At 47.7% G+C, this 117,848-nt stretch overlaps 2 protein-coding genes across 8 annotated transcripts; one reads left to right on the forward strand and one right to left on the reverse strand.

The window, feature by feature from the left end:
• Positions 1-2,766: 2,766 nt before the first annotated feature.
• On the forward strand, positions 2,767-99,869 carry Il16 (interleukin 16). Of its 5 annotated transcripts, none has more exons than XM_037197754.1 (19): positions 2,767-2,857; positions 25,679-26,091; positions 52,774-52,882; positions 60,767-60,900; positions 62,714-62,824; positions 65,350-65,464; positions 69,589-69,662; positions 70,357-70,573; positions 73,230-73,347; positions 75,845-75,977; positions 79,660-79,747; positions 81,600-82,081; positions 87,691-87,883; positions 90,127-91,207; positions 91,895-92,063; positions 94,009-94,110; positions 95,897-96,155; positions 96,467-96,589; positions 99,335-99,869. In XM_037197754.1, exons 1-19 carry the CDS (start codon positions 2,818-2,820, stop codon positions 99,520-99,522), a joined length of 4,149 nt encoding a protein of 1,382 aa, XP_037053649.1. In that variant the 5' UTR covers positions 2,767-2,817; the 3' UTR covers positions 99,523-99,869. The 5 variants fall into 5 exon arrangements, with proteins under 5 accessions (XP_037053649.1, XP_037053660.1, XP_037053638.1 ...); XM_037197765.1 differs by lacking the exon at positions 2,767-2,857 and adding an exon at positions 12,841-12,949; XM_037197743.1 differs by lacking the exon at positions 2,767-2,857 and adding an exon at positions 15,538-15,997.
• Positions 99,870-100,736: 867 nt separating this feature from the next.
• On the reverse strand, positions 100,737-112,529 carry Stard5 (StAR related lipid transfer domain containing 5). 3 transcript variants are annotated; one of them, XM_037197774.1, is made up of 7 exons: positions 112,366-112,529; positions 111,714-111,763; positions 111,239-111,371; positions 107,177-107,294; positions 106,377-106,470; positions 103,145-103,231; positions 100,737-102,910 (listed from the first exon to the last, which is right to left on the reverse strand). In XM_037197774.1, exons 1-7 carry the CDS (start codon positions 112,462-112,464, stop codon positions 102,763-102,765), a joined length of 729 nt encoding a protein of 242 aa, XP_037053669.1. In that variant the 5' UTR covers positions 112,465-112,529; the 3' UTR covers positions 100,737-102,762. The 3 variants fall into 3 exon arrangements, with proteins under 3 accessions (XP_037053669.1, XP_028729655.1, XP_037053673.1); XM_028873822.2 differs by lacking the exon at positions 103,145-103,231 and having other exon boundaries at positions 112,366-112,527; XM_037197778.1 differs by lacking the exons at positions 100,737-102,910; positions 103,145-103,231 and adding an exon at positions 105,013-105,098 and having other exon boundaries at positions 112,366-112,528.
• Between the last annotated feature and the right edge of the window lie 5,319 nt (positions 112,530-117,848).

Raw genomic sequence — 117,848 nt, forward strand, 5'->3', positions numbered from 1 at the left:
CAATTGTGGGTTTCTACCCCATATGGGACCACACAACTGAATGTGAGGGTTGTGGAAAATTTGCCAAGAGTAAAAGGTTTCTGGATGTACAATGATCAAAATCTAATTTAAATCAAACACTTACCAAATTTAAGATTTTTCTGGAACTTCTGGCTTGTGCTCATGGAGTCTCACAACTTTATAGCCATCTACTATTATTATGCATCACAAAATCAGCCACACAATGCCGATAAACCTGTTTGCAAAGCCTCACCTCAGATGCAAGATTGTGCCATGAATTGCAGTGGTCTGTACAGTACATCCAAAATTTTCTGTTCTTTTTTGAAATGTCATGGGTTAGTTACAGATAACAAAGACTTAATATTTTTCTACCACCATGCCCCATCATATAAGTATTGAATTTGTAAGCCTATGGATTGCATTGTGATAGAATGTTTGATTAAAAAAAAAGTTTGTTTGTGAGACACACGCTGGTCAAAGTGAAGAGAGTGAGACTGTGGATTATTCAGCCTTACAGAGGACATCTGTATCACTCTCCTCCAAAGGCTCAGGAGACAGTGTGAAAAGAGGGTGGGAAGACTGTCAGAGGCAGTGGATGACTCCGAGGAGAGAGTACTTTTCAGACACAGCAGGACAGTTGCACATAATGAACCCACAAAAACGGTGACAGCATGCACAAGACTTGCGCAAGCTCAACCAGACCAGATGACAACATGGATTGGGGAGGTGGCACCAAGTCCATTCCTAGCTAAGGAGCTATCGTCAACTGAGAGCTGCTGGGAGAGAGACGGTCGGTGTTCTTTAAAGACGTGGCTCCTGGTATATCAACTCTGGTCCAGTGGATGCTCAAACACCCAAGAGAATATGGGCAGAACAAACTGGACCCAATGGGTGTAAAAAGAGAAAGAAAAGAGGTCACAAAATTGGAGGAAGGGAGGGAAGGGAGGGGGAGGGAGAGGGAGGGGGAGGGGGGAGGAGAGAGTGAATTCGAGAGGAGGTAGGAATGAGAGGTGAATATGATCAAAATGCATTCTATGAAATTCTCAATGAATTAATTAAAAATTGCTGTAAGTTGCTGATTTGAGTTTGATTAAAAATTCATTACTTGTATTTCATCTTAGGATGAGGACAGAATTTCCAGACGTTTCTGAATAACCCTAAGCCTATTTTGCTACATGTTTATGCTAAGCAGTATTCTCAGCACTGATGATATAAAATCAAAATATTGGCTAACTCTGCATTTTGCAGCCTCAAATACTCACCTAAGATTTAGCCTTTTATATAAAAATAAACAGTTCTTCTCATTGGTAATGCAAAATTGCTTTTTACTTTAGTAAATGGTAAAATTGTAGATACACCAAAATTGTCTTAAAATAAATGTCTTTATGATTTGTCAATTAATGTTTGATTTGAATGTCTTTTCTTTTTCAAGATAGGGTTTCTCTGTGTAATTTTGGTGACTGTCCTGAATCTCACTCTGTAGACCAGGCTGGCCTTGAACTCACAAGAGATCAGCCTGGCTCTGCCTCCCAAGTGCTGGAATTAAAGGTGTGAGCCACCACTGCCTGGCTGAATGTCTGTTTTAAATTCCCATCTACCCAAAGACATGTAAAAATTTCTTGGGTGAAAAGAAGTCATATAAAAAAAAAAAAGTTTAAGAAGCCTTAATCTAAGGTATATTTGTGATTGTGCAGGTGCGTCCCTTGCGTAGAGCGATGGGGTTCAAAGGGCTCAGAGCAGCCACGATAGGGTCCTATTCTAGGAAGACTCGGGTCACTTGACAGGTACCTCAAGAACTGCACCAGGGTCTGTCTCACTTGGTCCTTTTTGATCCCAAGAGTCTGGTTTACGTTCCCCACTTTCAGTTCCGTTTGCCCACTTACTATGTATCCTTTTTGTCTTTGCTGTAAAGAAATCCAAGAATTTGTTTAAGCCAGCAGTCAAACTGGTCACTTAAAATAACAGTACATCTTGTCCAAGTCCAAAAATACTACCCAGTATAAGGAGGCAAAGCGGGGGAAATTGGGCAGAGAAGGCTGACGACATTTAACAGTGCCCTGGAACCCCTGCTCTTTGATCCCTCTGTTTCCAGACATGGGGCAGGAGCCCAGAGCCTTCTGTGTGTGTTGATCAAAGTCAGCATCCACCTTCCCCAGAGCCCCTCTGCCCTTCTGGGGACACAGGCTGCATTCACCACCAGCCACTCTGCCCAGACCCTGTGTACACTTTATGAAAGGCGTTTCCCACTTGGATTGAACAGGCGCTGTGTTTGTGTGTGAGGGAGAAAATGAATCACTGTAACGTGGGGGCTAGGATTCGGGGTGTTTTGTTTGTCCCATGCAAGTACATAAACACAGCAGAACTCTCTGGAAATATCAGGGGCGGGCACAGAGACCGGAGTGATTTGGTGGCCCCAACAGTGGGACACATTTTCCATATGTAGGACCTCTCTGGGTTCTGCCCTCTCACAGCGTTCTCCAAGTCCACGGGAAAGGCGGAGGTTTTTGCTTTTCTGTCTGTGGTCCGGGAAGAGGCATAGGATCCGAGGGCTCCCTCCAGTCCAGTGAAATACACACTCCCTTCATACGGAGGCCGGAGTTGGAAGCGACTGTTGTGAAACGTTAAAGATTTTCTGGCAGTGGCAAAGGGATTTTTTTCCCTTCCTCCCTCCCTGCCGAGGAAAAACAGTTCTAAGGAGAGAGTCACTTTGTAGTTTTAACTCCCATTCAAAGACTCGCAGCCCTGAGGAGCTGCGGATCCCCGTGCCTCCTGTGTGTGGTCTGTGGGAGCCTGTCACTGGTCTTCACCGCCCTGCTCATGAGTTTGCCGAGGACCATCTTCCCCAGGAGGGAGGCCGGTAAGTGCAGCCTCTTCGTCTGTCTCTGGGGACTTGAAGGGGCCTGATCTTTTTGGACATCTTCCCGGAGGGGTGGGAGAGCAGTTTTCCTTACTTGGCGCAGCATGTGTGTGTGACTGTGTGCACACGTGTGCTGTGATTCTGTCTGTCCTTGTAGGGGCTGGCTGGGCTCTCACCCCCTCCATGCACTTGGCAGAGGGGTGAAGTGCCGTCACCAGGTCTCTCTCTAAGTGGGCGAACACACCTGGTTTCCTCTGTGATTGTTGCTAGTAAGGAGCAGGGCCATCCATGTCCAATGATGGAGCTGTCAGGGTCCCCACAGCAGAGGCAGAATGTAAGAGAGATCTATGCGGCGAGGTAGGACAGTGGAACAGATGGGGGCCTCCCCAGTCTAGACTCTGAGGGTCTAGGGCACCCTAGCTTGAGGCCCTGCCTTCCTGCAGGTACAGCCCATGAGATGATGTCATTTCTTATGGCAGCCCCCTGAGTGTGCTCGGGAAACAGACACAAACAGGCACTGGACAGCCGAGTTTAATCCCTCTGCCCAACTGTGAAAGCCGGTGAAACTTGGGTTCCACTTTAACTTTGGCAAAGGGAATGCACACATGGTTTTCTTTAAAAAAGGAGAGTGAGGCAAGTCAAGAGCGCAGCCTGACTTTTCCAGCTCCAGGAAGATATGGACAAAACTCTTGAGAGCTTTTGATTAGCTCCCACGAAAACCTCTGAATTCAGAGGGAAGGCAGAAGGGGGCAGGCCAGCACCCAACATGGGGTGTGATGTCTGTGGCTCCAAGAGGAGCTGGTTGGCTTCCTAATCTTGGTAAAGGTGTTCACCGTTGCTGTAGCTCAGTTTCCTCTTTTGCAGACCAGGGATAACCCATTCTTGCCTCACAGGGTAAAAGGAAAAACAACAGAGCTCGAGTCTGTGAATGCCTTGAACAGCATGGCTATAACATGGTGACCATGTCAAGTCTCAGGAATAGCTCTCCTAGGTGGCCCAGCAACTATCACAGACACCCGCCTCTTGGGTAAAAAGCAGTAGTGGTCTCCTCTGGAGCAGGCAATAGCCTTCCATTCAAAACCTCTTTATAGAAAACAGCTATGTGGATGTGTCTTTTTCCCCTAGAGAATCTGTCCCAGCAAGTGCTGACCTGGTGCTTAAGTAGTGCTGGGTGCTGGGTAGAACCATCTTCTCGGCTTTTACCCACTTTCTGTCTCTGGCTGTATCTCCTTCGGTGAGGTTTCCCTGGCAACAGACTGAGGCAGCGCCGTGAGAGTGGGAAGTTCCCTGCAGAATGCTGTGAGTACAGCACCCATGAGGGTGAAGGACCCAGCAGGGCAGGCAGAAGGACAGGGATGGCGTTTCAGCATTGGCTATGGCTGGTCTAGCTGGTCCTAGAGAGCTTGGTACCCTTGCATTTATCAGCCACTGCATGTGGGCTGCTCCTGAGGCTTGACCATCATCACGAGCAAGGCAGCTTTAGGATTCTGGGAAATGCAAGAAGAGTTCAGCTGTGGTCTGCCCTGAGCAACCTTTGCACTGACTGCGGAAAAGGATATCTTAGTTGTGGGGTAGGCGACTTCTCTGAGTGACAGCTACTGAGTGCTTGCTCTTTTCTGAGTCTAGTTATCTACAAGATTGGGCGTTAGCAATATAGCCACTTGTCCCAGTTGAACTCTTACAAAGTGTTATGATCTTGAATAAATTCTTGTCCATCATAGGACTCAGAATCCCTGACAACAAAATGGTGAGATAGGAGATGGACCAGAGATGGCCCCAGGAGCCATTCCAACAGTACCGTTTTCCAAGTGTAGACTACTGCTACTGTGACCATTCTGGTTGCTGAGTGTCTGTCCAGTCACGTGACTACAGACGCCTCAATTTCTTCGGCTGGAAAATAGGAACCCAGATCCTTTAGGAATCCCCGTGCGAGGAGCAGTTGCCAGCAGGGCGTCGGCTTGCAAGGCAAACGCTGGCTCTGCCTAAGGCTGGCAGCAGGATGGGCTGGGACTGGAGACTCCCGCTATTCACTTTCCCTGCCCCGGGGGAGAAGGCCAGCTGTGTAAGACACTATGCATGTCTGCAATAGTTCAGAGCTTTCTAGTGCTCCCTGGACAAGTGTGGATGTAGTGGGGTTTGTGTCTCCTTCCCTGACCTCTTTATTTTCTGGGTATTTTTCTTTTCTTTTCTTTTTTTTTTTTTTTGTGGACACCACTTGTAAAGTTCATTTCGTTGCATTTTAGCTTACGTTATTTAAAAAAATTATGCATTGAAAAGTTGTATTAGCAAAACCAGAAAATAGTAGGTATGTTGAATTGAATTAATTGGTATATTAAATAATAAAGTATAAATTTAGATTCACGTTACTGAATATAAGCAGGAACAAGTTGAACATAAATGATTAGGAAAAAGTTTCTATTGCAGTTTTCATGAGAGAAATGCATTGGGCTTCAGGCTTTCTTACATATGCAAATTTTAATTTTTATTAACTTTGAAAGTTAGTATAAAACGCAGTGGGTTTTATTATGCATTTTCATATGTGTGTCATTATGCTTTGTTCTAATTCATGCCCCTCTTCCAATTTACTCTTTCAATACACCAAGAGTGAAATCACTTTCTTCAACACTGGGGATTCATTTACAGCACATTACTTGTCTAGAGCATTGATGCTCCAGGCACTGTGCTGGGTGCTAGAGAACTGATGGTACATATTAAATAAACAGCAGACTTTAAAAACACGAAGCTACGGGCCTTCAAGAGGCACCCGTTGGGGAAACTAACCTAATCTGGTGGGTCAGAATGGGGTTCTGGGAGGAAGTCTTATTGGAGCTTTTTTTTTTTTTTTCTTTTTTGCCAGGGTGCATGGGTATAAGTCGGGGTAGGTCTGTTGAGGTGTGGTGGTGCATGGTCAGTAGGCAATTTGCCTAAGATGATGAGGTGGGAGGGTCAAGAGTATGAGACCAACTTGTGCTATACTTCTCTTAATAGGTGTTGTGGTGTACACCTGTAATACTTGGGAGGCTGAGACAGGAGAATTGATGTGAGTTTGAGTTCAAGGCGAGCTAGGGCTAGATAGGGAGAGCCTGTCTGAGCAAACAGCACCACCATCACCACACAGGTCAGGACAGGGGTGGAAATTCGGGTCCTAGGCAAAGGGGACTGGATGGTGTTGGACCAAGGGAAGGCAGTGGCCTCAGACCTCCCCCTTCAAACTAGCCACTGTATAGGAGGATGGTTTTGCAAGTGGGGCAAGATTCTACTTGTCATCAGCCAATTGTCTTTGTCCCTGGTCCCAAGTATGCAAATTATTGTGAGGCCTCCCTGTGCCTTCTGGAACAGTTCTTTGTAAGATCAACTCCTTCTTCTTCCTCTGGAGTGTGTTCAGCAGAAACAGCTCATCAGGGCCTCCTTGAGCAGAGCTTACCTGACTTTCCCCACCACGCCAGGGCAGTGTATAGGTTTCTGTTTGACAAGTGAGCTAAATGCAGGCTCTGGGGGTTTCAGAAAATGGCATGGGGCAGGACTAAGGTTTGAATCCTGGCCAGTGTGTTCCATGTGTCAAAAATCATGTCTTAGTATGCTACACTATTGCTGGAAAATAACATTCATATATGTGTGCCAGCATGTGCACATACACATACTTGCACACACGGGATATACACAGGGGACACACATGTGTGCCCAAGCACACACATGCACACACAGATGTGCATACACATGCACACACACACATGCAGAGATTTTTCCACAGGTGCTTCCACTTGACATTAGGTTTCCATAACTCCTTATGCCTAAAGGTACTAGAACCCTAACCTTGATGGACTAAAACAGTCTGTGCCAGTGTCTATTTCACCATTTTTCTGTATTGATTCTTAAAACTTGCTTCAATTTTGTGTTTTCCAAAACAGCATTAAGAAGGGTTTCAAGCATAAAGAGAGGAAGAAACCACCATACTAACTGTTTAGACAGTGTCCTATTGCTGTGAAGAGACACCATGATCATGGCGACTCTTATAAGAGAAAGCATTTAATCGGGGGCTCGCTTACAGTTTTGGGGGTTTAGTCCATTATCATCATGGTGGGGAGCATGGCGGCATGCAGGAAGGTGCTGTAGCTGTAGCTGAGAGAGAGATGCTGGGCATGGCATGGGCTTTTGAACCCTCAAAGCCCATGTGTCACACCTCCAACAAGTCCACACCTCCTAATCCTTTCAAATAGTGATACTCCCTGGTGACCAAATCTATTAGCCTATGGGTCCACCACACTAGCCATGCCTGTATCCATCAGCTACACTCAATTTTCTCATCCTTCCCTCATTGTACCTGTCATCTCTTAGTCTTCCTCTTCTTCCATCCTCCATCTTTTTTTATGTATTTGCATATATATTAGGTATCACTAAACCCCAGGGTGTGTAGAACTACCTCAATATTTGCCAATTTGCAGACAGTGAAGTACACAAATCTTAAAAAAAAGATTTACTTATTTTTATGTGCATTGGTGTTTTGCCTACATGTATATCTGTGCGAGGGTGCCAGAGCCCCCAGAACTGGAGTTACAGACAGTTGTGAGATGCCATGTGGGTGCTGGGAATTGAATCCCAGTTCTCTGGAAGAGCAGCCAGTGCTCTTAGCTGTTGAGCCATCTCTCCAACCCTGAAACACACATGTCTTAAGCCAGTGTGTAGGGTACTTTGAGGAGTGCATGTACTGGTGTGAGACACACTGGTAGGGAATACTGGACTGGAGATACAGCTCAGCTGGTAGAGGGCCTCCCTAGTGAGCACAAGGCTCTAGGTTTGATCCCTAGCACTCCCTAAAGCAGGCATGGTGGTGCCGTCCTGCAATCCTAGCACTTAGGAGGTGGGATGCGGAAAGATAAGTCCTTTGTCATCCTTGGCTACATTGTGAATTTGAAGACAGCTTGGGGTGCATGAGACCCTTGCCTCCTCTTCTCTCTCTCTCTCTCTCTCTCTCTCTCTCTCTCTCTCTCTCTCTCAAAAAAACAAAACAAAACAAAACAACAACAACAAAAAACAAAACAAAACAAAAAAAATGCCACCACACCAGAAAGCTCTTGTATTCTTGTATGTACTTTCAAATTGCTTGGTGGCCATATAACATGCTATTCAATTTAAAGGCTTATTTTATAAAGTGTCGTATCCACTTCAGCATCTCTTAGCTCCAGAGACAGAATCCTTACCTGTGATTGGTAGACGTGCCTCACAGTGGGTACCAGTGAAAATCAGATTCTGCAGCACGGGGCAGCTCCAAGAGAGCGGTGACTCTCCACTCAGGGGTCTAAAGGGAAGTTACACAGAGACTGACCCAGGCTGTCACTAGGAGCAGGTGAGGGTTACAGCTCTTGGTCAGATAGTAGAGTGGAAGGAGCCAACTGGAGCAGGTGTGCTGTGGGAACAGATCAGGGATGGTGAAAGAACTACATAGAGGCTCTATGTATACTCATGTCTTTCCCAGGGCCTCCCGAGGGTCTTACCGGACCCTGGGCAGGTGGTGTGTGTTCATCTGCCTCCCTGAGGCTGCCCTGTGCTTCTTGATCCAGCCCAGCCTGGCCCTGGCCTCAGCCCTGGCAGCAAAGATCTGCTTTTACTGGAAAGTACGCTCAGAACAGCCGAGAGCAGGCTGCAGGCAGTGTTGCTGGACAAGCTTTCAACTGTCTGAGTGATGTTGCGACAGAGAGAGAAAGAGAGGGTCCAGTTACAGGGCATTGTGGATGCTGTGCCCTGCTGGTCCCTCCTCCCCTCTTTGGAGAGCAAATGGGGCACTGTAGTACCATGGGGTCTAGGGAGGCAAAGCTGGTATTTGAGCTGCCAGTATGTCAGGCAGCAAGACATTCTTCAGGCCTTATAATAACCCATTTGCAAAAGAGAATCTGGCCTCAGGCGGGAGAATGCTTGTGGCAGGTCACACAGCCAGTCAACAGCAGAGCTGAGGACACTGGCTGCTGGACTCCAGAGCCAGCGCCCCGGTTCCTGCCTGTTCTGCCTCCTGTTGCCAGGGGGCGAGCACATGAGCCCAGCCTGATGCAAACTTACCTCAGCATCCCTCTCTCCTGCTTCCTTGTCCTCCTCCCTTCTCTCTGTCCTTTTTTCCCCTTCCTCCTCTTGCTCCTTCAGCTAACAGCTACTGAGAGCATGCACTTTGTGTCAGTCCTGTGCTGGGTTCCAAGGCTGCAGAGGGAGATACGAGCCACAGTCCCCGGAGTGGGGAAGTCATAGTTATCGGGTGAGGCAGATTCACGAACGAGAGAAATGGGCATGGAGTGCTTTGAGAGGATGAGAGGACAACCCAACAATCAGTGATGCAGTTGGCAGGCCGTGTCAGGGAGGGCTTCCTGGTGGAGGGGACGGAGGCAAAACTCGAAAAACATACAAGTGTGCTGGGAAGCAGTAGCTGGCCAGTCTCTCTGTCAAAGGGGGTGTGCCGTACTGAGCCGAGGAGGTGGGGGAAGAAAGGCACATCTGTAGGAAAGAAGTCTATGACCTTGGCAGAGATTTAACATTTTTACGCACCAAGTCAGTCATGCCAAGACAATAACAAATGAGGAAAAGAAAGGATTTCTTCATCTTTAAAACGTTGCTTTCTGATAGGAGGCAGGAGGCAGCGTTCTTCAGATAGTTGTGTGGGCAGAGAGTATGAGGCCAGTTACTGCCTGGCACAACTAGGCACAGTCATCCTCGGATTCTATCTTTCCCAGTTTGAAATGACACCCCAGAACCCAAACCCCCCTGGAACACCTCTGACACCCTTGAAAAGCCAGAAAAGATGAGGGGTTCAGTTATTTCCCCCTCTTTGGAGCCAGCAGGACCCACTAGTGTCCCAACTATTGCCAGGGCTCCTCTGCTGGGTGGGGCTGTTTGTTTTCTCACCTCGTATGTCAGCCAGTGAGAACTGGCTTTCCATTTTTTTTTCCAGGTGGAGAGGCTGGCAGGGTGCTGGTGCTTAGTAAACTGCTCCAGTCTTGTCCTTAAAATAGTACCACCCAGGCTGGGACCACTCCCTCCAGCTTTGTGTTAACCCTTTCCAAACCTGTCCTAACAGATGGGGACAGTGGGACAGGCAGAAATCTCCAGCAGCTCAACTGGGCAAAGTGCACTTCTTCAGCTCACGTTAGAAGGACCGGGCCATCCAGATGATGTTGGGTTCACATCTGGCCTCTGCACCCTGCTGGGTCCTCCTAAGGGAAAGGGTGGGAACTGCGGCACGTTCCAAAGGCAACCGAGCTGCAGGCATGAGGTTGGCCCTGCTTAGCCTTCCAGCTGAGTGTCAGTAAGTTCTGTGAAGTGGGAACTGTCACCCTCAGTCGGTTCTGCACCTCCGGGTGACTTCCTTTGTCCTCTAGCTCTGAAGTAAAGTCTCATAACTAAATTCTGCTCCTTTGAGGAGAATATGCTCCCTTGTTTTCCTGGCCCAAGGCCTTGAGGGGCTAAGGAGTGAAGTGTATGTTTTTAAAGTGCTATTTAACCTGAGTCTAATCACATGAGTTAGATGAGGGAAACGTCTGTAAGGGCTCTTTGTAAACCGTAAAGTACAAACAAATGTGGAACGCCCATTACCAGGCATCGGTCGTTTATTTATTCGCTCAGTTATGTGTTGACTCATTCTGTCAATGTTTAGGGAGCCCTTATGTGGGCCTGGCGTGTTTGGGGGACCCCGTGGTGAGGGAAGCAGATGAGGTCCCCGTCTGGGGGATTGTATTCTATACGGGGTAGACTGACAACTCACAGGGGCTCAAATAGGCTAATAGGTCACCCTCCAGTGGTGGCAGGTTCCCCAGTGGAAACAAACAAGGGTAACATCATAGAGAGCTTGGGGGGAGGTCACTGAGATCGAGTGGACAGGACAGGCTGCATTTAGGATGGAGCTAGCCTCAGAAAGAGCTGGAAGGGGAACTTTCTCGGGAGAGGAAGCAGCTGTGGCAACATGAGCCTGACTTTGTTTGAGAATCAAAAGGCCAAGGTGGCTGTGGAATTCGGTGAGCAGGAGGTCCCCCGGGTAAGGAATAGTGGCAGGAAGCACAAGGAACGCTTCTTCCCATCATGATGCATTCCTGGGCCTGTTAGCATATGGCCCCTTCGCATTCTCTCAATCACACCCTGCACTTGGAGTTTCTGGTTTCACTTCTTAGACCAAGCACGGGAGGCTGTGCTCACAGGACTCAGCTCCTGAGTTCTAAGCGAGGCTGATGTACCAGCAGCCTCTATTTTGCTTCCTTTGGGCAGGTTAGGGTCAGTCAGGGGCCTGATCATACTTGGGAATGAGTTTACCTTATGAGAGCAAGAGAGAATGGATTACCTGAAAATGGAGGGAAAGGAAAAATCTGGTCTCAGGCCAGATGATGGGGAGGGTTTGGCTCTGATGCAAGGGGCACCCAGGATCCTCCTCAGGTCCAGGTTACAGATTCCTCAACCTTCTGTCAGAGGAAAGTAGCCACAACAAGGTCTATTGGAGTCCCAGTCACACTCTTCTGATACTTCAAGAGAGGCCGTGGTACCCAGAACAGGCAGTGCTGACCAACGCCCCCATCCCCAGCACTTCAGAAATTCCTGCACCTTCCTCCAGACTTGGTCCCACAATAGGGGACTGTCCCCATGCCTGCCGACAAAGGCAGCTTTCTCTTCAGAATGCCCTCCCAGGACGCCCCTTTTGACCACCCTGGTTGCCTAGCCGTGAATGTACCTCCACAGTCTTGCATGGAATGTCAAGGGCATCCTACAGCTTGCCCCCACACCCTTGTTAATGCCAGGGACCTGGAACATTTGGTAGAGTGTCAGAAAACATGCCAGCGAGGCCACATAAGAGGCTGTTGCTCACAGAGGGTGTGCTTAGGAGAGGTCTATAGGAAGTGCTCTCGGGGCCGATGTCACACTGAGATCAGGCTCTCTAAAGGGACATGAGGGGGAAAGGTAGGCTGGTCACATGATAATAAACACTCAGAAGGAAGGGCTGTGTCCCTTAAGACTGGTTTTCAACATGCTTCATGGAAGTTAAGTCACTGGACTCAAATGGAGCATGCGCAGTCTCACACGGCACATCCCTGGCTCATACAGAGCTGGCCACTCCTTCGGGAGGACGCGGCTGGGGCCTGCGAATTCCTGCAGTCAGCTCATCTGTTAGGAAAAGTATGGCACAAAGACGGAAGAGGGGGCTGGGCTGTGGAGTCAGGAACACCTTGTTTGGAGGCCCCCATGTGGTAATCTGCTAGCCATGACGTTGGAGAATCCAGTGTTTAGCTATGACTCAAGGTCACAAAGCACAGCACGGAGTGAGTAGGTATGCACTGAATTTTTGAGTGGTGACTATGGGACGTGGTTATGATAGCACTTGGGTTGCTGGCAGGATCGTGTGGTGATGTTTCCTTCAGTGCTGGGGAACCTAACTCAAAGGCATGCACATGCTAGGCAAGCACACGGCCACTGAGCTACCACTCCTTTTCTCAGTTTTGTGTTGAGATAGTCTTGCTTGGTTGCCTAGGCTGGCCTTGAACTTGTGACCCTCCTGTCTCAGCCTCCTGAGCAGTCGGGGTCTCAGGTGCATGGCCACCAGGTCATGCATTGCTGTGCAATGACATTTACGGAAGACTCTGGGCAGGTGCCAAACCCTTGTCTGTAACCCTCTGGTCCTTCTAATCACACCACTGCTGCCTCTGAATGTCAGGGACGCTCAGGGACAGGGCAGGAGTCTCACTGTGCTCTGGAGAGGGCCTGCCGCCTGGGTGCTCCTGCCAGCCCAGATGGTGGACTTTGTGCTGAGGTTCAGCTCTCGGCCCTGACTTCCCTCTGTTTGGACCAGGCCTTTCATGTGGAGACGTCAGATGGCTCTGGCTGGGAGTGTTCGCACAAATCTGCCAGGTTGGACTCACTTACCCTTCGTCACCTGTCCGGAGCAGGTGGTGAAGGCGGCGTCTGACAGGGTGTGTCATTCCTCTGAGCCCCACGTGACTCGGGGCTGGCCTCCGTGTGAGAGTGGAGTGTTCCCCCACTTACTCCAACCCGGGTCTGGTACCCCGGCAGTGCAGATTACTGGTGCTCTGGTCCCTGCAATTGGAGAGAGAAGCAAAGGGCGAGGACAAGAGGGTGAGTGAACGGCCGGCCCCTCAGTCAGTGTGTGGGGTCAGTGACTCTTTCCTCTCCGAGGAAACTGGCTCTTCTGAATGGGGAGAGACTTGTTTGCTAGGATGCAATGTTCTGTGTGGAGGCTGTCGGGGAAGGCTCAGCGGGAAGAGCTGTTTGTGCAGAAGGCCTGGTGTTACCATGTTGCATGTTGGGGCTTTTCCAGTCACGGTGGGTGGTTGGATGCCCTGGTTGTGGGTTTGGGGTTTCTGGCTCCCAGGTTGGTCTTGTCCTCATTGCTGGGGTATGGGAGCAGCTGGAAAGTGGAAGGGAGGCAACAAGGCACTGGGTACCTGAAGGATGCTTTCCTGTTGACCTGGCCAGGTGGGCACCATGAGTGTGTGTATCTGATGGCTTTGACGGTGAGAAGAGAATTCACTGTGCTTGTTGGCTCCAGCACTCTGCTTCTGACCAACCCCTGCTCTGGTTCCTTCCCAGAGGTGCTAATCCCGTCCTCTAGCTAGCAGTGTGATTGTTTCCTGTTGTTGGGGACTCGGGTGACAGACACGACAGTGAAGAGAAGCAGGTGCCCTGAAGTCACAGGGCAGCATCGCTCCTTCTGTTCTTATTTGGAAAAATTGTCCCTTTCTGGTTGAGCAATGTGAAGATGACAGCTACATCCCAGGAGCCAATGAAGCCATGTTGGGGCTCCCAGGAGCAGCCTGGAGTCACTGCCCTCTGTAGTGTCTCTCCTTATTTAATCAGCTCCCTGGAAGAAGGTCATCAGACCTCTGCTTTCTCCGTCCTCCTCTCTGCCCTGCAGTTATGCAGGGGCCAATCCTTCTGAGCCCTACAGAGGCCCTTCCCTTGCCCAGGAGCTGCCAGGGTGCCCTTGGACCTTGCTGGAAGCCCCAGCTAGTCATTTATTCCTTAGTGGTACTTACTGCCTCACCTCTTCTCAGGCATTCTCCCATACCCAGACACTGTGCTGACATCTTTTCACACATTGTCCATGAGGTCACACGGTGTGGCTCCACCTGAATGGTGGGATTCACTCAGGGGTGCATTCTGGGCCTTAACTGCAGCCTCTGACTCCAGGCTTCATGCTCGTTGCTGCCCCGAGACACACCTCAACAAACACAAACTGGTTATGTATCCACAAAGTAGAAACACAACAGAACAACATTCCCTGGCCAGACAGCTTTGGGGTAAAAGTACTTCTCACACAAGCCTAGTGACCTGAGTTCAATACCCAGAACCCCAGTGAATGTGGAAGGAGAGGACCAATTCCACAAAGTTGTCTTCTAGTCTCCCCAAGTGCATGCTTACACACACACACACACACACACACACACACACACACACACACACACGAAACTCTACTGGATCGCAATTCCTTGGAGGTCTTCAATACTACTTAGAAACCATTTTAGAGTTAGTTTCTGAACACTCATATACAAAGAGCTGAGGCAAACAGGCCAAAAGCTGAGGCCCTGCCTTCCTGTCAACTCTCTCCATCCCTGTCTTCTGGATCTCCTCATGAGCAACCCAAGAACTTGGGGAGGTGGAGGGTACTTTGAATTGAATTTGGTCACAGCACAGAGAGGCCATATTCCTGAGGAGCACCTTAAACCTTAATGGACAATTGCATCACTGTCCTCTCTTCTACATCCCCAAGCTCCACTACCACCAAGAGGTTTGTCTGACCCAAATGCCAGCGGGTCGTGCTATCTCTGACCCCTCATTCAGCTCCCGAACCTCTGCTCATGGGTAGGTCTTTGGTGAGATGCTTCAAAGAGTCACGTCAGCCACAGCACTTGCCTCAGGCCTCTGCTGTAGAGATCCCCACGCTAGGAATAATGTCCGTCTGTATCTGCGGTCCCCAGTAGGCTGCAAGGGACCATATCTTTATCCTGGGTGACCCAAGTGCCTGAATCACAGCGAACCTTAGAAACTGTTGTGTGGATGAACACCAGCAGTAATTTTAGAGATGGGAAAGATGCCGCAGCCAGTAAAGCGCTTGCTACCCAAGAACAAGGACCCGAGTTCAAACCCCCAGTACTCACATGAAAGTGGACTCAGCACCTTGTGTCTATAAGCTGAGCACTGGGCAGGCAGAGATAGGCAGACCCTGGAGCTTGCTGGCCAGCCAGCCTATCCAGAATAGTGGCAAGCTTCAGATTCGGTGAGAGCTCCTGTCTCAAAAAGTAAGGTTGCTAGCAGTAGAAGAAAGACATCCGGGGTCGACCTATTGCCTCCAAGGATGCATGCACAGGTGAGTACATCCATGTACACAGCTCTTGAGGGTGTGCATATTGCAGCACACACACACACACACACACACACACACACACACACACACACTTTATCAGGAGACTGGCAATACATTTCCGTATGTGAGGTGGTATTCACCTTAACACACAGCTCACTGTCAGCGGCTACCCACTCCCCTACCTGGGGAACAAAAATCCAAGACAGCGAAAATAAGCAAATGGCTCTAAGAGCCCCATGTTTCTGTTTGGGAGGCAGCTTTGAATCAGCAATGAACTCCAAGTTCTTCTCTCAGATCTCTGTGGAAATCAGGGCTCACCCCGCGTCTGTCTTGTAATTAGACAAGGTTGCCTGGTGTCTGCCAGAAACATGAAGAGGTCCCTGCCCGAAAGAGCACGGAGCAGATGGAGTTGCTGAGCGCAGCTTGTGCGTGAGCACGCCGCCTGGGGAGAGAGGAAGGCAGAGAATCCGGAGCTGTGGTGCCTGCTACAAGCGTCGCTGGAGGAGAGAATTAGATGCCACAGAAGCAGCTCCTAGGCTGCTAGTTCCCTGCACTGTGACCCAGATGTCAGGGCCCATGCAGAAGAGGGATCTTCATGGGTCTTGCACCGTGGGGCCAGAAGTGCATCTGTAATGGACAGGTGCGGCAGCTAGGGTGTGGCTGCCCTGCTCTGCCAGCCAGAGGTGGTCACCACCAATATGCGCTTTGGCATATTCACAGGCGCTCCCCGCTGCTGGGATGCCAGGGACCGGCACCCCTCCTCCTCTGCTCATGGCGTCTCTTACCTGGCCAGGCTAACTGTGAGTAACTCTGAGCCCTTTTCTCAATCTTGTTTCAGCATAGGAAAAAGCCCCACAGGGAACTCAGCCCCACAAAAGGTGGCAGAAAAGGGTCTGTCTATTCAAATCAGGATCCTTCCACATCAGCCAGTGCTGTGAGACCCAAGGGCACATAGAGAGACCCAGGAGATTGCCGTGAACTGAGAACTCCATGCACACATCCCACAGGAACTGCCTGGAAACATCGAAGGAAGCTTCAGGCTTGTGGTTTCCAACGTAACTCTCAAGTAGATTGGAAATCAATACAGACGTTGAGAAATCCCCTTTTACATAGAAAATGAATAGGGAAAACAAGTGTATAAGAGCCTTCACAAAATCAATCTTTCTGCATGTGTATGTGTGTAGTGTATGTGTATATGTGTTTATGTTCCTGTGTCTAGACACACATGTGGGTGGGTGCTTGTGTATGTGTGTGCTTGTGCACGTGAAGCTCAGAAGTTGGTGTGGGTATCTTCCTCATAGCTCACTGAGGCAGGGCGTTTCACCGATCACCAATTTGACTAGTGTAGTTAGCTGGCTTGTTCTGGGGAATCCCTTGGCTTAGCTTCCCAAGTGCTGAGCTTATAGGCAGGCTAGCACACCACTGTGCAGTCCTCTAGGTGCTCGGGTTTGAAACTCTGGTTCTCATCCTTGAAGGGCAAAGTACTTTACCACTGCGGCATCTCTCCTTCATGGTCATATATTTCATGAACTTTCTAGTGTTTTTATTTATAGCACAGTAAGGGTATTATGCAATAAAGTTTTGTTTTAGTGATGTAAGTTTATTTATGAATTCATAAATATTTACTTACCTGTGTATCTTACGTGTAGCTAATGGTATGTCCTATGATATTAAAAAATGCAAACTCCAACTTTGAATCAGATCGTAAAAACTTAAAAAACAAGCAGTAGCCTAGGGCCTCAATGGGACAGAGAAGGGTGGGGGTGTGACCCTGTACCACAGGGTAGGCCTGACTTCTCTTTGGACACAGTGGCCATCTCCCTGCTGTCCAAGGCAAGGACTTCTGGCCCAGTTAGCTGTGGGCTCTCCTTTCTTTGTCTGTCCTTGTGTTCTCCTGACTGAGTTATTAGATCCCTGAGCTACAGCAAGGATCAGAGGTAGGTGACTGGTCCAGTCTCACATGTCTGCCTTTCCTCTTTTCTCCTCATCCCCTAAGGGTGGCTGGCTGTTGCTACCTCCAGTCAAACCATAGGAGTCCAGGAATGGTCACAGCAGTTTCTCAAGAAGGTGGCAGACTGCCATATTTACTGCACAGGTGATATCTAGGGGACATGCACTGAAATAATTGTCAAAAGCAGAGAATGAAGCATGTTTGCGTGTGTGTGTGTGTGTGTGTGTGTGTGTGTGTGTGTGTGTGTGTGAGAGAGAGAGAGAGAGAGAGAGAGAGAGAGAGTCTCTTCTTGCAAATGATAGTTCAAAGACTACTTAAGGCACTTACACATCTCGTATGCCATCTTACAAAGTCAACCTTAACACATGCCAACAAATAAAAAACACAAGCCAAGATGCATCCCCATGGCTACAAAACAATTAGGCTGCAATTTTCTAATAAAAAAAATCAGAAACTAAAGGACGCAAAATGGAAAATTGGTTGACACTAACCATAACATTCTTGTGAAGAATGTAGTTTAAACTGGAGGTCAGAGCTCCAATTACTGACCTTCTAAGAAATAACGGGAAAAGGGCTGAGGCTGTGAGTCAGCGCCTGCCTGGGTTGTATGAGTCCCTCTACAAAATAAAAAAAACAAAGTAACTAACCAGTTAGGTAATAACAGTAAGACACTGGACTGTCAAAATTACTAGATTGTGGATGAAAGGTTCAGAGGAGACTTTTTAGCTTTAAGCAATAGTGACAAAAATGGCGGACAGAGTGACGATAATCAACTAACACACTGCTGTATTTCAGAAACTAGAACACGTACTATGTATTAAATTGGCTATATCCTATTCAGCTTTACTTTACTAAATGTTCTAAACATTTCAAAAATTCCTTAAATAATATTTATTAGTTCTTTGAGACTTTCATACTTACCATATTTTGACCACATCAACCCTTATCTTCCCACCCACTGACTTTGAGTCTCTCTCTCTTTTTTTTAAGAATCCCATGAAGTCCAATTTGTGTTGCCCAAATAATCTTGAGTATGGGTCCATGCCCTGGAGTGTAGTTGGTCTACCAGGGGTCATATCCTTAAAGCAAACTGACTCTCCCTCTCCCAGAAACTATCTGTTATCCATAGTTCCTCAGGCAGGCAGGGGTGGCATTTCCTGCTCACTTCCCCCATCCATTCTGGGATTTTGTATGGTTTGAGCCTATAAAAGTCCTGTGCATACTGTCACAACCATTTTGAGTTTATGTGTGCAATTGCCATGCTGTATCTGGAAAACACCATTTTGTTGTCGGCACCCACTGCTTCGGGCCCTTTCAAACTTCTACCCACTCTCCAGAATGATCTCTGAGCTTCATGGGGAGGGAATGATGTAGGTGTCCTATTGAGAGAGGCCTGCATCTTTAAGGAATATTAATTAGTTCTTTTATTCTGTACACAGTCTTTTATTCTGTACATATTGTCTAGTTGTGGGTCTCTGTGTTAATCACCATCTACTGCAAGAAGAAGCTTCTCTAAGGAGACTGACTGATTAGTGATCTATGGGTATAATGATAAGCCATTGGGAATTGGTTTAACACCATGTATATTTAGTAGAATAATAATGTAGATTCTCCTGTAGGACCTGTGACCTGTCTAGCCATAGGCTCTTGGCCCTGATAACAGTGCCAGGTATAGGCTCCATCTCTTGGAAAGGGACTTAGATCCAATCAGAAAATACTTGGTTACTCGTATAACCACTATTGTATCAGTTGGGGTGTCTTTCTGGGCTTATTATACCTTGTGGGGTTCACAGATGGGCGATATCGTTTCATTCCTCCTCCAGTAGAATGTATAGCAGCTTCTAGTACTAGGAGAGCTAGCCAGTGGGGGTAAGACCTCCAGGTCTGTACCAGATGGTCAAAAATCAGATGTAGCATTATGTTTGTGTCTCTTAAAGCAAAACTTTTATTTTTCTGACCACAATCTTGAGTTGTGACTGATAAAAAAAGGAACCAAATCCAGAAAACGATTATATAGAAAGGAAGGGATTCTTCTAACAGGTCTCCCAGAATTACTCACTTTCCTATTCTGAATAGGCATCTGTCTATAAATAAAATTTACCGAGCAAATTTAAGTCCTTGTCTGAATTATTTTCCTCAGACCTTCCAGTGGTTAGCACAGCCATCTCCAGTTCATGGGCAACTAAGCCACACAAGACATGCCTTGGTTAATTCTGCAGAGGTAAGTGGCTGACCCACCATTCAACTAAGGTTAGCTCAGAGTCAAGCCTTTGGTGTTCTATTCATAACCTCTCTTGTCATTTCTCTGACAAGAAATAAACAAACAAACAAATAAATAAAGTGACTTTATGCAGATGGTCACTCAAATCGTTCTGCAGTGACATTTTTACTTGGAGTCCAAAAGTGGGAATGTCATAAGCACCGAGTCTTAGCTAGCCTCTCCAGAGTAACAGTGGAGAAACATGCTTGCTGGAGTTTTTCTAGATTCTTCCTAAGATGAATTACATGTTTTACTTGTGCCTCGTTCATACTGCTCGCTCAAGGGGAGATCCCTGGCCGTGTGCTCTCGGTCTTGGGTAGTGCTGAGACACCTGAAGTTGCCACAGCCCTTCCTGGCCTTGGCGATTTAGGACCACCTCTCAGGATGCTGAAAGTTTAAGCTACTGTGAGAGATAGTCAAACTGGCCTCTCAGGTACTTTCCAGAGTCCAAAATGTCTTTTTGGATGGCTCTTAAGTTCAAAGGTCAGTTCATGTAACTTCTAGCCAGCCTGATGTCTTATGTCACTGGAGTCCTCCAGTCTGTGGTTCTAAGTGGAATGGTTTTCCTGTGTTAGTTCAGGTGTCAGTGGGAGGGGCCTGAGATGCTCTTTAGCTATTGGTCCACCATATGCAAAGTCCTTGCATTGTGCCAAACCTCAGAGTATAGTCTCCTCAGGGATGCGGTAGGGTAGAGGAAGAAAAATGACAGCAGAATGCTCCAGCACAGCCTGCTTGACTAGTGGGGACACTAAGGCCCAGAGATGCTATCTGTCTTCCTAATCCTGTGTACAATACATATATAGACACAGAGGGTCAGACTCGGTGGGGGGTCCCATGAATTCTATTAAAGATCTTTGCGTAGGAGAAGGGACATTCACCTCTTCCCTTCATTTCTTATCTCTGAATCACTTCTCAGTCCAAGACCAAAAAATACACCCCCTGGGCTGGAACGGCCAGACTTCAAAACTGCCTTTGAAATAGGACACTGTGGGAGAACGCAGAAACTCCAAACACATTTATCAAACAGTTCCCCTTTCGCCACATGGTGATTTAAAACTCTCTCCAATTTTCCAGTCAGCAAATGATGTTCCCAAATGTAAGACTGTTCCTCTAGCGATGGCTTTGCCCAGCACACTGCCTGCAGGCAAACGAGGAGTGGAAAGAGGGAGAGGCAGGCGATGGAGGAAGGAAGGAAGCAGAGATCAGGCAAACGGGGAATGGAGAAGAAAGGGAGGAGAGAGAGAGGTGAGGGACCGGAGAAGAGAGGAGAGGAAGACTTACAGATCTTGCTCCATAGCCCATGGTCTAGAATTTTCTTCAATGCCTCTAAAGGAAGCAAGTGTCCACTGGCTTGTGGTCCTTTCCTGTCCCTTGGCACTGCACTCCATGCAGAGGACAGCTCAGCTGTGGTCGGCTGTCCTAAGCAACTGTGAGGACAGAAGTCCCCTCCCTTCTTTTCCAGGTAATCTCCTGCATGACGGGATGAAGTGACCCCATGGAGCATCTTCCTGCTCTGGGAGGCCTAGCATAGAGAGACAATCCTCTTCGGGTATTTGGAGGGACTCTGGCCAGGACTTGGGAGAGCAGTGTTCTAGTCCTCTGACCTCTTGGCTTGGAAGGGAGGCTGTCCCCTGAGGAATGCCATGTTGAAGTCCTTCTGTGTGTAGGGAACCTCAGGGCAGCCTTGTGCAGAGCTCACTAGGGACAGAGGAGACCGGGTCAGACACTGGCAAGGAATTCTGGGGCCGGGGAGCCAAATCAGAGAAAGGCTATTGGTTTGAACTTCCAGAGAGCGCCGAGGAGGAGGGTGGCACAGCTGGCCCCCAGCACCGCTGACATTTGGTTCCATGAGAGAGCAATAGCTTGTTCCAATGTCCTGAGCACAGTTACCAAGGCTAAGCTGAGCCTCGTGACTGCCATGCTGTGTTTTCAATTATTTCCTCTCCCTGCTTTGTCTCTCCTGGTGCCAGGCCTAGAGGGAAGTCCCTTCCACAGAAGCGCAGCTCTCCACTTCAGCCCTTGTGTTCCTCTCCCTTTCACATTTTCCCGGATGACAAGGCTCATGTGGAGCAGTCTTTGCTCTTAAATGGAGGATGAATGCCTTGCCCACCCCTCCACCCCCCCCCCATGCTTCTTCACTCCCATCCCATGGTCCCTGTCATCTCTCAGGAGAGCCCAGCCTTAGAAATGGCCGCTCCCTGTAGAAGAGCTTGCTTTTTACAGCTGACAGTATTCAACGGACACATGCTGAAAATATCCTCACGGGACGGGTGGTTTCCACCAAGGAATCTGACCCTCATCTGGCGTAAGTCCCGCGTGCATCCCATGTAACCAGTCAAGGAAGCCTGAAGCTTTACACCTCAACCTCCAAGGACCCAGGGCTTCAGGGCTTCTTTGCACTGGAGGATGCCTAGCCAGTGATTGGTCATAGCTGGGGAACTTGAAGGTTTGGAAAGGACATGGAAGAGAACAGGAATGGGGTACATAATTCCAGGGTCTACGGGAATCATGGGATTAAGACTGCTCTGTTGGATCAAGAACCAGCTGCTATGTGTGGGAATGGACCGAAGCGAAGACAAGCTTTGACAGGAGTTGAAGTAGCTTAGGAAGTTCTAAGGGCCTAGGAAGTCATCATTTTCCAGGACTTAGACCTCTAGCAGGAGACTAAATGACTATTATTGCATGAAGATACACTCTTAAGCCCAAACTGGAATATGTTAATTCACATAGCAGAATAAATACCATAGCTTCGGGCATGGCTGGATCCAGCTGCTGTATGATAGCATCTAGGCCTGGTTCTGCTCACATTCCCTCTGTTCTTCTGTTCTTTGTACTTTCTTCCACTTCCCTCCCCATCTGCATGACTTCTGAACCTTCCTTGTTGATGTTACTGTCCAAACAGTGGTGTTCAGCAACTCACTCTCAGGTCTTCCCTGCCTATGTCAGAAAGTCCTGGAAGGATTTTTAACAAAACTGAGTAGTTTTCAAACTTTCAAATGGCTAATGTGTTTGTGCTGGCTGTGACACACACACACACATACACACACACACACACACACACACACACACACACACACCATGTACCCTAAACACCCCACACATCCCACACACCACACACATATACTATGCATGCCCCACTGAGGCTGGTCTGAAAGGAAGGAGGAGGTTCAATCGAAGTTGTTATCTACGGCGACTCTGGCATTGAGCTACTAGTTCTGGGAACTCGAAAGGACAGAGAGTTGAGACATGCTGGAGACGTCAGCCCAAGGGCAGCTGGGATGGTTTGGATTTGAAAGGGGATATCTGAAAGAGAAACAAGTAGCAGGAAGAAAATGGCACTGAGAAGGCAAAGACCGCGAACAGACACAGAGCAATCCTCTCGAGACAAAGCAAGTTTCGGCGGAGTGGTTTGTAGCCTCCGGACTTGGCGATTGGTGCTCTGGACACATTAAATGCAGAACTGATACAGGAGTTTCCATGGCTTTAGGGGAAGGAAGCAAACCCTGGTGCCGGATCTGGAAGCAGTGGTGAGTGAAGGAGAGAAAGAGCAGAGGAACAGAGCGTTTATTCAAGAGTGCCAGGATAGGGGGACAGGAGCCAGATTTGTATGTTTTTCAAGATAGGGTCTTATCTGTCCCAGGGTGGCCTTGAACTCACTACATAGCTGAGGCTGGCCTTGAAGTCTCCATACTCCTGCCTCACTACCTCCCGGATGCTGGGATTACAGGCACCGCTGTGCCTGGCTTACCACATCATTTAGGGACAGAAGAGGGTTGAGTGTATTCACACGCTGATCATCCAGACCCCAGGCAGCTGGAGACACTGGGTGAAGGTGGGCAAGGTAGCGGTCGGGGGCTGTGAGGAGCCAGCGTGAAGGCTCCGGCTCCGGCCACACTGCATAGTTTTTAAGATGTTCACTGTCCCATGCTTTGGTCATCTTTCTGTGACACGAGGGCAGTAATCAGAGCCCACAAGCCATTTTCTGAGGACTAAGTGGTAGAGCAATCAGAACGCTGCCTGGCACACCACAGTGACATTCTGAAGTAGTCATTTCTGAGTGTATGATGGAGCTAATTTGGAGATAGCACATTCACTGGCCAGTACTGGAGCCCAGCTGGTGGCCATGAAGGTTTCCTTGTACCAATCTGCTCAAGAATGGGTGTGGCCCGCAGGACTCAGAAGCCTGCCACCAAGCACAGCTGTCACTGCAGGGCCCCTCCATTGTGGCTGGAATCCTCCTATCACGTGAGCTAGAAGGTCAGAGAACGCAGGGCTTTGGGATATTGGCCAGGGGTGCCTCACGAAATGGCCGATGCTGAGTTGTGTCCTTTTTTTGTGTAATATTTATTTCTTTATTTAGTGTGTGCATTGTATGATTACAAACATATACATCACTGTCCATTTGTGGAGTTTAAAGGTCAGAGGACAACTTGGAAGAGTCAGCCTTCTGCTGTGTGGGTTCCAGGATCAGACTGAGGTCTTTGGGCTTAGTGGCAAACACCTTCATTGGCTGAGACTCTTCATCTTGTCAGCCCAAGATGCAATGGTGCTTTTGGTTTGGTTTGTTTTTTTTAACATTGTGTGTGTGTGTGTGTGTGTGTGTGTGTGTGTGTGTGTGTGTGTGTGTGTATTCTAGTGCCATGGCACACGTGTGAAGTTGGTCAGAGAACAACTTGAAGAGACTGTTTCTCTCCTTCTGTCATGTGGCAGTGAGTACCAAACTCAGGTTGTCACGCCTGGTGGTCAGTGCTCTTCCCCACTCTTGCCGTCTTCTGAGTTAACTTCGGCTAAAGCACTCAGCCCGGTGCCGGATACACAGACAGCTGCCGAAGAGTCGTTCATCTAATTATTAATACAGAAAGCAATAAATGGGCCGGGAGTTGATTCAGTCGGGGAAAGTGCTCACTGTGTAAACACAAGGTCTCGAGTTCAGACCTCTAGCACCCAGGTATAAATATGGGTGTGGTAGTGCCCACCTATAATCCCAGTGTTGTGAAGACAGATAAAAATGATATCTGGGGTTCACTGGCCAGGGAGCCTAGCCAAATAGGAGAGCTCTGGGTTCCGTGAGAGACCCCCATCACAAAAAATAGGTGGAGAATGGTAGAGAAAGACATCAGATGTTGATCTCTGGCATGTGCATGAGCATGTGTGTGTGTGTGTGTGTGTGTGTGTGTGTGTGTGTGTGTGTGTCTGAGTGTGTAAGCCAGGTGTTTCAGACAGTATCCTAAGAAGGTATTCTCTTTTGGGGGACATGTGAAGGTTCCTGTGCCATGAAACGTCGGAAGCTCTTTGCATCTCCCAATTCCATCCGGCCTGTGCACAAACAGCAGGATGGGCTGCCAAGAGCATCTCCACAGTTTGTTGTTTTGGCAGCAGGCTTTATTGGGTGGCATGTACCCAATTCAGAACTTAGCTGGCAACGGCATCAGGCTGCTCTGCCACCTATCTCATGGACACCGAATCCGTGGGAGGTGCCTCTGGGCAAAACTGTGCTGGGCTGTGGGCCTGATAGGGGAGCCAGCCTGGAGCTAGGAGCCTGGGAGAATGAACTGGTGGATGGCTGAGGGAGTAGGCACTCACAGCCCTACCTGTCACAGGGGTCAGGGTGTGTGACCTTGGGCCTGAGGAAGGGCACATGTGTTTGTCAAGAGCCAGCTGTGTGCTGAACCTTCTGCGCTCACCCCAGCCACAGCAAACTGGCCTTTAGAAGACTCCAGTCTTCAGATCTTCACCTGGGATCAGAATGTATCAGTGGTCACTGGGCCGAGTCCTGGGCTCTAGCGTTCCTTTGGAGACACTGCAATAGATACTAAAGAGTACAAGGGGACCCGGGCAGTGGGTGCCATCCTCCTTGGCCTCCTCCTTGCTCAGCTTTACAGACTGTAGAGTTTCGTTTAAAGATTAGCTTCCAAGGTTAAAAGCCCTGCAAAGCCACAGTCCCCAGGAGCAGTTTAATTCCTAAACCTTTCCCCATGACTCTGACTCTTAGCTTTTTTGCTAGCATCTTAGATTCAAATTTCTCTTCTCTGTTCCTCGGTTTCCCTGTCTGTAGGATGAAGGTTTGGATAAAGGGTTATGGCTTGGTCTTTGTGAGCCTGAGACATAGAGAGGATGTTAACTCCTGGAGTTATCTAAGCTCCATTTGGCCTGCAGACTGGCTGGGTCCAGGGATTCATCTGCTCTGCTTCATGGGCACCCGCAGCCCAATCCCGGAACTTGAGCTGGCAGCATGTCACACCACTTCTTCCCATTTCTTCTTTCCTCCAGGGACTCATGCAGTGGCAGCTAAGGCCAGTTCAGCTGCCACTCAGCGGCCAAGGCCCGGAGAACAGGAGAGGAAGAAGCGTGGCCTCGCTTCCTCTCTAAGGATGGAGCCCCACAGCCACTCCGGGAAGAGCCGGAAATCCACAAAATTTCGCTCCATTTCCCGTTCCCTGATTCTCTGTAATGCCAAGACCAGCGATGACGGCTCTAGCCCTGATGAGAAGTACCCCAACCCTTTTGAGACTTCACTGTACCAGGGCAAGGAGGGTTTCCTTCACTCCTCCATGCAGCTGGCAGACACATCAGAGGCGGGGCTCAGCAACATTCCAGATCTGGCACTGGCATCGGGAGCTGCTCAACTCCAAGCAGCTGGGACTGATCGCGGCCAACACTGCAGGAAGATGTTCTTCATGAAGGTATGGCCAAAATCTGCGTCTCTGGCAGGGCCCATATCTCTGATGCCATGAGTTAGTCTTTGGATCCATTTAGGCAAAAGCAGAAAAGCAAGACGTTCTCATTTTGAACAGCAACAAGGGAAAAGTTGAAGCAGGACCACCTAGAGCTCATGGCAATGGGCTTGGTAGTGAATCGGGTACAGCCAACATTCTTCTCTGAGATATTTGGTGAGAGGTGGTATCATTTGGAGATAGACTGAGCCTAGATCTCTGGTGAAAAATACCAGCTCCAATAGTTGTCATTATCACCCAAGTATCCCTGGGTAAAGTGTAGACAGGTCAAAACATACCTACCCTTCACACCCAGAACAGTAAGCAACTGGACACAGGAGAGGCCTTGGGAAAGCCAGCTCAGAAGCATGGATGGAAAACTAGCTTCCAAAATGTGACTGTGAGTGTTTTCCAGGTCCCTTCGTTCAATTGCAATGTCAAGTGTTTGGGGCTTGAGAATGTTATCCTCTGTTAGATGACTGTCCTTCTGTGATAGAAATTGTTGGGGTACGGGGCATCCAGGCTAAAGACGTGTTGTAATTATTCCCTAAGGAGTGCCATAATTTTGCTTTTGTGCCATCTATGGAAGGAGAGACATCTCAAATGTCCAAAGAGTTCTGGACCTGGAGTCGTTGCTGCCCACACAAGATGGGCAGGACCCGAGGGGTTTCTTCCATAGCTTATTGCCAAGACCCTAAGGCCGTCCTGTGATCAAGCAGCAGCTAGAGAAGGCATTCTGCTGCCTTGGTGAAGTCTGGTACTTTTGTACACGCTGACCATCAGGAGGGAACTCGCTCTTGAGTCCTTATCTCATAGGTAGCATCAGGCCACACTATGGAGCAGATAGAGGTGGTTGTCCTAGTAACATCTAGACAGAAGCATCATCCTTAAGGTCCTACTTAGAGTAGTCTGCGCCATCACCTTGAGGGTGACTCCCACCGATGAGACTTGAATTCATCTTATGGAGTAGAAGACAAAGCCAGTGTCTTGATGGTCTTCAGGTAAGCTGAGCAGGCTCTCAGCTGGCCGTGAATGAGGAGAGATTTACGCACCCAAGAGTTTGTTTGTTTAGAGACAGGGTTTCATATATCACGGGCCGGCCTTGAGTTCCCCATTCAACTGAGGAAGAACATGAATATCTCGTTCTCCCTTGGCTACCTCCTCAGCAGTGAGATTGCAGGTGTGGGCCACCACATCTGTTTCTGCAGTGCTGGAGATCAAATCTAGAGTTTCCCGCAGAAGCACTTTACAACCAAGGGACATCTCCAGCCCGAGAGTCAAGTGTATTAATCACAATAGGAACTTGTGCAGATGAGAGCTCAGGTAAGTGAGATTCCAGAATCACTAGGGGATCTCACCAACTCCTAGAGTGGACTTTATTAGTGCACTTCTATTTAATCACAAGGCATTTTCTGAGAACCTGCTATGTGCTGGGCTCTGTGGTGATCTGGATCCTGCTCATTACAAACCTGCTTAGAGTGTAAGCTATCCTCCAAGAGGAGTGTGGGGCTGTAGAAGGAGAGGAAAAAATAAGGAGCATGTCTCGAGGGGTGCTGGCTCTCCTTCCTTCAGGTAGTATTTACCTAGTAACTAACTGGGGAAAGGCTTTATGTGATGAGTTGCCCTTGTATGGCTTGCATCTGGCCAAGGGATGTAGGTGTCAACAACTTATTGCATGATGCAGCATTTGATAGAGAAGGGTCATGAAGAAACATTGAGCAGGACCAAGGGATGTGCAGTGTGATAATGAGGCACAATGGTGCTGTTTGTGAGACATGATCACAAAGCCTTCTCCACCAACCAGACCCTCGATCAAGAATCTTTGAGTTGAGGAGTGAGTCATGTGACCATTTCAGCAAGAGCATCACAGACAGAGGGGCAGCACATGTAAGAAGGGGAAGAAAAGAATACTCCCAGGAGTAATTAGAAGGCTGATTCAAGAGGATGGCTGCAAGTTCAGGACAAGCCTGGGCTGCACAGTAAGTTCAATTCAGCCTGGGATAGGCAACATTTGGCCTAAGAGGGGGAAAGTAAGTAAGAAGTAAAGTGTGTTGTGAGCATCAGAAAGTCTAGAACATGATGGTCAGAGAGTAAAGGGAAGAACAGCAGGATGGGAAGCCAAAGTAGAGCCAGGGTCCTCAGCAGGGCTGTGGCAAAGCGATGCAGCTTTATTGTAAGGGTGGGAGGCAGGAAAGGGACGTGATCAGGTTGCTTTAACAGGAGCACCCAGGGGCCTGGCAAACAGGGATGGGGGCCTTCTCGGGAGGCTACAGTGATAAGCCTGGTCGAGAACGATGTGGGTTAAACTGAGTAGTGGTGGCAGGTCCCAGGAAATAGTCACATGGGCCAGGTAAAACTAGAAGGGCTTGCTGATGGGGGATGCAGAGTGTGAAGACGTGAGAGGAGTCACTTCCGGCTCTGTATTTGGCCAGAGCAGCAGCTCAGAGAAGCGATGTGTATAAGAGTGAGAGGTGGGGGCTGGAATAAGACCAGGAAAAGCAGAGTGGTTCCCTGAACTAGGTACCATTTTTTGTAGGCAGAAGATTCTGGAGAGGATTCCAGGTGGAGAAAACTGCTTAAGCAAAGAGATGGAGGAGAGGATGCTCAAGGGGAGCTTGGGCCTTCCTTGTCCACTGGGCATGCATGGGCATGTCCAAGGCTCCATTGATGGACCTGTCCAGGCTCGGTATCCAGGGAAGGGGGGAAAATAGAAAGAGACCATAGATACTAGTAAAATAAAACAAAAACAAAAACAAAACAAAAATGTCCTTCCTTATCATTTTTAAATTCTCATGTGCTATATTCACCACTCTTACCTCCTTGATCTTCCAAGACCCTAGGTGGGAGGCAGTCATAGCCTCATCCTCAACAGCGTGAGGTGGGGGTGTGGGCTCACTGCTCCGATGGTCTGGGTTGGAAGCAAATTTGCCCACATACTATGTGTCTGACCTTGGAACACTCACATTTTTCCCTTGCACCTCGGTTTTCTCATCTAAGAAAACGAGAATGCTACTGATAAAACACGCCTTGTATGGGTTTTGAGAAGACAAAACCAAGTGTTTGCGTGAGAATGTTCACCTGTGCTGATTTGGTGGGCATAGCAATTGCTTGACAGATACCGTCATCTCTGTTTTCAAGGAGGAAAACTTTGTTTCTGAGCAATTAAGTAATTAATGGATTCGGCAACATTTATCGAGTCCATTCCAATGTGCCAGACAACACACCAGAGTTGTGGCTTTAGTGGTGCCATAGGCTAATGATGGAGACAGGGGCAGAGCAGACCACTGCAGTTTCTGTTGTGGTCAGGGCAGAGTGTGGATACGGAAGACACTTGAGTTTGGAGAGGGCTTTCCTAGTGGGGATGGCTATGGGAATCCAGGTGAGTAGGACTGAAGTTTGGACCATTAGGAGTGTGGATGTGACAGGAACCATGGGCTAAGCAGAGGCTGGGAAGAGTAAGACAGGGTGCAAGCTAGGGAGACCTGACAGGTCAGTCAGGTCTGAGTCAAGAGTAGAGAGAGAGGTACTGTCTGGCAAGCAGTTGGAGATATGGTCCCTGTTAAGTGAGCACGTGTAAGTCTTAAAGACCCATTAATGTGTTGCAAGCAAGTGAGGTTTTGATTGTTTGAGCCCCTTCTTTTTATCAAAGATGCCACGTCAGGAAGGTCAAAGGCCATAGCTGGTCCCAGTACCTTTTGTGGGGACCCTTGAGAACAGCTCAGGTCACCAACTTCTTCCTTCCAGCAGGGACATTCTGGTTCCTCCCCTGGGCTCCCTGCTTCTCCTCAACAGAAGCTCCCTGTACTCAGGCATGACTCAGTTGGCCCAGATGGACTTCTCAGCTTCCAACAGTGCCATGGTTACACTGAGCTCAAAACAACATCTGGAAGAGACCCTGTGACGTCAGCCCCTGCTCTAGAAACGCCTAATGTGAAACTCAAAGAAGAGGAAGTTGTATAAACAGCCAACTTGAAAAAAAATTTTTTTTTAAAGGAAGCGTCATTGGAAGGTTGTGTGTGGCACACCCAGGACTGAGCTGATTCCTGCCCACGGATGTGCAAAGCCAGCAGGGACTGACTGGAGTTACAATTAGAGTGTGAAGTAGCCTGGGTAGTGCACTGAGGTCCCAGTGGCCACTTGCTCCAGGGCCAGCTTTCCAAAGGAACCTTGGTCCACCAGACCTAGAAAGTTTACAGGAGGAAGTGAGTGGATTTCTTTAACACTTCAGACCAGCTGTCTTTTTTCACATAAAAACTGTTTTTTTTTTTTTATCTTCCCTCTCTCCTCCTTTCTTTCTTTCTTTCTTTCTTTCTTTCTTTCTTTCTTTCTTTCTTTCTTTCTTTCTTTCTTTCTTTCTTTCTTTCTTTCTTTCTTTCTTCCTCTCTCTCTCTCTCTCTCTCTCTCTCTCTCTCTCTCTCTCTCTCTCTCTTTCTTTCGAGTTATGTGGACAAAGATCTTGAATTTTTGATCTTCCTGCCTTTGACCTCTGGGACATACCCTACCACACCCAGTTTAAGCAGGGGTGAGGATCGAACTTCATGCTAAGCAAGCATTCTACCAGCTGAGCTATATTTCTAGCCCCAAAGAGTATTTTTAAAAATGTCTTTTGAGCAGAATATCAAGGCTAAGGAAAAAAAGCTAAGCCAGAGAAGGACACTCCCTTCCTCCCTCCCTTCCTCCTCCCCCCTTTCTCTCTCTTCCTTCCCTTTCAATATTTGTTTCCAGTCTCTACAAAAACTGGATTTTTCACATGTTCTAAGCTACTATATGGAGTAAGGAAACAAATCTGGGGGCTGAAAGAAGGCTCAACAATTAAGAGCACTTACTCTTCTTCCAGAGGACCCAGGTTCAATTCATACATCATGGCTCATAACCATTTGCAACTTCAGTTTGAGGGGATCCAACACCCTCTTCTAGCCTTCATGGGCACCAGGCAAGAATGTGGTGCACAGATATACATGCAGGCAAAAACACCCATAGGATTAAAAAAAATTTAAAGAAAAAAATTTGGTGCTATACCTTCAGGGGACTTGTATAGAGACAATTGTAGGTGTAATGAATCCTGTCCCTTCTTCCAAACTGCCCATACTGTGTTCTTACTGAATGGCTCCAGGAAGGGCTGTTATGTCCCAGACAGACACTTCCAGGCTAATGACTTCTCAGCTTTCTGTGGTGTAACAGAATACCACAAACTAGAAAGACTGCAAAGAAAAGAAGGTTTGGAGGATGGTCAAATTCACCTAATGTCAGAACTGAGGAGGTGGAGGCAGGAGAATTGTGAGTTGTTGGCATGGCTTATCTTTATCCCTCTCTTTATCTTTAACTTGTGCTCATACATTTAAGGTATAGGTTTATAAGCAGCACACAATTATTTATATTTGCCTGTATTTAGTGTCATTCCGGGTGTGTTTTACACTATGTCTACCATCTTGTCATTTGGTTTCTAATTGTCTTGAGTGTTTTATGTTGTTTTCTCTCTTAACATCTTTTAGATTAATATATTCGTTACATTTTCTTTTGGATTAATTTGCTAGTTATGGATTTTCTTTAACTATTGTTATCACTGAAATACATAAAAATACACTCTAAACATTACAATCTTATTTAAACTGGGACTTTATGACAGCACCCAATCAAGAACGTAGAACACCCAGTTCCATCAACGCTGCATACTCATCGGTATTATTGCCATGCATTTCCAAGCATATTGTTATTATTACTCTGTGAGTCACTGTTCGTCTGCATGGATGCTCATGTTTATCCCTCCACCATTCTTCATTTCTTCCTGTCTTTCTGTGTCTCATGAGGTCTTTTCTGCTTGAAACAGGCTTATCTTCAACAGGGCTGGGGACCTGAGCTAAGAGCATAAATGACATCCTGAAGCTAAATGTCTAAAAAGTTAGACGAAGGTAAAGATTTAAAATGTATTCTTCTGCCATTCTACTTTGACAAGGAGACCTCCATAAGAACTTGCAGACCAGTTTCAGTTAAAGGCTTAGACTCCTCAGAGTCCTGCCCTGGGTGCTGGGAGGCCCACCTTGACTCTTGGCCATCATCCTCTGTCTGGCCATCCCCTGCTGTCCATCATCACAAGGACCTTAGGTGGAAGCAAGTGGTCCCCTGCAGTTCCCTATTCGCTGCTCTCCTCCAGCCCTGAGATGTACATGCTCATGCTGTGACCTGCTCTGGATGGCACACACCTCAGAGAGAGAGGGGATTGGCACACAAGTGCTCCCGATGGAATTTCATGCCATCACCCGCTTGTTCTCCTCACCTCCTTCTGGCTGGATCTTAGCAGGTCACCTGTTTGTTCACTTGGTACTCTTTGGAGTTGGTCCTCTTTTTAAAGTACTCTGGGACACAGACCTTGTTGGGGCTGGGAACTGGTACAGAGTAACTGCTCTATAAATACTTTTGGAGAGAACTATGTATGAATCGGCACCATGCAGCCACCCTTAAGACAGAGTCTATAGGCAGAGCCCCTTTCTTGGGCCAACATGTGGGGTTCCATTAGACATTCTGTCAGCATCCTCTGGCTGGGATCTAGAGTCAGCGGTGCTCAGTCAGGGAGGAGGATAGCAGTCTGGAAGCCAGACACGTGTTGTGGGGGGTGGTGGTGGGGGGAGGCAGCTCTACCCCTAGAGCTGTCTCCCTGGAAGGATGTGAAATGCTTTGATCCACAGTGTGGCACATCCTGCTTTTCTTTACAGATTTAAGACACTGGTTAGACAAAGTCACCACTCATATACCGTGACTCAGTGGTGGTGTAGTCAGCTCAACTGTCTGCATCTCTGGCATGTGCTGTGGGTGCAGAGTGGGGGAGGTCCAAGGCTGGGCAGACCAGTTCCTTCACTGCTCTGCCTAGGAGCAGCCCAGTCTGTGGCTTGAGGCCTAGGCTTTCTTGACAAGCAGGAAACCCGATACCCTGGCTGCTTGTCTCTTCCTGCCACAGAAGAGCCACTTGTGGGTACTGAGAGCAGTCACTGTGAGGGAAGCTTGGGCTTCCAGGACTCCCACGGAGCTGTTGGGTCCCCAGAGTATATGGGAGGACACAGAGGGAGGCAAGGGTGGTCCATGTGCAGGAAGTGGGGAGGGACAGCCCACAGGTATGATTCATGCCCACTGACTGATGGTCACCCAAATTCCATGTGATTTCTAGTTGTTTCCAATGCTAGAAGACATTTGGAAATATTCCCTTAGAAGTTGACTTCATTGGTTGGCATTTTGAATCTCATTGGTTTTGGCAAGACGCCATTTGGCTAGTAAAGAGTTTGCCTGGGTAGGAGAATAACGGAAACTGGGAAGAATCAGTGAAGCAGCTACCTTTCCAGCTCTGCTCTTTGTCATCATCCTTTGCATGTAGGTTACAGCCCCTCTAGGCGTCTCCCCACCCCTGCACACAGTCTACCCCTTACCTCCTTCAAGAGTTTGACTGTACCGCTACCTCTGTGTGGAATACTCGTGAACCCAAACCTGATTCACCCTGCAAGGCCCCGTGTGTTAGCCAGCTTTCCAGGACTGTATCAAAACCCCCAAGAGAATCAACTCAAAGGGAGAAAGGCTGATTGGGGTTCATGAATTCAGAGGTCTCAGCTCATAACTGTTCTAGTTGCTCTTGGGCTCTTGGGGGGGTTAGAGCATCCTGGTGGTGGAAGCCTGTGATGGGAGGATCGTGTTCACCAAGTAGCAGATAGAACAAGGAGCAAGGGTGAGACCCAGAGTCAGGGGGTTGGCGGCTTGCTTTGGCAACCAAGTCTCCCGTTCTAGGGCCAATGAGCTGCAAATCGGCACGTGAGTTCATCTGTGGATGGGATCAGAACCCATGCTGCACTGGGGACCGGGGTGAGGGTTGGAGGAGCACTAGTGTTGCAGTGGAGCACCTACCATGAAGCCTTCCCCACCCCCTCCCCTTACCCTCCACCTTACCCCCTCCCCTTACCCTAATTTCCACCATCCCAGTTGAAACAATAATCAATAAAAAAATGCTTCCATGCTTCCATCAAAGAATATGCTCTGGGTGCTGGCTGCAGGCAGGAGGGATTCACTCATCAATTTGTGCTTCTACTATGACCTTAGGAGAAAGTTCAAAGGGTATTTAAGGTCTCATGAGGTTCCATCCCTTATCTCAATATATCTATTTTGAATTTTAGGATTTAAAAATTTTTATTAAATCCTGAGCATAGACAAATAAATATATGAAATGTATTCGTACTCTAAAAAAGTGTTCTATTTACCTTTATACAAAACATCAGGTTTAAGAAATAAACCACTAACTGAGATCCTGGGAGTGTCCTCCCCTCCCCAATGCTCTCCACTCCTGCTCCTCTCACGGGCGACACTAGCCTTCATTTTGAGTGTATTATTTCCCTGCGTGTGTATATTCTTTGCCCTATCTATTTATTTACTGGAATGGTGTTTGGTTAGCTCTTCTTACTGTTAATTAATGTTTGTTTGATATTTTTACTTCTGACCTATGTCATAATGTTTTTTGTGAGTTTCCTATAAACAGTTATGTCCTTTATTTTCAGTACTGAAGACTGAACTCAGGATTAGCATATTCTACAAAAGTACTCTACTTCAAAGCTATACCTTCAGCCCTCTTTCCATTTTTTTTTTTATCTGGGGACAGGGTTTCCCTAAGTTTCTCAGGTTGCCCTTGAACTCACTTTGTATTTCACTCAGGCTTTGATCTTGCAATCCTCCTGCCTCAGCCTCTAGAGTAGTTGAGATAATAAACCTATCTGCCAGTCCCAGCTTATTTTTAAAAATCTGCATCCAGTCTGGTAATCTCTGTCTTTAGACCATTCACATTTGAAGTGATAATTTATATGTAAGAACTTAAGTCAGGTTTTCTTTTCTGTTTCTCCACTTGTTTTCTCTTGCTTTTCTGTGTATTGTTGCACACTTTCTGGAGCTCCCTTTGGTTTACTTAGTGCTTTGAGATTTTATTTTATCGTCACAGTGGTTGTTATGTGTATGGTCCTTTACACCACACATGACTTGTCAAACTACCTCTTGGAACTGACATTTTATCATTTTGATTCCAACCTTACTTATACCCTGCCTTAGCTAGGTCTCTATTGCTAAGAAAAACACCATGACCACAAAGCAACTTAAGGACGATAATGTTTATTTCTCCTTACAGCTTGCAGTCATGAAGGAAGTCAGGGCAGGAACTCAAGGCAGGAACCTGGAGGCAGGAACTGAAGCAGAGACCATGGAGAAATGCTGGTTCCTGACTTACTCCTCCTGGCTTGCTCAGTTAGCTTTTTCACACACCCCAGTCCCATCTGCTCAGGGATAGCTCCGCCCACAGTGGGCTGAGCCATCCACATCAATCATTAATCAGGGAAAAACCTCACAGATTTGCCTACTGACAGTTGATGGAGGTAATTCCTTAACTGAGGTTTCTCCTCAGATGTCTCCAGCTTGTGTTAAGTTGACAAAAACTAGTTGGCACAGGTCCCTTGCTTCGTCTAACTTTTATAACATCCTCCCAAGAATTTCTTTTACAGTTTGAGCACCACATCAGAAGATATGCTGTTTGCTTCAGGTGTTATAGAGAGAGTCTATTGTTTGCTGCTGTTTTTACCTATCCTGCCATTCTTACTTCCTTTCTGAAGGTTCCAGTTCATTTGTCATTTTCTTTCTATTTGGGGAGCTTTCTTTAGACAATTTTTAATTGTAGACTGACTTACAATAAATTCTTTTTACTTTTATCCATCTGAGAATATCTTTTATTTCCCATTTTTGCCTAAAGCATGATGGGGTTTGCTTGTTTGTTTGAGACATGTGTTCTTGATATATAGGCCTCTAACTCAGGGCAATCCTCCTGCCTCAGCCTAAGTGCTGGGATTATCTGGGAGGTCAGCTTTGACAGATATCGGTTCTCTGACTGGCACTTATTTTCTGTGCTTCTGTCCAGAGTATCTGTCCTTCTGCCTTCTATGTGTTCAGGTGTGAAAGTGTTTCTTTACAGATGTGACATCATTTACCTCTCCTTTTTTTTTCTTTTTTGGTTTTTTGAGACAGGGTTTCTCTTTGTAGTTTTGGTGCCTGTCCTCGATCTCGCTCTGTAGACCAGGCTGGCCTTGAACTCACAGAGATCCCCCTGGTTCTGCCTCCTGAGTGTTGGGATTAAAGACGTGCACCACTGTTGCCCAGCGCCACTGCTTATTTTAAAGCATTTGCCTTTGCCTCTGCCTCTGATTTTAGAAGTTTGATTATGAGGTACCTTAATGTTGATCCTTTGGGCTGGATCTGTCCGGTTCTAGCATCTCTTGTGACTGCTTTTTGAAAACATCTATTTCTTTTCCATTGCAGTTCAAAGGAGAAGCCTGTATCCTACTACTGATCACGTTAACACCTTGACTATGTCTAATTTTTGTTTGTTTCTGGGGGAATTTGTAAATATTGATGAAGCATTTTGATGGCGGCTGCTTTATCGTCCTTGTCCGATAAACCCAACACCCAACTCATCAAGGGACTCGCTCACTGTCTTCCTCCTAAATAGTGTGTTCTTGGCTCTAGATGCTATAAATGCTGACCTGCAGTTGCACCTTGGACACTGAGGTTATTCTATTAGAGATGTTGCTCTTCTGTGTAGCACTCTGGGTAGGTTCAGCACCTAATTCCGGTCGGCTCTTCTGGACAGACATCCGTTGTAATGACACTGTAATTTTGTTGTGCTTTCTGTTCTGGTCTGTTTTATCCTCCTCCATTGCCAGACTGCTCACTCAGTTCCTGAGGGAATGGGAATGTCTGCTGGGGCAGAATGACCTTCCCTGGGTCTGGTGGGTGGCCATTGCTGCACAGGACTGGGGACAGGAGAGGCTGTAGGAACTTTTCTGCTGTGTAGGTCTTTTCTGCCATGCTTTTAGAGGGTAGGAAAATGGGTCCTCAGTAGCGAGGTGGCCTTTCTACCTGCTGTGTCCCAGTGATAAGGGTGGTGGTGGAGATAGCTCTATTGTCCTCCAAGCAGCGTGGTAGACAAGCCCGTGAAGCCTGGGTCAGTGTTCCATTCCAGGTAGCCACAGGCTTCCCTCTTCCTGGTGTTTAGCAGCCAGAGAGAACTCGTTTTCTTGACTGCTTTCTTGCTTTACCTGTTGGCGACTGTGGGTTGCAGGGCTCACAAGCCGCTGAAATAGGGGACAGAATATAAGGAACTACACCTTGGAGAATTTACCAAAGTACCCCTGAAATCCTGAAGTCCATAGCCAGTTTCTTCCGACTTTCGGAGTGCCCTTATGTCTGATTAGTAATTTCTGGAGTCTGTAGCAGGGAGAGGAAAGAGCCTATGCTCTCTTGTTCTACAACTGGAGGTCTCAGGGCTGCTTGGCTTTGAACACGATGTGAATGAACTGGCAGGAGGCTTCCGTGGTAGACTTGCTTCTGTCACTCCACACTCTGATCAGGTCATTCATGCAACTGCATGCTGGTGCACATGCCGATTTTCACTGCTTCACAGCATCCCCACAGCTGAATGTCACACAACTAATTGATCCATTCTGCCGTGGACAGTGTTTGAAACATCACTCTTCCTTCATATCAGAGATAGTACTCCTTCACATCCTTGAACCAGACTCCTGGGACGTCTATGCAGTCTAGGTGACGGGTATTAGAGTTGGAATTTCTTCCTTTGAACTAGATAATGCCAAGTAAGTTTCTGAAGTGATTGCACCAACCTGCTTTTCCGTTAGGAGCTGTACATTTATTGCTTATTCTGAATCTTCGTCAGCTCTTAGCAAGTCTTGCAAGACTCTTTGTAGATACAGAAAAAAAAAATGTGTTCTAAAGTTTATATGGAAATGCAAAGGGACTGAGCTAGCTTAAATGGCTGAAAGGTAGGAGTCGTTCTACACAGTTCCAAGACTCTGTGGCTAATTTTCAACCTTACCCTCTGCCTTCCAGGTTCCACAACCCTGGTGACACCAACATGAGATCTTTTGTTACATTTTACATGTTCCATGAAAATTTATTTGAATTATATTTTGATTTATCTAGTGCTTTTAAGCAGATCTCTTTTTATACTCTTAAAAATGTTGTTGTGGGCATAATATTTAGTAATTTTCTTCTTCCAGCTTCTAATTTATTCTTTCCTCTGTCCTTTGAGTCAGCCCTCTGTGGTTTGTTCAGTTAAGTAGGTATACATTGCAGTTCTAAGATTTTGACTTGATATTGCTTTTCTGAAACTTCTTATTTTTCATCATTTTTAGGCATACTCATATTTTTTTTATCAGAACACTTCTTGATTTCTGCTTAAAGATTTTTAACAGTTAACTCAAATATTTCTGTTATCTCAATGTTGAGATCTGTGAATCTTTTTTCCTACCCCTTTTGAAATCTTTTCTGGTTTGGGTATGATGGATGATTTTCAATCAAATGTTGGGTACTGTTGTATATGTTATGACTCCTGGATGTTATTTAAAACTTGTATTTCAGTTGTTTTTATTTGGTATTCTTCTTTAGCCTGTTAAGCTGTAGGTTGTTTCATATAGTTCCCAATATTAAACAATTCTGTGGATTACTGGGTAGAGTTGACTACTGTTTTTGTTTGTGATCTTACATCCCTGTGTGAGATTGTTTTCCACATAGTCTTTCTTATTTTAGTTCCAGGATCATGTGTACCTCCCAATGATACCAGACATCCTTTATTCTTTTCCTTCATTGGCTTTCTTCCTTTCCATGTATTGACGTTTTCTAGCTTTGTATGTTTTTGTCACTGTGACAAATACCCGGGAGAAACAGTTTAAGAGTAGATGTTTATCCTACCTCATGGTTCCAGGTGTTCCCATCCAATGTCAGCGGATCCCATTTGTTATTGTGCCTGTCATAAACGTGAGCATCCTAGGGGGAGCACATGGTGTGTCAAAGCTGCTTACCTCATGGCATCCAGAAGGCAGAGAGAGAGAGAGAGAGAGAGAGAGAGAGAGAGAGAGAGAGAGAGAGAGGGAGGGAGGGAGGGAGGGAGGGAGGGAGGAGGGAGGGAGGGAGGGAGATGCTGGAAACAAGGTACATCTTTCTGGGCCACACACTGAGTGACCTATTTCCTCCAGCTAGTCCCACCTACTACCCCCTCCTCTCAGTTGCCCATCTGTGAATTGTCCACTGATGAGGTAGAGACCTCAGCATCCAATCGTCTCTCAGTGACTGGATCCACTGATTGGGGATCAAATTTTCCACGTGTTCATTGTTGTTCATTTTATTTTATTATTTTATTTTTTTTAGGGATAGTTCATATCCAAGCTATACCAAACCTCATAAAATACGTGATGTGGTCCTTAGTTACCAAAGTCTCAAATTACTTATTTCTGTAATGATCTGTAACACTTACAGTTTATGCCATCTGGAATTAGTGTTTTCCTTGTGGGAAGGCTTACTATTTAGCTTATTTCATTTTTTACAAGGCCATGAAGATTTCCTAATTTTTCTGGAGTTGATTTTGATCAAGCATTCTTTCTCATAATTTCCCAATTTCCTCTGATTGCTCAGATGTATCTTGTGTCTCCTTGCCGTCTTCTGACTCTTGAGATTGTGTCTACAGTTGTGCTCCTTTCTATCACGTGTGTTCTCTGTATTTCTCCCCTGGGCCCTCTTCTGGAGCAGCACCAGCATTTTAAAAGCTTTGCACAGAACCAACTTTTAATTTGTTCAGTGTCCTTGTTGTACACTCGTCTTTATTTTAGAAGTTCCTTATTATCTGCTCTATTCAGTTTCCTTTGATAATTATCTCATTATTTTCATCTTTACTTTTTAGTACAAACACTTAAGATAGTAATTATTCCTACATATATTGCTGTATCTTTAGCTGCATTCCAGAAGCTTTGCCAAGTACACTTTCATGTTCGTTTTGTACTAACTGCCTCAGACTTGCAATGTGCTTTCCTCTAAGGGTCACAAGCTCCTTAAAGAATGCTTCTTAATTTCCAGATGCACAAGTATTTTCTAGTTACCTTCAAAAATGCATTTTACTGCTTTTGAAATGACTATATATTCACAGGAAATTGCAAAGATAATACAGAGATGTCCCAACTCTCCACAAGTGTTCTTCAACAGCACATCTCACATAACCATAGTACAACATGGAAATGGCAAACTGGGGACTGGAGAGATGGCTCGGTGGTTAAGAGTATACAGTTCTCTTTCAGAGGACTCACAACCTCCTATAACTTCAGCTCCAGGGGGATCCAATGCCTCTGGCCTCCAAGAGCACCTGCATTATGTGCACATATACACACACATATACATGACTTAAAATAATAATAATGAACTTTTTAAAATGGGAAATATGATGTTACTATAATACATGTATAGTTCTGTATAGTTTTTAATATACCCATAATCACTGCATCCGCCAAGTACAGAAGTGATGCATTACCAAGAAAAGTCTCCCCACTGCTGTACCACCCAGTCACATTCTAGGCCTCCTTTCCAAACTTAACTACCCAAGTAATAATCTCTTCCCTTCTCTCCATTTATTTGTGGTGTTGCCGGTGTGACATCCTAGTTCTTTGTTTATTACCTAGAATAAACTGTCTGATGGTCCTGCATGTGATTATTTGTGGAAGCACTTTGTGTATGTTTAAGAAGACACCGTGTTCTGCAATTACCCTCATTATTTTTGCCTGTGTTGATCTATCAGTTTCTTAAGGTTTGAAAGAGATGGTTTGAATGAGAATGTCCTTGTAGATGCTGGCACTTGAATATTTGGTCCCCAAGGGGTGAGGCTGTTTGGGCAGGCTTAAGAGGAAGTAAATCCCTGGGGTTGGACTTGGAATGGTCTGTAACCATTCCCAGTTCAGTCTCGCTGCTTCCTGCTTGTGGCTCAAGATGTCAGCTTCCAGCATCCTATGGCGGCCTACTGCCTGCTGCCACGTTTCCACATCATGAAGGACCCTTATCTGTTGGAACCATGAGCCCAAGTGCAACTTTCCTACGGTAAGCTGCCTTGGTCATGTTGCTTTATCACAGCAACCAAAAAGTGACTAATACAGAGGGCTAAAGGTATTGCCTTCTATTTTCCTTTTAGTTGTGTTAGCCATTTGTGAGGCTGTACTATGTGAGTGAGCACATTCAGACTTATTTATTTATTTTGTGATTTGAATATGTTATTATTTAGCAGATCAATTACTATTAATTTTTAAAATAAAATAATCAGCTTAATATGGGCAGGAGAGATGATTCAGAGGTTAAGAGCACTTTCTGCTCTTACAGAGGACCTGTCTTAATTAGTGTTTTTATTGCTGTGAAGAGATACCATAACCATGGCAACTCTTATAAAGGAAACATTTAATTGGGGTGGCTTACATCCAGAGGTTCAGTCCATTATCATTACGGTGGGGAGCATGGCATCATGCAGGCAGACATGGTGCTGGAGGAATAGCTGAGAGTCCTGTATCTTGCAGGCAACAGGAAGTCAACTGACTCACTAGGTGGTATTCCAAGCATAGAAAACTTCAAAGCCCGCCTCCACAGTGATATACTTCCTATATCATGGCCATATCCACTCCAACAAAGCCTCCTAGTAGTGCCACTCCCTATGAGATTATGGGGGCCAATTACATTCAAGCTGCCACAGGACCCAAGTTCAATTCCCAGCACCCCTGCAGAAAACCACAGCCATCTGTAACTCCAGTTCCAGGGGATCCAGTACTTCTTCTGACCTCTGTGGGCAACTGGCATACACTAGGTGCATATACATACAGGAAAAACACTTATATACATAATATAAAAATAAATCAGTTTTTTTTCTATAAAGTGTACCAGTTTTACTTTGCTTAGCATTTATTTCTTCTTTTTTGTTAAAGTTTTAGTTTTATTTTATTTTTAATTTTATATATGTATACTGTATTAACACCAACTCCCCTACAAATCCTTTTGTATCTCCCACCCCTTCTCAAATTTGGCCTCTTTTTCTTTAATTATTTGTATTTAATTATTCATTACACACACACACACACACACACACACACATATAAATGAATTAACATACAGACACAACCTCTTGCATCTGTTTGGTGTTGCTTGTATGTACATGTTTTTAGGCACCCATATTTTAATTTCATTTTTCTTCTTTTTGTTTTTAACCCCACCCCACCCCACCCCACAGACATAAGTACACACACATATGGTTTTTAATGACTTGTTTCCTGTTGTTTGTCTTACACAGTTCCTGCTGAGAAGTGAGTTAATTGTTTCCTGTTGGAAGATAGTTTCTCATTTCTCTCTGCCTGCTGCTCCTAACAATTAATTTGTGTGTATGTGGTTTATGTTTGTGTGGTGTTTGCAGCTGCGTGTGCAGAGGGAGGCTAGAGGAAGATGTCAAGTTTCATTCGCTGCTTTTTCATTTGCTGCCATATATATAAACACACACACACACATACACACACACACACATGCGTGCACGCACACACGCGTGCATGTGTGTGTATGTATGTGTGTGTATGTATATATACATATATATATGTATATATATGCCATCTATTCTTTTCAGTGACCATTTGGAGATCTTAGAATGATCATCTGTGAATAACTGGAACACCTAGAAGTTGATGAATTTTATCATGTAGAGAACTTTTTGCCCAACACTTCACCTGTCATTTCCACTAAAAATTTTAACCTGGTCTTTGTGCCCAGACTTATTGCTTTCTCTCTCTCTCTCTCCACATATATATATATGTATTAACACCAACTCCCCTACAAATCCTTTCGTATCTCCCACCCCTTCTCAAATTTGGCCTCTTTTTCTTTAATTATTTGTATTGAATTATTCATTTTACACACACACACACATATATGATGTATGAATTATATATGTATTCCCTATATATTTATTCCCTACATATATAGGGAATACATATGTATATATATATAACTCTCCTCTCTCTTTTTCTTTCTCTCTTACACACACACACACACACACACACACACACATTTAATTTTATGGCTAGGATGTTTTGTCAACATGTATTATCTGTATATCGCTTGTGTGCTTGGTGCTGGCAGAGGCCAGAAGAGGAGACTATTGGATTTCTTGCAACTGGAGTTACAGACAGTCATGAGCTGCCATGTGAGCACTGGAAGTTGAACCTTGGTTCCTTGCAAAAGCATCCAGTTCTTTTAATTGCTGAGCCACCTCTCCAATGACCCAACCATCTTATTCTTTGTAGACAGGGTCTCTCACAGAGCAAGGGGCTAGACTGGTGGCCACGAAGCCCCCAGCGATCCTTCTGCTCCCCACCCTCCCCCAAATGCTGAGATTACAGGTGTGCACATGACCATGCCTGGCATTTCCTTTAGCTCTAGGAGGCAAACCCAGGTCCTCACGCTTTCCCAGCAAGTATCCTTACCCACCGAGCCACCTCCCTAGCTCCTGCCTACTGCCTTAAAGAACTAAATATTTGAGGGTTTTTTTTTAATTTCTCCTCAGATTTTTTTGTTATGCCTTCATTTCCATTTATTTTAATTAGAGTTTGTTGCGTTTGATGAATTTATGGTTTAATGTCTTTTAGGTATTGTCATGTGAAGTATTAGATAGATGGATAGATGATAGGTAGATAGATAGATAGATAGATAGATAGATAGATAGATAGATAGAGAGATAGGTAGGTAGGTAGGTAGATGACAGGTAGAAAGATGATAGAAGATAGACAGACAGACAGAAAGATAACATAGGTCCCTTCATTCTGGAAATTTGCCAAGTGGGCTGGCTGGCTGGTCACTGTCTGACATGCTGTTTTAAGCTCCCATTCGTATTTTTCAAATCTTTGTGTTGCCATCTGGGTCTTTTTCAAACCTGTGTCTCAGCTCCCCTGTCTTCCCCTCAGTGCTGTCTAAAGACTCTCTTCGGCCTGTTTACTTCTGAATATTAATTCATTTTTGAGTCTGCTGAGAACTTTTCAGTTGCTGCTCTGAATTTTCAATCACTTCCCAAATGTCTTTAAAGCTTTAAAGTCAACATGAAGTGTGTTGATTTTGCAGTCTGTGGCCACTGTGCAGTGTGCAGCCTGCACGGGTCTGGCTTTCATGTGTGTGGTTCTCGAGGCTTTCTCTGATCATAACATGTTCCGGTGAGTTTTATTTTTACTTAACTGTTTTCTCTGATGACTCCTATGTCCCACCACTTTCTCCATGGGTGTTTGGGGGGCCCCAGGCAGTACTGGCTCTTTCACAGAAGATTCAAATTTACTCCTGTGGGGGTAGTTGGGGCATCACTGGGCTGGAGCAGAATCAACCCTTACAACCCTCCTCTTGTCTGAAGGGTTTTAAGGCACCCATGTGGCATCTGTTAGGACTGTGGTTCCTACACGTGCTTACTGGTAGTCGTCAGTTCTCAGGAGATTCCCCCTTCCCTTGAGGGCTATATCCGGACTATAATTTCCTTTCATTTCCTCAGGGGTGGCATGAATTCATTCTATTTCACACTTAAAATAAGGAGATAATCCTTTGAATCGCCCTCTCGATGCAGAAAGAATGTCCTGTTAAGCTCTGGTCTTAGGAAGAGACTGAGATTTCTCTTGCTCTTTGCATCCCATTAGGCTACAAACAGCAAAATTCAAATACAGTCACTCAGCAAATGATCTCAGAACCACAGCAGATTCTGGGCTTTGCTTATTCCTCAAAAAGCTATCATGCAGCCTTTCATGTAGCCAGCCACCTCTGGCTATGCTTGTTATGGCTGCTTTTTCATTGTTAGGTTTTCAGCTCATTTAAGACAGTTACTTGTTTCTTGCTGAAGGATCACAGTCAGTGGTCACCACACTAGGGAATGCATGATCCTCCCCTGTCCTTGAACTCCCCACCTACCAGGGTCTTCTGTTTTACAGGTGTGGTGATGAACAAACACCTATGTGTGTTTTATACAATTATTGTACGAACATCCGTATGTGTTTTATACAATTATTTTCTATAATAAAATTTGAGAATGTGAAGAGATGGAGTTGAGAATCAGTTGGGATGTGAGTTGGTATTGGATGTGGGTTGGTATTCCTTGGAGAATGGATATTAGGGTTCTTGATGGCCATCACAGGTGCTATTTAATTTGCTGAACTCTCTGAAACTCTGTGTGTGTGTGTGTGTGTGTGTGTGTGTGTGTGTGTGTGTGTGTGTGTGTTAGATAGTATAGGACCTTGCTATGTAATACAGGCTAACCTTGAACTCGTAGGTGGTTTAAGAAATATCTGTCTCAGACCCCTGAATTCTAGGATTGTAGGTGCAGACCACCATTCTGGTTCTCTTTGGGTGGTTTCATTACACAATTCATGTATCATAGAATTAAATGTATAATATTCTGTGGTTTCAGCATGTCTGTGGAATTGTACAACCATCACTGCTAACTTTAAAACCATTTACCACCTCAAAAGAAACTCCATAGGCTTTAGCAGTTCCCCAGAGCCCACACATCTGTCCCATCCCTGTACACCATAAAACCATGAGCTTCAAAGACTATGATCATACCTACTCTATTCCTATCAGCATAGTTCTGGACGTTTCATAAATGGAATCACACATAGTGTGATATTTTACACTGGTTTATTTTGATTACTGTGACTTCCAGTCATCTGTGTTGCAGACTGTGTTAGCCCTTTATTACTTCTAATTGACATACGATATTATAATATATGAACATACCATATTCCAGCCACCCATCTATCATTTAGTCAACACTGAATATTTTCCTATTTTGGGATATTATGAATACTCCCTCTTTGAGAATTTGTGTAAGTCTTTTTAAACATGGGTATGTATTTTCAGTTCTCTTGAGTATATACCTAAGAGTGTAATTGTTGGATGATACTGATGATTAAAATTTTTGACAAATGGTGCCAGGGGTGGTGGCACATGCTTTTAATCCCAGCACCTGGGAGGCAGAAGCAGGTGGATCTCTCTGAGTTAGAGGCCAACCTTGTCTACATAGCAAGTTCCAGAATATCCAGAGCTACATAAAGAGACCATATCTTGAAAAATCACAACAAAACAAAAATTTTTTCTTGTCAAATCTTCAACATGTTTTCCATTGCAGTTTCACTGCCTTGCATTTCTACCATTAGCATGAGACTAAAAAAACATTGCATATATGTATGGTTGTCTGTACATGTGTTCACACATATGCAGATTCATGTGTGTGGGTGTGTGCAGGCCCACCTGGTTGAAAATTCATGTGCAAGCTCCAGGTCAGCCTAGGGTGTCATTTCTCAGGTGCTATCTACCTTATTTTTTATGCATTCAAAAATATTTTAATACATAAGTGAGACAACTAGCTGGTAGATACGAAGAAGTTAATGGAGTTGTTCCCGGTTCTTTAAAACCCGGAATAGATTTGAAGAATTTAGTCACCCCATTTTCATTCGCAGTACCATGACATCCACATGGTACTGATGCAGATGGATGGAGGCTGAAAGGCCATGCTGTCTGCCTGATTCTTGCATCACTCCCATAGCACAAACAGGTAACTTTTACCAGCACTTTTTCCTGACAGGCCCAGTGGTGGTGATACGATGTAATCCATCCATATAGCTGAACTTATCTTTTGAGGACTTTCTTTTCTTTTATTATAAAATTACTTTATTGCCATGAACCCTAAAATGAAAATATCACACAGCTAAATTAAGGTAGCCACTCAAAGACTTGTCTAGCCCTCAGCTCTATACATCTCAGGAAACAGAACGGCCATTCTGAAATTGTGGTGTTTGGACTAGAGTTTTATACTCTCACTTATCAAATGCATTTTTATACACTTAATCATCACCTGCCCCTCCAAAGACCAACAATAGAGTTGAAAGTATAAAAAATGTCAGCAGTACATCCTCTTCCACAACGCTGTGTCCCTTCGCATGTATTCTGCTCTTCCCCTTCACCTGATAGCGCCCTTTCTTGACCCCCTTTCTAAATAGCACACTGTACCCACACTTACAGCTGTCCACATATGTGCATGTCTACATTCAGGATAGGACCTTGTTTTCTGAGACAGGGTCTGTCATTGGTAGGGAACTCTCTGAGTAGTCTAGGCTGTCCCTCAAACCCCAAGGATGGCCACGTTCCCAGCAGTGGCATTAGAGCTGTGTGCCACCGTGTCAGGCTGGAGACTGAGTTTAGGTACTGGTGTTTTCAAGAAAAGCACTTTTCTCACTGGGGCACCTCCCAAAGCCTCTGGACCGATTTTGTGGGTCTTCTCTGTACTGGTGGGAATAGTGGGGGTGTGGCCATAGCCCTTGTGGCTGGTGTGAAGTAGGGTCTCACCATGGCTTTGAATGACATGTCTTGGATGACAACTGCTGTTTCCTTTCTGGTGCTGTGACAAACTCCACTGCCAATGGCAGCTCATGAGGGGGAAGCATTGATCTGGCTTACATTTCCCTTTGCCTGGTTTTCTTCTTAGAGTTTTATGTCTCTTTCTTACATACATAGGGATCATGTTGAGTTACTTTGTGTGTATGGTGTGAGAAGGGAGTCCAACTCGCGCTCTTCATGTGGAAATGTGTCTGTCCTGGCATCATTTGTTAGCAATATTCTTTGAGAGGTATCAGAGACCATTGTAGTAGGCTGATGTGGGCCGGGACCTTGAACTGTGACAGACTGAGAGTGGTGTGCTGGGGAGGCTTGAGAAGGCAGAGGTAGAAGGACTTGGTGACAGTGGTCATGCTGTGGATAAGGGGAATGGACATCAGAGGGAAGTCCTGGCTGTGTTTGTCCCTTCCCCTTGAGACTAGCAGATAGGCAACGCCATCTGTGTGACCAGGTGGCTGCCCTAGACCGATCTGCTGGAGCCTGCTCATGTGAGCCTGTTGCCGCAGTATTAACCCAACCACAGGCAATGGACCTTGCTGGGATGGTTGGGTTACATTGTGTGGTTCCCAAAGAAGCAGCAGTCACAGCAACTCTGTTCAAAAGAAAACAGAAAAGTTTCCATCGAGGAGGAATGCAGCCAGCAAGCTCCAGAAGTGTCAAGCTTGTCCCTGATGCCAGCTAGCAGTCCACATGCAGTGGCTCTCCCAGTGGCGCAATGGGACTCATAAACCTTGGGAGGAGTTTAGGCTCTGGAATCATTTTGCTTGTAGGACACGATGCCCCCAAATCCCTCACTACCATTCTGGGTTCATCCTCTCATTCCATGAGGACTGCCTAGCTTTCTGCTTTTAGAGTTGGCTGTTTGTTCCTAGAAGCAATCAATGCATGACTGATTTTAATGTTGGCTAAAGTACTATGAAGAGCCTCCTGGACAGTGGACCCTGAGGCCGTTTGGTCCCACTGGGGTTGGTTTGGTGCAGAGATGGGTGTCTAGGTAATGGTGAGGTGCATTGCCCACAGAATGGCTGCCATGGCCACGGTCTCTGATGAGAACAAGGGGAAGTGTGTTCCAATGACTGAGTTAGCCCTTTGACCGCGGTGACAAAGCCCCACCTTGGGAGCAGGAACAGAAGTGTTCTGTTCTGTGCACTGCAGAGAGAGGCCTCTGCGGAACTGCTCTCGGGGCTCCTACAGAGACTCCTTTGATGAGAAGCTGCCCCACCCAGGACAGGCTGGTCCAAGAGTGGCCAGGCTCCCCTGGGAGCCGAGGGAAGCAGTTTGAGTCTTGTGAATCGTTTTCTGATGTGTGATCATTTCAGAAAGGGAAGCAGCCCGGGAAGCTTGAAACGTAATCGTCAGTTGCATTCACAAGTACAGAGCCGGAAGTGGTGGTGAGGGGTGGTTAACAGACCCCTCAGCTTCCAGGAAAGGAAACTGAGTCTGAGCAATGACACGAGAAGTCTAGAGTCATGCCGGTCTCGTGACCCCATCATCCATCTTGTCACACGTTTAGGAGGCCCCCAAGTTTGACATCTTAAAAAAACACTTGTTTTGAGATTTATTTATTTTTATTATGTATGTATATTTATTATATATATATAGGCAAAACACCCACATACATAATATATTATATAATATATATTATATATTATAACATTATATATATAGTTAAACTGGGTGTCGTGGCTTGGGTATATAATCCCAGTACTCAGGAGGATCAGAAGTTTAAGGTATCCTTAGCTATCTATATATTGAGTTAAAGCTCAGCCTGGGCTACATGAGACCCTATCTCAAAAGGGGAAAATGGCCTGGGACACTAGCTACCAGGATAGGGCTTGCTGCATGTGCGGGGGGACCTCAGTTCAAATCCCTGGAGCCTACATTAAAAAAAGACAAGGCAGGGTTTGGTAGTGTGAACCTGTAATCCAGCACTGAGGAGTGAGGACAGTGGATCGCCCGGGCTTGCTCACCAGCCAGCCTACCTAATGAGTTTCAGATCAATGAGAAACGGTGTCTCCCAAAACAAGAGGAACAGCTCCTGAGGAATGACACCTGAGTTGTCTACACACACACATGCCCACACAGGTACACACACATCTAAAACAAGAAGAAAGGAAAAAGCAGACATGGCGTCATCATTCAAATCATTTTTGCCAATTGATGAGAACAGTGTCTCGCATGTCTTGCCTATTGTGTATTCTCAGAACCAGGAGGAGAGCCCAGTACGTGGTAAGTTCCTAGCAAACGTTTGTGGAAGGAATGTTGCTATTTTACTGCATCTATTTCTAGGCCCTTTCAGTGTACTTTTTACATGATTATAGTCAGATTATCATAAAATACTTTCAAATTTATAGATAATAGAAGTATAGTTTCAGTTAAAAAAAAAACCTCGTTTTTTTTTTTGTTTTTTTGTTTTTTTTTTTTTTTTTTTTGGTTTTTCGAGACAGGGTTTCTCTGTGTAGCTTTGCGCCTTTCCTGGAACTCACTTGGTAGCCCAGGCTGGCCTCGAACTCACAGAGATCCGCCTGGCTCTGCCTTCTGAGTGCTGGGATTAAAGGCATGTGCCACCACCGCCCGGCTAAAAAAAACTCTTTTAAACATTAATTTAAAAGAAGTTTAGCATGTCATGTCTTGTGTGTATCCCATTGACTTATTTCCTTTCATGCTATTAGACATCTAGAAGTGGGGATATATAGTCTGAATACATGTCTCAATGGTACTTCAGGAATAAGGGTCACCCTTGGACAGGTAGACCAGTTAGTTCCTGTGCTTAGCAGGCCTGCAAATGTCCCAAGGCCACAGTACATTGCTCCTTCCATTGTCTCACTGGGGTGCACGAAACGAAGCTGGTACTGGGCAGAAGTCTTCACATTAGAGTCGGGACATGACCTCTCCCACTACTGTAATTAAGAAGTATCTTTTGGATATGAGGTTGGAGCTTTTCGTGTGCTTGAAGTAGTTCATATACTTAATTTTGAGAATCAGAGTCTCAAGAATTCGACTAAATTAATTGCCTCCTGTATATAATCACACCTTTTGTAAGCTTTTAAAAAAATTTCCTGGTTAGTGCAGTTAAATAATGTGCAGTTAAAAGTTACGTTGTTGGGGCTAACACAGTGCCATCTGTTGCTAAAAAGAAAAATGACGGCCTAGGAATCTGCCCAGACTAAATACCCGATTTTCACATTGGCTTACACAGGAAATAAAAGGGAATTGATTTGTGGTTTCTTGCATGAGTTCTTGTGTCAAACTGGATATAGCTTTATTTTTGAGTGGACTTTTGCATTCAATTGCTTACAAAGCTCACCTGGTTAACTCCGCCACTGGGCAGAAAATTCTTTCAAAACTCCAAAAGGAATATATACCTCGGGAGAAACAATTGTCCGAGTAGTAGCCACGGAAGGGGGCTAACTGTGCTCTGGAACCCGTGAGAAGTTTCTGTATGTCACAGCGCAGGTGGGATTGGAGTTAGGAAGGCTCACTAGGCTGCCATCATCAATGACAGAAGAGGGAAGCCCTGGAACAAGTGGGGAGATGCCAGCAGTGTTGTCCATGCCAGCCTGCTAGCGGTGGTGAGGCCGGTGGTACCCAGTGAGAGGCAGAGCAGAGGGGGAGTCTCTCTGTGCTCTGGCCACACACCGGGTGCTGGATATGTGCCTACTCAACATATAGAATTAATATGGCCCCTGGCATACCTGCCTTCTCAAAAAGGTAGTCACGTGATATAGACTAGGGGTCTCCAGGACACTGCAACACTAAGTGTCTGCCCCTAAACATCTGAGCTACCTATAGCTGTGCTTCCCGGTCCAATGGCAAGTATCCAAAGGTCAGTTACCTAATTACTCAAATCTGACAGCCATAGACACGCTTCTGTTTAGAGAGTTTCCCATCTACCGCTTCCCTGAAACACCCCCCCCCACACACACACAGTTGCAGTAGTCAGTGATGAAACCAATGTAACTCAAAAATTGTCACAGTCTTTATAAAGTTACAAAATAGAACAGACCCAGGAGTGAAGTAAAGTGATCCCTTCACCCTTGCTGCCGACTTCTGTGCCCCTCACCATTCACTTCTAATATTTCAGAGAAAGGAGAGGAAAGAGAGTAGTTCTTCCAGATGCTTCGCTCACACAGGGAAGAGTTGTATCGTTTCTTTCACCCTGATAGAGAAATGTAAACTATGTTGTTTAACATACTCAGTACAATGGAAACTCTGTGTGTGTGTGTGTGTGTGTGTGTGTGTGTGTGTGTGTGTGTGGTATGTGTGTGATATGTGTGTGTGGTGTATGTGTGGTGTGTGTGGTGTGTGGTGTGTGGTGTGTGTGTGTGTGTGTGTGTGTGTGTGTGTGTGTGTGTGTGTACCTATGTGTATGTGCAGAGATCAGAAGTCAACATTGCTTATCTTCCTCATTGACTCTACACCTTATATTTTGGAGACAAGATCTCAAGCTGAACCTGGAGCTCACTGATCCAGCAAGACTTGGCCAGTGAGCGCCAGGGGTCCACCTGCCTCTACTTCCCCAGCACTGAGATTACAGGCATAAGCTGCTACACCTGGCTTTTTATATGGTGCTGGGAATCCAGACTGAAGTCCTCATCCTTGTGCGGCAAGCACTTTCCAGATTGAGCCCTCTTCCTAGCCCTAGAAACTACTCACATAAAGTCATTGCTATAAAGAAAAGTGAAATCATTCAATATGGTAAGGCAGAAATAAAAGAGAATTGTAAACAATTTGACTTGGTATTGACTTTTAAGGTTCTAAATTAAATGCTGGCAAATAGAAATCAGCAATAAAATAAAATCACAATGCCCAGAAGAATACATGAATGGTTCAATACTTGAAAACTCTATACTAGCTCAACAGCAATTTTGTGAGTCCTGTCTCAGGACGGCCGAGCACCGCCATCATCCCCAGTACAGGTCTCCAAGGCTCTCTGAGAGTTCAGACCACTCTCTAATCCTTTAGATGGAACACTTGCTGTTCTCTATAGTGACCTTTCACCTGTGTTTCCTGTTAGTCGTTCTTTACTAAAATGCCAGTTATCCGACGTCAGGTCCTTGTCTGTCCTGACTAGGGCTGGATTCCCTGTGTGTAATCGTGACCCTGATATATGCACTCAACATTTGCTGCATTTAATAGCTATGGCATTTCTATTTGTTAAGTACCTTTTAATTAAATAGATGTTTCTCTGTGAATAACTGGTTACCAATGGTCCTAAATTGCAGTCCTCAAAGCGTCTATTTCAGTAGAGATACAGGCAAATCAAGAGATATTCCTCTGGTCCATGCCAACCAAGGCCCCATTATGCTAAGCCTGCATTTCGACTCTTAATCTGCTGAATGAAAAAGATGGAAACTGTTTTCACAGGAACCTTCTGCAGCTTCCTCTAAAGAAAAGACTGGAAAACCAGAAACACAAAGTAGCAGCTTCCTGTTCCCTAAAGCCTGCCACCAAAGGACACGCAGCAACTCGACCAGTGAGTACCTTACCAAAATATCCTCGGGAACAGGGTTGTATTAGTTCCTTTTCTGTTGCTGTGACAAAACACCATGACCAAGGCTACTTAAAGAATGCATCTATTCTGGTTTATAGTTCCAGGGTTAGAGTTCACTATGGCAGGAGGAGACAGCAAATAGTCATGGCGGCAGGAACAGCCTGCTGAGAGCTCACACATCTTGAACCACAAGCACAGAGCAGGGAGAGACTGGAAATGGGAGTCTTTAAACTCTCAAGCCTGCCTCTCATACTCCCTCCAACAAGACCACACCTCCTAAGCCTCCTCAAGCAGCGTTACCACCCAGGGACCACATGTTCAAATACACGAGCCTCCAGGGGATGTTATCATCGAAACCACCACAAGGGCTTAACTGCTCCTGAATATCAGGACTGTCACTGCTGTGGGGGAGTCTAGGGGGCTGGGTCCTTCCTGGGTTATCAAGGGTAAACCAAGGTGACAGCTGTCTGTCTGTTAGAGAGCATGCTTCATGGGTGTTCTTCCTAGACAACTAGAGAGGTTCTGCACTGGCCTGGCCATGTCTCCGTGGACAGCATCTCTGGCTGGGTGTCATGCTGGAGATATCCAGTCTGGGGAGAAGAGAAAAACGTTGGCTCCTACCCTGAGTGCTGGCATACTTCCTGTGCTGAGCAAGCCTCCCCGCAACCCCAACCTCTTTTGCCTTGCCTGTGATAGGACAGGGCTGAGGTCAGAAGAGCTCAGGGCTCTTGATTACTGTAAATAGAAGGATGAAGAAAGACATGAAGAAATTAAGACCGCGGTAGAGATGCTGACACTAAGCCGTGCTACCGTTTTCAGTTAATTCCACTCTTCCCACGTGACTACAGAAAGCTTGCATGCACAAGTCATTGGAAATTCCATTCTAAACACCATTCTTTTTTAAAGTGGAAATACAAAATTTCATTGTATGAACATTTACAGTCTAGTTAACCAACTTCCTCTCATTAGAATTTGCATTATGTTCGGTCTTTCAATGGCATCATCCACATTGCTTACTTCATACATGAAATTGTTTTCTGCATCTGTGTTGATTCCTGAAGGGAACCCAGTTAGCCTCCATGTCTGTGAGTGGGAAATATTTGAAAGAAATAACATTTTTACAAAAAATGTGTGGATCCTTTTCTCTTTTCATTGTCTTCTAAACAATCCAGCATAAACAGTACGCTCACATGCATCTATTATGTGCTCATAATGCAGTGGGTTTATACAAAACGTGGAAAAGCACCCACATATTCTGGTATCGATGGGGGTTCCTGGAAGCAACCGGTCCCCGTGAATACTGAGTGACAGCCACATGGGAGATAGTGCCTGGTGAATGACTAAGAATGTTTGAAAACTGAGTGCTGGTTTCTGTAGTCCCATCATGTGGGCCATACAGGTTGGATGATCAGGAGTTCAAAGCCTGCCTGGAGCATATGCATTGAGTGTGTGGCCAGGCTGGGCTACAGCAGATCCTGTCTCAAAAACAACCCCACCCCTCAAACCAAAGCAAAATGAAAGACACCACATTTGAGGGAAACTGTGCTTGGACTGGGATCGAGCTTCCTTGGAAGTGATTATCTGTGTGACTTTGGGGAAGTTCTTGACTCTCTGAGCCTCATTACTCTGTGGCATTATGAGCCATCCTTAAATGAATGGCTGGTTTGGAGGCTTGTATAACTTGGTTTCTTGTTAGTGTAATTGCTTAGGGGTTGAATTTTGGTTTAAATGGTAGGTAGACACAGCTTAAGGACTTTGGCGTACTGCCAAGCTAGCCTGCCCTTCCTTCAGCAGCAGACATGATCACCTACATCACACTGGTTCTTTTGTTTGTTTGTTTGTTGTTTTTGTTTTGGAATATTAGCTGCACAGGCTTTCTACCTCTTGCCTGTTTCTGCTTCTCTGCCTTGCTTCACACCTGGGACCAGTTACACACTTTGTGGGGCTCTGTCTAAAATTAAACAAAGGGAGCCTGTCCAGAATTAGTAAGAATTTCAAAGTGGCAGTAGCCCAGCATTAAACCAAACTGGGAGTCTTCTGACCATAGGCCCTGCTGACGGCTCAGGCCACATGTCCGCAAAGTCAGCCATGCTGGTGTCCTGGGAGCTGATCCCTCAGACAATGCCACCCACCTCTCAACCTTCTGGATCCAAACTGAGTTCAGTTATTGAGAGAATCAGTGACTGTAGGATGGAGCAATGGGGTGCTGTCCTCCCTGGTCTCTTGACTGTCTGTCACCCAAATGGCCTGTCTTCCTTGACCGTGGCTCACTGGGTCCCGCTCTTTCTTTCCTGTGCCCTTTAGGCCCTGGGAGGTAATGGCCTCCAGGACCCCAGAACATCTGGCTGTTTTTTTTTAAGTATGCCTTTGCTTTTTGTAATGCAAACCCTGACTTGCACACTGGCTTCCAAAATGGAAAACAGACCTCTTTAGGCAGGCTGAAAAATTTCTTCATTTATTATTTAGTACATTTTTTGGGGGTAACTCTTACTAGTTTTCTATTGGGCTCATCATTGTCTTATTAATTTACAAAACTCTTGGTTAAATTAATACTTGAACATTGGATTTCTCAAACACACACACACACACACACTTCCTCTAGTTATTTAGTTTTTCACTTGAAGATGTTTTGATTTTTATGCTATCAAACTTGACCCTTTTTCCTTTTACCATGAAATTTCTCCGTGTTGGAAGAATATTAAATATGTGTGCATCTTAGTTTGCTTCTGTTGCTGTGATGAACACTATGACCAAAAACAATGTGGGGAGGAAGAGTTCATCTGGCTTACTTGACAACCACAATCCATCACTGAGGAAGTCAGGGCAGGAACTCAGGCAGGACCAGAGGCAGGAAACATAGAGGAATGCTGTCCACAGGCCTGCTTTCTTCCATAACCTGGGACCACCTGCCCAGGAGTAGCACTGCCAAACAGTGGGCTGGATCCTCCCATACTAGTCAGTAACAATTGAAATGCCCTACAGACTTACCCACAGTCCAATCTGATGGAGGCAGTTCCCCAACTGATGGAGGCAGCTCCCCAACTGATGGAGGCAGCTCCCCAACTGATGTTCCCTCTTCCCAGGTGACTCTGGCTTGTGTCAAGCTGACAAAAACCAACCAGCATTGTGTATTTATATATTCTCCTATTTTATAAATGATTTTTCTCCACATCAGATGTGTTATATTTATATTTTTGGCACTTTATATGAAGAAAGAAGCATTGTGGGTTTTTTTCCCCCTGGATGATGAACTGAGGACGAGCATCACTACTGATGATCAGTTCTTGCCCATGCCCTTAAAAACCATTAGTGTGTGTGGGGAGGGGGAGAGTGGGGAGCATGTGCCACAGAGTATGTGTTCATGTGGAGGTCAGAAGACAACTTGAAGGGGTCCGCTCTCTCCTTCCACATTATGGGACCTAGAGCTGGAACTCAGGTGGTCAGGGTCAGCAGCAAGCGCCTTTACCCACTGAGCCATCCTGCCAGGCCCCCGTCCTTTTGTAAATACCTTTCTTGGTTCATTGTGCATCGTTTCCATAGTAACTTGCTATTGGTAGTTTGCCGTACCTTGTTTCAGTTTCTAGGATCTGTTCAATTCCATTTCTACTTCAGCTTGTCTTTGCATTTAAATTAACTAGCTAATTTATTGAACTTAATTAATTAATAAATAATTCAGAATAACACTTCTAAGTCATTCCTTTTATGAGAGACTAAGAACTTATACATTTTTAGTTCCTTTGCCAATTACCTTTTCCATTTCCAGTTCATTATTCAACTCAGCTTCAAAGTATGAACTCATTACTATTGTTACATATTCATCTCAACATATAGCGTCTGTCTCTTTCTAAAACTGTGTGGGCCTCTGAGCTGGGTTTCTAACAGCATTTACTATCAACCCAGCCAGTGCTGAAAGTGCGGCAGGTTTTAACTCCCCTTCACTGGAGACGATAACTTTGATACACTTCTCTGTTGGCTGGTGTACATCCACAGGTGATTTTCAGGCAGAGAGAAGGAGGACCCAGACCAGCCAGAGCTTTGGAGAATGAACCAAGTCTTGCGCTGGCCTCTGTTTATACAGATCTGAATCCATAGACAAGACAGAGCACCCCAAAGCACAGCGGTTGCCAGGTCAGGCAGGACAGAGCCCAGCTCAGCATGGCCTCAGCACCTTGCACTGGCTTGCCCAGGGCTCTGTCATCTATCTACTGTCACTCATTCCAAATGGCAGCCTATTTATTTGTCCTTATCTCTCTTCCTCTCTTTCATCCAGTAGAGGGCATCACAGTGGGCAGAAGCCACAGGACCCAGAGGTCTGGGTTATGCTCTAGACTTATTAATTGCTATGAAGCCCTTGATCTGTTTGTTCACTTGTAAGTAAGGAGTAGATCGGGGCTCCCCAAAGCCTATAATAGGATGGCTGCATCAGCAGGAGGGTTGTCTTAGTCCCCATCAATGGGTCAGGAGCCTTGTGTGATCTGCATTCCTGTTGAGCACTCACATAAATGTGGTGCCTGGGCGGGTTAGGAACAGGTGACCTCTGGCTTCCTACCAGCTCTGATCTGAAGTCCAGCATCCTGTCTTCCCCACGCTGCTCCCTCCTGGCCCATCTGGGAGCAATTGGTCCCTGCAAGTTACTGAGGACCAGTGACTCCTTCTGAAGGGACTTCTGGAAGCAACCGCCATTGCAGGTGGTTTTCCCAGCTGCTTCTGGAGCACTGAAGAACCTAAATCTCCCCGTTTCTAAGGTGCCTCGACCTCTGTCCCTTATCTTCTTTACATCTGACATCCTCCTCAGGGAGTCTCATTCTGAACCCGCCCTCGCTAGTCACTTCCTCTCTTTAGTCTATAGACAGCTCTTTCCCATTCTCCACCCCTGAAGAAAGGAAATCTCAGCCTTGATCTGTCTTTCACATCCTGTGAGCCACCACCGATATCACTTTTTCCTTGGCATGGGGGGTTGGGCTCCGCACAAATGTCTGTCCACTTACTCAAGCTGAAGGATGCTGGGAAAACCTCGTTCCTTGATGGGCCTCTGGAACCCTGCTGCCCGTGCACTGGCCACACATGGCTCCTGAGCACATGGCTGCTCTCTGTGGAGAACATAGAAATTTTTAGAGAGCATGCCCAGATGAAGACTAAGTATGAGGAAAAATAGAACATGAATGTCTTGTTAATATTTTTACATATTGTTTACACGTTGAATGGTCCCAGATTAGACATAGTGGACAGAATAAAATATATTAATATAATTAAACCAATCACAATCATTCCTTTTAGTTATTATTATTATTATTATTATTAATTATTAATTATTCATTATTATTATTTACCTATTTTGCTTTGAGACAGACTCATACCATGCAGGCCAGACTAGCCTGGAACTCTCTCTTTTTTTTTTTTCCTTTTGTTTTATTTAGATTTTTGTTTTCTTTGAGACAGGATCTCAGACACCCTAGGTTCTTTTTCCAACTTACTATGTGGCAGAGGATGTTCTTGAACTCCTGACCCTGCCATCCCTACCTTTGTGAGGGCTGGAATGACAGGTGTGCACCACTATGCCTGGTCCTCCTCTTAATTTTTCAGTGTGGCTACTGGACAGATTTAAATGGCCCGTGCAGCTAACTTTGTGTCTCAGCTGGGCAGCTCCAGACATCAGGGGGTTAAGTCTCTCAACCCCAAAGGTTTTCAAATTGACTGTGAAAGTCCAGGGGTGAGTGGTGGTGAGTGGTGAGTGGTGGGAGTGAGTGGTGGGTGGTGGGTGGGTGATGAGTGGTGGTGGTGAATGGTGGTGGTGAGTGGTGGTGGTGAGTGGTAGTGGTGAGTGGTGGTGGTGAATGGTGGTGGTGAGTGGTGGTAGTGAGTGGTGGTTAGTGAGTGGTGGTTAGTGAGTGGTGGTGGTGAGTGGTGGTGGTGAGTGGAGGTGGTGAGTGGAGGTGGTGAATGGTGGTGGTGAGTGGTGGTAGTGAGTGGTGGTTAGTGAGTGGTGGTTAGTGAGTGGTGGTGGGTGGTGGTGAGTGGTGGTGGTGAGTGGAGGTGGTGAGTGGTGGTGGTGAGTGGTGGGTAGTGAGTGGTGGTTAGTGAGTGGTGGTTAGTGAGTGGTGGTTGGTGAGTGGTGGGTGGTGAGTGGTGGTGGTGAGTGGTGGTGGTGAGTGGTGGGTGGTAGTGGTGGTGGTGAGTAGTGGGTGGTGGTGGTGAGTGGTGGTGAGTAGTAGTGGTGGTGAGTGGTGAGTGGTGGGAGTGAGTGGTGGTGAGTGGTGGTTAGTGAGTGGTGGTGGTGGGTGGTGAGTGGTGGTTGGGTGGGTGGTGGTGAGTGGTGGGTGTGAGTGGGGGGGGTGAGTGGTGGGTGGTGGTGGTGAGTGGGGGGGGGGGGGGTGGTGGTGGTGAGTGGTGGTGGTGGTGAGTGGTGGTTGGTGAGTGGTGGTGGGTGGTGAGTGGTTGGTGGTGGTGAGTGGTGGTGGTGAGTGGTGGTGGTGAGTGGTGGTGAGTGAGTGGTGGTGGTGGGTGGTGGTGGGTGAGTGGTGGTGAGTGGTGGGTGGTGGTGGTGAGTGGGTGGTGGTGAGTGGTGGTGAGTGGTGGTGAGTGGTGGTGAGTGGTGGTGGTGAGTGGTGGTGGTGAGTGAGTGGTGGTGGTGGTGGGGGAGTGATGTGGTAGAGTGGTGGTGGTGAGTGGTGGGTGGGTGGTGGGTGTGGTGGTGGGAGTGAGTGGTGGTGGTGGGTGGTGGTGGTGAGTGGTGGTGGTGAGTGGTGGGTGGTGGTGAGTGGTGGGAGTGAGTGGTGAGTGGTGGTGGTGAGTGGTGGGTGGTGGTGGTGGGTGGTGGTGGTGAGTGGTGGTGGTGAGTGGTGGTGGTGAGTGGTGGTGGGAGTGAGTGGTGGTGGTGAGTGGTGAGTGGTGGGTGGTGGGTGGTGGTGGTGGGTGGTGTGTGAGTGGTGGTGAGTGAGTGGTGGTGGTGAGTGGTGAGTGGTGGGTGGTGGTGGTGGGTGGTGGGTGGTGGGTGGTGGGTGGTGGGTGGGTGGTGGTGGTGTGGTGAGTGGTGGTGGTGAGTGGTGGTGGAGTGAGTGGTGGGAGTGAGTGGTGGTGGTGAGTGGTGAATGGTGGGAGTGAGTGGTGGTGAGTGGTGGGTAGTGAGTGGTGGGTGGTGAGTGGTGAGTGGTGGGTAGTGAGTGGTGGGTGGTGGTGAGTGGTGGTGGTGGTGGTGGAGCTGGGTGAAAGACAGGAAGGCTGGGGTGCCACACAGACCAGGGAGCAAATAGTTTGTATTTCCACAAATCCTCAAAGATTCAAGTTGTTCACCTGTGTGAGGGGTCTACGTGGGAGACGGGATTACTCCTGGGCCCTCTGCCTGTGTGAGGGGTGTGTAAGGGCAGGAAGGGGTCTGCATGGGAGGACCCCACGGATGCACCCTCTCCCTGCCAAGTCTCCCCATGTGGTCACTTGTTGGCTTCCTGCTTGGCCCCTGGCTCAGTTCCTATCCCAGGAACCTTTGTGCTGCCTCCTGCCCCTGTGGTTGGGATTGAAAACCCCCGGCAGTCTGGACTACAAGCATGATGTGGCATGCAGAAGACCCCTGTCACCTCTTGTTGAGTTGGACAGGGGTGCAATGGAAGCCCACTCTGGTGAAGAATTCTGTTGCACCCTGCAGCACCAAATTCATGGATGAAGAGAGTTAGAATGATGCTGTGTCTTCCACAGCCTCGAGGGCCGCACCAACCGTCCTGGGCGCTGGATGGTTTCTGGCCCCTCGGACCCTCGCCTCAGGAAGGGCTGGTGGTTGGTGGTCGAGGCTGGGTACGTTCTTTGTCACGCTTGATGTCTGAGTGCACACAAATGATGTCTTCCTGCTTTTTTCCCACTTCCCTCTCTGTTTAGGTGTGAATCCCTATTGCACCGGAGAAATCGATTTCCCAGTGACGAAGAAATCTGCGGCTCCCACCGACAGGCAGCCGTACTCTCTCTGCAGCAACAGGAAGTCTCTCTCTCAACAACTGGACTACCCAGCTTCGGTAAAATGGAGGGGAGGGGCCCGGAGCTGGCGGGGGGGGCGGTCAGGAGGCTGTGAAATGGCCACAGTGTCGCTTTTCTGCCCACAGCCCACAGAGAGCTTGCTTAGATGGCTAAAGCACCCCGCTAGGCAAGAATCACTTAGGAAGGTCTGCCTGTCAAGCGCCCCCTTGTGCCAGGTACATGTCACTTCTGCGCTGTTAGGAGCCCATAGAGAACACTCCACCCACCCCCACCTCCCCACCCCACACACCCGGTTCCCCAGCTCTCAACTAAAGCTTCCCAAGCATCCCTCGATTTCACCTGCACAATAACTCTGAGGTGAGAGGACTGGGGAAATGGCATTGACAAACTGAAGAATTTATTATTATTCATAATACTGGCATGTGATAGATTCGGCACTCGAAGTTGCATCATTTTTTTTAACATTCAGTACATTTATTTACAATTTGTGAGTGTCTGTGTATTTTTGTGTGGGGGCGGTGGGAGTGCAGCAGCATGCGTGTGGAGGTCAGAGGACAAGTTCTAAGAGAGAGAGAGAGAGAGAGAGAGAGAGAGAGAGAGAGAGAGAGAGAATACTGTTTGACTGGACACCACCTCTTGCCAGTGACATTGATAAGTTAACTGCATAGAGGCTTCCAAGGCAGGATTCCAGAAGGGTTGTTTCTGGGGTAGGAGTAGGGACAGCCTTGGGTGGAGCTTATGGGTGCAAAGCCTGGGATATTGTGGTAACTTCTTGTGGTAACTTTGGGTAGATCACCTAACCAAGTATGAAGAGGGAAGGGAACAGCAGTCGGGGGAGGGAGGAGGGAAAAGGAAGTAGGGAGGGAGTAGAGGAAGATGAGCTGTTTCTTTAGAGAGTGATGGTCCTGAAGCCCAAATCTACTCCAGGTTCCCTACAGACTAGTTATGGATGTGCCTCACCTTGCAACACCAGATCTTCGTGAGCAGGGGTCCTGGAGCCCCCTTACACACTCTCGGCTCACGTGCTGGCTTGGTGGCCAGATAGGAAGTGCTAGGGTGTTCCTGGGTGGCAGACACATAGCAAAGCAGCACAGTAGTTACAGCAGCGCATAGCAAAGGAAGGATGTATAGGCACTTCCCGGAGGTGACGTCCTGCCCTAAGCACCTGCATGGTTAGCACAGTTAACTATTCCTTGAGACCATGCATCTTCTACTGGAGGAAACGGAGGCACAGAGGGACTAAATCATTTCTCCAAGATCATCAGTTGATAACCAGCAGAGCCAGGAGAATGATCTGTGACACGGATGTGGCTTCCAAAGTATCAGCATCACCACAAAGCCACGCTGCTCGCCACTGGGGCTCTGGGACACAAAACTGCTCTTGGTTGACACCCTCTTTGATGCAGCTGGCTAGCCTCCATCTGTCTCCCCTGGAATTCATAGTCTCCTTTTGAGTCTTTGGGGTCTAGATTTCATGGCTACTGCACTGGGCCTGGGACAAGCAGAGCTTTTGGTATACATGCTTTGAGCTGAACAGTTTACAGTGATGTCTCTAACTCAGCTGAAGGTCTTGCCTGGCCTCCAGGGTTTTTTTCTGGGGGCAGTGTGGTCTGTGTATTATTGCCCCTGGCTTACAACCTTCACAAGCCTGTGTGAGCCTTGGCTTGCTGCTCTGCCACCAGGTCACCTCGAGCAAAGCTTCCTGCCCAAGCCACCAGAATCTGAATGACATCCCAGAAATCACCTTCCAGCGCTTATCCTGCTGACCCTTGGAGATAGAGGGTGGGGGCTCTTCTCCTTGGCAGATGTCACAGGTGGCTCATTCCTGCCCTCTCGGGTTCTTCATTACAGGGCACTGCCAGACCAACTCGGTCACTGAGCACAGCTCAGCTCGGGCAGCTGTCTGGGGGTCTGCAGGCTTCAGTCATCTCCAACATCGTGCTGATGAAGGGCCAAGCAAAGGTGAGCACAGATCATTACCAACGGGAAGCCCTGGTGCACCGTTCTCCTCCAGGAGCTGTTGCTCCGAGGTGGAGTGGGAACAGGGCTGTGGAACACAGAGCGCAGCAGAGAGCCAAGCACAAGCTCACGGGCACTCGCTGGGTTCAAGCAACACCGATTCTTCCAATTCCACCAAGTGATCATTTCCTCTCTGAGGACACCACAGTGATCCCCTTGAGCACTCTCCAAGCTTGTTTCCTATTCCGTCTTGACACGATATTCCCTATCGTATTGCTTGATACATACATTAAAATCCCTTATGTAGGTTTATGGGGCTGAATTTCACCTCCACATACAGGCAGAAGAAAGTTGGACTCAAACACAAATTTTCCAAACTCTATGCACCCTGTTCCGTACAGGTCATTCGATGGCCACAGACGTCCTGGCCTCTGTCGGAGCATCCTGAAGAGCCCGAATGGACTCTGCTTTGTCTAGATGATGGCACAGCATACTATGTCTACCCCAGGGGGCTGTGAAGTATCAATAGAGGGAACCAAAGTGTGAGCAGTGAGAGAACAATCCCCAGGATCTCCTGTGCTCACCCCACACTTGGGGCTTTGTATTGGACACCTTTCTGGTGGCCTTGACCAAATGCCTGACAAGAAATGGCTTAGGGGAGGAAGTGTCCAGGCAGAGGGTTTGAGTGCCTGGTCCATTGCTATAGGTAAGGCACCACAGCAGAAGCTGCCCTCGCCTCTGGTGTCAGGAGCATGAGGCTCCTTGCTCATATCTCAGTGGTTCCGGAAACAGAGGCTGAGTAGGAAGTGGGGTCAGGCCACACATTCCAATGACCTACTTCCTCCAGGTAGGCCTTGCTTCCTAAATGTACCACCATCTCCCCAAACAACCCCACCAGTTGAGGACAAAGCACTCAGACATTTCACATCCAAACTGGAACAGACTTGCCCGTGCCTAAAATAACTAGGACAGACACAGGCAGCTGCTGCCACATTTTCAAACCAGTTTAAACCACCCAGCTGTTCAGATGAACGGTGGGCTTATTTAACCTACCCAAATACATCTCAGTCGAGGTGAGGTAAGGGCTTCAAGGCCACTGTGTTCTAGGGAGGGTACTCACCACATACCTGGAGTCGTCTTTCTGTCTGTCATCTGTTCCTTCTCACTCCTGGAGGACAAGCAGGGAATGCAAAGAAGGCCCCTCAAGCCAAAGGGAGAATCATGGGCAGCGAGGCTCTCTCTGGACAGTCCCACTTTCTGACTAACAAGCCGGGCATTTGGTCACAGCAACCAAAAAGGTACCCAATACAAAGCTCCAGGGATAAGGTAGCATGTTTTGAGGTGAACACAAGAGACACCGGGGTGCTCTCTCCCCACTGATACTTTTGTTTCCTTGTGGGCTCCTAGGGCTGTGGGTCTGAGATGAACAATCGATCAATAGTGATGCCATCACCAGTGGCAACCACCACTTTAAAGGGTTTGTGGAGGAGCCGGGCTCCCAGGCCAACTTAGATGCTTCTGAGTTGAACCAAAAGACCTGCGTGAGTCTACACCATTGGTGTCTTGAGCACTTGTCTAAGGCCAGTCACTGAAAAATGAGACTCACTAACTTTTAGTAGATCACAGTCGAAAAGGGAGTTCCCTGAGGTCAAACTCAGTTTATCTGGGGATTACAGAGATCCTCCGTCTTCAACATAACGAATGGAGCTTTGCCGCTACCTAAGCTACCTAAGCCAGTCCAGATTGTCCCTTTAATCTCCTGGCAAGTCTTCAGGGGAAGCCAGACCCCCTCTTCCCTCTCTTCCAGCTGTAGACACCATCCTTACCTTCCACGGGGCAGTTCTGCATCAGACCTACCTTGACTGTGTTGTGGCTGTTCCCACAGCTGAGGCTGTCTGCTGAGCCCCGGCTTCTCCTGGTGCCGCCAACATAATCCTAGGATGCACTGGTTGGCTCTTGAGAACGACCTAGAAATAATTACAGGGAGGACAGCACCTGTCGGAAGAGCAGGCAACTTGTGTCTTTAGTCAGGGGACAGGATAGATGCAGAATGGAGGGGAACAAGGGGCCTCTGGTAACAAGAAGGATGCTTTCCATTGCATAAGCTGTTACTATTAACGCCATTAATGTCTCCTTGATGTTTCTGGGTGTTGTATTTTATTTTCAAGTACAGCCTGTGAATTATATAACTTTATTTTACAATATATATTTTTTTTACAACAATGTTTGAGCATCAGAAGGAGGAGGTGATTGGATGAAAATAGTCAGGTGGAGAAAGTGAGGTACTAGTGTCTACCCAACTCCCATCTGTCAGCTTTAAGGACCAGCCTCTGATACTCCATAGCCCAAACTGGCTACAAACTGCTTTCCTGGCTTTGCTTGGTTAATCTCTGAGACCCCCTGGGACTCTAGGGACTTTGTCTCCTCCCTGATTCCTTTTTTCAGGACTTGGGCAGGTTCATAGAAAAAAATATCAGTCCAAGAACCAGCTGAAATATTCTACATCTAGCCCTCTCTTCTCTCCCCAGGGCCTGGGCTTCAGCATCGTTGGGGGAAAGGACAGCATTTACGGCCCCATTGGGATTTACGTGAAGAGCATCTTCACAGGGGGCGCAGCTGCTGCTGATGGACGGCTACAGGAAGGTAGGTTTCCATCCCTCGGGGGGTGGCAAGCAGAGAGGGCAAAAGCACAGTCCGGAGCTGCCAGGGCACAGAAGATGCTGAAAGTGTAAAGTGTATCTTGGGCTTTCAGAGGACACTTCGGTGGTGGTGGTGGTGATGGAGGTGGTGGTGGTGGTGGTGGTGGTGGTGGTGGTGGTGGGCGGGGAAGTGTACTTCTCTAGAGGGAAACTTCTCCCCTCAAGAGCGCCATCATAGTGATGACCAGATTATCATTCCCTGGCAGCAACAGCTCCCCCTGGTTCTTTTGTTAGCCTGGGATGAAGCCTTTGTTCTTGGTTGACTCCATTCTTTCATTTCCAGTGTCCCTGTTCAGTTTCTAGCTCACTGATACCCCTTCTCCTTCATCTTCCCTGCCCTGCTCCACATGAAACCACGGGACACAGGTCCAGCACGTCTGACAGATGAGTGGGTACAATTCTCAGAGTTCCAGGAAGCTCTAGGCCAGTGGTTCTCAACCTTCCTAATGCTGTGACCCTCTAATACAGTTCCCCATGTTGTGGTGACCCCAACCATAAAATTATTGTGCGGCTACATAACTTACTACTGTTATGAATTGTAATGTAAACACCTGTGTTTTCCAATGGTCTGAAGGGACCTTGGTAAAAGAGTCGTTTGCCTCCCCCAAGAGGTTGCAGCCCACAGTTGAGAACTGCTGCTCTGGGCTCTAGAAATACAGGTACATTGGCACAAACCACAGTTCTTACACCGGTGGGAATAAGACCAAGTTTATTCTGAGCCTTCTATGAGTGACCATGGGCTAGGAACATACATCTAGATTGCCACAGCAGTTTGTAAAAGGGATCCTGTAAAGTCTTTTCTGGTCACATAATAAAAGGAAGCCAGAAGTCAAGGCCTCTTGACATGGAGCATTGGGAACACCAAGCAGGTGGGGTATGGTGAAATGGGTAAATTCTGCTCTAGGTTATAGAGGACATACAACAGCATTCCTAGCTTTTAGGTTGGTGGGCGGTAGTGATCTGCTGAGTTAATACATTAGAAAAGATTCTACCCGGTAGTCTGAAAGATGATAGGTCAGGTACGAAGATGGAGAGCGATACGTGACTATTAAGGCAACCAAAGATAGCCTAAAATAATGATCTGCAACATCCCTACTCTCCACAGTGAGACAGTTCTAAACAGCCAGCCGTTCTGTAGCATCTTCAACAAAGAGGCATCTTTTTGGGGGGCTTTATACACAGAAAACCAGACAGAACCCCTCTTTTGAAATGTGAATGGCTTCCCCACTGGCCTTCCTTCTTCCAGCCCCTTCCTCCCAGTTCTCTTCATATCTTCAGTGGACAGAAGCTCCCTCTGAGTGAGGAGAGGCCTGGGACAGAGCTGCCAGAGCCCTGCTCCACCTCACCTCAAGTCTGTGTTCGGACTGTTGGGCGACCAGCGTGGTCCAAAGGGATCTCTGGATTTCAGTCAGGGGACAAATTTCAAGGACAAGTAGTGAAGAGAAGAGGAGAGGAGAGGAGAGGAGAGAGGAGGGGAGGGGAGGGGAGGGGAGGGAGGGGAGGAGAGGAGAGGAGAGGGAACAGGAATGGAGGGGAGGGGAGGAGAGGGGAGGGGAGGAGAGGAGAGGGAACAGGAGTGGAGGGGAGGGGAGGGTAGGAGAGGGGAGGGGAGGGGAGGGGAGGGGAGGAGAGGGAGGGGAGGAGAGGAGAGAAGAGAGGGATTTCTTCCCTGTTAGAGCAATGTCTGCAAGCCAGGCTGGAAGTCCACCCACTGTGGCATCCTGAATTATCTAGGGGACAGTGAGGACACTATCATCCCTGAGGTCAGGCCTATATCACAACAAAGGAAGGCCTCTCCCTCTCTGAATGATTGAAACAGTTCTATCAGGGGCTGGAGAGATGGCTCTGTGATTCCGAGCACTGGCTGCTCTTCCAGAACACTGGAGTTTGATTCCCAGCACCCACACAGTGGCTCACACCCATCTGTAACTCCAGTTCCGGGGGATCTGATGCCCTCTTCTGGCCTCTGAGGGTACCAGGCACACATGTGGTGCACTGATATACATGCAAGCAAAAGACCTATACTCATCAATCAATCATCAGTCCTCAATCAATTAATTTTTTTAAAGTACATTAAAAAATGTACTGTTGGGTGGTTGTGACAAATGCCTTTAAACTTGTGAGGCAGAGGCAGGTGGATTTCTGTGAGTTTGAGGCCAGCCTGTCTATAGAGCAAGTTCCAGGACAGCCAGGGCTACACACAGACACCCTTTCTCAGAAAAGAAAAACAAACAAAACTAAACAAAACAAAACCCTCAAACAATGCCCCCCCCAAATTAATAAAATGTAGTTTGAAAAGCATTCTATCTTGATTTTTTGTGATATGTACAAATTATGATAGGGTTCTAATTTCAGCCATGTTCTTTCATATGAGGCCATGGCTGCCTTGATGTTTCAGCCCTGTGTTGAGTCATCATAACAGAAACGGTATGACTTGCAAAGACTTAAATATTTACTATCCGGCTCTTTACAGAAAACACTGCCAACCCAAGCACTATGCAGATTTGGGCAGTGGGAGGTTTTGCATTTATCCTTGGCGAGGCACTGGATAGAGAGGTCTTGGGTGAGTCAGGAAGCGATGTATAGATACAGTGGGCTGGCAGGAAGCAGAGGAGACGTTTGGAGGCTGGCACGGGAGGCCTGTTCTTAAGGCCGTCTGGAACAGGAACCCTTCCAGAGGTCTAGAGTCAATGAGAATGGACAAAGCCTGGGAAGAGGCAGTACGTGAATAATGGGGACACGTGAAGATTTCCAGTTTCCAGTCCACTGGAGGAAAGGAAGAAGAGGCCAAGGAGGAAGAGAAGAGGAAATGGCTGAGGAAGTTAACTGCAGGAGGGCGATGTGCCTGGATGAGCACTAGATGGTGCTGTCTGGCAGGCCACTGAACTGTGCTTGCCCTTCAAGGGAGATTTGGGCAAAGAGGAGACAGGGTGAATTAAAGAACAAGAAAGGTGTAGAGGAAGAAGAGGAAGAGGAGGGAAAGGGACCGAGAGCAGGTCTAGAGGACCAGCTGAGTCAAGACGAAGAACAGGAGCCAGAGAAGGGAAGTGGGCCGGAATCCAGGGTGTGTGCTTTGGTGTTCTGTTACTTTTGTACTTTTTTGGAAACCCTTGATTTTTTTGAGGGAGGGCAGGGGATTTGTCTCCCTTAGTTAATAACAACAATAAAAACAGAGAATTCCAACCAGTCAATTCCTGGCTCGAGCCTCAAATAATTGGCCTAATTGTTTTCAAAAGTGGCTTTCTCAAACCGACTCTGGGGGAATACGCTGGTTATGACAGGCTTGCTGTACAGATCAAAGCCACTAATGATTTGTTTTTCTTCTCCTTCCCCAAAACGATTGTGCAAAATAGATTTGGCACAACCTAGGCTCATCAATGTTCACCAGATACGGCCAAATGAGGACACGACAAGACAGGCCCAGAACTGGCTTGCTTGGCCTTTGGGGACAGATATTGTAATCTCTTAGAGCCAGCCCCAGTGGAATTAAGAGTGGGCATTTCTGCAGTTTTGATTTTTGCCTATCCCTTTCCCAGCACACATTTAATTACGTTTCGATTCTGTTTGTTTTGTAGCCCTGGCTAGCCTCAGACTCAATAAGTAGCCCAGGCTGGCCTCCAACTTCTGGTGATTCTGTGGCCTGTGCTTCCTGAGTGTTGAGATTCCATGCCTGGAGTAGTTTCAAATACTTTTACTGTGTGTGTGTTCTCAGTCCCATGGAGTCTTCTGGTGACCGGGGTTCAGCTCTGTCGTCGGTCCCTTTGGTTGCAGGGGCCCACCATTCTGAGCTGCTCCCCAGCCTCAGTTCCTAACACATACACACATTGGATAAAACAGTATCTGAGCTAAAAAGGACCAGTTATGCCAAGCTGCCAGGAAACACTGTTAAATCCGAGTGGCAAAGCTGGTTTTGGTGATCGTTGGCCCAGGCACTGCTCAAGCGTGGTGAACCCTAAAGGCCACGGGCTAGCCTGGGAAGGCACAAATCGGGACAGGGCACGAGGCCGCGAGTATATTCCACAAGCCCGAATAGAGCTTGTCAGCTACTGCTTTTCTGTCTCTCAACAGGCGATGAAATTCTGGAGCTCAACGGTGAATCAATGGCTGGCCTAACACACCAGGAGGCTTTGCAGAAGTTCAAGGTGACTTTTCAGCCTCTGTCCACGGTCTGGGGCCTTCAGGCAATGAAACCAAACCCAGCAGCAACTGCTTCCTCCGAGCCACACAATTAAAAATTGGTCCTTTGCAGGGACCTAACCTTTGCCTAGCTGACACTGCCCTTGGGCACATTAAGGAAATTCTTCTACAAATGTTAGTAGAATCAGAACATTCAAACTACTAAAGATTTACAAAGCTCTCAAAACACTCCATGTATTTATAATAGTAGTTTATCATGTGTTTTGAGGTTTGAGTTTTTTTTTTTTTGAGAGGGGATAGAGACAGGGTTTCTCTGAGTAGCTCAGGCTGTCTTGGACTTGTTCTGTAGACCAGGCTAGCCTTGAACTCAGAGATCCTCCTGCCTCTGCTTCCCTGGTGCTGGGATTAAAACACCTTGCCCAGCGTGTTTTGAGTTTTTAAAATCACTAAAGCCGTTTTGCATCTCCATCCAGTTAGTTCAAGAGTCTGCCTGGGCTAAGCACCCACGTCACATGTCATATCACACGTATGCTCTGGGTGTATGTGTACGTACGTGTCCTGCGTAACTAGTCACATGTCTGTACACTGCGCATGCGTACACACACCTGCGTTTCCTTGGGGGACATCGGTCATTGTTACGGGCCGTCTGTTTTTGTCACCTGTCTGAGAACTGCTCCAAATGCTGTCGCTCTTTTCCAGCAAGCCAAGAAGGGGCTGCTGACCCTGACCGTGAGGACCCGCCTGACGGCGCCCCCGCCACTCTGCAGCCACGTGTCACCGCCTCTGTGCCGCTCCCTGAGCTCCAGCACGTGCGGTGCCCAGGACAGCAGCCCCTTCTCCCTGGAGGGCCCAGCCTCCCCTGCCAGCACCGCCAAGCCCAACTACAGAATCATGGTGGAGGTGTCTCTGAAGAAAGGTGCGAGCGCTGTGCCAGCCTTTGCCCACTGCCGTCCTGGGCAAGCAGCACGGAAGAGCCTGACTAGCACACGTTCTGTCTGTCCAGCTGGGCCTGACATCAGGGTTCCCCCTCCTTCCTTCCTCCCCTCCCTCCCCCCACCCCCTCTTCCTTTCCTCTTGCTTAGTGTGTGTTTGTGTTTATGCGCATGCCACACAGAGAACAACCAGTGGGAGCTGAGATTCTCTCTGTCTCAACGTGGGTTCTGACCATTGAACTCAGCTCTTGAGGCTTAGGGATAGTTACCGTCACTGGCGGAGCTGCATCTCACCGCCACACATCCTGTTTCTAGCTTCTTTGTGTCGTCCAAGCCCAGACAATATCTTTTGATGAGACAGTCAGGAAGCACATAACAGGGAACTACACATGCATGCACATGTGCGTGCACGCACGCGCGCACACACACACACACACACACACAGAGAGAGAGAGAGAGAGAGAGAGAGAGAGAGAGAGAGAGAGAGAGAGAGAGAGAGAGAGAGAGAGAGAGAGGCCAGACCCTGAAGTCTGCAGCTAATATCCTGAGACCTTGGAGCAGCTCACTGACCCTCTCTGGGTCCATTTTCTTGTTTCTGCAAGAGAACAGCCATTTTGTTTGTTTGTTTTTTAATCAAGCTGACATTCAGGGATCCACAGCCGTTCCCTCTGTGACCCTAGGTGGATGGCTAATTCTAGAAGGCTCTGGAGGCCAGCTCTGCCAAAGTGCAGCTGAGCTGGGACTGGAAGGACAAGGGACACTGTCAGGGCAGAGCTGGGCTCCCAGCACAGTGACAAGCAAGTGTTCTGGGAAGGAAGGGAAGGCCAGCATGGCTGGTGCAAGGCAGGCAAATGGAAGAGGGGGAGGAAGAAAGGGGTTTCAGGGAGAGGCTGGGAAACCAGAAGAAGGGATGCGTGTGGAGCAACGTGTGTGGAGATGGAGGGCAGAGAATGCATCCCTTGCTTCATGTACATCTTAGCCCCTCTATTGGACCATGAGCTTGTTGAGCCTTCAGGCAACGCTGCTGCAAATACACAGTGGCCATTGCCAGTAGGGCTCCTTCGCTGAAGTCCACGGAGCAGGCCTGGCGTGGTGTGTGGGTGAGGGAGGCATGGCCTCAACGTGCTGCCCCTGCTGACAGCTTACACTAGAAACAGCGCCGACTCACTTAAATAGCCGAGTCTTAGCCTCTGCCCCCAGATCATTTCAGCCTTGTTTGGGGGTAAATCTCACGGATCAATGCATGACAGACGCCCATGAGGCCAAAGAGCCTTGCTCTGGTTAGGAGACCTGGATGCCGGGAATGACTCTGACCTCTGCACAGTGAATGTCACAGCCCACCTTTTTGGATAACGATGACCCACAGCATCCATCTCTATGGAGCTGTTGGTCTCCCATGAAGACGCAGAGTCTTTTGTAAGCTGTGTGTGCCTAAAGAAAACCCGGAGGAGGCTTTCTCCTTCCTACTCCCTGGACCCCTAGTTGGTCCTTCTTAGCTGCCAATTCTTGTTTCCATGGCCTTGCCAATCTAGTAAACCCTCTGTTTCCCCTCCCATGCTGGAGGCCCCCACAGTCTTGACATCATTCCTGTTTATCTGGATCCAGGCTCCCCACACAACCCTCTTCTTCTCACCTCTTCCCAGTCACCTTCAAGGGCATCATGGGTGCCTGTGGGGCAGAACTTCACAGGTCTGGTCCTGCCCAGACTTTCCTGTTTGGTAGCAGGGTTGTTACCCACCAGTCACTCAATTCAAGATGGCCTTTGAGATATTTTATTGATCCAATCCTTTTATTTCATCCTTTGGAATATATTCTATGCACTTCCGTTTCTCCCTCCGCCATCCTCTTTACCCACTGGGCCTTCCCAATGACCTCTGAGCTTTTATTCTTAACCATCCATAGTTATTTCTCCATATAGAGACAGGTGTTAAAGTGTGCCGCTTCCTCATCCCGAGTGTCCCACGGCATTTCTTCTGAGTTAAACAGTGTTTGCTTCTGCACGCCTGTGCATACAACACCCATTAAGTCTGGCCCTTGATCCCTGCCCTGTGCCACCTCATCCCACTCTCCCCATGCCTGCCGGTGTTCTGCCCACACTGGCCTTTCTGGACCAACAACAACAGCAAGTCACACTCCTCCGAGCCTCCAGCCTCTGCCTGGGCTGGTTCTGCTACCCAGTGCCCTGACCCATCTCCTCACCCTGGCTCTTCTTTGTCATCTGTGGTTTACACCAAATGTAGGCATTTGTACTAATTGTCCTAATTGTTACTAATTATCAAATGAGGCCCAAAAGGGGCATCCTGCCACTTTCCAGCACATTTTCCCTTCGCTTCCTGCATAATACTCATCACTGTCTCCTCCCTTCCACCCACTTTCTCTTTCCTCCTTCTGGCAGCCTCCCCTCTCTCATTTCCTAGTGTTTCTCCACTTGACCGTACTACACACCCTCATCACTGCCTGTGTTGGCCATCACTTGGTCCCTAAATGGCCCCTGTGCACAGTGACACTCTACACACAGGAGCGGGAGGAATGTCATGACAGGGACACTTGCCTAGCCAGGTGTCAGAGGCATCTAATAGGCTCCTACCCCCACCCCCAGGAAAGCTCACATCTCCCTCTTTCCCCCATTCTGCATTGCAGAGGCTGGTGTTGGCCTGGGGATTGGCCTGTGCAGCATCCCCTACTTCCAATGCATCTCGGGCATCTTCGTCCACACGCTGTCACCGGGTTCTGTGGCGCATCTGGATGGACGATTGCGGTGGGTCCTCCTTTCTCTTTCTGAATAGACCCCTGGCGTAGAGCAGAAAAGACATCCTTTAGGAGTAGCTGAGGTTGACCTCAGGAGAAATGGTGAATGACTCAGGCTTGACTCAGTTGTACCACAGCAGCAGGCACGTCAATCACCCGGGCATAGGGAAAGAGGGCAGGATACAAAAATCTCAGCAGCCCCACACCAGAGCTGTTAACTAAGTCCAGTGTTACCCAGTCCCCAGAAATGTGTGTGCAGGTTGCAGTTTAAGAAGCATGACCTCTGAGAACATCAGAGTGCAACAGAAAACGGGAAAGAAACTAACTTTAATTCAGACTCGACTGACACAGAATTCATGGTGTCACAGATGACCGTCTCCATGAGGTTTACCTGTGAGCTCTTTGTGCAAACCCCAGTGTTTTAAGTAAGCCAGCTGTGTGCATGCATGTCCTTGCCAAGAGAAGCAAAACAATTTCAGATAGCTACTGCAGCCACACCTCTCTACAAAGAATGTCTGCCTTCAGTAAGTGGTCTGATTGGGTAGAGAGCGTTACCTCAGTTAACCTGTTAGAATACTTTCACAATCATTCTAACATCTGCCAGTGGTACAGTTGCATCTTTCACAAGGACCCTTTTGCTAAGCAGGAAGGTTTTGCCCCATTTTTAATTTTTTCCCTTGTGATTGCAGTGTAGGAAGACAAGCCCACTTCAGGTGGTGTCTGAGGAGTTCTGAGCTGGGAACAGATCTGTGCTGCCCTCTGCAGGAGAACCACTGCTACTGTGCTTGAGACACAGCTGCAGGATAGGGGCCCAGCTGCAGGGCTGGGAGATCTGGCTTCAGGGTCAGGGCACCCAGCTGCAGGGTTGGAGGACTCAGCTGCAGAGTTGGGGTGATTGCTTGATTTCTTCTGCCCTCTCCCAGAGGCCCGCAGTGGGGTGGGGACTGTTCCGTGCTGCGTGGCAGGGGTCTTCAATGACATTCAGAGAACGTGAATCATCTTGACAAGATAAGGGGGTCAGCTTAGCAGAAACACAGAAGGAAGTAAGGGACCACAACAGGGGATGCAGAATTAGGAGACTCATTCTGACCCTGCTGATACCCTGAAAACGACTGCCCTTCACCCTTGTTTCCACTGAAGATTGATTTGAACAAAGCCACGCGCCTGTTCTTGTTTGCTGTTCGTGGCTGCAGCTGTCACCCACAAGGGCAGAATTGAGCTTTTGTGACACAGATAGCATGTCCTGAAACACATAAAGCATTTACTGTTGGCCCATTATAGCAAAGTGTCCGTCTCCAATATGGGTTGCAGTAGGAAAGTTGTTTCATCTTTCATGCCTCAGTTTCTCTATCTGTGAAGGGGGGAAGGGGTTGTGCATGTCTCAGTTAGGGTTTCTATTGTTGTGTTGAAACAACATGACCAGAAGTAACTTGAGGGGGAAGGGCTTTATTCTGCTTATGCTTCCACATCACTGAAGGAAGTCAGGACAGGAACTCAAACAGGGCAGGAACCTGGAGGCAGGAGCTGATGCAGAGGTCATGGAGGGGTGCTGCTTACTGGCTTGTTTTTCGTGGCTTGCTCAGCTTGCTTTCTTGTAGAACCCAAGACCTCTAGCCCAGGGATGGCCCTATCAACAATGGGTGTGACCTTCCCCATCTCAATCATTAAGAAAATGCTCTTCAGGCTTGCCTACAGCCTGATATTCTGGAGGTATTTTCTCAATTGAGGCTCCCTCCTCTCAGATGATTTTAGCCTGTGCCAAGTTGACATGAAAGTAGCTGGGATCATTTTTATCAACAATCTAATCCAATACTATCTTATCTAGTGTTCACCTCCAGGCTGGAACCTGAAAAGAGAGAGCAGAGTCACATTGTCCCTTGCAAAGGCACGTCCCCAGTAACCAGAAAGCTCTCTCTGGGCCCCAGCTCCTAAAGTTTTCACCGCTTCTCAGGGCCTTTGAAGGATACCCATCTAAAGCACAGCAGCTGACAGTAGCTGGTGCCCTATCTTGGAACTAACATAAGCTCCCTTGGTGGCTGTCCTTGACTCCCTTCGCAAGGATCTCTGCTGCACTCCTCTGTCATTTCTTTACCTTTAGCATGCCCTGCCCAGTCGGTCCTTCCTGCTAGCCACTCTACTTCTGAAGACACTGAGGCCCAGAATGTGATGAGTTACATCCTGGCTAATTGGCTAGAGAGGGTAAACCACAACTTCAATCTTGACCAGGTCAATGGGAGAAGGAGAGGGAAGTGACAGGTAAATTTCTGTCTATGTTGGGCGGCTCCAGGTGGGAAACACTGGCCACTCTACGGTCCACAGTGACAGGAGTAGATGGCTGCTTTGTTCCACCACATTCTGAACTTTGGTTGAATGATAAAGAAAGTCTACTCACTGAGATGTTATGAACAGCCTGGCAAGGAGTGGGTTACTGAGAGGTGGCCCTCTTTCTGTTATAGTATTAGGTGGGTTTTTTTTTTTTTTTGAGGCTCCTGTGGATGTTTTTGCAGGTGTGGTGATGAGATTGTGGAAATCAATGATTCTCCAGTGCACTGCATGACCCTCAATGAAGTCTACACAATCCTGAGCCACTGTGACCCTGGCCCAGTTCCCATCATCGTTAGCCGACATCCAGACCCACAGGTAATGTGCTGCTGGGCTTTTCTCTGCCCAGGCTCTCTCTTTCAGTATGAAAATCAAGGTGAGAACTGGATGGAAACAGAGATGTTCCTGGCTAGGATTTGAACCCTACTCCCCCAAACCTGTCCAGACTATCTGTGGGAACAAATTTCTGTAGCAGAGGCCCACTGACAAACTCCTAGACAACAGAAGCAATTGTTATCCACATAGGAAAATCTTATAGCTAAGTTACAAGTTTTGGGGTAGGAAGACAGAATCCTAGAGTCCCATATAGCAAATGGAAGAGATCTATTTGTGTGTGCATCTGACGGACACTCACAACGGGACTATCCGGAGCTCAGCAATGAGGATTCAGAGACAAAGCAAACTTACAGTGCGGAGTTCTGAATAAGCAGGTGGCCTTGATAAAGAGACTGACACACGGAAGAGGAGGGCTTAATAAAGCAGAGCTTGCTAGAGCTTAGATTTCTCTAGACAGGGGCTGTAGAAAGTCATTCCAGCATGTGGGAGCGCTAAGTGCAAAGCCAGAGTATGAAGGGACCAGCCATAGCTGGAGAGTGGATGGCAGGTTTTGTGGACCAGGCAAGAGTGAGAACCGATGTTGGCTGGGATTGAACTGTGAAGTGTCTGCACACTGCTGATGCATCCGTGTCCTTTCTGGATCCGACTGATGAGGAGCTACAGGCCAGTAGCTACAGATGTAACAGGTTCATATTTTATTGTTCCAACCTTTGAACAGCGTCAAGTGGGAGGAGTGTAGAAAGGAATGGATGGTGAGGCCCTGGTCTACACGGAAGGCCTGGAAAGAGACTGGAGAAGAAGGAATTCGACGCCATTCTTCATTGGGAAGAATCATCAGTAGCTCCTAAATACTTATAGCTTTGGGCTAAGAGACAGAACATGACTCCGGGATTGGCACAGGAGACAATGGCCTAGGAGTTAGGGGTCACATGATGGGACTTAGACGTCTGTGGGATGTCCAGATGGAGACACTCTGTAGGTAGCTATACCGAGCGCTGATGCTGCTGTAAGATCCAGACTGGACCTAGACTCGAGACTTGACGCCATGGCGACAGATAGGCGAGATCACCTTGGAGAATGTAGGGATAGCCACTCCCACGAGATCACCTTGGAGAACGTAGGGATAGCCACTTATTTAACCTTTCCTCCGTGTGTGTCAGTCATGTTTGTCAAGCTCCAATTCACAAATGAGGAAACCAAGGCTTGAAAGGAAAATGAGCCCACCCTATGAGTCACAGAGGGACAGGCAGTTGGGGGTGTAGTTCAGTGGCGTGAAGGCCACCCTCGCTGTTGTACAACCACCGCCAAATTTTGTCTTGAGAACCTGAACTCTACCCATTAAACAGTTCCCTCCCCATAGGCCTTAGTAAGCACTCTTCTGTTTTCTGTGTTGCCTACATCCCCCCTACATGCCACATAAGCAAGAACCACGACACGTTTTGTTTTGCCCTTTGGTTACAGCCTTACATCATTTACATTACACTCTTGAAGTTTATCCATGTCATAACCCATGCCGTTCGCCTTCCTTTCTAAGGCTGACTAATCACCCCTTGTATGCGTACGCTGCACTTTGTTTAGGCACCCAGCTTTCAATGGGTAGTTACTTGTTTCTACCTTTGACTATTGCAATAATGGAAGAAAGATCATGAAGCGTACACATGGCTTTGAGATACTTTTTAATTTCTTGTTTGTTTGAGATGGAGTCTCATACTGCAGTTCAAGCTGGCCTGACACTCGCCATGTGGCTCAAACTGACCTCAAACTTGAAGCAATCCTCCTGCTTCGTGCTCCTGAGTGCTGAGATTGCAGGCATGAGCCACCACACTGGTCTTATTTGTCTGTCTGCCTGCCTATCTATCTATCTATCTATCTATCTATCTATCTATCTATCTATCTATCTATCTATTATCCTTTTGTGTCTATTCCCAGATGTGGTCATCTACTAATTCTATTTTTAATTATTTAAGGACTGTCTTCTATAGACAATAAACCACTTTACAGTTCCTATCAACAGTGCACAGGAGTTCCAATTTCTCCATGTCCTTGCCAAGACTTGTTATGTTTTTATGTGGTGTGCGTGTGTGTGTGTGTGTGTGTGTGTGTGTGTGTGTGTGTGTGTGTGTACAGTACCTGGAGAGGCCAGAAGAGGACATTGATGCCCTGGATCTGTTCAATGTGGTTTGGGAACCAAACTCTGGTCCTCTGAAAGAGCAGCAAGCATCTCTCTTAACCACAGAGACCTTTCTCCAGCCCCAAGACTTGTTCTTGTTTGTTTGTTTGTTTGAGTAGCTGTCTCAATGAGTGTCAAGTGATATTTCTCTGTGATTGAGATTTCCATCCAGTAGTTAGTGGCCTTGAATATCTTTTCACATGTTTGTTGACCATTTATATATCTTCTTGAGAGAAATGTCCACCCAAGTCTTTTACTTATTTTTTAAATTTTGACTTTTGTTATTGTTCTTTATCTTCTGGATATGACTTGTCACTAGATAGATTTGCAAGTATTCTTTCCCATTTTGAGAGTTGTTGTTTCAGTCTATTGACTGTGTCTAAGAATGCATGCTTGAAAATTTTGGTGTTAATTTTTTTATATATATAATTTATTTTTACTGTTTAAAATTATGTGTATGTATATGTGTCTGTGTGTGGGTATGCACATGTGAGTGCAGGTGCCCTCAGAGGCCAGAAGCAATGGATTCCCTGAAGACGGTTGTGAACTGCCCAGCATGGCTCCTGGAAATTGAATTCTGGTCCTTTACTTTAAATGATGGCTCTTAACTTCTGAGCCATCTCTCCAGCCTAGGAATTTTTTTTATTGTTTTCCTCTTTTGTTTCTCAAATTTAGGTTAGCAATAACTTATTTTGTAAAATACCCTCTTTCCACACTGTGAAGATTTTGACTATTATAGTTTATACAACAAGAAATTGAGGCTTAGAAGGTTAAGCTGTGTCTAAGTAGAGATGATGGAGAAACTGCTATGGGGTGTAAGTCTGCTTGATTCCTAGACTCACACTTTATCTATCTATCTATCTATCTATCTATCTATCTATCTATCTATCATCTATCTATGTATTATTTTTATGCATATGGGTGCTTGCCTACTTCTGTGTACTACATCCATGCAATATACAAGGAAGCCAGAAGAGGGTGTCATATTCCTGAGGCTGGAATTACAAATAATTGTTAGCCACCATGTGAGGGTTGGGAGTCCAGCCCTGGTCTTCTGGAAGAGCAACCATTGCTCTCAAGTGCTGAGCCAGGCCCTCACATTTAACTATTACTGTGAAGGGACTAATGGTTTGTGAGGCATAGTACCGGCCCTATAATGGCCATGGTGATGACCATGATAATCTACAGTGACATCATTGCTAAGGGAATAGCTTTCAGAAGTAGACTATGAAATGGTGACTTTGCCTAGAGTTTCACAGTAGTGAGGAGAAGGAGAATTAGGGGGGAATCAATGGAAATGCCTTTATTGATGGACACGACATGACACCTGGAAGACCCTGGGGGAGGGTTGGTGCCCAGGGTGTTTCCAGAAGCTGAAGTCGTCAGCTCTTTGCAGAGTGGAAAGTAGAAGCCATGGGCATGGTAGGTACAGTCTTTGGAGTCTGTGGCACCTGCTTCCACTTCTCGCTTGAGTCGGTGATGGATCTTTTCCAGGTTTCTGAGCAGCAGCTCAAGGAAGCCGTGGCTCAGGCTGTGGAAGGCGTCAAGTTCGGAAAGGACAGGCACCAGTGGAGCTTGGAAGGTAAGGGGAGTGGGGAGGCTTCACTCGAAATATCTTTGTCTCCTTAGAAAGCTTGGGGTTCAGCCATTAATTCACCCTCAGCAGCATGAGAACCGCCATGGCACGCATGCGTGGCATCAGATGATGGTTGAAAGACAGGAGCTCACAGGTTAAATTTGGCTCTCATTTTTGTGTTGTGTGCAAAGCACAAGGTTGGCATTGTTTTAAATGTGGCAGGTACTCTGCAGTCATTTCAGTTCCTCTCCTCATCTGCCAGAATGCCTTGCCCACATAATGGCCCTGCAGGCCCTGAGCTTGCAATTCCTAATCTGTATATAGACACTGAAAATTCCTCATTAATCTTAATGCATTATTCCACTACATCCCTGGATCAATATTTATGTACATGTTGCTAGAATAAGCAAGGCCCTGGAAGAGAGGCTCCTTGCCAAAGACACATGACCAGTACATGAAGAAACTGGCCAGGGGGTCACAGACCTGGCTCTCTAGGTGGTTCCTGTGTTTACCTTTGGGCATTAGCCTGGTCACTCATGTGCTAGGCCAACCTGAAGAGTTAACACTTAGGTTGGCAAGGAGGCCGAAGTGTGTGGGAAAACGTTCAGAGGAAATGGCAGGACCACACTTTGTTTCCACTGGGTCCTACTTAGGGCTCCACCCACCCCAGATGTACAGAAGCACAGGGGAGTTGACAGGGAGCCCCTGCCCCCCACCCTCACGAGCCCACTGTTTACAGTGGTGGGGGTGGGGTGGTTAGACGCAGGGGAGAGTTAGCTTTCATACCTTCCTTCAGTGTTTTAGGTTTCTCAAATAGAAATGTGCTATCCTCTGACCAAGGTAGAGCAAAAAGTTCCTCCTTTAACATGTGTTTTGGATCACATCCTGCTGGCTTTGCTACTTTCTCATGAGGGTCCTTTTGGCTCTCCTAACTGCACCAAATGAACCCACAAATGAAGAGGTCTCCATGGCTCCCAGTCCCTTGAGCTGCAGTTTCAGGAAAGAGGTATCTGCGACCATTTGCCACTAGAAAGAACAGTGTCTTAGAGCTATGTAGATGCCACAGTTCAGAAAACCATGGTGTATGTGATGGGAAGGAAAAGGAGCGGGGATGCGGGGTGGGAGGTGGGGGCATGGGGGTGGGGCTCTGGCTTCACTCCACTTCTCTTGTTGGAAAAAGAGGGTACCCCTTCAAATGTGGGGTTCAAAGCACCGCCACATGCTTTCCGTCTTTGCTAGTGAACTTCAAGGCAAGCCTAGCAACATCAGCCATAAGTGGAGTGTTAGTCTCCTCCCAGGAAGAGGATGCTGAGGCAGAGTGTAGTGTGTAAGATGTCTTTTAGGTTAGCTGGGGGTCGGCTCCTCTGCAAGGGAGTGGAATCAACCAGCCCTGGGGCCCTGCAGTTGGCGTGGTTCACTCAGGTTACCCCGAGTTGGCAGCAATGGCTAGCACTGCATAGGCCACCCTCCCTTCCACCAGCCGCCCGCCGAGACTGGGCTGCTCCCATGTTGGTATGGCATCCCTCTGCAGCTGCAAAGCCCTGGAAAGGCTCACAGCTAAACCTGGCCACCAGTTTCCATGCAGCCGGGACACCGGGCTCTTGCACAATAAGTAATGTTGAGTGGCCTGAATAGTGCATCTCCGTGTCCGTCCCTGGCAGGCTCAGAAAGGTTGAATGATTTCCTCAACTCCAAGTTAGAAAACTTATTGGAGTCCAAACCCAAGGCTGCCAGGCTCCAAGTCTGAGGTGCCTGCCCGCCACCGAGCCGTGGGATGTTCAGAGTGCCGCCTGAATCCCTAGGGATGTCTGGTCTTCTGGGGGCTTAGCTAGGATGCTTCCTTGTGCTTCCCATGCAGGTGTCAAAAGGCTGGAGAGCAGCTGGCATGGGCGGCCCACCTTGGAGAAGGAACGTGAGAAGCACTCGGCACCCCCACATCGAAGGGCCCAGAAGATCATGGTCCGCTCCAGCAGCGACAGCAGCTACATGTCTGGGTCACCAGGGGGAAGTCCCTGCAGTGCAGGTGCGGAGCCACAACCTTCTGAGAGGGAAGGCTGCACACACAGCCCCAGCCTGCCCCCAGGGCAGGACCAAGAGCCGTGTCCCGGGGTCCCATCCAGGCCTCATCAGGAGAGCCCGCCCCTTCCTGACAGCCTGGAAAGAGACAGCCACCCACCACTGAGGCTGAAGAAATCTTTTGAGATTTTGGTGAGAAAGCCGACATTCTCCAAACCCAAGCCTCCACCCAGAAAATACTTTAAAAATGACAGCGAGCCTCAGAAGAAACTGGAAGAGAAGGTCACAGACCCTTCCGGGCACAGCTTGCCCACATGCAGCCAGGTAGGAGGGTGTGCGTAGTGGGACGCGTGTCCCCTGCATCGTGCACAGCTGCCCTTGAGCATTAGGAGTATCTGCAGAGAAATGCGCTCTTTAGGCCCGCTGTGGAGAGGCACGCGGAGCTTCGCAGGACCCACATGGAAGTTCCAGGCCTGCCAGCTGTTGGCACTAACATTCAGAGTTCTCTCTGTATGGGTCATTGGTCTCCCACCGCGGTGGGTCAGGAGCAGGGTCGCTCCACGATGGGGAGACTGAGCCCGGGGAATCTCGGGTGCTCTGCTTACCCGCAAGTTGTCATCTAAATAACTAAAAGAGAGGGAGAACTAATTGCCCGTGGGAATACGGCGAGAAACTGGCCCCATTGCTCATTCTTAACACTGCCTCTTGTAGGTGGGGAGAATGGGGGAACCAGACTCTCTTAAGTCTAGGTGTCCTTAGCTGCTACTTGGGGCTTCCTTGAATGGCTCCCTCTACCGGCTGTTGGGAGCATTACATCCTCCTTCAGTATACCGCACCACCCTGACAAGACCTTCTTCCTCCAGCCCCACTCCTCAGTGAAGGCAGGTAGACAGGAAGGCGGCTGCTGAAACTTTTAACATAGGGCACGAGGCTACACAGGTTTATGCATATTGTCTCAGTTTGTCCTTGCAAGGGTCTGAGGGCGGGGGGGGCCGTTACCAGAAAAGGAACTTACTAAGATCACATTGCTAGGGGTAGCATGTGAAGTAAGGTCGCTGGGAATCCCCTAGGAGAAGCCAAATTGCAGATTGACAAACTTCGGTGAGGTGGCTGGGGGAGGAAGGTCTTGAGTTCCCTGGCCAAGGCACAGTGAAGAAAGGAGGAGCCCTGTTACCAAACAGGAAGTGCAGACTTTGAGGGCGGACTAGCAACCCGGGCTGGGCTATCTCGGGGGTCTGCTTCCCTGACTCCCCCTTCCCGCAAACATGCCATTGCTTCTGACTCTGAGAATGGATCAAGAAGGCAAATCAGAAACAGGCAGGTGAGAAGGCAGGCGTTTCGCTTTCCTCCTGCAGATGCAGGAAAGGAGAACACCTGCCCTGATGGCAGCCTTGGGCGGCCTGATTGGGTGAGGCCCCGTGTAGGGCTGGGAGCACAGCCAAGTTAGGCAGCCAGGGGAGGAAGCAGGTTTTCTGCAGGGAAGGGCAGGCAAGGAGCCAAGGTGATAAAGATAGCACATAGGCACATATAAACATACGTGTGTAAGCTCTCGTACACACACACACACACACACACACACACACACACACACACACACACCCTGCTTCCTCAGATTCAGCATCCCACATCTTGAGCAATTTGCCCTACCCTGCCTTTGGCTTCCTTCCCTGTCCTCACCAGCAACCCGGTCCCCAGTAACACAAAGGCCATTCTGTGGCTGCTCTTTCTGTCCTCTCTGGACATCTCCCATGGCCAGCAGACCCTTCTGTGACTTATTCACACAACCAACAGAGCATTGTTGTGAATGACATCACAAAGACAGGATCCTAGGCTGGCAGAAAACAGGAAGCAACTGACTTTATGCACCATTCTTTTTTTTTAAAAAATTTTATTTTACAATACCATTCAGTTCTACATATCAGCCACGGGTTCCCCTATTCTCCCCCTCCCACCCCCTCCCCTTACCCCCAGCCCACCCCCCATTCCCACCTCCTCCAGGGCAAATCCTCCCCCGAGGACTGCGATCAACCTGGTAGACTCAGTCCAGGCAGGTCCAGTCCCCTCCTCCCAGCCTGAGCCAAGTGTCCCTGCATAAGCTCCAGGTTTCAAACAGCCAACTCATGCAATGAGCACAGGACTTGATCACACTGCCTAGTTGCCTCCCAAACTGATCAAGTTTATGCAACCATTCTTAACAACCACATCCTTGGCCACTCCTGCGCCTTTCCGAATGGATCTTATTGCCTGTGGTTCCATGTTCAACCCTTCTTACCCTCTCTCCATTTCCTCCCTCCCTCTCTTCTTCTTTTCCTCCTACATTTGTCTCTTATTCCTCTCTGTCGTCTTTTTCTCTCTAGGGTCCTAAGACCCTTCTCAAGCCGATATGTATGACAGTCTGTGCATGTTTCCCATGTAATATAACTTAAAGCAATCCAGTTTCCTCTACCAAAAAGACCTTCAAGGCATTTCCCATGGGGCTGGAGAGATGATGCAAGAGCTGCTTTTCTAAAGGATCCACGCTCCATTCCCAGCACCTACATGGTAGCTAACAATTGCCTGTAACTCTGGTTCTCAGGGATCTAATGCCCCCTTCTGGCATCTGTGGGCACTGCACCCACAGTCTCAAAACACCACTCACACTGAAGAAAACTACTTTGTCTTCTTGGCTGAATCCCTGTCTCTCACCCTCTTGTCTTCTCTCCTCCCCTCCCTCTCATTCACAAAGCGCTGAGCCAGAAAACATTTGCCTGAGAAAATTTTGTTTAGAAGTCAAAATAATTTTAGGATTAATTTTAGAGACTTCTTCCAGAGAGAATGCAACATCAGTAGTGTTGATTAAAAGATAAAACATGGAGGTCTAGGAAATAGCTCATTCATAAAAGGCCTGCAGTGAAGCATAAGGGCCTTAGCAAAGTCCCAGAACCCACGTCAAAAACAGCAGCGGCAAGCCCGCGCGGGGAGGCAGAGGCAGGCAGATCTCTGGTGCTCACTGCCTGTCAGTCTAGTCTATTTGGGACACTCCAGACCAGGGAGGGACTTTCTCAAAAACAGACAGACAGCTCCTGAGGACACCTGAAGTTGTCCCTCTGGCCTCCACACCCATATACACACAGGCACAAGCACACGTACATATAAGTACCTACTTGTATGTATACTTATGTGTATGTATGTACACACACAGAAAAGGAAGGAAGGAAGGGAGAGAGAGAGGAGAAATGGATTTACATAAAATGGCATACTTCTCAACTCTAAAGAAAAATCAAATTAAAAAAATTCAGGAAATTATTTTTCAGGAAAATGGATGGGCTTAGAATGTATAGTATTAAGTGAGGTCATACAGTCTCAGAAATAAACCACATGTTCATCTGAGAATAAATGGTATCTAGCCAATAGTATGTGTGTACATGTAAACAAATGTACACATGGGTGCAGTGTAACATGAAGAAAGAACAAGAAAAAGTGGACCCAAGGGCCTGAGGAAGGACTGAGTGCGGGTGATGGAAAGGAGTTGTGAAGGAGGATAGAAAGATAATTGTTTTTCCAGTGATCATTTGATCACAGACTTTTTTTGCCTTTGGTGGCAGATAAGTACAGAAAATATATGTGATACTGAAAGTGGGAAATTAATGTGAAGCTTCACAACTTCCATTTCAAAGTCCAATTCTAACTGCATATAAGTTCATAAAATTGTATATAGACTTTGGGTTTGGTTAATTTTGGTATGATAAATTTTTATTTATTTGTAAGGTTTTTTTTAAATAAGAAATTTTTAAAAAGGAAAGTAAGACATACAGCCTTTGTCTTAGTTACTTTTCTATTGTTGTGAAGAGATACCATGACCAAGGTAGCTTATAGAAGAATTTATTAGGCTTATGGTGCCAGAGGTTCGAGTTCATGACCATGCAGGCATGGTGCCTGAGCAGTAGCTGAGCACTTATGTGTTGAGACTACAATGGAGGAGAGAGAGAGAGAGAGAGAGAGAGAGAGAGAGAGAGAGAGAGAGAGAGAACGAGAACTAGAATGGTTTAGACTTTTGAGACCTCAAAGCCCACCCCCAGTGACACACCTCACCAACAAGGCCACACCTCCTAATCCTGCGCAGACAGTTCCACCAACTGGGGACCAAGCATTCAAATATAGAGCCTATGGGGGCCATTCTCATTCAAACCACCACAGACATACATCAGGATCCTTTCCAAGATGACTTGCTGGCCTTGGCTATGTCTGTCTGTAAAAGCACCCAACAGTCTGCGGATACAGAGGGCTCTCACCTCACAGAGCCCCTAACAGTGTGCAGTGAGTTTTCCTGTGTGGTGAACATCTTGGAGACGACCGGATGTTATTACTGGCTTACTGTTAAATACTAATGGAACTAGTTTAGGAAGGCTTCCTTGGATGCTCTGACCCTCAGTAATTCAGAACACTCTCTTAAGTCTCCACCCTAGAGCAGGGACTTTGGGCTGGCCAATGACTGTGACCACTTTCCAATTGTTCCAGTTCTTTCTTTCCCAAAGAATGTTTGTGGACAGCATAGATGCTAAGTCTGAGACCCTGGGCATTTGACATGTCTTTTTTCAATCCTAAATGAGGCAAGTGCCCCTGATGCTGTCCTTCCTCTGGAAGAAGGCCTATAGCCTTGTTGCCTGGCCCATGGTGACCTGAGTCCCGAATGAATAGGGCTTGGGAACCACCCCAGCACAGAAAACTGTTTCTCTTCCGTACAAACCCGTGTCAGAAGCATCATTTAGATGAGTCCTGGCATTGCCTTTTCTTCTAGAGGGCGCTGTGCTTGCTACCATGCTTGGTTGCCTGGGAAAAGTCTCAGCTTTGTTCCAGAAGCAGATGTGAAACGTTTCCCTAGCAAGCCTTCTGTGCTACTGAGATCCAGTGTGCCCTCAGCTGCTGCCGCCTCTGGACCCTGAATCTCACGCAGGCTTGATGGTAGCTCTACCTAACTAGTAGATGGCTACTTGGTACCTGGCCCAGCTCCTTCCAAGGTTGTTTTAAGGAGGATCCTGAGGCATCGGCCCTCTCCATGTAAAAAACATTCTGCAATAGCTTGGTGGTGTCATTCATCCCAAGTGCTGTAGAGGGGAGCCAGAACACGGTGCTGACCAAGTACTAATTACTCGGGAATCTCAGTGTGGAGCTCAGTTGATAGAGTGCTTTCCTCGTAAGCCTGGGTTTGACCTCCAACACCATATAAAACCAGTGTGACGGTGCATGCCTTGAGTCCATGCACTTGGGGCATGGGTGCAGGAGCATTGGGTCATCCTTGACTACACAGAGAGCTCAAGGATAGCTTAAGATATGTAAGACCTTGCCTCAAACAAAAGAAAACAAAGTTGGAACTGGCAAGAAGGCCCAGTGGGTAAAGGTGCTTGTCACCAAGCCTGACGATCTGAGTTCAGTCCTCGGGACCCACGTGAGAGAAGGAGAGAAGTGATTCCCACACATTGTCTTCTGATCTTCATGTGTGTGCCGTGAACACAATAAATACACAAATAAACAATGTCATTTTAAACACTTAAAACCAACGAGGGAAGCAACTGACACGCTTTTCTCTTGAGTGCTCTTAGGGAGCTTTCTTTGGTCCCTGCCTGGACCTTCCTGGGTCAGATAGTTGACCAACATTCTGTTGTAAGCAAAGTAGTGCCAGCCTTTTTCTTATCTCCACCTCTTGTGTCCATCACAGCCAGCCAGTAACTTCCCATGTCTATGATGCATGCCCACATCGGGCACAGCAGGTTGTTGGGAGGCTAGGGATACCCGGAGATTCTAAGAGGGGTTAACTGTGCAGCAGCAACAGCCCAGTGTTGTGGGGGGAGGAACCTTCCCCCATGGCTGCTGTGGGAGTCGTGTGGGGACACCTCTAGAGGTGTCTCAGTATTCATGTTCAAGTTCTAACCAAAGAGTGCCTTGCCTTCTCACAGCTGGAGACTACCGTTTTGACACGCTCTGGCTTCCTGTTTACACCACAGGAAACCAGAGAGCTGCTGCCTCTGCTGCCACAGGAAGACACGGCAGGGAAAAGTCCTTGCAGCGCTGCCTGCTGCCCAGGACCTGCAATCAGCACACCGACTTCGTCCTCCTCAGAGGGAGAGCCAAGGAGGAGTGCCAGTCCAGGTGAGCCGCCATGGGGATCTTCCAGAAGGAAGGTCTTTCTGGAGAAAGTGCCACGCATCAAGTAGGAGCTGGAGTCTGGTCTGAGATCAGTGCCTTGCATGGGCACAGCGGACACAGCCAGTGGCCGGGGTGGATGGACAGGGAGGCTTCCGGGGTGCTGGGGCAGGACAGGGGAAGCGCTCTTCCGAGAGATAAGCTTCCTGGTTGAAGCGGCGATTCCAGGGAGGTGATGGAGTGGATGCAGGCCGTTCTTGAGGGTCTACGTGGAAAGATGTCCAACGATTATAGTTAACCCAGCTACCCTGAGCAGCTGCATTATATGGGTGTCAGCAAGACAGCGTACTTGATTCATTTATGCTCAAATCTGAGAGCGCCGTGTGGGAAAAGTGTCATCAGTGCTTGCTGATGGCCACCACATCCAGGAGGTGGATAGCCACGGGAAGTCCAAGCGGTACACCTGCCAATACAAGGCCATAGCCTGAGTGTTTGTTGGCTTACTAGAAAGAACAGAGGATCCTGGATTCACCCTTCATTAACTGTGATTCTGGGCAATCTCCTTTGCCTTTGTGGGCTCCTTCACCGGTCAGCAAGTATGAAAGACAACATGGAATCCCGATATGTGACTTGCTGCAGCTAGCATACAGTAGGTGTACGGTAGCATACAGTGACTGGTAGGTGTGTGAGGCTGTGTGAGGAAGGGATGCTCCAGATGGTTTCCTGCCCTGAGCAGCTCCCAGTGTGGCAGAGGAGTAAGTAAATAGGGAGGCTACAAACCATATTCTTAAAGCACATGAAGGCCTCTGGAGAGTAAAGGACAATATGAGTGAAATGATCTCACCCAGAGAGGTGCCCCACCAGGGAGACTCCAACTCCCTACCCTCCCTTCTCTTGGTCATCCTAATTGAGGACACACCCTAGCTTGCAGAGGACTTCCCTGTAGAACTTCAGACTCCTAATTCTTACCATCCCAGCCCTTAGAGCTGAACAATTTGTAAATGCAGAAACAGCCTAAGGGCCAGACTTACTTGCTAAAGTCCTGGAGTCTCTAGTACCCACGCAGGCCTTCACGATCACGCATGGCTCTTCTTTGGTGCCATCGGAGTTCAGGGCTCTGCTTCACTTGAGGCTGGGCACTGTGGTAAGAGATGGGAGGAAACAGTGTTCCTCAAATGAGGGTGCATCCTCAAATGAAGACTCTCCCTGGAACATGCACCCCAAGAGGCCTAGTCTTCCACAAAGAAGGATGAGGCATGGGAAACACAGAATACTGACAGTGGCATCCCTCTTGATGCCAACCTTCCCTTAGGGAAGGGAGTCGAGTGCAGAGTCCCATCCCCCCATCCCGCGCCCACACAGGTAGATGTCACTTTAATGTTACCTTATTCTGAGAAAGCTTTTGCCATGCTGCCCCTTGGACACGGCATCCTGAGGACATCGTGGGCATAAAGTGGATGATACAGTGAAATATCTCATGGGGCTTTCCACATCCCAAATGCCCAGCCTAGAGCCCAGGTATACCACCTCAGAACTGAGGAAGGGACCCTTCAGATTCCACAATTCAAATATCAGTGACGCATAGCTTTTCTCTACCTGCAACCGTTTCATCAATTCTTTTTGATTGAGAAACACCCATTTCCCAAGCAAGCTGGTCAATGGCCTGTGTGTGGGCAGAGGATCACACTCCCATGACTTCATGGCTTCGGGTGGGCACATGGGTGTGCAATATGCCCTTGAAATGAGAGAGCCTCAGCAGGCTGTGCGCACCCCACTGGTGGGCATCACTCATTCTTCTTGCTTTTGAACGACACGGAGAGTCCCAATCAAATACGTGGACCAACATGAGACGCGTGGAGTGAAAGTTTGCAAGGCACAATAACTGCTCTCACTTCACACTTCTCATACGTTTCCTGTGTGACCGTGGAGAGGACATTGGAGTGGGCGGTGAGGCGACATGGGGCCTGGCCTGACTCTGACAGCCCTGGCCCCTCATCCACCCAGAGTCCTCTCTTGTCAAACGACAGAGCAGGTTATTTCCCGAGCACACATCTGCTTGGTAGAGGGTACTCTCCTCCGGTTCTTCAGTTCTGCCTGCTGGTGCCCCAGGTAGGTGGCAGCCCGTGGAGCTGGTCCCCAGGGTGTCCGTTGTTTCTGCTCCAGAGCCCTTCAACAGTGTAACTTGAGTTTAGAAAGAAAATCCCCAGTGAGGTGTCATGCTCAGGTCTGGCTTTGTTTCTGCCCGCCAGCGTCACCAGGAAAACACCCGCTGCTGAAGAGGCAGGCACGGATGGACTATAGCTTTGATACCACCACTGAAGACCCTTGGGTTAGAATTTCCGACTGCATCAAAAACTTATTTAGCCCTATCATGAGCGAGAACCACAGCCACATGCCACTACAGCCCAACGCCAGCCTGGGTGAAGAGGATGGGACGCAGAGCCACCCAGAGGGGGTCCTGTCAAAAGTGGATACTGCCAACGGTGCTCCCAGGGTTCACAAGCCAGCAGATGGCTGCACTGTGAAGAAGGGGCCCCCAGTGGCCCCCAAGCCAGCTTGGTTTCGTCAGAGTCTGAAAGGTCTGAGGAATCGTGTCCCAGACCCCAGAAGACCCTCGGAAGTAGCCTCAGCCACTCAGCCAGCAACTGTTTCCAGGGAGCCATCAGGGCCACACTCACAGGCCTCCTCCTCCTCCATCAGGCAGAGAATCAGCTCCTTTGAAAACTTTGGCTCCTCACAACTGCCAGAGAGAGGAGTCCAGAGACTGAGCCTGCAACCCAGCTCCGGGGAGACCACCAAACTTCCAGGGAAACAGGACGGAGGACGGTTTTCTGGTCTCCTGGGGCGGGGGACTACAGTCTCTGTTAAGCACAGGCAGGTGGACATAGAGCCCATAGCCACAGGCCTTCCTAACACCTCGGAGGTCAGGGACCTAGATATGTCTGAGTCCCCACCCCCAGGTCAGCGACCCAGCCCAAAAGCTCTCTCCCCAGACCCTCTCCTGAGACTCCTGACGACACATACTGAGGACGCTCAAGGCCCAGGCCTCAAGATGCCAAGTCAGCGGGCGCGGAGCTTCCCCCTGACCAGGACCCAGTCCTGCGAGACCAAGCTACTGGATGAAAAGGCCAGTAAGCTTTACTCCATCAGCAGCCAGTTATCGTCAGCTGTCATGAAATCCCTGCTGTGCCTCCCGTCGTCAGTCTCCTGTGGCCAGATCACCTGTGTCCCCAGGGAGAGGGTTTCTCCAAAGCCGCCTCCCAACAACAACAGCACAGCTACAGAAGGTCTTGGTGAAGTCGTTGCCTCGGACACAGGGTTCTCCCTCAAGTGAGTGTGTGCGCCCTGCTTCCTCTCCACTGTCCCCATCCCTTTTTTATGTTGCATAGCAGTTGAATGTTTCTCAGTTACACCAGTCAAAAAACCATCTCACCTCATGTCAGTGTGTGTACAGATGTGCATGGTAGCTCTGTCTTCCATGTTAAGGAGTAGTTTACACACACCTGACCTCCACTGGGATGGGAAGTGGGGGCACCAACCAGACCCCTAGGAAACTGCCCACAAACACACACACAAGGCTGATGCATACTGAACGGTCCACTCTCGACTTAAGGGGCTGCAGGCGAGGCCAGGAGATGCTCTCCAACAAGAATCTATTTTACTTTTCACTTGGGCCCAGGACCTAGACAGGGAGTATGGACATTTAGTCCTGTTTCCCTCCGGGCCTTACTCTGGCCATGAGCAGAGTTCTGTCCTGTGCACTCTGCTTCCCTCTTTAGCTGGAACTCGGGGGTGGATGAGACCTGCTTCACAGATGTGGCTTACTAGGGGGATCTGAGGCCTTCTCCTGCAGGCCTGGGGCTGGGTCTATCCCTCTTGGGTCAGCTGTGATTTATTTATTGTTTATGCTGTTGAGAAAGGATATGTTACATCAAACAATAGAGTTCCCAAAGCACTGTGCCCCTTGCAGGATGGAGTCGTTCAAGAATCACACTGTGTTATTTCTGTTTGTGAAAGCCTTTCAGAGCTCAGAGAATATTCAGAAGGCCTCGCCAACCCCGGGGAAACTGAGGACAGGGACCACTGTTCTTCTCAGCCAGGCCAGTCAGTCATCTCCCTGCTGAGCTCAGAAGAACTGAAAAAGCTCATTGAGGAAGTGAGAGTTCTAGACGAGGCGACATTGAAGGTGGGTTTCCTGTGTGCACATCTGCAGTGACAAGAACTCCCTGTGGGCTGCTGTGGTCACCTCAGCTGGGCTGGGGGGAAGTAGCTAAAGAAGCTCAAGGCTTGTCATAGTGCTGGCATCAGGTCCAGGCTTTGTCCTGTCTGTGTTAGAGGGATAACCTGTCACTTGATACAGCAAGTGTCAAGACCTGACCTTAGCTGGGATGGGAAGTGTGTGTGTGTGTGTGTGTGTGTGTGTGTGTGTGTGTGTGTATTTGGAGGTGGTGGGGAAATGTGACCAGGTCCCTTGTCCTGGCATCTTTTTACCATTTTATGAATGAGAAGAGAGGTTCGTGATCACAGAGCCAGGGTGCTCTGTCTCTGAGCTCAAATCCAGTGCTGTGCTAATGTGCCATGGGCTGCTGACCTGGCATCAGAGTCCAGAGAGAAGCGTCATGGCATAGCATTGCCAGCGGGAAACAGCATAGGTGAGGTAAGCTCTCACCTTGAGGCTTTCCTTGTTTCTGCGGCAGACATCAAGGTGAGCTCAGGAGGGCCTCCGTGCCTAACCATTCTGAAAGCCCCGCTCCCCCCGTAGGTGCTGAACACAGTCGATGGTGTGTAGAGAGGAAGTGGCCCAGCCAGAGTGGGAGCCAGCAGTCAGCAGCTCTCACTCTCTGCAAGCTTGTGAGGGCCCATACCCACCCCTGCACTGAGAGCCTGCAGACTGGGAAGGGAGGACTCTCCTTTGCTATTGGAAGAGTCATAGCTGCCCTTCTGAGGTCAAGGGCGCAGTTAAGACCAGTGGTTCCAAGATGCCTCCGGGCTGTGGTTTCTCCTCTGTGGTTCTCACCAATCACTTGTAGCCTGCATGAGCCACCCGTCCCCGGAGCCTGGTTTAATGCAAATAATATGCTGGAAGTAAAACTTCAACTTCAGAGCTGAGTACCTAAGTGTTAGCAGAAGACATTTTTTTTTTTTTTCTAGCAAGGCAGGCACCCACAGGACCAAGAAATAAAGCTTGCAAATAATCCCAAAGGTGTGCGACAGTGTGGGTCAATGGGGCTTTTACACTTAGGTTACTCCTCTGTCCTGGGGACTCCCCATTAAAAGACCTGCAAGTCAGGGGCTCCGGTAGCCCATGGCCAAGGTTTGCCAGCTTTTCTTTCCTAGTACCATGTAAAACTAGTGGCCCAGGAACCATGGCCTTGAAACTAAATTTTACTTGATATTTTGAAGTTATCAGGTTCCAGAGGTCATAAGTCCTGAGATTGCTGACTGTTTTATTTAAAGGGAATAAACCAGTAGCACTGGATCTGTCTTCCTTTGAATTAGATGCGTTTGGCTCTCCCTCTGTGCCTGTCACTCATGCCCATGTCTGTCACCTTTATGGCTCTTGTGGGCACTGGAGCGCCAGGTTCCAGTTCTAGACTAGAATGAGATTCCCTGCTTTTGGGTAGTGCCATAAGGCTGTCCTGGCTCCTGACTGGGAGTTTCTGTTTGTGCCTGTGTGTGTGTGTGTACATATGTGTGCATGCATGTATGATGGGGCACGATGCCAGCTGGGCCCCTTTACTGCTGCTGTGCCTGTGCGAGAAGGAGCAGCTAGCAATTGTGAACCAGCACTGGCCTCTGAGAGTCTGACCCTTGTCCCAAATGTCACGGTAAAGCAGCATCTTCCAGCCTGGACGGATCTCTAGCTGACTTAGCGATATGCAGTCAGTCTGTGGGAGTTGGGTATGGATGGGTACTGAGAGTAAAAAGGCTGGGCTGGCTGCTTTACATACATTCGCTTCCCCTCCTCAGCTTCCTGCAATTCCTGTGGGATGAAACTAAAGTCTGAGGAGGTGGCAGTCCTGGCCCAGCTGGTGTTTAATAAAACAAACCAGCATGGTGCTAAAGCATGTGTTAAATTGTTCACTCTGCGGCAGTACAGTGTTTGTGAATGTATGTATTTTCATCCACAGCAACTAGACAGCATTCACGTCACCATCTTACACAAGGAAGAAGGCGCTGGCCTTGGATTCAGCTTGGCAGGAGGGGCGGATCTGGAAAACAAGGTGATCACGGTGAGTGGCCCAGGAATCGGCATGCCAGAGCCAGAGTGGGTTGCTGGGGGTGAGAAGACTTGCCTGGAAGGGGTCTTGTGCTGGGAAATACCAGGTCACTGGGCAGGGTAAGAACAGGGGTTTTAAAGGAAAGTCATTGGGACCGTTCTTCTCAAGAGGCACAGTGTGGGCTCCTATCTGACGCAGATTTAACTCTTTGACATTACATCCTTTTCAATGAAGAAGGTCTCTGTGCACCCTCAACAGCCCCAGTACATCAAAACAAACACTAAATGCACATGGAGCATAAAAATATGCTGTGTATATGTGTAAGTATACGTGCATACATGCACACATGTGTATGCATGCACATGTTCTACACCAGAACATCTGAACATGGAAAGTTTGCACGGTTTAAAGCCTTAATACTTATATTTTTGAAAATATGTGGAGGATACATTAAAAACGGAGACCAGAATCAGGGAGATATCTCAGTCAACAAATCACTTGCCTTGCAAGCAAAGCTTGGCTTGATTCCCAGAACTCATGTTAAAGGAAAGGTGGGAACGGAGGTGCGTTTCTAATTCCAGAGCCGGGGAAGCCAAGACAGGCAGGTTCCCAGCTGCTCAGCCAGCCTAGGCTACTCAGTGAATTCCAGGCTACCGAGAGACCCTGTCTTAAAAAAACAAAGGGAATGATGCCTAAGGTGTGCCAGCTGAGGTTGTCCTGTGGTCTCTACATGTATGTGTACCCATACACTGCTGCAGACACATGCAAATGTGCATACACATGTGTGTGTGTGTGTGTGTGTGTGTGTATGCATATGCACACATGAATTGGGGCCAACTTTATCACATAATTTCCTTTGGAAATGTAGATTGTGATGGTCACTAGGATTTAGATAGGCACCATTTATAGCCACAGAGCATTTATAAAAATTTCTGGACTAGGACTGTAGACTTTTCCATACTATATAAAGAGGAGCTCATAGAAGGAAATTCCTTGCAAAGGAAGGGGCCACTGGGTGTGCTGGAAAGGACCTTTTTCCACTGAGCTGTCTTTCTTTCTGGCCGTAAGATAGGTTTTTATTTTTTTCCTGCATATCATGCAGAAAGAGAAAAGGGGCCAGCTAAAGAATGACGATGTCTAGGCAGCCTAGGATAGTGCCCCTCAAGTACTTCCTGTAGAAATGGGACCTGAGTGTATCTCCAGAAGGGATAAGCTCCCCTAAAATGTGTTTAGAGAGTTACCATGTTATTACGTTGCTTACTCAGAGAACCAAGATGTAAATTGGCATCGGAGGGTTGCTGGGATCTTTAAACAATGAACATTTTGGGAGATTTTGTTTAACCTGGTGTCTCCAAATTTCTTTGATCTTAGAAACCTGTTCTTATAAATACCCCTCTATAAGCCAGAGACTCAGTTTTTGCCAGGAAAGCATTCTTAGAAATGTGATCTGGGGTAGATAAGGCAGAAGACATTCTCTGGGAGTGGACGGGGCTGGAGTGATCAGTCAAGGGTATCGTGTGGGAAGAGTGCTGGGGACTCTCTGGTCATCCCCTTTGGTGGTTTCTGTCTTGACTAGAAGCTGGCCTGGGCCTGTTTGTCTGCCCTGAGATACAGTCAGTCTTTGCCCTAACCTCCTCTGGGGTTGGGTGGATACCTGGCTTGTCCTCTGTCAGCACACATGGGGATCTGATTTGGATGGTGTGTGGGCTCTGATTCCTTTGGCTTGGAGTCCTCTGTCAGCACACATGGGGATCTGATTTGGATGGTGTGTGGGCTCTGATTCCTTTGCCTTCTTTAGGTCCACAGAGTGTTTCCAAATGGCCTGGCTTCCCAGGAAGGCACAATTCAAAAGGGCAATGAGGTCCTTTCCATCAATGGCAAATCTCTCAAGGGGGCTACCCACAATGATGCCCTGGCAATCCTCCGGCAAGCTCGGGACCCAAGGCAGGCTGTCATTGTCACCAGGAGAGCGACTGTGGAGGCCACTCACGACTTGAACTCCTCTACTGACTCTGCAGCATCAGCGTCAGCGGCCAGCGACATTTCTACAGAATCTAGTAGGTGTTCCCAGTGCAGTGGGATGGGGATTGGTGTGGGGAAAGGCCCCTCGTGAGCCACATACTGACTGCCTTTGGCCAATTAGATCCACCCTTGGTGGCACTGTGTGGGAATGTGTAACCCCCACACACCTTCCCAGCTTGCCTGGTGTGCTGCAGAGATGTGAGTCTGTGTTTCCGTGTGTGTGTGTGTGTGTGTGTGTGTGTGTGTGTGTGTGTGTGTGTGTGATTAAATGGCTGGCATCAGCCCGGGCAGCTGGGCCTGGGAGAAGAGCAGATCGCTGACCACGCCCATGTGCTTCCCCCTGCAGTGGAGGCCACTGTCTGCACAGTGACTCTGGAGAAGACCTCGGCAGGGTTGGGCTTCAGCCTGGAGGGAGGAAAGGGCTCCCTTCATGGAGACAAGCCCCTCACCATCAACAGGATTTTCAAAGGTGGGTCCCTTTCCCCTCTACCTCCTCTCCAGTTGTGGGCATGAAGGAGGCACCTCAAACCCCAAACTCCTGAGACCCCTCTGGGCCAACGTGGATTCCCACGCCCTTCAAGTCACGTGTTTGACCCTGTGTGCTCAGTTCTGCTTTTGTGGCCTAGTGCCCTTGCTCAGCCACACCCTTACTTCTCTTTTTGCTGGGTCCTCTCACGTGACTGAGCCCTGGGCTTGTGTAGTGAGTCTTTTTCTGTCCCACCAGCCAACTCCCAAATAATGACACAGAGACTTACTGTTAATTATGAAAGCTCGGCCTATTGCTTAGGCTTGTTCCTAACTAGCTCTTATAACTTAAATTAAGCCATTTATATTAATCTATGTTCTATCACGTGGCATTACCGTTCTTCCATCTTTTTTCTTTCTTTTTTATTTCTTTTTTGGTTTTTCGAGACAGGGCTTCTCTGTATAGTTTTGGTGCCTGTCCTGGATCTTGCTCTGTAGACCAGGCTGGCCTCAAACTCACAGAGATCTGCCTGCCTCTGCCTTCCAAGTGCTGGGATTAAAGGCATGCACTACCACTGCCAGGCTTCTGCTCTTCCATCTTGCATCTCTGTTTCCTCTCTGTGTCTCCTGGTATCTCCCCTGTGCCTCGATTATCTCCTATTTCCTCGCTCTGCCTGAAAGTCCCGCCTATACCTCCTGCCTAGCTATTGGCTGTTCACACAGTGTACAAATATCCCACAATAGGCTTTGTTCAGATTGTCAGGACCAAGGATAGAAAGAGGCAAGTAAGGCTCTGGTTTAAGGCACAGAGTTGAGGGGTACCAAAAGATGCACTGAGAAAAATCAATACTATTTCTGTGCAACGTACTTAGAAACAAATGTTAACCTTAAAAGTAAGCAGCTGTGATAGCATTGAGGTGAAGGCAAGACACTCAGGAATTCAAGGTCATCCTTAGTACCACAGCGACTAAAAGGTCAGCCTGGGTTATGTGAGTCTGTCTCCAACCAACCAGCCAAACAATCCATGATGCATAAGATGCCAACATTTTTTAAAAGACATATTTATTCATGTATTTTATATATATGAGTGCTCCGTCTCTATCCACACCAGAAGAAGGAATCTGATCCCATTACAAATGGTTATAAGCCACCATGTGGTTGCTGGGAATTGAACTCAGGGCCTCTGGAAGAGCAGTCAAGTGCTCCTACCACTGAGCCATCTCTCCAGCCCCAGATGGGAGCATTTTGAGTAAAGCCGGAGGCTGGCACTTATCTCACAGCCTAGCTAGCTTTACTCTAGTCCTGGATTCATTGATTCTTGTGTTCATTTTTCATTGGATGTCTTATTCATTATGAATTGGGCTGCCAGGCAATCTGACATGTGGATCAGCTGGATATGGAATTTCCTGAGAAAACTGTGAACACCTTGTCCCTACCATGCAAATCTATCCACAACTCCTTGTCACTTCTTAGGTGGAAGCCCTGGGCAAGGGAACAAGGGATGTGGAGGAAAAACAACATTGGTCAGATGCCAGGCTCTGGGTGTAGTCCAGCCCTGTCTCTAACTCACCATTCTTTACCACCCCAGAGGATCGTTATCCACAAGAAGATGTAAAAAGTATGGGTGCGTGTCTGGGAGCTTTTAGAATCCCAAAGGCATCCAATCCCTATTATCTGTCCTTATGAGCCTTTATAGCCAGCAGATTTTAAGTTCTGCAGCATCGTGGAAATGAATTGGGTAGACTGAGTCATGTGTGGTAATTAACCCCAACTTTCCGTGTTAACTGCAATTCTGGGAAAGATGCTTTTAGCTTTCGAGGAAACCAAACCTGAGAGACCTGGGTTCTAATGTACAGTGGCATGACCTTGGGCAAGTCACTTCACTATTCCGGGCTCATGTGTACACATGGGGGAATAAGCCTCCAGTCATGGGCAGGTGTGCTACCATGGGATGTGGATGCTAGAGCCTGACGGTCAGAGTTCAAGCCTAGACCCTAAAACTGAGCCACTTTCAAGCTCTGAGTGAGGTTCTCCATCTTTGGTTTCTACCCTTGTGAAAAGTGCATCTATTGGTGTGTACCCCCAGGGGCTGCTGCCAGGAGTGCAGAGCACCAGCACAAGCCTGTTGGGCTTGCTCAATATCCCTCCCTGTATTTTCATTACTATTCTATACTCTTACTCACTGTTGGTAAAGGCCATGGTGTCAGATGAATGGGAGGGTTCCCTTCGGTATAAGCAGTAAAAGAAGATGTCATGGTTTCTGTATGTATCTTTGACTGAGTGGGTGCCATGGAGGGGTATGTCTTTCTGAGTAGACACAGAGCTCTTTTCAAGACAACCAAGCCAACAGCCCTTTGAAGATCGCTTCAGGAATGTTTCACCAGCTCACACCCTTTCCGACCCATGGCTGGTAATATTACCAGAAGAAGGAAGTCAATACAAAGTAGGATAGATAGGGGTTGTTAGGAAGGACCCAGAGTCCCAGGGGCTCTCTAGAAATTGTGGAAGTCTCTACCTGGGCTCTGGCTTGGAGCTGACTGCCATTTCTTCACTTGACAACAGAGCTGAGTCTGGTGTCCAAGCTCTGAGCTACCACGTTGTGAAACAGCTCACTTTAGAACCACTGACAAGCTCCCAGAGGTGGGTGGCAATCCACACCTGAGCTGTCCTGGTTCCTCAGAAAGCACCTTTTATTCTTTCTGTTGCCTGCGAAGCCCAGGATCACCTGACATCTTCTCCTTCTTCATAGGGACTGAACAGAGTGAGACAGTCCAGCCAGGAGATGAAATCTTGCAGCTCGCTGGCACTGCCGTGCAAGGTCTTTCTCGGTTTGAAGCTTGGAATGTCATCAAGGCATTGCCTGACGGACCTGTCACTGTAGTCATCAGAAGGAAAGGCCTCCAATGCCAGCAGATGACAGCTTCTGGAGACTCCTAGACAGGATGCCGACGCTAAGACAAGGCAGGAGCATGAAGCTCCCGTCACTGCCGATTCTCAGGGTCTCTGCTACCCACCTCACCCAGGCTGGGGAAAGCCCGGGTGTGCTTCTGGTAGCTGCTGCTCAGGTTTGGACCTTCTGGGACACTGCCCCATCAGGAGGGTTGTTCTAAATGTCAGGACAGAGTCACACAGAGGTGGCCAATACAAAGCGTAGAGTGTATGTATATAAACAGCTTAGTGATAATATTCTGGTGCCCTAATAAAGTGGATGTGTTGCAGTTTGCTATGAAACCCATGGCCTGATTTGAACATCACCCAGGTACAATAAAAGCCACCCCACGGCAGCAAAGTTTTCTCTTATGAATCTGCAGGATAGGCAGGTCTTGCAGGATAGCTCCTTTGGGCCCACGAAGCATCATCTAGAACAACTCAAGGCTGGGCTGGGGTCCCATGAAGGGTCACTGCTTGTGCCTCTGGTTGCTGAGTGATGACTGAGAAGTCTCTTCATGGCCTGGGCTTCTGCACCACGAGGCCAGGCTGCCTGGTACACACACCACAGCCAGGCAGGAGCTGCATCTTTTCAACGTTCCGCCTTTGAAGACGCATAGCATTGCTGCACTATACTTCCACTGAGAGCAGGCAAAAACCTGCCTGGGTTCAAGGAAAGGGGACATGCTGTCAGGAACACTTTTGTAAGATGTAGCCTGTCATCAAGAACACTTTCAAACGCTTAAAAGACCGTTTTTGGTTGGGTTGAGAAGTGATCCTAGAAAGGGTGGGGCCATGATAGAGGAGTGCAGTGGGAGTTAAGGTGTGGACAGATGTGCTCACAGGATGAACCAGCATGGATATGAGCGTGAAATAGAAATGACTACTGATGTCCCACCTGTCACGCCAGGCATTCTGCTAGACCGTCATTTGTGATCACAGCCACCTCACCAATGGTGGTCCTGTGACAGTGTATTGGAAGGTACTGAGCCTCGGGACAATGACTGGCTTGTCTGCCTGGGATATGGTGGGGCAGAGATTGTCATTCCTTCTGTGACCTGGTAGACATGAGCAGGCCCAGAGCTTTAAAACACAGCACACCAGGGGAAACAACCCCCGACCCCCAGCCTGTTCGTAGCATGGGTGTGGCCAGTAGAATATTTGCTTTGGTTGGTTTTGAGTATCTGTAAGCCAAGCTCAGGACAACTCAGTGTGAATCCTGATGATCCACAGCAAGTACGGTTTATTAGGTCTGGGCCAGGGGTTCAGATCCTCATCCCTAGTCCTCTGTTCCCATGAAATAAGGATGACATGGGGAAGGCCTGGCAAGGACCACAGACAGAACACCAGAGACCATTTATTTCAGGGCCCTGCCGATGGATGGGATGTTGCTGGCCGGCACAACCTGCTGGCCTCTCCAGAATTTGAAGCCAAGACTTCTGCTCTTCATGCAAAGGCCTTCAGTGACCCTTGCAGAGCCGAGTCTCACCTACTCTGAGAAATGACCGCCTATTACTGGAGCTGGCATGCTTATTTCTCCAGCCCACTTTGCATTTTGCCCTATAGCGGATAAGTAGGTGAAAAATCCAAGACACCATTTGTATCAGCCTTTTAGATCTAACAGAAGTTAAATTTGATCCAACAACAAAAGGTGTGGGGCTGGGGAGACAGTGGTCAGCAAGGTGCTTGCTATACAAGCATGGTGACCTGAATTCAACCCCCAGAGACCAGAGAAACACAAAAACAAAAACAAATAAAAACAAATAAAACCAAACAGACACACGGAAACAAAAGAACCAGGTGTGGGAGCATTTGCTAGCAATCACAGACCCGAGGAAGCAGAAAGACACAGCTCCCTGGAACTCGCCGGGCATCCAGCCTAGCCTATTTGGTCAGTGAGAAAGCCTGTCTCAAAACCCAAGGTGGATCGCATCCCAAAGAATGGTACGGCAAGTAGGCTTAACACGGAGACAAAACCAGAGAGAGAGACGACAGAGAGAGATCAACAGTCAGTATCCCAACCCCAGGGAACAGAGCCGCAGCAAGAAAACCAGATAGATCTAGGCAAAATGTCTGAACCAGCCTCATCAAAATGCAAATGTGTCCAATGAGCCCTTCGACTAGAGCCCACCCCTCATGATGTGAAGAACAAATGGAGGAGCAGAGGAATTATTAAACTCTACTAAAGGGGGAGAAGCCGGCTGGACTGTGAGGGGATCATGGCTCTGAAGAGTTTTCAAGCAATCAGTGTCAGCCGCCAGAGATCTCTCCTTTCTTCTATGAAAAGCAGGACTCTGAATGTATTTGAAAAGCTAAGGAGACAGCATTTGTCCCTATTGGAATGGCAGGTTTTGTGGCAATTGTTAGATACCGTGGGCTTGTCCTTCCTTCCTTCCTTCCTAATGGCAGCAAGGCCTGATGGGGCCAGGGGACCAGAGCACTCTTGCCTCACCCCCATGACTGAGGACATAGTGAGGTATATGCCAGGGGGCTCTTTCCAGACTCCTCTATGCACACGGGAGCAGCTGGCCCCACACAGAATCACGTACACAGGTCACAGAACACTCCCTCCCTCCCAAAGACACAATTTGGCCTGGGTCAGATTCAAACTGGTTTCATGGGGACGTGAACTAATATCAACTCATGAAGGGACAAACATTTAGGAAAGGATGATGATTCTGACAGAAGATACAACAAATATTAGGCGGAAAGTGTTTTTTTCCTTAAGGCTTATTCTGGGCTTTAAAACGTATTTTCCAAGTTGGACATCTTTGTAGTGGGGGCGGGGGAGTCTTGTGTTAAAAACTGGTATATAAAACTGCATCAGAAAATAAACACAGGAGTCTGGGAGAAAAGCCTGGGAACTCCAGATGCCAGAAGAGGCAGGATGACAGAAGACGGTTACCTAAGACCAGCACAGAGACAGGTGTGTGACGGCAGGACGCAGGGCCCTGGACCACAAGGACTCAAAGCGTGCCTGAGCCATGGCTTTGTCTGGTGGCCATAGCAGTATCTGCCCTGCCTGCCAGGTGTGTACCACCGCAAGCTGATGGACAGCTCCTTCCACACCAGCACCGAGAGGAAGGAGGCGTGGGGTGTGGGGGAGAGGGGGAGGGGCTGCTGTCCTGGACTGGCACCCCGAGACTTCCTGTTCACCAGGGCATCTCCAAAGGCCACAGTAGCTCTTCCGTGGTCTTTGAGGATCACCAGCTGGAGCTCCCGAAGGGCGGGCGTCTCTTGCCAACTGTGTCAGTGATGGAATTTCCTCACGGCCTTCTGAAGGTTGGGGTAGAACTCAGCCATGCTGCGAGGGAAGAAGGAGTCTACCACGCTCTGAGGGAGGTAGCCGCTCAGGTCTGTCTGGAAGAAGGTGACCAGATTGGTTTTGTTGGGCTCCCTGAGAAGGAAACAGGAGCGGTGGGTTAGATACGTACCACAGAAGCGTCTCGCACAGAGTCACGACCAGCAGACGTGGCCCAGACAGGGTGTTCATTTCCCTCCTGCTCCGGACCCAGTGCCCAGGGCTCCTCTCAAACTCCTTGTTCTGGGTAATAACATATCTTTTAGGGGACACACTGCCCAGCCCACTGCAAACACATTGGGGAGCTGGGGCCATGCCCTGGATACATACAGCTGTTCCTTGTGGCTATTAATAGCTGTTTTCGATGGCCCTTTCCGGAGGTCAGCAAGGTTAAAACTCCTTCCATGCCAAGGCTTCCTATGAACATATGGTGGAGTTTTCAGCCTGTGCGATTTGTGACCCCACAACACACTCTGTCACAGATATGTTTATTAAGTCTGACATGAAAGAAGTTTGCGAAACTGGAAAACAGTGCCTTTCTTCTCAGTTTTTATTTGGAAAAGCTGATTATTCTTTATAAAATGTCACTTAGTATGCAATTCACTTACTACTATTGTGTGAACAGAATTTTTTTTTTTTAGGTTGCTCAATCTTAATTTAAAACACACCACATAATGGTAACTACAGTTTAGATGGACTGGAGTCTGGTGAAATTCTCAATCATATTTTAGGAGGCGAATGGATCCTTTGATTATTTTGGAGAACTGGGGGCCAGTTTCTGTATGTGAAGAGACCCTGGCAAGGGGGGGCAGAAGCCCAAATGCAGGGTCCCATCTGCTGGTGAAGCCGCAACAGGGGATTCGATTAATCCAGAAGCTAAAATCAGATTCCACACAGAAGAGGAAGTGGGGCATGACCGAACAGGAGCCTGGAGGGGTCCTCATGGTCACAAACTCTGCCGTGGCCAGGTCTGGAGAAAGCATGGGGCGTTTCCCCCTCCCCCACCACGTGGCGTTTTATTTCAGTGATCCTGTCCACAGCTTTTTGGTCACATCGGAAACTCCACACAACACTGCACCTCAGAGGTTCTCAGACACGGAACTTCTGGTATTGGAGACTAACCCCCCCTCCCTCCCCAGCTGTATAGACAACTACTGAGGCCTCAGGAGGACAGGGCAAGTGGATGAGCAGTACAGGAGAGCATGGACTGCTCTAGACTGGCATTTCTTTACCCCTGTGCAGACAGAGAGAGAGGAGGGAGAGGGAGAGGGAGAGGGAGGGAGAGCGAGAGCAAGAGCGAGACAGAGACAGAGAAACAGACAGACAGAGGAGAGAGTGAGAGGAGAAAGAGAAAGAGAAGAGAGAGAGAGAGAGAGAGAGAGAGAGAGAGAGAGAGAGAGAGAGAGAGAGAGAGCGCGCACTCTGGGGGTGGGGCTCCCTTTGGACCTCAAATCCTGAGCACTGTCAGATTCCATTTCTCCCTCAGCATTCTGGGGCCCTTTCTCTGCGCCTCCTCCCCTGGGCTCAGGCTATCCCCCATGTTCACTCTGCTGTGTTCTCTCTGGGAACTTGAACAGCTAAGTAAGAAATCAGAGTTAGTGACCACATTTCTCTCTAGGGAGCCCTGGGCTGCATAGGACAGTATCACAGGAGGGCACGCTACACGGACCCATGGGGAAAGCCACAGAGGCTAAAAGGGGGCTCAGGGGCACCATGACTGTCCTCACAGAGAGCTGGGAGTTTGTCCTGACACTCTCATCAGAACACACGTGGAGCACAGAGAATGTTCCCTGCACACACAGTAGGTGCACCACCAAAGCTGCTACGATGCTGCTCTGATTCACAGCTCCATCTACTCTGGGGACATCAGAGCAGCTCACACTGACGTCGTGGCATGGCCGCTCAGACCTCTCTAATGCTCCCAGTTACTGAGGCAAGTGTTTGGCGCCGCTCCCACAATGACTGTACTTCCTGGCCTCTCCCCTGATCCAGCGCAGGGCTTCCTTCCACAGTTTCCCTTGTACCCACACCTGCTTCTACCCAGAGGAAGCCTGCACCCACATAGGCCACTGCAAGATGTGAGGCTCCTATCATGGAGACTCTCGCTGACCCCCTGGGTGACTCACTCCCACCAGAGCCCAGGTTCGTTCATCATCTTTTAGTTTTCTACACAGGACTTCACGTGCAGCAATTCCTAGTGTACATATAACATCATTACTTTCATTTGCTCCTTGTTTATCTTCTCCTGGCCCATCAGAATTATGCCCTCAGAGAACAGATGTTTCTTAAACACAGAAAAAAAAAAATACACAGTCAATAGAGAAGACAGATGGCTGGGTTTAAGCTGCGGCTTTATCACTTGCTTGGCTTGTGATGTTGGGCTAGTTATACAACCTCTCTGTCCTACCTAATCCTTCTATAGAACCTGGGCCATACCTCTGCTGCATCATCTAAAGCTTGTATACTGCGTATTCCCTAAGCCAGCCCTGAGATTCAGCCTCAAGGAGAAAGGGCTCTGTTCTTACTCCAGACACTCGGCTGCAATATGCCTGGCAACCTGGAAAGGCAAGGCAGGCCTCAGTGCCTGACTGCTGGGAAGCAAGCAGGGGAAAGTGGTCCAGAGCAGCTTTCCAGACCCAAGCCAGAGGATGTGGTCTCCTCAGTACTAGGACTAAAGCCGTGTGCGTGTGTGCATGCTGAAGCATGGCTTTACTATGGTCAAACTCAAAATCTTGAGACATTTAAGAAAAGCCTCCAAGAGATGTTTGGAGAGCGAGCTCAGCAGACACAGTGTTCTGCGGGGGTGTCGCGGGGGTGCTCTGTCTGGGTTTTAGTAGTACCCTAGGCACGGAGACCTGCCTCCTGGGACTGCGTGGGGAAGCCCACACCGTGCCCTCCGGCTGTCTGCGGGAAACACAGGGCTGCATCAGCAGGTGCAATCCCTCTCCTCGTTAACTTGGGTGGTACTCATAATAAACCCGTGCCCTTCAGGTAACTCATTACCCAGGGAGCTCTTGGCAAGATCCTGGCTGTGTCTGTGAGTGCATTCAGGGCTCTCCCGCTCCTGATTTACAACATGGTCTCGGAACTGTCCCCGAGGCCCTGAGCTCTGCCCCATTTCTGGTAAAAGAGGGACGGTCGCTGTGTACAACATAGGATGGGGAATTTGTTCCTGGAACCACTCTAGTCTGTATCCTCAGAGAGTACAGGAGATCCAGAGCTCAGGCATGGCACTGGCCTTTGACTATGGACACATCTCTGACCTATGCTAAGCCTCGGTTTCCTTATTTGCTCAATGTGACTGGGACATTTGCCTGACCTGTCCGGCGGGGCTGAAGAGAGGAATTCTTGCATCAAAATTAATCTGAGTAACACCTCCTTACAGCTTCCCCGGGAGCCACCTACAATGGCACATTGTGTCGCTGAGTGGCCTGCGTGTGACGATGCATTTTGTAACATCACTATTATTTTTGTGGGTTACACAGTCAAAGTGCCTGTTTTGTGAGTTCACGGAGGTGTCATGGTCAGGTCTGAGACAAAGTCCTCCACCCACTTTCCTTACCCTGGCAGTGGTTCACAGAAGCACCCGCATGGATGGTTAAATCCTCGCACAAAGCCTGGCTTTGGGGGACACGATGGGTGTTCCACGTGGGTAGCTGGAAGACATTCATGAGGTCAGTGAACTCACCTTCAGGCAGCAGGGTCACCACCACCAGCAACGAAGATCCGCCAACTGCACAGGCCCAATGACCGAAGTCCAGCAGGCCAACAAAGGGTTTGTACCTGCCGACTTCCTTAATGCTTACACCCACTCCAGTTCACACACACATGCGTCCTTACCCCCCACCACACACACTCACAAACACACTTGCACTCACTCCCACACACAGTTTTCTCCAACCCTTTGAGAATTTCAGAAGAAAGAACATTCCAATATATAAGGCTCAGGGTAGGAGGACAAAGATTCCTCTCTCAAATTTCAGTTCACAGAAGTGAGGATGTCGCCCCCCCCCATCTTCCCCAGCGACAGATGCAGAGGAATCGTAGGGCTCTGTTTCCCATAGGGCAGGAATGGGGCAGAAAGCAACCACATGATTAGGATGCTCCTGTGGTCAATCTGCACACTGACGGCATGAACTCTGAGCTCAGCAGGAATAAACACAGTGATGATGAAATATCAGACATAATAAATCTCAGGCGTATGGTCTCCCCATTTCAGACCCTCTGGTACAAAAATCTCCTCAACTCTAAGAGGGAAGAAGAAGGAACGCGTGAGCTTGCTGATGGTTTCTGATCACCCAGCTTTCCTCAAAGATCTAGGGGTGCATCTATGACAGCTGGTTGACACCTACCATCACTTACCATTGGAACTGATGGTGCCATCCTCATATTTCTTCACTAACACCAAGTCCACAAAGTCCCGGGGAGAAATAAGCTTCATGGCAGCCGAGGGTGTGGAGGTTCGGCTCACACACAGCATCTGTTGAGACAAAGTGGGCTCAGGTCTACTGAAGACAAGTTCATCTCATACACAGCAGCATGGGAAGCTATAAGCAGGAGAACCCAAAGGAAGCCTGGGGGCACTTGGGCACTTTCTAGTGGGTGCAACAAGGCCAAATGATTTCATCTCCATGTCTTAAAAAACAAAACACCTCACATGAGAACAGTGTGTGCCTGTAAAATGAGTCTTCTCCTCTATCCATCTAGTATCATCCTAACTTGCATTGCCCAGGGTAGAATCCCTCGCAGTGCTAAAGATCTACAGGAATACTGACTGCAATATTTGGTCACGGTGCCCCATATTGGACTCAGAATGTCAGTTTCCCCCATGCATAGTCCAAGAAACATGTCCATTTCTGAATTCCCGTATCTTGTAGCAGGCACGGTTAGACGTAACTGTTATTTTCAACAATCATAACATCTGCTTCTGATACCACCTGGAGCCCAAGGGAAGAGTCTATTTTTAAGAATGCTGAAGACGGAGTCACTTGTTACAGATACAAGTTCACTCCAGGTTCATGTCTCATCCACACATCCTTTACCTGTTATCTTTTAAGAATCAGGATGTTTGTGAGCTGTCCAAATCATGCTGATGAATGCCACCTGAAAGGAAGGGTCTTTGCCCCTTATCGGCAGTTTCTTCTAATGAACAAGACCCCCGCTCGTCACTGGCTTCTCTGCTTTTCGGGGTGCCTAAGTTCCCCAGCAGCCTGTGCATTCTCTCCTTCTGTGTCTGAAGGCTGTGTCTCTCTGGCAACAAGACAAATCTTCCCATGGACACATGAATTAATGAGAACAAAGAGTTCCCACACATCTCATGCAGAGATGAAAAATACTTTTTCTCTTTGTGTTTAATCATTCTTCATTCAAATTTCCAAATGTAATCGTGTTACCTTAATAAATTACACTCATACTTCAGTCCAGTTCTTTCATTTTTTTTTGTTTTTGTTATCAAAAGAAATACATGATTAAAAAAGTTTTTTTTCTCTCAATATGCATGACTATCTCTAATAAAACTTGGTGATGTCCAAAGAAACACATGCATTACGTGAGGGATAAAATGGAGTGGGATGTTGGGCCTGGTGGTATAAGCCTGCAATCTCAGCACTTGGTAAGTAGAAGCAGGTGGATCTCTGTGAGTTCAAGGTCAGCTTGATCTATACATCGAGTTCCAGGCCCACTAGGGCTATAGAAAGAGACCCTGTTTTTAAATAAAATAAAATAAAATAAATCAGCGGGCTGTGTAAAACAGAGTTCAAGGAAAAATAATTGCATTCTGATTAAGAAACATTTACTTCTTGTAGTTGGTGGCTTGCTTTGTTTATTGAATTGCAATGTGACCCTGGCTAGCCTGGAGCTCCTAAGTAGTGATCTCCACGCCTTCACCTCCTGGATGCTGGGATTACAGGTATGTGCCATTTTAAAAATGGGATGTAATAAATAAAAGCCCATATTACTTAGATAGAACTAAAAGAATAGTGCCGTTGCTTTGATCAAAACTAACAAACAGTACATGACAAAAATCGATGAACATTAAGCTGTGAACTGAATGTTAGATAACGACAGGTGTTGGGATGAGACATCATTTTTCAAAAATCTGTTAGAGGAGACACAAAAGTTGGAAGATTCACGCCCCAGAAGGCTAACTGGGCTCAGGCAGGGGCTATGGGGCTGCTGAGGACTGACATTGGCCCGGCCAGCGTTCAGGGAAATGGATGCACCAGGATGAGGGGCTCTGAGTTGTCTGCAGCATCAGTCCCACACAGCGACCCGGCATAGCCAGGGACAAGCTGGGGTCCCCAGAGGAGCCCAAAAGCCCCGCTAGCACCAACCATTCAGCCGTGCTGGAGAGGCAACAAAGAAGGAAACAGCTACACGCACCGAGGAGAATTCTGCTCTGCGTGCTGTGTGCGTGGGTGCGTGTGCGTGCGTGCCTGGTATACTGGGAGCTTGTGGTGCCTAGAAAGTAGCACTAGGGAAAAACATCCCCCGGGGAAGGAGCTGAGAGATAACGCCACTGGGACCCAGATCTGGAGCTGAGGTGAAGAGGGAAGAGTTAGAAAATCATTTTGGTTCCCTTTGAGAGGTGGCACTGTGACAGTTGGGAGCCAACTCTTGCTTGGCTCCTTTACCTGTGTGCACTTGGCAGCTTTGCTTTACCTCAGTCAGACCGTTGCCTTCCCCCGGGGCTCAGGATGGGGAGCTTGTAGCCAGGAATAGACACCCAATAACTTGACAGCACCGACGGGTTAACCATCATTATGGCTGCTCAGCTGTCGGCCTGTGGCTTTCCTAGCCCTTCATTCTCTTAGTCACTCAGCCACTGTGCTGAGACTGAGAGGTGCGAATATGCTGAAGAGATGCGGCTACTGTTGATTCCAAAGACGGTGTGCAGCGGGTGATGTTGCTGTGCAAGGGTGAGGAGTGGAACTTAGATTCCCGAGAACCCACATACAAGCTGGATAGCAGTGGTAGTTAGGCTGTAATCCCAGAAGGGAGAGAGAGGCAGGGAATCCCTGGCGCAAGCTGGCTAGAACTGCAAGCTCCGGATTCTGCAGGAGATTCCGCCTCAATGTATAAAGTGGAGAATGACTGTGGGAGAACTTCTTGGGGCTCCACACACACAAACATGCATGCATATACACATGCACACCCCCCCCCACATATATGCAAGTCCTTCTGTTATGACATTTGTATTATACACAAAAGGCATTAAGCAAGGGTTGCTCAACTTTACCCATTTGTACACAATACTTTGTATTCTCTCTCTGCATTCTCTTCTTTTCTTGGGCTGGTGTCACTTAAATCAGAACAGGAAAAATCTTACCTATTTATTGTGGTTCTAAAGGAAGCTATTTAACTCTTAGAAATGAAAAGAGAAAGAAAGAAAGAACGAGTCATTTGTCGTAAGTTAAAGGCAACTGCAAATTACTGCCCCATCCTTCAGACAACCCTGACAAAAACTCCCGCGAACAGACTGAACTGAAATGAGGTCAGGACAAAGACACCTGGAGCCACAGCTTGGCCAGCTGCAAAACACTGTGAGGTTTCACAATGCTCCCTGCTTATGTAAGCACCAGTCAATGCCCGAGAGGTCCTAGACAGCAATACTAAGATGCCACTCCAACCACACAGGTCAGCCTCCCGAGGGCTGCTTCTGTATGTGTTTTCACCATGATTTCCTATTCTTCGGCGCCTCTATGATCGAAATGAAACAAAATCTTAAGGTGACAGATGACTCCAGGGCAGGCTCATCAAGACTGGAGCTGCCTTCTATAACAGCACCTAGCTCCTGTGGCTATTTAAATTTCCATTTAGATTTGTTAAAATGAATAATTCATTTCCTCAAACCAGCCACCTTTTCATGCTCTGTGGCCCCATGGGAACTTGAGGCTCCCACACTAGACAAGGCAGTTGCAGAACAAGGCTGCCTGCCTTCGAGCAAGGCTTCCCGACGGGCAGGGCTGGTGTGCGGGCAGGCACACATTCTTAAAGGGGACACTGCCATCCAGAAGGGGCCGCTTGCGGTGGTCCTACTGTGGGCAAAGGACTGAAATGGCTCTGTCTAGGGACAAGGCTTCAAACTAGAGCTGGTGGTCTAAATCCAGGCCTGCCTCCGTACTGGGGAGCCCAGACTGGCCGAGGACTTCCTCATCTATAGCCCCCTGGCTCTGCTGAGGGTTTCTGGCCTCTCAGAGTCACACTCTTTCCAGAGGGCCAAGGCTGGGATGGTGTGTATGGCACTCCTCTTGCCTATAGGTGTTACAGATTCCTCTTGCCTATAGGTGTTACAGATTCCTCTTGCCTATAGGTGTTACAGATTCCTCTTGCCTATAGGTGTTACAGATTCCTCTTCTGAGGAGATAGGGTCAGGGTACTGCGGCAGGACAAGACAGTACAGATAACACACTCAGAGCAACTTACATCCGTGATGCTTTGGACAATTTCAAAGCTGGTCACGTTGTCGTCCCACTTCTCCCGGAGGCCTCCGGCCACTGGCTTTATGCAATCCCACACCTCTGCCGGTGTCCCACACAGAATCCCTTCTCCTCGGTACCTGGAACATAGAGAGGAATGTGACCCAAGGCAGCAATTAAATTCATTTATCTTAGGATTTTACCTCAAGTCTATTACATGTCTGTCCTAGTCCTAGGGCTGGCTGACAAAAAAGGAGCGAAAATATGCTAGCCCACCTCCCCTCCAGCCTGCACAAACAGGTTCTAAGCCCTCATCAGACTCAGCTTGCTGGAAACAATTCAAAACACAACCTAATGCTTTTCTGGAAGATGACTGGTAATCACAGAGGGCCAGGGTGGGTTTGAGTCTTTCATGAGGTAACCCCGGAGAAACCAGGAAGGAGTGGATGCTCTGACAAGCTTTGTTAGAAGTGTGCACTTACAGATTCCCTGGAAACTCCTCAGATGGCCTCCAGGAAACTGAAACTCCATTCTGTCAAAAGGCACAGAATCGTAGAATTTTAGAGCTAGAGGAAGTCTTGGAGATGAGATCTCAAGACATGATTCTCCAAGGTCACCCAACCCGTTCCTGGCACAGCTGGGATTCGTCATGGATGTAGCTGCCCCCCACAGCAGGTGATGAGCAAAAAGATCTTGGCTGGCTGGCCAACTCCAGGAGTTGTGGGAGGTTCTCCAATCGCCTTAAACGCCACCAAGAACTTTTGTTTCCTTAAGCAGTTTAGGAGTATTTGTTTAAATAAAACCAAAAGCGTCAAGGAAGAAAACTTGTTTCCCTGGCACTTCCTAGAAGGGATTGTATTATAATGTACGGAGGAAAGACTTGGCAGCTGGAGTTTCAGGTCCAATCCTAACCTCATACCAGTCAGGTGACCTTGAGTGTGCTTCTCATTGAAAGGTGTAGGAGTTTCCAGGAGTCCCAGAGAGCAGCCACCCTCGGTGGAATAGCTCTCTCAATCCTCCTCCGGGGTCTGCGGTGCAGAAAATCCCAGGGAGAGGAGAAGCCTGGGAGCTTGGAGGACTCCAGCCCCAAGGAGCAGTCTCCAGACCCCCTTTCCCGCCCAGTCCCTCACTCACGCCTTCCCGGCACTTCTTCCAGCCCGACTCGTCCCGTCGGTACCGGAGCACCTTCTCCGCCACCGCCTCACTCTCTTGCGTGGCCCACGACACGTCCATTGCGCCGGCGTGCAGGGACCCAGCTGTGCAGCACCGGTTCTGCTAGGCGGAAAACCGGGCCTTGGGCGGAGCCTGGAGCCCCGCCCCTGGGCTCCGCCTCCCCACCCTCAGAATTGGTCTTTGCTCTCAGACAATTCCGCCCCTCCTGGAAATTGGCAGGTCTGGAGATGGAGTCCCGCCCCTGCGGTAGGCGTCTTCTCTGGGCGGGTCTCGGGAACCCCGCGGGGCATCTGCGGGCTCTGAGTAGGGCCAGGAACCACTCGTAGGCTGGAATACGGAGTGGTGTGTTTCCCCTGAGTGCTCGGAGGCTTTTGGCCTCCACTGAGACCATGCAGTTTTCATAGCAAACAACTCCCTAGGGGGATTCTGCGGGGTGGCCCCGGAGAATGTGGAGGAGCTGGCCGTGGAGACAGGCAGGAGAGCCACTCACCTGTGACTACTGTTCAGGAGGTCGGCTCAGGGAGGTCTGCCTCTGACAGTAGAGGTTGAAGCCCATGGAAGCGCCGCGATTCTCACCTTTCGGATTGACTATCTGGTGCCTTGGCTGAGTAGAGGAAGAGACAACTTCGAAGGGATTGGGGTTTTAGTTGGGGAAAATGCTGAAACCAAGGTCGGATCTATTTAGTCCCAGATGCCCAGGGAGCTCTAAGTAGACATACACATCCAACATGTATTGGCACCAGGGGGAGACCCTGGCTTTCCCTTGAGAAATTTAATCCAGATTCTGGAGATGGAAACAGGAAGCCCAGGTATTAAAGGTCTGCCTGGGCAATTTAATGAGACCCTCATCTCAAAGTAGAAAAGAGATCTGGTGACAAAGTGAAGTAGTATCATGCTTACCTAGCATGTGCTAGGACCTGAGTTCAATCCCAGAATCATCAAATAAGTAAATGATAAGCAGATCAGAGTATTATCAGTAACCTCTGGACAGAGAGGTAGCCAGGCCAGTGGGAGAGTGTGGAATGCTATCCCCTCTGTAACAGCAGCCCAGGTTTCCTCCTCTTCAAGCCTATCTCCAACTGAATTGTTTGAAACTAGTTCACTGTTTTCCTCGAAGGTTAGGGAGGTAATATAGGCAGTTATGTGGCTTGAAAGTCCCTTTTGGAAGAAGTGAGGGACTGTCTGGCTGGGTGAGGAATCCAGGCACCTTGAGGGCCAGGCCCAGTATTGACTGTGTGGGTTTGGGAAGGCAGGTCTCTTACATCTTTGAATAGCAGTTTGCTCCAAGGTGAAATGTTATAATAACATGTCTCCCTGTGCTACTGTGAAGAGTACATGAAGCCACACATGTGCATTATTCTAGGAGTCATAAAATAAATGGCTCACTTTGTTGTGCTTTAAAAAATTAAGCACATAAAATCATAAAAGATAATAGTTGGAGATAAAGTTGAGATACATTTTAACTAAAAGTAAGATGTTTGGCTGTAAAAAAAACCATGGTTTTAAATCATTGAGACATGTCTAGCAAATTCAATACAAAAAGAAAGCATCACACATGGAAAGATGCTTTGTGACAAAATAAACAACCATGACACAAAACATGTAGAAACCCTGGTCACAGAGAATTACAAACTCAATAAGGAGACCCATCTAGTAGACGAACAGGACAAGATTTGTTAGTACACGGTGTTAGGAATAGGACTGGAGAAAGGGTTTTTCCTTACCTCAGATGACAGAATGCAACATTTTGCAAACAAAGCAGTGATACATGTTAACAGTTGTTTGTACTTCCTCTTTAACTCAACAACCTCACCTGCACAGAGGCAGAGAAGAGTGCCCTTGTAATGGAAAGTAACTTATTTGTCAAGGCATTAAGCAAAGTTACAAGATACCCATTATGTGGGATATTGTGTAACCATTAAACTCATATAACACAGCTGATGGAACTAAGGTTGGCGCCAAGGAGGATTGCTCAAGAGAGCGGAGGAGCAGAGGCCCAGACTTGATAGGAGGCAGTCCTTCTCATCAAGAGCCATTTGCTGTTTGGAGTACGTGGATAGAATTTAAAGCTTAACTGAATGTATTATACGTTCTTATCTTTCTCCCAATGTGATCTCTGTTTATGAATGAAAGGGAAAGATGGTCATATGTTACATCACATAAACAAGTCAAAAATACAAGGTGAGTGGTAACAGTATTGTGAATACAAAGGCCTGTGCTTAGAAGCCCAGCATGGCAGCACATGTCTGTATTCTGAGCACTCAGGAGGCAGAGGAAGGAGAATTACCCAATTCTGATGCTCACTTGGTGTACATACTGAGTTCCAGGCTAGGCAGGGCTACAGAGTGTGACCCTATGGAGAGAAAGCAAGCAAGCAAGCCAGCCAGCCAGCCTTTGGGCAGGTGGGTACAGCTAAGCCATACAATATTTACACACCATGCTCAAGGTCGTGGGTTGCATTTCCAGTACTCAAAAAAAAATTAAAATATAAAAGTAATAAAAAAAAAAGATAAAGCCAGCACTCATCAGATCACTTAGGTCACACATTGTGTTGGCAAGTGTATAGCATTGTTAGGAAATGAGTAGCCATTCCAGACCTTAAAATTTTCTCTTTCTTTTCATTTGAAAAGTGAAATAGTAATAGTACTAGCAGCTGAAACACAGGTCAAATGGCTTAATAGTGAATAGTAATCAGAATGGCATTTGATGTGCAGTAAACATTTATGCACTATAACATATCTAAGTTCAATTAAGTACAAATATGTCTTGAGTAAGAAAGAAGTATGTGTGTACTTGTGTGTATGTGTGTGTATATATGCACATGTGTGTGAGTTTGCTAATGTTTATATATAGCTGTGTACCACATAAGGATGTCATTTTGGTCAATCATAGGCAGTATGAACAACAGTCGTCCTGTAAGATGATATCAACCAATGACATTGTAGACCTCTTGCCCTTCATAAGAACACACTATGATGTTCACACAGTGACAAAATCACCTCATGACACCTCTCTTAGGATTTTTATCCCCCATGAAGCACTGCATGCTAGGGATGTTTATATGTTTCAGTGCTCAGAATGTTCCAGTCTAGTAAGGTGTGATCTTAGAACAGTGTAAAGTCAGCTAGACACTTCCTTTTCATTTTATATCATCACATGCTGCCTCATTATTTCATTTACTAACATTTTTAAAAATTATTTATTTATTTATTCATTTATTTATTTATTTTTAATTTTTCCCCCAGAGCTGAGGACTGAACCCAGGTCCTTGTGCTTGCTAGGCAAGTGCTCTACTACTGAACTAAATCCCCAACACCCATTTTTAAAAGTTTTTTAAATGCCTGTCTTAATTAGGGTTTACTATTGCTGTGAAGAGACATAATGACCATAGCAACTCTTATAAAGAAAACAATTAATTGAAGGGCTTTCTTACAGTTTCAGGGGTTCAGTCCATTATCATCATGGCAGGGAGTATGGCAGCATGCAGGCAGACATGGTGCTGGAGCTGAGAGTGTTGTATCTTGCAGGCAACAGGAAGTTGACTGACTGTCACACTGCGTGAAGCTTGAGAAAAAGAGACCTCCAATCCCACTTCCATAGTGACACACTTCCTCCAACAAGGCCACACCTCCTAATAGTGTCATTCCCTTTGGGGGCCATCTTCTTTCAAACCACCACAATGTCTAATTACACCTCAATGTAATGTATTTCTATAAAGTTCTGTGACTCTAGCTTGAGAGTCAGGCTGGGCCTATTAGAATTTTGGTTAACCTCAACAATATGAGAACAAAAGTGAAGGAAAGTAAGGCTTGCCTTTTATTTTCTTTATGCTGGATACAACCTCAGGCAGGTGAGGTAAATGCTCTACCGCTAAGCTCCGGACCAGTCCAGGAAAGCCAATGTTGCTCTAGAAAATGACTTTTCGTAGCTATCAATATCCAAGAGATGGCTATGCCCAGAGTGCAGTGGGCAGTTTTTTTTTCTACAAAAGTGTTACTTTTATTTATATGTGTGTGTGTGTGTGTCTACATGGGTATATGTGCATATATGTATCGATGCCCACAGAAGCCAGAAGATGGTATAAGCTACCCCAGAGTGGGAGTTAACAGTTGGTTGTGAGCCAACCAACACAGACAGGTGCGGGGGAATCGAACTTGGGTCCTCTGCAACAGTAGGATGTGCTCTTAACTGCTAAGCCTTTTCTCCAGACCCTCCAAAACCAAAACCAAAGTTAATCCCAATTAACTTTGATCCTTGCTCTCCAAAAAATGGGAGGTCCTGGGTAGACAAAAATCTTCAGAGAAGCAAATTTTATACCCAAGGCCTGTGACAAACTCCTGCAGAAGGAAGCTGAGATCCGAGGTAGCCTGGAGTTGCTCCATCTGTTTTGTGGTTGGAGACAGGCCCAGGGGAGGAAAAGCAACCAGCTGGAGCAGAGAGGAGCTAGTGCCCACACACCACTCCGAGGGGCACAGACAGGCGCTCCTTTGAAGTCTGCTGGGGCTGCAGTTGAGAGCTGACGGGGAAGAGGAAGAACTGAGCTCTGCAGGTTCATTGGTCAGTGCCCTCCCACAAGCTCCTAGCCTCTCAGGCCACCAGGTTCCCTGGCAGACCTCACAGGACCCCTAGCTGACTTCGAGATAGGTGTTCAGGGCAGGGGTGTCACAAAGTATTTATTGCATTAGCTCAGGACACCGTGAGGCTAGTAAATAAGCATAGAGCTGCCCATTTGTCTTTCCCTTAGCAACAGTGTCTGTTTGCTCAAGTTTACTGGGTGCCAGCTGCTGTCCTCCACACGTATTTTACCCGGACTGAGTCAATTAGCATCTAATCATCTAGTCATAGCACACTGAGGTAGAGACCAGTGGCTCCAGGGACTGGGAAAAGATAAAAGAAACCAATCACAAACAGACAGACAGACAAATAAAAAGGGGAAATCACATTTACTATGTAGTAATTTTTAGGGTAGAGGTTTTTAAAGATTCATTTTATTTTTAAGTGTGTGTGTGTGTGTGCGCGCGCGTGCGCGCGCGCGCGCGCGCGCGCACACATATACACATGAACACAGTGTTCAAGGAGGCCAGAAGAGGGCAATGGATCCCATGGAACTAGAGTTATAGGCAATTGTAAGCCTTCCAATATGGGTGCTGGGAATGAAACTCAGCTCCGGTGTCTACTGGAGGGTATGCTCTCTTAACCACTAAGGTATTCATTCCTTCAGACCCCAGACTTGGAATAATCCAGTGGATTATGCTACCAATAGTAGTTTGATGACAGGGTGAGAAAGCAGACAATCTTCCTTGCCATGGGCCATTACTAAACTACACAGGCATCTTGTGAAACCACAGTTATGCAAAACAAGCTTGATAAGGCAGCATGGTAGCTTTCTGTTCTAAATAAAGCCTAGATAAGGGCTGGTATCCCCGAAGTGGAGGGAGGTGAGT

This window comes from Peromyscus leucopus, chromosome 1 (assembly GCF_004664715.2).
Source record: "Peromyscus leucopus breed LL Stock chromosome 1, UCI_PerLeu_2.1, whole genome shotgun sequence".
Classification (NCBI taxonomy): Eukaryota; Metazoa; Chordata; class Mammalia; order Rodentia; family Cricetidae; genus Peromyscus; species Peromyscus leucopus.

Bases quoted from the DNA above. Each gene is read 5' to 3' on its own strand.
- Il16 (XM_037197743.1), top strand. From the start codon at position 15,793: ATGGGTCTTGCACCGTGGGGCCAGAAGTGCATCTGTAATGGACAGGTG. The intron at 60,901-62,713 runs GTAAAATGGAGG...TCTTCATTACAG, and splicing joins AACTGGACTACCCAGCTTCG to GGCACTGCCAGACCAACTCG. The intron at 79,748-81,599 runs GTAAGGGGAGTG...CTTCCCATGCAG, and splicing joins GCACCAGTGGAGCTTGGAAG to GTGTCAAAAGGCTGGAGAGC.
- Stard5 (XM_037197774.1), bottom strand. From the start codon at position 112,464: ATGGACGTGTCGTGGGCCACGCAAGAGAGTGAGGCGGTGGCGGAGAAG. The intron at 111,764-112,365 runs GTGAGTGAGGGA...GCCTTTTGACAG, and splicing joins GGAAGAAGTGCCGGGAAGGC to AATGGAGTTTCAGTTTCCTG. The intron at 107,295-111,238 runs GTAAGTTGCTCT...TTGTCTCAACAG, and splicing joins TTGTCCAAAGCATCACGGAT to ATGCTGTGTGTGAGCCGAAC.